At 43.5% G+C, this 114,297-nt stretch overlaps 5 protein-coding genes across 12 annotated transcripts; 4 read left to right on the top strand and 1 right to left on the bottom strand.

Moving 5' to 3' along the window:
* The first annotated feature begins 15,273 nt into the window (after positions 1–15,273).
* LOC112622838 (HLA class II histocompatibility antigen, DO alpha chain) lies at positions 15,274–20,696 on the top strand. Of its 2 annotated transcripts, XM_025382801.1 has the most exons (5): positions 15,274–15,435; positions 16,627–16,875; positions 17,293–17,574; positions 17,670–17,805; positions 18,044–20,696. In XM_025382801.1, exons 1-5 carry the CDS (start codon positions 15,354–15,356, stop codon positions 18,045–18,047), a joined length of 753 nt encoding a protein of 250 aa, XP_025238586.1. In that variant the 5' UTR covers positions 15,274–15,353; the 3' UTR covers positions 18,048–20,696. The 2 variants fall into 2 exon arrangements, with proteins under 2 accessions (XP_025238586.1, XP_025238587.1); XM_025382802.1 differs by lacking the exon at positions 17,670–17,805 and having other exon boundaries at positions 15,320–15,435; positions 16,484–16,875; positions 18,044–18,577.
* Positions 20,697–43,527: 22,831 nt separating this feature from the next.
* Positions 43,528–56,306, bottom strand: BRD2 (bromodomain containing 2). Of its 4 annotated transcripts, XM_025383136.1 has the most exons (14): positions 53,793–54,093; positions 52,070–53,405; positions 50,241–50,544; positions 49,894–49,986; positions 49,508–49,645; positions 48,821–48,959; positions 48,520–48,734; positions 48,055–48,429; positions 47,413–47,541; positions 46,971–47,222; positions 46,591–46,853; positions 44,714–45,018; positions 44,383–44,505; positions 43,541–44,269 (listed from the first exon to the last, which is right to left on the bottom strand). In XM_025383136.1, exons 5-14 carry the CDS (start codon positions 49,616–49,618, stop codon positions 44,133–44,135), a joined length of 2,049 nt encoding a protein of 682 aa, XP_025238921.1. In that variant the 5' UTR covers positions 49,619–49,645; positions 49,894–49,986; positions 50,241–50,544; positions 52,070–53,405; positions 53,793–54,093; the 3' UTR covers positions 43,541–44,132. The 4 variants fall into 4 exon arrangements, with proteins under 4 accessions (XP_025238918.1, XP_025238921.1, XP_025238917.1 ...); XM_025383133.1 differs by lacking the exons at positions 49,894–49,986; positions 53,793–54,093 and adding an exon at positions 55,928–56,306 and having other exon boundaries at positions 43,528–44,269; XM_025383132.1 differs by lacking the exon at positions 49,894–49,986.
* On the top strand, positions 51,376–53,107 carry LOC112623005. The gene is made up of 2 exons (XM_025383137.1): positions 51,376–52,534; positions 52,857–53,107. The coding sequence occupies exons 1-2, from the start codon at positions 51,925–51,927 to the stop codon at positions 53,096–53,098; spliced, it is 852 nt and encodes a 283-aa protein (XP_025238922.1). The 5' UTR covers positions 51,376–51,924; the 3' UTR covers positions 53,099–53,107.
* A 16,324-nt stretch (positions 56,307–72,630) lies between the features above and the next one.
* Positions 72,631–77,288, top strand: LOC112623007 (HLA class II histocompatibility antigen, DM alpha chain). 3 transcript variants are annotated; one of them, XM_025383140.1, is made up of 5 exons: positions 72,631–72,807; positions 74,998–75,282; positions 75,913–76,191; positions 76,423–76,551; positions 77,039–77,288. In XM_025383140.1, the coding sequence occupies exons 1-5, from the start codon at positions 72,720–72,722 to the stop codon at positions 77,041–77,043; spliced, it is 786 nt and encodes a 261-aa protein (XP_025238925.1). In that variant the 5' UTR covers positions 72,631–72,719; the 3' UTR covers positions 77,044–77,288. The 3 variants fall into 3 exon arrangements, with proteins under 3 accessions (XP_025238925.1, XP_025238926.1, XP_025238927.1); XM_025383141.1 differs by having other exon boundaries at positions 72,642–72,807; positions 76,423–76,548; XM_025383142.1 differs by having other exon boundaries at positions 72,644–72,807; positions 76,015–76,191.
* A 7,009-nt stretch (positions 77,289–84,297) lies between these two features.
* LOC112623006 (HLA class II histocompatibility antigen, DM beta chain) lies at positions 84,298–91,334 on the top strand. 2 transcript variants are annotated; one of them, XM_025383138.1, is made up of 6 exons: positions 84,298–85,146; positions 87,001–87,282; positions 88,510–88,794; positions 90,308–90,424; positions 90,583–90,618; positions 90,972–91,334. In XM_025383138.1, the coding sequence occupies exons 1-6, from the start codon at positions 85,092–85,094 to the stop codon at positions 90,986–90,988; spliced, it is 792 nt and encodes a 263-aa protein (XP_025238923.1). In that variant the 5' UTR covers positions 84,298–85,091; the 3' UTR covers positions 90,989–91,334. The 2 variants fall into 2 exon arrangements, with proteins under 2 accessions (XP_025238923.1, XP_025238924.1); XM_025383139.1 differs by lacking the exons at positions 90,308–90,424; positions 90,583–90,618 and having other exon boundaries at positions 90,972–91,330.
* The last annotated feature ends 22,963 nt before the right edge of the window (positions 91,335–114,297 follow it).

The raw sequence follows: 114,297 nt of genomic DNA, 5'->3' as shown, positions 1-114,297 counted from the left end.
CTGCACGGATGTGTGTAACTGAAACTGTGTATAGTGAGCTTGTGATCTATACGGAAGTAGCAAGGGCAAGAGGAACAAGAGAGGGTCAAAGGCACCAAGTGCAGAGGCAGTGGGTAGGGAGACCCAGGTACGGAACCCTGTGTTTCTCTGTGAATGCTTGGAAATCCCCTGACTGGGTCCAAACAGTAGAATATGGCTGGATTCTAGAGTCTGTTTTCAGAATAATGAGAATTGATAAGGAAGTTCATTTTCAGACTTATCATTAGTTATGACAGAGGGTTAGGGAAGCCACAGTAAGAGGAAGAGATTCTAAGGCTAACTTCTTAGGACCCCACCCTATCCCTAAATTTTCAGGTGGGAGACAGAGGAGTGTTATGCATCTCTGTATCATTCTTTATTGGAGTGGGAAGAGAGAGAAAGGAGACGGGAGGGGAGGGAAGCGGAGGGAGAGATGAAGAGGGAGAGATGGAGACGGAGAAAGGGGGAAGGAGAGAAGGGAGGGAGACATGGAGAGAGAGAAGAGAAAGGGAGAGAGAGTGGGGAGAGAGGGAGAATAAGTATAAATCATCAATTAATCTGTGGATGTCTGATTGGCCACTTTCTGGATTATTTCAGACACTGAAATTTGTGAATAATGGTAAGCAGGGCCTGGACCAGGAGAGCACTTCAAAAGATAAGGACATGTACATAGGATGTTAAAGCCTGCTAAACAGGTCCTCACAGGCCCACCTTTTACTGCTTTCTCTTGGAGTAAGCCTCTCTTGCCCTTCCCTCCATGTCATTACCACTGTCCCCAATACCACAGATTGGAAGATTGTGGAAATCCCTTAAGAAAAAGAAAAGAAGCTCATTGTCTACATCAGAAATTCTCCATAACTCCCATCCTCCCACTTCCTTATGCTACCTAACTCCCTTCCTTATCACTCTACATCAGTTGGATTGTATCAACATTTGCCCTTTCTTTTTTTTTTTTTTTTTTGAGGCGGAGTCTTCACTCTGTCGCCCAGGCTGGAGTGCAGTGGCACCATCTCGGCTCACTGCAAGCTCCGCCTCCCGGGTTCGCGCCATTCTCCTGCCTCAGCCTCCCGAGTAGCTGGGACTACAGGCGCCCGCCACCTCGCCCGGCTAGTTTTTTGTATTTTAGTAGAGACGGGGTTTCACCGTGTTAGCCAGGATGGTCTCGATCTCCTGACCTCGTGATCCGCCCGCCTCGGCCTCCCAAAGTGCAGGGATTACAGGCGTGAGCCACCGCGCCCGGCCGAACATTTGCCCTTTCTTAAAGCTCCTACTCTGGTGTCCAGAGGACAGATTTCTGTCCCAGAGCAGATATAAATGTTACAAGGGGAGTGTTTGATGGAGAAAGGATCCCATGTTACTTTTGCAGTTGAAACTAGCCTCTATATAAGGAATTAAAAGACTAAGAAAAGAAAGTAATGAGGAGACATTATTCTCCCTATTGTCATGGGTCAATGGCATCATCTGGGGATTAGGCCAATGGCTGCTTTGAAGGAGTATTTTATAAAGTAGACATAATCAGTGATGAATCTGAATGTGTGTGTGAGTTGAAATGGAAGTATAGTAAAGTGGTCTGCTTCCTTTTAAATTAAAAAGTCTATCAGGTGCCATCCCCTTATCTCGGCGGTAGGGGCTGACAAACTTGAATCGAGAGGGTGAACTAGAGGAAGTGGGGGACATCTCTCCTGTCCCGGTGAGGAGTTGCTGCAAGCTCCCTGCTCTTCCTCTCCCTGATCCACCGGCCTGTGCAGCCCATGTGATCCAGGGAAGCTGGGGTGCCCCCCTCACCCCGCACCTGGCTGGCCTGGAGGCGGGGTCCTCTCAGCCCTCAGGGTTCCAGCACCACTTGTGTAGGTCCATCTGAGATGGGCCATGTGTGCGTATCGGGCAGGGGGAGCCGCACCAGCATCTAGTTTTCAGTGGAAACTTATTGAGTGACAAAGAGCTAAAGGTAAATGAGAAAGGGTGGATTAGTTAGCCAGGGCCACCATAACAAGATACCACAGGCTGGGTGGCTTAAACTTAAACTTATTTTCTCAGAGCCTGGAAGTCCAAGATCAGCAAGGTAGGTTCCATTCTGAGGCCTCTCTCGCTGGCCTGGAGATGACTAGATGACTGCCTTCTCGCTGTGTCCTCACAGGGCCTCTGTGCATTTGCTCCCCTGGTGGCTCTTCCTCTTCTTATAAGGACACCAGTCTCATTGGATTAGGGCCCCACCTGGATGACCTCATTTCACTTTAATTACCTATTTAAAGGCCCTCTCTCCAAAGCAGTCACATTAGGTGTTAGGGTTTCAACATAGGAATTTCAAGTTGTGGGGAGGGATACAATTCAGTCCTTAACAAAGGTATAGCTCCTGGAATAATTAAACTTGCAAACAATAGCAACTGCACTTTGGGGCAGGAGCATGACCCTAAGCCAGGGTTTCTCAACCTGGCACCATTGCCATTTTGGGCTGAATAATTCGTTGTGCTGGAGGCTGTCCTATGCATTGCAAGATCATCCCTGGGCTACACCCACCAGATACCAATAGTGCTCCCCTCTCCTAGTGTGAGAACAAAAATGTTTGCAGACATTGGCAAATATCCCCTGGAGGCAAAAATCGCTCCTGCTGGATATTGCTGTAGCACAGGATTTCTCTCTTTCAGCAGCAACAAAGTGTAGAAGGGACAGATTTCCTCCACAGAAGCTTCATAAGTTAAATAGCCATAAATATCCTTGAGCTCTCTTAGCAATTCTTCAAGTTTCTGCCACCCTTGTGTGTGTGTGAGTAGATTTTTAAAATATATTTACATGTTTTGAGAATTTACACTTTTCACTTTTGGGACTAACACATTCCCATAGGTTTATTAGCCTTGGTATGAGAGAATCTGCCTTTTTACTTATGTTAAACTTACCATCTTCAAAGTTTAAAAGACTCTCCCTGTTGTGTGTTTCAGGATTTGGTGAACAGGATTAATGCAGTCTGACTTTTTCCGAGATTATAGACTTGCACCATATATGCTGTCTACAATGGACATCTTTTATTCCTCTCATAGTGACCACCCCATTCCCTAGATTGTTTCTGTTGTTTCTAGAGCTTTTTCATCTCCCTATGTCTTCTCCAAAACTCAGGACCAGCGGTGGAAGGCACTGTAGGAACAGTGGGCACACTCCCAGGGACTGAGCCTGGATGGATAGGGTCAGCAAGGAGGATGGACTTGGAAGGTCACACGAGAGGCACCAGATGATGTGATGGATGAAAAGGTACATTTAAAAGTAATACGTACCGCCGGGCGCAGTGGCTCATACCTGTAATCCTAGCACTTTGGGAGGCCGAGGCAGGCGGATAACGAGGTCAGGAAGTTGAGACCACTGGCTAACACGGTGAAACCCGGTCTCTACTAAAAATACAAAAAATTAGCAGGGCATGGTGGCGGGCACCTGTAGTCCCAGCTACTCGGGAGGTTGAGGCAAGAGAATGGCGTGAACCTGGGAGGAGGAGCTTGCAGCGAGCCCATATCACACCACTGCACTCCGCACCCCAGCCTCCAGCCTCCAGCCCAGGCAACAGAGTGAGACTCCGTCTCAAAAAAAAAGTATGTTACAAATGCAACTCCTTTTGTGATAATTATTGTATCAAATTGGGCATTTCTGAGCTTACCCTGTTGTTCTCCAAACAGTTGGCTAAGGCTGTTCTTATTTTTTCTTTAACCTTCCTGCCACCTTCAGATGGAATTTATTTGCTACACTAGTGCCAGGTTAATAGTCCTAGAACACAATCATGATCATCTCACCTCCTCCTCAAAAACCTTCGCTGTCTCTCCACTGCCTGCAAAGTCCCACAACCTGAGCCTGGCATTGCAGGTTGTCTACAGTCTTTCCTCAGCCTAACCTCCCCCTGTGTCCTTACAAACACGGTGTGCTCCAGACAAACTGGACTTTGACATGACGTATAAAATATGTTTTCACATTTCCCCCTTTACATCTTTCAAGGCATTTATTGGATGCTAGTATGATTCCCTCCTCAACCCCAGAGCTCTCTGTTTTGAGGCAGAAAACAAGAGGCCCAGAATCAATTAACATCAGTTTCCTGCCTTCACTTTCCTATGGCACTAAGTCAAGTCAGATCAGCAAAGCCTATATAGCTGGTCCCAGCCTGACTCTCTGCCAAAACCTACTTCCTAAATCCTCTGGAAATGAGGGCCGTGCCACTCCAGGTTGGCCTCATGAAGACATCTCAGTCCCATCAAACCTCCCCTTGGCTTTGAGGCTAATCCACGCTGGCCATGTATACAGTTTTTCTCTGTGGGTTTATCCCCTGAAATTCAACCACGTCCTTGGATTATCACCACACTCTTGATGCTGCCTCTGTCTCAAAGGACACTTTGGACTCTGCCCGTCCTTGCTATCGCCTGTCTCGGCAGTGGTCTGCTTAACTCTAAGCCCCGAAGTCCTCCCTTCCCTCCTTGACTAAGTTTCTCAGATTTGCTCAGTTTGGTGGCAACAATGTTTCCTATTCAGTTGCTAAGACAGGAGTGACCCTTTGGCGTGGTCTTTGAGATTCTCTAGGGACCTCACAGCCTGGAAGGCCTCCTGGGAGCTTGCCTGGCTTTACACTGAGCTGCAAACCATGAGAGGAAAGCTATTCAGGCCCTCCAATTAAAGAGATCGCCTCTAAGTCCCCTACAGAGTTGCTCTTTCCTTGTGTCTCAGGGTCTTCTCTGGGTCACATGTCTTTTGCAGAAGACTAGCAGTGAATTGCCATGGGATTGATAACAGAGCCCTCTGGGCTCAGTGGCCAGCTCTGTCCTTTTCCTTGATCTGTCTCTGATCATTTACAAACATATAACTTTCTAGCCCCATCAAGGAGGTTGTCTTTTGGAATGAGAGCTATATAAACAAAAAAGATTAAGAACTTAGTAATGGATTTAATTTTCACCAAGAAAGGAGGCAATCCATTTCCTCACAAAACTTTCCAGAGAGCAGGAGATGCAGCTCTGAGAAAGGAAGGAAATAGTTCCGGGGAAGGGCTGCTGTTTGCTGGGCCACTTTGCATGTGACGGGAAAGTGAAAGCAGTACTGAAGCAACCTCACGAAAGGCTGTTTCTGCGGTAAACACCTACTTCTCCAAAGAGAACGTTCTCCATTCCCTCATGGGCCAATGGGCAGTGGGAACTGAGAGTGTCATTTGTGTCTGGCAGACTATTTCCCAAGAAGGGCCTGGTAGCCAGGCAAGCCACAAAGTTGGAGACACTGTTTGAGAGGAAGTAGACCGGTTTTTTCCTAGTTGCTTGTTTTCATCAAGCAAGCACCACGTAAGTAAAAAGCAATTTTAAAAACTGATTTTTGGTTTTGAGAAAAGTCAAATGTACAAAGCCATTTGTGATTGCATAATACAACTGCATGCCTAAGAATATAAACATTTTGATAGATTAGCTATTACACAACAACATTCAAATATCTTTTAATTTTTCATTTTGATCAGATGAAGACAACCAAAGCAGGAAAGTGAGTGTACGGAAACGGAAAAAGAGGTGGATTAATGTTAGAGAAAGTAGAGATACCTAGAAGAATAAAACTGTGGTCCTAAGGAGAGAGAAGGTGGAATGGTTAGATTTTGCTCTCCATTACTAGAAGACCAGGTTGCTGTATTCAAAAGGTCGGGGGAGAAGAAAGGATGTGACAGCTACTAAGCACCTGGTAGTCGCCAAGGGTTGTCCTTTACTATGTTAGACATAATTAGATGACTAAGAATTGAAGCTATACAGGCCAGGCGCAGTGGCTCACACCTGTAATCCCAGCACTTTGGGAGGCCAAGGTGGGCAGATCACGAGATCAGGAGATGGAGACCATCCTGGCCGCATGGTGAAATCTCGTCTTTACAAAAAATACAAAAATTAGCTGGGTGTGTGGTGGCACGCAGCTGTAATCCCAACTACTCAGGAGGCTGAGGCAGGAGAATCACTTGAAGCCGGGAGTTGGAGGTTGCAGTGAGCCGAGATCGCACCACTGCACTCAGCCTGGCGACAGAGCAAGACTCCATCTCAAAACAAAACAAAACAACAACAACAAAAAAGAATTGAAGCCATACAAATGAATGTTTGATCGAGGAGACATTGGTAGCTGGGGACAGATCCCTAGAGAGACCCTGCATTTATGGATTCCCAGAGGAGCAGAAGCTCCAGAATGAATGATCTGAATGGTGTCAAGAAAACCAGAGGAGTGTGATGTCTTGAAATCTGAATAAAGAGAGAAGTCAAGAAAGCAGAATGATCCACTGTGATGAAAGCAGCAAAGAAATCCACCAAGATAAAGATTTGATGACCTTAGCAATCAATTTCTGTCCCATTGAGGTCATGGACAAGGAAGTCAGACTGTGATGAGACTGAAAATGTGTGGGAGGGGAGAAAGGAAACACAGAAGTGTAGCATTTTCTTTAAGGAACCTGGGAAGAGTAAAGAAGAGAGATGGGGTGGAAGCTAGGGAGATGAGAAGAGCATTGAGGACAAGGAAGATTTGAGCCTAAATTCTAGACTGAGGAGAAGGATCTTGTAGCAAGAGACTGAACAGAGTTAACAGAGAGATAGAGGGGAGGACGGCTGAGACAAGCTCCCGGTGGAGGCAGCAGTGAAGGTTTTGAGGGCACAGGTGGAGGTCAGGGTTAGCCTGGAGCAGGAAGAGCCCCAGCCTCTGAGACTTGAGGAAGAAGAAAAAAGGGAAACCAGGGTCTCAGAATGGTCAGAATGTCGCTGATGAAGGACGTGCCTGACTAATTTTCTTGAAGTAAGAGGCAAGGAATTCCTGCTGCTGTGTAGAACTGAATGTGGAGTGAGCGGCGAGTGAGAAGGTTTGGAACTTTCACAAGGAGACTGGGATAATTAATTAATTGATCGATTAGTCAGTTAAATGGTTTGCTGCCTCTTTTCTCTTTCTATCAATTCAAGTCAATCCTGCTTTCACCTGGCTCCAAAACAAAAACTGTGCCTGCTTGCCATTAACCATAGATAAGGCACAACCCTATTACTTTAGCAGGACATCTGTGGCTTTCACAATTTGACACCAGCCTGTTTTCTAAGCCTTGTCTCCTCCAGCTCCTCATCTCCTTGGCCACGCAGCAGTCCCCTGCCTACCATATGCTTTGAGGCCTCTGTGCCTTTGCCCAGGCCGTCTTCTCTCCTTGCAAGGCTCTCATCCTCTTCTCCGCATCAGTAAACTCATATTTATCCTCCAAGGCACAGTTCAAATGTCATCTTCTCTCTAGCTTCTCCTACCGAGGACAGAATTAAGAATTCCCTTTTGTGTATTACACAATAATTTATTTATTCTTCTTATAGTAAACATGGGAAATTGCTGTTTCAAATACATGGTGTCAGAAGCTGCTTTAATATTCTGGAGATGTAATTAATCTCAAGGAGGAAATTGACTTTTGATTTAGAAAAACATGTTAATGTGCCACTTCATTATAAATGAAATACTCAAAGCTCATATAGACAGAAGTTACATGTTTCTGTGAAATATATGGGGATATATGTTATTATAAAAACATTAATTTACTAGAGTTCTTAATGTTTTCCTTTTGCACTTCTTTAGATGTGACCTTATGCCTATTCACCCAGGGGAAAATTTGGATTTTTATCACAGAAGACCAAAAGCAAACAATATTCCAAAACAGAATATTGACAGCCATATCAAAGTCATAGTCTTAAAAATTAGACATTGGTAAGAGAAAAGGGAGTTTCTAAATTTACAAAAGTCTAGGTCCTTAGAGCTCTCTGCTGAGGATTCATTCTAGACTGAGATCACCTCTTTCAGGAGGTGGGCACGCACTGGCCACTTCCGTGTTCCCAATATCTTAGAAACACCAGAACCCTCTCCTTTCAACCCTCTGCTACCTCCACATGGCACTAGAGCCCACAGGATCTACCTTGGATCTACAGCTTGGATCTACCCACACACATCCTAGAGTCTCGTGGGATCTTCTAGGGATGTCCCTGGTCTGATAAAGAGACACTGTCTGTGGGTATTATCCTTTGCTATCCCAATTGCACCCTCTGTATTTGTGGGGACACTTGGGAAGATGAAAAACACTCTGTCACCATTACCATCTTCTTCCTGTGTCCCCAACATCTGACAAATTGAACATTATTTATAAGGTACTATGAAAACAAAAGGAAAAGCAAATTAACCAAACATTTTCAGAAGTCTTCGAAAGCTGTAAAAACCATTCAATTCAACATAAAAGGACAAAATCTTTAAAGTCAAGTTTTTGGCATATTGATAAAATTGGAGAATTGATTTGATGTATTAATTTCTGATTCGTTGATGGGTTGATTTTAGTGAGTTAACGTGCAGTAAATTGGTTTTCAGGATGGTCATGGAGAGGGTAGAACTGGCCTGGAGCCAGGGGCCACAGCCCAGACCACACGGGCCCAGGATCAGGCTGCAGCCCCAGCAAACTGGAAGGATGTGAGTAGGAGCAGAGCCATGCTGGGGCTACCAGCAGCCAAGGTGGCTGAGCCTCATTGCCTTCACCAGGGATAATCAATCACAGATTAAACCAGCCATGGAAATGTTGGCAATTGATGGGGAGAGGCCAAGAAACTGGTGGCAGAGAACCATCAGAAAAGAGAGAAAAAAAAATGCCACCTAGACCCGGCTTCCCACGGCCAGCACGCTCTGTAAGTTCATCCTCTGCCCCAGGATGTCATTCCCAAAATGGGGAGGGAGAGGGGAAGGAGAAGAAACCATGAAAGAGTCCGCCTTTCCCAAAAGAGAGTTGAAGTTTTTCAAAAATACCTCTTTTAAACAGGAAGGGCTGTATCTATGCCTTTTGATGGCCAATTTTGGGGTTTTCCTACCATTATTTGGAATTGTTTCTCCACAGTGTAATGAGACCAGTTATATATTTTTAAAGTTACTTTTCTTTTCACAAATAAGTTTTAACGTATAAATTTCAAACTATCTGTAGATAGAAAGGAAGAGTGATTTTAGCTTAGAATTTTCCAGGAGGTAGAGGTTGGAGCTCTGGGATCTAGAGAAGTCAGGAGACGGGAGGGGAAAATTCTAAGGGAAGTGAGCAGTTCCCGGCCAAAGGACAGAAGTCCAGAGTTTGAAAAGTGATGGCCGACAAGAAATCTGCTGTGCTAGGGAGCTCCCCCAAATGACCACAACAGTCTGCCCAGGGCAGGAGGCTGGTGCAGGAGATGCCATCAACTCCATATGTAAGCACACATTTGCATCACTTCTCTCTCTGTCCAGGAATTATCAGACATTCTGGTGACAGCACTGAGCCACTTGAATTCCTGCAGTTATACAGGCACTTAAAACTACTTAATTACTAGGGAAAGGATTGCCCCAGAAAGTTGCAGACCACATGAACATTTATATTGCACATTAATATAATGGACTTTTTCCTTTTTCCACAACATATTTAGTTCTGTGTACAGATTTCCAAGACAGCCATTCTTGATGGCAGGAACCATAATTGTGTTCCCAAAGCCTAGCATGGTGCTTAAAGCAAAATAGATTAAAAACAGAGCCATGCAGGCCGGGCGTGGTGGCTCACGCCTGTAATCCCAGCACTTTGGGAGGCGGAGGCAGGCGGATCACGAGGTCAGGAGATCGAGACCATCCTGGCGGACATGGTGAAACCCCGTCTGTACTAAAAATACAAAAAAACTTAGCCAGGCGTGGTGGCGGGCGCCTGTAGTCCCAGCTACTCGGGAGGCTGAGGCAGGAGAATGGCGGGAACCCGGGAGGTGGAGCTTGCAGTGAGCGGAGATCTTGCCACTGCACTCCAGCCTGGGCGACAGAGCAAGACTCCGCCTCAAAAAAAAAAAAAAAAAAAAAAGGCAATGCACCAACAAAAACAGATCTAAGGTCTAGAATGGAAAAATGCAATGGTAAGGTCGCCCTCTGGTGGAATATCTAGGTAGTAACAGAAGGACTTGAAGACGCTGGCAAGCAGGCTGCTTAAGTGGAAAAATCTCAAAGGAACCAGTGGCCAACTGGTAGCCAACCAAGAGCAACCAGAGCAGCGCTGTCCAGTAAAAATATAATGGGAGCCTCTTAATTCAATATCAAATTTTCTAGTAGCTACTTTTAAAAAGCAATAAGAAACAGGTGAGATTAATGTAATACATATTTTAAACCACAGATATACAAAAAAATTGTCAATTGAACATTAATTAATATAAAAATTACTGAGATTATGCATATATATTTAATTAAGTCTTCAAATTCCAGGGCATTTCACACTTAGAGTATGTTTTCTGCTTGATAACTACAGGTGGTTGGCAGCTACTGCACAGGACAGCACAGTCCTTGAGGAAGGGGATCGTGTCCTGCTCTTCTGTGCTCCCAGAGCAGGACACAGTGCCCAAGTCACATCAGGTGTCCTATAAACATGTATTTAGTGAAGAATATCCCCCAACACCTACCTGAACTTGTCATGCTCCAGAGAATATGACAGATACAACTTTACCTCAAAGTCAGCATTTTAGACAATTTAGAACAACTGGATTTCTGTCGGTTTTTTTTTCTTCTTCTTCTTCTTTGAGATGGAGTCTCGCTCTGTTGCCCAGGCTGGAGTGCAGTGGCATGATCTTGGCTCTCTGCAAGCTCCGCCTCCCAGGTTGTCGCCATTTTCTTGCCTCAGCCTCCCGAGTAGCCGGAAGTACAGGCGCCCACCACCACACCAAATACAAGCTAATTGTTTGTATTTTTAGGAGAGATGGGGTTTCACCGTGTGAGCCAGGATGGTCTCAATCTCCTGACCTCGTGATCCGCCCGCCTCGACTCCCAAAGTGCTGGGATTACTGACGTGAGCCACCGCACCCGGTCTTGTGTCATTTTTAAAGGACACTTTAGTACGTTTTTGTTGAACCTATGTTTGCCCCATTATTAGGCTCTAATCCCAATAACAGTACCTCTCCCTGGAGCCAGTGTTATCCACTTTATTCACTTTTATTTGTTATCATTGACTTATTTATTTAATAATGTGCTAGCATTTAGGGGGGAAAGGAAGATTGTGTAACCAAGATTCAATAAACCATGATCCCTTCTTACACGCCCTTTCCATCTAGGAGGGAATGTGGGCCATACATATACATTCCAAGAAAACCAATAATGAGTTAGCCCTGGTGAGACTGAAAGGTGTTTTGAACTGGGTTGCTTGCTGGCTGTGGCTATGAGAAGGTTCCTGGAAGTTTCTGCTCTTGCCTCCCCGGTGTTGGCCTTGAGCAATCACTGTCTGCTCCCTGCTGCGAAAAACGATGGCAAGATCCTGATTGCCTGTCCAGCTGTTGAGGGGTGGGTGAGAAAATCCAAGCTGAAATCTGCTGGAGTGGGAGGAGCTGGGGACTGCCCTAGTCATTGCCTCCTCCACCATCCCAGCTAGCAGTGCTCCGTATGCTTCCTAGTGCTCCCACCCTGAAGCCCTGACCTGAAGTGACACCCAAAGGGTAGTGACTGTGGTTTTGTGCTGGACTAGGACTCCAGCTGGCCCTTCTTTCTCTTTACACACATGACACTAACACAGATAGTCACTAATGGGCCAAAATAATAAGACCTTTAGGGAGTGCTGCCATCTCAAAAGAAAAACAGCAAACAGGACCATCTATGTCCTTGAAAGAAGTAGTAGAAAATATAGACCAGTCATTTACAGTGAGAATTAAAAGTGCACTTTAAAAGTAAAAAGCTACTATAATATGAAAAAAAAATAGAAAATATAGGAAAAACACCTAAAAGTTCTAGGTGCAAAAAATAATAATAATAAAAGCAAAAGCCACATTAATGGGATAAATAGTGGGAGAGATGCAACTGAAAAACAAAACAGAAAGTTGGAGGACTACACTGAGAAGCTAGCTCAGAACAAGAGAGGGAAGAATTGGGAAGTTATCAATAGAAAAGTCAAGGAAAAAAGGAGGAGAGAATTGTCCAAATATACATTATATGAGTTTCACAAAGACCAAAAACATAGAGGAGAAAAATAGTTAAAGGAATAAAAAAGATGAATTCCTGGAATTAAAAGATAGAGAAGATCCATAATGTCTTACAGAGAGAAGGAAAAACCCACTGTAGACACACTAGCAAAATTTAAAAATATCAAAGACAATGAGAAAATTCTAAAAGATTCCAGCATGAAAGACTGACATGGGATTTTTTAACTGTGACATTGGATGTGAAAAAAAAATCGGAATGATCTTATTTAGAATATTAAAGGGAAAAAAACTTCCAATAGAATTTATTACACAGTGAAACTTTTTTCAAAAGTGCTTGTATAATAAAAAAATACATCAAGCATACAAGGTTTCAGAAGGTTTGCTATGCAAATTCCACATTTGACACGTTTTGGAAGAATTCTAATCAGAGAAAGCATTCTAGAAGGTGCCAAAAGATATGAGAAGTAATGTTGACCAAATACTTTGGTGAAGGAGAAAATATGTGAATAAATTTGAAAGCATGCTAAAGTTCTTATCCAGTCAGAGGGAAGCTGAGGAAGGTATCAGTAACACACACACACACACACACACACACACACACACACGGGCAATGAAGACTGAAAAAGAAAACTTGGCCAGGCATGGTGGCTCATGCCTATAATCCTAGCACTCTGAGAGGCTGAGGTGGGCGGATCGCCTGAGCTCAGGAGTTCGAGACCAGCCTAGGCAACACGGTGAAACCCCATCTTTACTAAAATACAAAAAAAAAAAAAAATTAGCCAGGCATGGTGACGTGCACCTGTAGTCCCAGCTACTTGGGAGGCTGAGGCAGGAGAATTGCTTGAACCCAGGAGGCAGAGGTTGCAGTGAGCCAAGATTGAGCAATTGCACTCTAGCCTAAGCAACAGAGCGAGAGTCTGTCTCCAAAAAATCAAACAAACAAACAAACAAACAAACAAAAAAAGAAAAAGAAAGAAAGAAAAAAGAAAACTTAAAAAAATAGAAATATTGAAATAAATAAGGTATTAGAAACAAGTCCAAGTGCATCAATATTCACAATAAATGCAGAAAGATTGTCAGGACAAATTGGGAAAAGACTCAGTTCACCAAGATTATCATAATTCCCAAGAGTAAGCACCTAATAACCTAAAAGCATAGAGGGCAAAAGATTTAAAAATTAGAAACAAGTTGAAAAGCCTACAGTCATAGTTAGAGTTCTAAATATACCATTCATATGCCAGGAGTGGTGGTACATGCCTGTAGTCCCAGCTACTCCAGGAGGCTGAAGCAGGAGGATCGCTTGAGCCCATGTGTTTGAGGCTGCAGTGAGCTATGATTACTCCACTGCCCTCCAGCCTGAGCAACAGAGCAAGACCCTGTCTCTAAAAAGTAAATAAAAAAATAAATGCACTACTCTTCGTTTTGTATCGTTCAGTCCAAAAAATAAAGAAACCCACAATAAATTAGAATGATAAAATCCACATGCTTGATCCAATAGACTTGTACATGTATAAAATTCTGCATCAAATTTATTAGAGCCAATGTGAAATATTTACAGAAGTTGACCACACTCCAAGCCATAAAGGATTATCATGTAATTAAGTTTTAAGTTAATAACAAAAAACATACTTTAAAAAAATCTATGTATGTTATGAAATAAAAAACACCAAATACTCAATTGTTATTAAACAAAAAAGCAACATTCTTTATCATGAGTTCTTCATGGCTTTCCCATCTATTATCTCGTGGTTCCAGCTCCCACCTCACTTGGGGAGAGATGAAGGTGGTGAGGGTCCTAACCAGGGCAGGATCAAAGCAGTGAAGACACTGTTCATTCATGCACAGATACCTCCTAGGCACCTATTATGTGCTAGGCATTATGCTAGACACGGCGGGATGGAAACAAAAAAACTAAGATTAAGGCTTCTCATAAACTATGCCACACAAATCAATTACTAGTTGTAATTTGATTAATTTGAAGTCAGAAGCTGTGTCTGCCGCACTCAGAATAGGCATCCCTTCTTATTCACTGAGGAAAGAGCATTGGAGCAGGATTTACCAGTCCACAGGCTACCCGAGAACCACCTAGGGAGCATGCTGAAAACACAGGTTCCCTGTCCCTGCCTTGGAAAGGCTAATCTAACCCATGAGGTCACGAGGAAACCCAGGAACATGTAGTATAACAAACTCCCCAGGTGATTCTCATTTGGAACCAGAGACCCAGATGATTTCCTAGCTCCTTCCAAGTTGAAACTCATCGATTTCATGGTCTTTGACACATGGCCTAATTTGGTTAGATTTATCTTTACTCAGATGTTAGCTTTACATATATATACTGGACTAAATTCTCCCAGTCGAGCCCAACTAGAAGCCAAAGACAAGGGTGATGCTGTCCTCCAGCCTGTGGCAGCCTGGAGGAGGTGCCCGGGTCCTGGAGGGACAGACAGAGAGGACTAGCACCTCTGCCCTCCTCAGGGAGTCCACGGAAACTCCTTACACTCTGCTTTAGACCAAACATCTCCAACAATTACACATTTTTTCTTACACAATGAAATTTAATAATAATAAAAGAAAAATAACATTTTTGAAAGTGATTTAAAGTTTTAAGAGGTTTTTATTCCATTATGCAGCCAATGTTTTCCTTTTTTTTTTTTTTTTTTTTTTTTTTTGAGACGGTGTCTCGCTCTGTCGCCCAGGCTGGAGTGCAGTGGCCGGATCTCAGCTCACTGCAAGCTCCGCCTCCCGGGTTCACGCCATTCTCCTGCCTCAGCCTCCCGAGTAGCTGGGATTACAGGCGCCCGCCACCTCGCCCGGCTAGTTTTTTTTGTATTTTGTAGTAGAGACGGGGTTTCACCGTGTTAGCCAGGATGGTCTCGATCTCCTGACCTCGTGATCCGCCCGTCTCGGCCTCCCAAAGTGCTGGGATTACAGGCTTGAGCCACCGCGCCCGGCCCCAATGTTTTCCTTTTAAAGATTATTGGTAAAGTTTATTTTACTTTCTAACTCAAAATTTGTCCACAGAAACTTCTCGGGAAAGTAGGATTCCCTGCATCGCAGATCGACATAGAGGATTTGTGGGAGCTCAGCTGCGCGGCGCTCTCAAGGCCTTTTCTCTCCCTTCAGGGAGGGGGTCCCTTCTTGGAGGACATGGTAACAGTTGGTGCAAGCCCCTCCCGTCCTCCAAATCTTCCTTTGGCTTCTCCTGTTGGCCTGGTGAATCCTTCTACCTTCGCACCCCGGCTGTTTCCCTCTTCACCCAGCAACAGTTACATTCACTCAGAGAATTCCTGTGATTGGCTGAAGACAGCAGGGGTCGCCCCCATCCTCGAATCTGTTTTCTTCGTCTTCACCTCCGCCTTGTTCCTGTACTCCCCACAGGGACTGAGACTGATTTGATTAAAGCACCAGAGTGTAATGGCCCTCAGAGCAGGGCTGATCCTGGGGTTCCACAGCCTGATGACCCTCCTGAGCCCGCAGGAGGCAGGTGCCACCAAGGGTGAGTGCGAGGGCGAGGCGGGTGCGGCGGGGAGCAGAGATTTACGGAGTTGGGTTACATGAGGAGATGACAGGGAGGATGCTTGTTCCTCTCCCTCTCTGGTTTATGAACAACTTCCTTCACCAAGAGACACCCAATCCCCCTCACCTCTGTTACATCCACTCTGGACCTAAATGAAGGTGCAGCTCGGTCAGCTGCGCAGGTGCCCCATTCAGCCTTCGCTGACGTTCAGATTTCTCTTGATTCCTTCCTCCTTCCTGAGACCCAAACCTCCACCCAACAGGTGCCAGCAAGCACCCTGATTTCTCTGCTACCCCTGGCCTGGAGTGTGGCCCATCAAGTCCAGTTCTGTTGCAGTATTTATGCCCATGCCGGTAGTTAACTGTTTACCTGTCTTTGTTTATCGGGAGACATGAGCTGGTTTGCGGGTCTACAGCTGGTTCATCTTTATTTCTTTTATTTCCCTGGCCCGCCATTGTGCTGGGTGCATGCTAGTTCCTCAGTAACTGTTGTTCAAACAACTTCATAGAATTCTGCAAGTATTAGAACTTAATCCCTAACTTCCAGAAAACTAGACAACAGTTATGGAAGAGACACACTCAGTCATAATGCTCTGAGATGGAGGAGTTGGGACATGAACTTTGACTTCTGACTCCTCATCCAGTGCTCTTTGCAATGCCTTGAGTTGCCTCTTCTTATCCCCTTGGTCTCTGGGTCACTAACCTTAATTCTTACTCCTGCCAGCCGTGGCCTGTTTCCCCTTACACCCACCTACACTGCATCTCTGTGCAGAGCTCCACTACTCTCCTGTCCTTAATAATTCCCCCTCATCCCACCCGCACAGTCCCACCAGCTCACAACACAGGACCTGACAACACAGACAGGGCAGACGACCACAGCCAAGATTTAAATTCTGGAACCCCAAGCATGATTTTAGGCAGCCTCTCCTCTTCCCATCCTGATACGCCAGACTGCACTGTCTCTGTGCCGGCTGCAGTGTGCTGGGATGAGCCTCTTTCTTCCTGTCCTCTCCCTTCCCCTCTCCCAGGGCCAGCCCAGTGTCAGAACAGGACTGTGTCCCCCCACAGAACCCAGGGTGGGGCCCAGGCTCAGGGACTCAACGATCACATATTGTGGATGAGACAGACACATTTTCTTCTCTCTCCTTGACCCTGAACTCACCAAATACAGCTGACCACATGGGCTCCTACGGACCCGCCTTCTACCAGTCTTACGGCGCCTCGGGCCAGTTCACCCATGAATTTGATGGGGAACAGCTGTTCTCTGTGGACCTGAAGAAAAGCGAGGCTGTGTGGCGTCTGCCTGAGTTTGGCGACTTTGCCCGCTTTGACCCGCAGGGTGGGCTGGCCGGCATCGCCGCGATCAAAGCCCATCTGGACATCCTGGTGGAGCGCTCCAACCGCACCAGAGCCATCAACGGTACCAGCCCTCCCTCTGCCCACCCAGTCAGGCGGGAAGGTCAGAGAAACTTCCAGTTCCTAGACCCCCATCACTCTGGGGCGCACTCTCAGTGCCCGTGCCTGTCATGCCCTGTCCCTTTCTTTCCCAGGAGGCTCCAGGTCTTCCTAGACCCCGTTGGCACTCCTCTCCTTGAGGAATGACACCTCTCACCTGGACTCCCGCCCAGGGACCAGTCAGATATAGGACCTCCTGGCATCCCACTCCCTCCCCAGTCTCCTCTCCCTCTGTTTCCTTCCTCTCCTGCTCCAGTGGATACCATCCCAGAGCATCCCCTGCCCACAGATGGCTACGAAGGGGGAACGTCCCTTAATCCCAGTCCTAGTAAGGCCCTGGGATGAGGGATGAGCCTGTGGACTCAAGCCCCATTCCTCCTAGTGCCTCCACAGGTGACCGTGTTCCCCAAGACTCGGGTGGAGCTGGGCCAGCCCAACATCCTCATCTGCGTCGTGAACAACATCTTCCCGCCTGTGATCAATATCACCTGGCTGCGCAACGGCCAAGCTGTCACTGAGGGAGTGGCCCAGACCAGCTTCTATTCCCAGCCTGACCATTTGTTCCGCAAGTTCCACTACCTGCCCTTCGTGCCCTCGGCCGAGGACGTCTATGACTGCCAGGTGGAGCACTGGGGCCTGGATGCGCCACTCCTCAGGCATTGGGGTACGGAGCCCCCTCCCCACGCACCCTCCTGGCCCCGGGTTTCCTTTACTCTAGAATCCTTCCCTATACCACCAATTCCTTCCTTTCTCTCCCAGAGCTCCAGGTGCCTATTCCACCACCAGACGCCATGGAGACCCTGGTCTGTGCCCTGGGCCTGGCCATCGGCCTGGTGGGCTTCCTCGTGGGCACCATCCTCATCATCATGGGCACATATGTGTCCAGTGCCCCCAGGTGCAGAGGCCCCGGGAGTCTAGGGGGTGGGGGAGGAAAGTGGATGACTCTGAACAGGACATGGGCGGAGAATCAGAGATTCTGTCGTGGGGAAAGAGTTCAGGAAAGAAATGGGCATGGAAGAAAGAAGCAGAGGTGGGGTGAGAGAGTGAGGTTTTGGGGGAGGTGGGCACTCGGAGATAGGATCCCAGCATATTGAAATTGAGCAACGTCGATTGTGTGGTTTCTGCTACTTTAGGTAACGATCCTTCTGAGAGAAATGACTTGTGGGAGACACCCTGCAGATCCTCGTGGATTTGTGACAGCTCCTGCGTGCTCAGTGCGCTTTAAGTGCATCCTGCTGTGCTGACCTTGAGTGGGATCAACCTCTGTCCTACAGGTCCCCTGTTTTTTGGTCCCAGTACTCATGGCAGGGTTTGTGGGACACCTACTAGCTTCCCTTCCCTTTCAACAAACACACACACATTCTTGCTCTACCCAAAGCTCTGGCTGGCAGCACCAAATGCTTTGGTAGTGTTTGCACTGTGTCCTTTTTAGGCCTTGGCCAGTTCTCCCAGGGTTGAGGCATGTGGTGCTGGGGATTGGCAGCAGTCCTGGGGCCCGCACGGGTGTGTCTTGCTCCATTTGTCCCATTGTGTGTTACTTTGTGAATGAGCCGTTTCACATGGACCTGATGAAATTTGCCTCCTGAGTTCAGTTTTGCCCTGAAAGGGATGCAGATTATCCTGTTCCTCATGAACCCCTCAGCTAACAACCCCCTCAGCACTGGGACAGGACAGGCTCATGGGGACTCCACTCCTGCCTGGGTTTACTCTGTATGAAGAGACCATTGGTATCCTGCCATGATGTCATCTCCTTTTTCTACTTTCCCTAGAGTCCCATGCATGACAAAGAGAAGCCCAAGGCTTGGATAAGGTGGCCACTTCCCTCAGTGGGGTCAATCATGTTAGGTAGGAGGTGGTAGAGTCGGTGTGCAAGGTATCTGGTAAGAGGGGCGGTCCACCTAGACACTCTCTAAAATATGTGGCCTAGAAGATTTTAGTCTACTTTTCTGTGAACAAAATTTAAACATACAAAGAGATAAGTCACCATACCACATAGTTTATGTCAAGATCAAAATGAGTAGTACAGATTACAGTTTTCAAACCAGAATGCACATAAGAACTGCTTGGGATCCTTTTAAAAGTATAGGCATTGGCCTGGTGCAGTGGCTCACTCCTGTAATCCCAGCACTTTGGGAAGCCAAGGGGACAGGATCGCTTGAGGCCAGGAGTTGGAAACCATCCTGGGCTACTCAGAGAGACCCCATCTCTAAAAAGAAAGATTTAAAAATTAACCAGGCATGGTGGCTCGCACCTGTATTCCCAGCCACTCGGGAGGCTGAGGCTGGAGGAGTGCTTGAGCCCAGGAGTTCAAGGCTGCAGTGAGCCGAGATCACACCACTGCACTCCAGCCTAGGTGACACAGTGAGACCCTGTCTCTAAATAAATAAATAAAATATAAAAATAACAGGCATCACCCAGACCTACTGAATTAGAATCTCGGGGGTGCAAGGGGCAACAACAGGGAGGCTGTCTTTTTTGAGACAAGGTCTCGTTCTGTCACCAGGCTGGAGTGCCATGGCATGATCTCGGCTCACTACAACCTCAGCCTCCCGAGTTGAAGCAATTCTCCTGCCTCAGCCTCCTGAGTAGCTGGGACTACAGGTGTGCACCACCATGCCCAGCTAATTTTTGTATTTTTAAGTAGAGACGGGGTTTCACCATGTTGGCCAGGATGGTCTCCATCTCCTGACCTCGTGATCCACCCTCCTTGACCTCCCAAAGTGCTGGAATTACAGGCATGAGCCACCGCGCCTGGCTGAAGCTGTCATTTTTTAACAGGCTCTGGATGACTCTGATGCAGCCGTCCTGGACCTGGGCTGCGGTCTGGTCACTGGGACACAGTGACATAATCAGGTGCCATGGGGGGTCATGGGAAAGGGGGATCCCTAAGGTCTGAGGTGGACCAGGAAGGCTTTCTGAAGAACCTGGGTCTGTTAGGGCATCAGAGCCAATCAAGGTACAAGTAAATAGGGACAAAATGAGGGTTTGAACTGTGAGCAGTTGGTCCTGGAAAAGAAAGAAACTGAGAGATTATGGGGACTCAGTGGGCTTCTTAAGAGAGAATAAGCTGAAATCAATGACTAGAAGACCCTGACGGAAGTGGAGGAGAATCATCTCAGGCAAACTTTTTGTGTGCCAGTAACAGAAACCCTCTTCGTGTGATCACTTGCAAAGTATAGGATGTTTGCAATATAGCTGTGGGGAGGAGTGCAGGGCCCAAGGGTAGATTCTAGCCAGGCCTCCCAGGAACAGAACTGGGATCCGAAAAGCCCAGAGAAGCTAGAGCTGCCCCTCCAACCCTCTCGGATCCACACGGTCTGTGTTCTCTAGACCCCCCTGCATGTTAGCGGTGTTCTCTCTCTGTGGACTGACTGTCCTTTTCAGTGAACACGTCCACCCGAAAGCTCCTGAGTTTATATCATCTCAGCCCTCACAACCCGCAAAGGCTGTGTCTCCCAGTCACAGCTTTAAATTACTGGAAAAATAAATGACCGGCCAAACGTGGAGCAGGTGTCCATCCCAGCCCTGTGTAGTTAGAACAGGAGACAAGATCCCACACAAATGTGGCTGCCAAGCACCCAGCCCCGGGGCAAGGGGTCAAGTTCTTGTCAGAGAAAGAGGAATAAGTTGGTTCTCAGAAGACGCCACAAGATACGTGTGTTCCCAACAATCTCTGATCTCTGCTGATCTTTTGCTTAACAGTTAACTTGATGCATCATTGGGAAGGTGTTTCTCTCATGTCCATCCTAAGGCTTAATAAAGTCATTAAAATTGTGTTCTTTTGACCAAAGAAATGTGTGGGGTTTTTTTGTTTTTTTTTTTTTCACTGTTGCATATACTACCCTGAAGTCACTGGAACTTCTAGGAATAATTCCGGAGCCTTTAGATTTATGCATCTGCGTGTATACTCACATGTGTTTCTAGTCTCAAGGTACGTAGTGTTTTATTTTAAAAAACCAATTGTGCTCCTGCATTCCTGATCTTTCACTCTGTTTTAGAACAGACATCCGGTAGTCTCCTGTCCTTTGTATCCAAACTCTCCCTTTTTGCAGGGTCCCCCTACAGATCATAAGCACGTCATCTCTCCAAATAATGAGAACATCAAGTCCTCTGTCTGTCCTTGACCCAGTCTCCCTTCCACCCAAGCTCCTCCCGGTCACACCCTCTGAGAGTGTCTGCATGGACTGCCTCCAGATCCCCTCTTCCCATCCACTCTCTTTCGGTTTTAATTTTTAACCGAATTATGTTATATGCATAGTTTAGAGTCAAATATTTTTTACAAGATTTGTTACAGAAATACCAGTCTCCAGCCCCCTCTGCCACCATATCCTCAGCCTCACAGAAAATAACTTTCAATTGTTTTAATGTGTTCTGTTGGTATTAACCTCCCATCTCTAAATAACATGTTTGTGTTGCTACATCTAGATTTTTCAGCTTTAGACTTTATCTCTTTACCTCTTGCTGTGGGAGAGGGGGATTTAGATTTTTTTCATCCTCAAAGAACATCATGCACCCTTCCCATGCCCCTTCTTTTAATATGAGTATATTGTAATTTTTACAACATAGTAAAAATTACTATGCTTACTATGTTTATATCAGTATGACCATGTAATGGCAAACCATAGAGCAAACCATGCTTGCTCTTCCTTTTCTAGATGACTTTGTTTTCTCTGGAGTGTGTAATTGTCCTGTTTTCCTTTGTGTGGCTGTATTTGTACTTATTATTAATGAATCACAAAATTCCTTGCAGTACAATCAAACACGTCAGGTATTCTGTCAATTTTACCATCAGATGTAACTCTCCCAGAATCTTCTGTCGGCTCCAGTCTTAACTCTTTGCCCTTGATGATACAGCGTTCACTCTGAGATCACCCTTCGCCGTCCGCATCAGGATTTACCTGTCCTCCGAGTTGGATCTTCTGTTTCTTGTATCCAGTCATTGCCCCTTTGTGTCTGCCTTATTTTAATGAGGCACCTCTTCTTTCCACTTCCTGCGAAACAGTGCATATGAGGAAAACTTTGTATGCTTCGTATGTCCGAAAATGTATTTATTGTACTCTCAAACTTGAATAATAGCTTGCATGGGTATAAAATTCAAGATTGGAAATCATTTCCATCAGAATTGTTAAGGCATTTCTCTATGATCCCTTAGCTTCCTGTGTTATTGTTGATAAGCCAAAAGATATTGTGCCATGAAACTTTGTATGTAATCATTGTTGTTTTTTTCTCTCTGGAAGCTTATAGGATTTCTGCTCTTTCCTTTCCTCCTTTAAATTCTTATAGGTGCTCCATAACCTACAAGGTGAAGATCCTTCTCAAACTGTCCTCAGTGTACTGTTTTAACCATATTTCTTTTCTTTTCTTTTTTTTGAGATAGAGTCTCGCTCTGTTACCCAAGCTGGAGTGCAGTGGTGTAATCTTAGCTCACTGCAACCTCTGTCTCCCAGATTCAAGCAATTCTCCTGCCTCACCCTCCTGAGTAGCTGGAATTACAGGCACCCGCCACCACGCCTGGCTAATTTTTTTTATTTTTAGTAGAGACGGGGTTTCACCATGTTGGCCAGGCTGGTCTCGAACTTCTGACCTCAGGTGATCCACCTGCCTTGGCCTCCCAAAGTACTGGGATTACAGGCATGAGCCACCAAGCCTGGGCTATTTTAACCATATTTATAATAGCGCCTCCTGAAAATGGTCAATGCCTAAGTCACAGAAAATTGTTGTTGCATGTTTACTCCTCCCTGCCTTTGCACAAACTATTATCTGTGCTGGACCTGCCTTCCTCCACCAACCAATCAAAATTCTACCTGCCCTTCCAGGGTCCAGATTAAATGTCACCTCTTCTGTGAAGCATTTCCAATCCCAGCCCCCAATATGCTGGCCACCATCTCCCTACAGTACTACCACATTCCGCCCTTTGTCAGTTGACTGTGTATGAATTTGCCTTTGCCACTAACTGCTCCTCTAAAGCAAGAGAAGTCTGTGTCTTACAGTTCCAACACCCAGAACATAATGGGCATTGAAACACTGTAGAATTCTATTTAATTCAATTTTGTTTGCTTCAAATCCAGCCTGGTCCGACTGTCTGCAGCTGGTTTTAATAACATTGGCTACTGTTTACCCAACACATGCAATGTGCCCAGCCTTAATGCTTTTCACGTGTAGTGGATTTGAATCTTGGTCCAAAAGATTAATAAGATAGTGCGCAGAATGCAAAAAAATAGTAAACGTCTTTAAATAATGGAAAATCTGATTCAAAACCTGCTGTTTAAAAAATCTTAAATCTGATTCAAAACCCCTGCCACGAGGCTGGTTTTAAATTCAATCTGTCATTATTAGGGCTTCTGGTCTCTTCCAGTTGTTCCAAGGGTCTGCGCCCTGACATAGTGCTGAGGCCTTGGAGAAGCCCCTGTTGTCTCCCTGCATCTGTCCAGACTGTTTACTCCAAGCATGCCCAGGGCTTAACCTATATGGTCTTTTCAACTGGCAGCTCTGCTGCTTCTGCACCAGGCTTGGGGCAGGGGAATCTTTAGTGAGGAGTGATCCCCAGTGCCTGGGAGCAAGACTGCAAAGGCGCACCACACGGCCAACTTCCCCTCCCTGGGAGGCCTCCCCACCGGCCTTGGCTGCCGCGAGGAAGCAGGGCTCTTTCAGACCCACAGGCCACTGTGCCTTCCTCAGTTTAGGAGAACCTTCCCCCTTTGCCTGTCAAAGGCATTCCCCTCCCTCTCTCTGGCACAGTGTCTGGGACACCTGGCATCATGTCAAGTGAGCTTCAGGTTTTGGGAAATCCAAAGCCACAAGAGGAAGGGCCTTGGAGGTGACATGTGCTATTGTCTTGTGTGACAAACCTAAATACAAACAAAGAAAAAAGAAAAGCATCATTCTGCCATGCATGAATTATTTTATTTCTTCCTTATGACCAATCTGCAAGTTAAGTATAATGATTTCATTTTATAGAGAAGGAACTAGGATTCAAATTACTTGACTTGCCCAAGGTCAAACAGGTAGGAGGTGGCTGGAAGGTCTGCGTAATGCTAGAGCCCATGTTCTTTCCACTGCACTGTCCTACTCAGCAGCGAATGGAGAACAGCTTGTGAGACATGAGGCAGGATGAACAGGGTGAGACATCAGTATTACTAGGATATGTGTAGGAGGAGGTATTCCCAGCTTTGGTAACAAACTTCTTCTGAGGCTTCAGCAGCAACAGGCTGCAGGGAATGAGGTGAGCTTGAAGAATGACTGGGGTTGGAATTACTGAAGAGATTTTCTACTCCATCCTGGATCAGTCGAAGCACTCCCCTAGTTCAGACTTTCTTTCTTGCTTAGTCTAAATTCCCTGCTGGCCAACAAGACTCTATATGATCTGGCACTGCATGTGTCCTCATCTTTACTTCCCTCCACTCATCCTTCTTTCATTAAGCAACAGCCACACTATCTTTCCCCAGAATCCTCCTGCCCAAGATGTTAACATTAATGTCTCCAATTCGTCACCCATTCACAACTCATGTGGTACCAATTCAGAGAAGCTTCATTGACCAACTTTGCTAAATAAACCACCTATCTCCAGTCTCTCCCTATCATGTTACCCTATTTATCTTTACAAACAGATGCCTTTCAATGAATGATGTCCCACTTCTCAGGCTTTCCTTATTTCTCTGACCTCAGAAAAGCTTCCAGACAAGTGATCATGCATGCAGAGGAGCGGATTCACTTCCTCTCCTCTCCTTATGGTTTAGGAGGTTGCTACCTATGACTTGTAATTTGGCTCCATCTTGTGGTTTGCGTCCACCCCACATGGAGCCTCCAAATCTGAATAAGCCTAAGGTCTTCCAAGGCGGACTCCTCGGCACTTCTGTCCACTGGAAACGTTCTGCTGCCTCCTCCCTAGACTCCCAACACCGCTCTTGAGACCTTGTCAGATTCCCAGTTGCCCTTTATTCCTTTCCTCAGGCCTTCAATATATGGATGTGCTTCAGGTACAAGTTCTTACTGTAATGCCTGGAACATGGTGGTTACTCAATAAATATTTAAAGCCCCAACTGACTAAAACAAAATGTAGTCACCCTGCTCTCAAATTCCTTGATGACATGTCCACATAAAGAAAAATAAATTAAAATTTGTTCTTCCGATATTAACAAGTATTGTTTTGTTAATACTGTTATCTTTCATTTATTGAGCACTTCCAATGTGCCAAACACTAGTCTAACCAATTGATATTTGTCGAATCCAGTATCTCCACATTCACTAAGAAGCACACCTGGTATTTCCTAAACTGTTGCATGAAACCCAAGTGTTTAGGAGAGTGTTAATAACCTAACCAAAAACAAATCAATAGAAGTAATATTTTTCTGTTAAAACATATTTTAATACATGTAAGGAAATGCCAAACTTAAATATGTATCTTTTTGTTTTGTTTTGTTTTTGACACAGAGTCTCGCTCTGTTGTCCAGGCTGGAATGCAGTGGTGCCATCTCAGCTCACTGCAACCTCCGCTTCCTGGGCTCCATTGATTCTCCTGCCTTAGCCTACTGAGTAGCTGGGATTACAGGCATCCACCACTGCACCCAGCTAATTTTTGTATTTTTAGTAGAGACAGGATTTCCCCATATTGGATAGGCTGGTCTTGAACCCCTGACCTTGTGATCCGTCCTCCTTGGCCTCCCAAAGTGAATTATGTATCTTTGTTATATAGTAATCTGCCTTTTAAAAATGATATGTCATTATTTGTAACAACTGAAAATTATTGGAAACATGCTAGTAAGAGTACAATAGTTGAAAAAATTATAGTACATTTGCACAATGGAGTAATGCAAAGCTGTTAAAAAGAAGGAGGAGATAGAAAAAATACGTTCCAATGTTTGATAGCAGACTGGGGTGACCGTAGTCAGCAACAATATATATATAGTATATTTCAAAGTAGCTAGAAGAGAGGACTTGAGATATTGCCAACACATAGAAATGATAAATACTCAAGGTGAAGGATACCCCAAATACCTGACTTGATCATTACTCTCATTGTATGTAACAGACATAGTAACAGACACTCACATGTACCTCATAAATAAAATATTTAAAATATCATGTATCAATTAAAGGAAAAAGTCTAACAAAAAGGAATGAGAAAGATCTCTTTGAATTAATGCGGAGGAATCTCTAGGCTAGAGTGGAAAATTCACAGTACAATAGAATGATTAAACTATGTACTGTCTTTGGGGTAAGAAAAAGGAAAGATATATATTTTTTGAAAAAGGTGGATTGGGTCAGATATGGTGGCTTGTGCCTATAATCCCCACACTTTGGGAGGATGAAGTGGGAGGATCACTTGAGGTCAGGAATTTAACACCAGCCTGGCCAACATAGCAAGACTCTGTCTCTACATAAAAATAAAAAAATTGGCCAGTTATGGTGGTACACCCCTGTAGTCCTAACTACTCAGGACGCTGAAGCAAGAGGATCACTTGAGCCTAGGAGTTCGAGGCTGTCGTGAGCTATGATGGTGCCACTGCACTCCAGCCTGGGCAACAGAGTGAGACCGTGTCTCCAAAGGGGGAAAAAAGCTACATTGGAAGGATAAACAAGAAATTAATAAAAAATGGCTACTTTTAGTGAGGAAGGGAGAAGTCAGAAGTGACTATTGACCTTTGAAACGTATAAATACAATATTAATAAAAAGTTGACAAAAAAACCTCTAAAATTTAAAACGAATAGAACTGAACCACACAGAAAAAATAAGTATTCCAAGTGATATTAAAAGATACTACTGGGTCGGGCGCGGTGGCTCACGCCTGTAATCCCAGCACTTTCGGAGGCCGAGGAGGGCGGATCACGAGGTCAGGAGATCAAGACCATCCTGGCTAACATACTGAAACCCTGTCTCTATTAAAAATACAAAAAATTAATCGGGCGTGGTGGCGGGCGCCTGTAGTCCCAGCTACTCGAGAGGCGGAGGCAGGAGAATGGCGTGAACCCAGGAGGCGGAGCTTGCAGTGAGCCGAGATTGCGCCACTGCACTCCAGCATGGGCCACAGACCCAGACTCCGTCTCAAAAAAAAAAAAAAAAAAAAAAAAGATACTACCGTATATTCTTGGTGGAATACATTTCTTCTCTCTCTTCTCTCTTTCTCTCTCTACTTCTCTCTCTCTCTCTCTCTCTCTCCCCCCCTTTTTGACAGGGTCTTGCTCTATTGCCAGCCAAGGCTGGCGTGCTGGAGTGCACTGGTGTGATTATAGCTCAGTGCACCCTCAAACTCCAGGGCTCGCGTGATCCTCCCACCTCGGTCTCCCAAGTAGAGTAGCTGGGACTGCAGGAACATGCCACCGTATCCAGTTAATTAAAATACATTTTTAAAAATAGAAATGGGGTCTCCCATTATGTTGCCCCAGCTGACTTAATAGAATATATTCTAAGGACAAAAAGAACTATCAAAACTTTGAACATCATTCAGTTGTTTCATGGTTAAGTAATATTTGTATCTTTATTTGAAACTATATTATATATAAAATAAAGCAAATCAGTGATTATGTTAATATAATTAAGAACTAAGATTTTTAGGCCAAAGGCAGTGGCTCATCTCTGTAATCCCAGAACTTTGGGAGGCCGAGGCGGGCAGATCACAAGGTCAGGAGTTGGAGACCAGCGTGGCCAACATGGTGAAACCCTGTCTCTACTGAAAAAAACAAAAAACTTAGCTGGGTGTAGTGGCGGGCGCCTGTTATCCCAGGTACTAGGGCGGCGGAGGCAGGAGAATTGTTTGAACTCGGGAGACAGAGGTTGAGGTGAGCTGAGATTGCACCATTCATTGCACTCCAGCCTGGGCAACAGGGCGAGACTCCATCTCAAAAAAAAAAAAGAACAAAGATTTTTAATGTATAAAAAGCAACTAAATCTAGCTGAATTAAAACAATAATATTAAATTTGAACTAGAAAAAAAATTTGAACTAGAACTGTCAATTTTAACTAATGATTAACTAATATGTGTGTCCTAACTCTAGCAAATGAAAGAGCTTAATAATAGCCCTGTAGCAATGAGCATCCCCAGTGCACAGACTGTAGTTTCTAAATATCATTTCCCACTCAAAAGAAATAGAGCCTCTTGGAGAAGTGACCAGTTACAGGCCTAAGTTATGGAAAATACAAAGCAAGTGTGAGTATCTCATTGTTTTCATAAAACAAGGCACTGTTCAAAGACTAATAGAGTCATGTCAAAAAAAACAGGTCAGCCAGTTTGAAGGAGCTTCCATTGGCCAAAATTGGAACAACTCAGACATCAAAAAGATGACTATAATATAATTAAAAGCACTGAGTATATAAAAATACGTGGGTTCCTATTAATAGTCGAATACAGATTTTAAAAAGTAAGCAACAATAACCCATTTATATTACCACTGGATGTGATCTTCTAATTCCTAACACAGAAAACTGATACTTAAAGAAAGCAAGTATATATCCTGACATTTCACAAGGAAATGTTCCATTGATGAAAAAAAGGTCTACCCTTCAGAGTAGCAGTGAATAAATGTTGGGAAAAATAATGGAATTAGAAAACCAGCATTTTGGAAGCCTAATGTGATCATTGATTCAGGGAAGCCATCGTACATGTTAAAATCATTTAGGAGACTAGATAGTGGGGAACAGGAGAGTCACATCATGCCAAAGTATTATGGTCATAGATTATTTGCTATTGACAAATGGGAGAAAAACCTTTACAGAGGAGAGAACTGGCTGTCATCACCTCGACTGAGTGATCAAGTTTAGCCTCACCAATAATAAGACAAGACATTAAGTGTATGCTTCCTAATAAGATGAAATGCAAAGTACACAGCAATATCTATGAAGAATTATTGTCAAAAATCTTTTATCTGAATCTAATCAAGCCTTTGTTTCCAAAAGTTCTAGTCTATAAAAAATACATTGGATAGAGGAATAAGTCAAATGAAACTACAAAGAAACAATCACACAAATTCAAAATGTGAGAGATTCTACTGGTCTGGGCTCTCTAAAAAGATGATGTTTAAAAAATGGGTGGGATAGTGGGAATTAAGAGACATTACAATCAAATTTAGTGGATGATTCTTGGCAATATCTTTGGGGAAAAACAGATATAAAAGCACTTTTCAGACAAATGGGGAAATTTGAATATGAACTGGTAATCGATGATATTAGAGAGCTGTTTTCAGTTTTGTTCAGTATGATTACAGTACCATGGTTATGTATCAAGGCATCTTTATGCTAAAGTATTTAGGGATGAAATGCTAGGAGATCTCTCATTTACTTTGAAATGAATTTAGAATACACACACAGTTCAAACAAATACGGCAAAATCTTGACAGTTGTTGAATCTATATGCTGGGTATTTGTCTTAGTCCATTTTGTGTTGCCATAACAGAATCCCACAGACTAGGTAATTTACAAAAAAAAAAAAAAAAAAAGAAAGAAAAGGAAAGAAAGAAATTTATTTCTCACAGTTCTGGAGGCTGGGAAGCCCAATGTCAAGGTGCCAACATCTGGCAAGGGCTTTCCTGCTGTGTCATACCAGGCAAAAGAAAAAAGGATTAGAGAAAGGATGGAGGAGAGGAAAGGAGTCAAACTCATCCTTTCATCAGGAATTCACTCCTGAGATGAGACAACTAACCCACTCAAGAGACGATGGCATTAATCCCTTTATGAGGGCTCTGCCCATCTCTTTAAGAGATGACCTAATCATCTTTTAAAGTTTCCACTTCTCAACGCTGTTGCATTGGGGATTAAGTTTCCAATGTTTTATATATAACAATTTTATGTTATATATAAAATAAAGCAAATCAGTGATTATGTTCATGTAATTCAGAACTAAGATTTTTAATGTATAAAAAGCAAGTAAAAGTAGCTGAATTAAAACAATAATATTAAATTTGAACTAGAAAAATATTTTGAACTAGAAATGTCAGTTTTAACTAATGATTTACTAATATATATGTCCTAGCTCTAGCAAAAGGAAGAGCCTAATAACTTTGGGAGACACATTCAAACCATAGCAGCTTTCAAATATTATTTTACTTTTTCCAGGTTTTCTGTAGGTTTGGAAATTTTCACAATTAAAGAGGTAGGGGTGTGTGTGTGTGTGTGTGTGTGTGTAATGCTTTATTATACTTGAAAATAGCAGGACATTAAAGGAGAGAGCACTAGATTCCTGAACTCATAAGCTGATGTATGTCATCAATTGAATAATTTTTTTTGAGACAGAGTCTCGCTCTGTTGCCCAGGCTGGAGTGCAATGGCGCGATCTCAGCTCACTGCACCCTCCACCTCCTGGGTTCAGGTGATTCTCCTGCCTCAGCCTCCCAAGTAGCTGGGATTACAGGCACCCACCACCATGCCCGGCTAATTTTTGTATTTTTAGTAGAGACGGGGTTTCACCAGGTTGGCCAGGCTGGTCTCGAACTCCTGACCTCAGGTGATCCACCCGCCTCAGCCTCCCAAAGTGCTGGGATTACAGGCATGAGCCACCACGCCCGGCCTGTTCTGTAATATTTTATAATTTAAATAAATAATGTAAATGCATTTTTTGTTTTAATTAAAATAAAATAAACATAATATAATGCCTTTAAATTTTTGTTCCACTACATGGCTGTTACATACATACATAAAATTTGACCATTTCTCTAGCAGATTTCTCATCCATTGGCTCAAAACACAAACTCATTTTATTTTGGGAGCCCTACAATTGCTTTATCAATATTATATCATTTGAAAAAAAAGTTCTGTAGTCAAAAGTTACTGTAACATTGTCTATAGACATCCTAGGAACACCAAATGTAAGTTCACCTGGAAAAATGTTGTTTTATAATTTTGTATTTTCCCCGTGTTTGAGATGTTATTGCCATTCCCAATCAGAAAACAGAAAAGAGCAATAAAAAATAGTAAAAATGAAGAAGGTGCCAAGTTTCCAAAATCTTAAAAAGTTCTTATAATTTTTGACTCTCCTTCTTATATAGTCAATGTAAGCCCAGATGCACACCTACCCCCACCCCTAGCTTTCCTGTCACCATCCATCTCCTACGGTCCTGTTCCCTCAGGCCTCTTCCTTCACAAAAGTCCCAGTGTCTAAGCCAAGCCTGAAGGTATGGTGAGGATGAATGGTCGGTATGAATAGTTACCATTTAGAAATTATGCAGTCTAAAGTGAATATTAATAGTTCAAGTTAGCCTGCTTTCTCTTCATGTGGCAAAAGCCATCACTGGAATTTCCTTTACTTATATTTGTGGAATGAAGTAGTTCGTTTCTTATTTGTGTCTTCACACTTCTTAATAATTCTCCAGCTAAGCTAAATTAATTGGGCTTGGTGAAAAAAATAAAATTTTCTACAGTATACAGGAATCTTGTGCAGAAGCTACATTTACAAACAGAAGAACTGAAAATAGAGACATTACAACTGACACTATAGAAATATGAAAGATCATCGAAGACTACTATAAACACCCCTATGCATACAAACTATAAAATCTTGAGGAAATGAATGAATTCCTTGAAACAGTCCTCTAAGCTTGAATCAGGAAGAAATAGAAATCGTGAACAAACCTAGAGGAAATGAATGAATTCCTAGAAGCATACAACCCTCTAAGCTTGAATCAGGAACAAATAGAAATCCTGAACAAACCAGTAACAAGTAGTGATATTGAATCAGTAATAAAAAACTTAAAAAAAAAAAAAAAAAAAAAAGGCCCAGGACCAGATTCATAGCTAAATTCTACCAGACGTTCAAAGAAGAACTGGTACCAATCCTATTGAAACTATTCCAAAAGATTAAGAAAGAGGGGATCATACCCAACTCATTCTGTGAAGCCAGTGTTACTCTGATGCCAAAGACGGGAAAGAACACAACAAAAAAGAAAACTACAGACCAATATTCCTGATGAACATAGATGCAAAAATCTTCAACAGAATACTAACAAACCAAATCCAACAGCACATCAAAACAATAAATCACCATGATCAAGGGGGTTTCATCCTACGGATGCAAGGATGGTTCAATATATGCAAGTCAATAAATGTGATTCACCACATAAACAAAATTTAAAACAAAAATATGATCATTTCAATCAATGCAGAAAAAGCATTTGGTAAAATCCAGCATCCCTTTATAATAAAAACTGTCAACAAACTAAGCATAGAAGGAACAAACCTCAAAATTATAAAAGTCAGATATGATAAACACACAGCCAATATCATACTGAATGGATGAAAGATTGAAAGCCGACCAGGCATAGTGACTCACGCCTGTAATCCCAGCAGTTTGGGAGGCCAAGGCGGGTGGATCACCTGAGGTCAGGAGTTCAACACCAGTCTAGTCAAAATGGTGAAACCTCATCTCTACTAAAAATAAATAAATAAATAAATATACAAAAAAATTAGCCAGGCATGGTGGTGCATGCCTGTAGTCCCAGCTACTTGGGACTGAGGCAGTTGGGAGGCTGAGGCAGGAGAATCGCTTGAACCTTGGAGGCAGGGGTTGCAGTGAGCCAAGATCCCGCCACTGCACTCCAGCCTGGGTGAGAGAGTGAGACTCCATCTCAGAAAAAAAAAAAATGAAAAAACCCCAAAAAGTTAAAAGCATTCCCCCTAAGAACTGGACAAGACAAACATGCCCACTTTCACCACTCCTATTCATCATAGTACTGGAAGTTCTAGCCAGAGCAATCAGACAAGGGAAAGCATACCCAAATAGGAAAAGAGGAAGTCAAATTATCTCTGTTTGCCAATAATATAATGTATACCTAGAAAACGCTAAAGACTCCTCCAAAAGACTCTTAGATTTGATAAATGCATTTAGTAAAGTCTCAGGTTACAAAATCACCATACACAAATCAATAGAACAGCTCTATACCAATAACGACCAAGTTGAGAATCAAATCAAGAACTCAATCTCACTTGCAATAGCTACAAAAATTGTAAATGTCTAGGAATATATTTAACCAAGGAGGTGAAAGATCTCCCTAAGGAGAACTACAAAACACTGATGAAAGAAATCATAGATGATACAAACAAATGGAAAACCATGCCATGCTCATAGACTGGAAGAATCAATATGAAAAATGACCATACTGCCCAAAGCAATCTACAGCTTCAATGCAATTCCTATCAAAATATCAGCATCATTTTTCACAGAATTATGAAAAGCAATCGTAAAATTCATATGGAACAAAAATAGAACCTAAATAGCCAAAGCAATCCTAAACAAAAAGAATAAATCTGGAGGCATCACATTACCCAACTTCAAATTACACTACAAGTCTAGAGTAACCGAAACAGCATGGTACCGGTATAAAAGCACACAAGTAGACCAATGGAACAGAATAGAGAACCCAGAAATAAAGTCAAATACCTACAAGCAACTAATCTTCCACAAGCAGATAAAACAACACACTGAAAAAAGGACACCCTATTCAATAGATGGTGCTGGGAAAATTGAATTGCCACAGGTAGAAGAACAAAAGTAGGGCTGGGAGCAGTGGCTCACGCCTGTAATCCCAGCACTTTGGGAGGCTGATGCAGGTGGATCACTAGGTCAGGAGTTTGAGATCAGCCTGGCCAATATAGTGAAACCCTGTTTCTACTAAAAAATGCAAAAATTTGCCCGGTGTGGTGGCGTGTGCCTCCCGGCTACTTGGGAGGCTGAGGCAGGAGAATCGTTTGAACCCAGACGAGATGCTGTCTCAAAAAAAAAGAAAGAAAAAAAGAACAAAACTAGATCTCTGTTTCTCAACATATACAAAAATTAGCTCAAGATAGATTAAAGTCTTAAATCTAAGACCTGGAATCATAAAAATTCTGGAAGAAACTTTGGAAAAACTCTTCTGAATATTGGCCTAGGCAAAGAATTTATGAATAGGACCTCAAAAACAAATCCAACAGAAACAAAAATGAATAAATAGGACCTACCTAATTAAACTAAAAAGCTTCTGCACAGCAGAGGAAATAATCAAGAGTTAAACAGACAACCACAGAATGGGAGAAAATATTTGCAAACATCTGACAAAGGACTAATATCCAGAATCTAGAAGGAGCTCAAACAAATGAGCAAAAATAAATAAATAAATAAAATAAATAAATAATCCCATTAAAAAGTGAGCAAACAACATTGACAGACATTTCTCAAAAGAAGATATACAAATGTACAGAAACATATGAAAAAATGTTCAACATCACTAATCATCAGGGAAATGGAATTTTTTTTTTTTTTTTTTTTTTTTTTGAGACAGAGTTTCACTCTTGTTGCCCAGGTTGGAGTGCAATGGCGAGATCTTGGCTCACTGCAACCTCCACCTCCTGGGTTCAAGCAGTTCTCCTGCCTCAGCCTACCGAGTAGCTGGGATTACAGGCCTCTGCCATCATGCCCAGCTAATTTTGTATTTTTAGTGGAGATGGGGTTTCTCCATGTTGGTCAGGCTGGTCTTGAATTCCCACCTCAGCCTCCCAAAGTGCTGGGATTACAGGCATGAGCCGTCGCGCCCAGCCCGGAAATACAAATTAAAACCACAATGAGATACTACCTTATCCCAGCTAGTATCATTGATATTAAAAAGTCAAAAAGCAATAGATGTTGGCAAGGATGCAGTGAAAAGGAATAGCTTATACATTGTTGGTGGGAATGTAAATTAGTACAACCTCTGTGGAAAATACTATGGAGATTTCTCAAAGAACTAGAAGTAGATCTACCATTTGATCTAGCAATCCCACTCCTGGGTGTCTACCCAAAGGAAAAGAAGTCATTATATCAAAAAGACACAGAATTACAAAGATATGGAATCAACCTAAGTGCCCATAAACTGATGAGTGGATAAGAAAATGTGATGTGTATATACCACGAAATTGTACTTATCCACAAAAAAGAATGCAATGATACATTTTCCAGCAACTTGGATGGAACTAGACCATTTTCCTAAGTGAAGTAACTCAGGAACAGAGAACCAAGTACTACGTGTTCTCATTGTTAAAGAAAAAAAACCTTAAACAAATGAAATTCAACAGAGTTTAATTGAACAAAGAACAATTTGTGAATTGGGGAGCCTCCTGAGTCAGAGTAGGCTCAGGGAGACTCCAGAACAGCCAAGTGGTGGAAGATTTATGAACAGAAAAAGGAAAGTGATGTACAGAAAAAGGAAAGTGAAGTACAGAAAATGGAAGTGAGGTACAGAAATAGCCAGATTGGTTACAGCTCAGTATTTGCCTTATTTGAACACAGTTTGAACTGTTGGTCACCTTTGATTGACCAAAACTCAGTGATTGGCACTAGAGTAGGTTTCATTCTGATTATACATCCAGTTAGGTTTCAGTTTACTATGTATGGAGAAACCTTTAGGCTGAACTTAAAACATGTAAGGAAGCAGCTTTAGGCTAAACCTAATTTAACACTCACTTGTAAGTAGGAGCTAAGCTATGGGTGTGCAAAGCCATACAGAGTAGTATAACGGACATTGGAGACTCAGAAGTGGGGAGCGGGGTGTGGGGTGAGGGATGAAAAACTATTTACTGAGTGCAATATACACTATTGGGTAATGGGTACACTAAAAGCCCAGACTTTACCACTATACAATTCATCTATATAAACAAAAGCCACCTGTACCCCTAAAGCTATTGAAATAAAAATAATAAAAACAAAATTCTAGGCTAGGCCTGGTGGCTCACACCTGTAATCCCAGCACTTTGGGAGGCAGAGGTGGGTGGATTGCTTGAGGCCAGGAGTTCGAGACCAGCCTGGACAACATGGCGAAACCCCGTCTCTACTAAAAACACAAAAATTAGCCCAGCATGGTGGCGGGCGCCTGTAATCCCAGCTACTTGGGAGGCTGAGGCAGGAGAATTGCTTGAACCTAGGAGGTGGAGGTTGCAGTGAGCCAAGATCATGCCACTGCACCCCAGCCTGGGTGACAGAGCAAGACTCTGTCTCAAAAAATAAATAAATAAATAAATAAAAATAAAGTTCTAAAAAGATAGAGGTGTGTGTGTGACTGTGTGTATGCGTGTGCGTGCGTGTGTGTGTGTGTGTGTGTGTTCATCTCTAGCCTCATTCTTTAGCTCAGGTTGGTGGAGTTAACAATATCTGGAAGTTTTTTCTAAGTTTTACTTCTGAATTCCTTGTTTGCTTATATCTAGAATATAACTAGAAATGTTTGGTATGTAAAGATATAAACTTTGAAATTAGCTTTATCTTGTCTCACGAGCTCTGTGATCTTAGGCACGTTAACTTAGAGTTTCCTCCTCTCTAAAATACAAATAATAATATATATGTGATAGGAATGTCATGTTGACCAAAAGAGGTAACTATGAAAAGTGCCCATCAATATACACCTGGCAGATAGCAAGGGCTCAGTAAGTGTCAGTTACCCTTCCCTGGCTTTCTCCTTCTCTCTCAGTTTCCCCAGACTCAGAGGAAAAGAAGGTCCTTCCTGTTTTGTTTTCTACCTGACTCTGAAGTTCAGGACAGATGCTTTTGATACCCCTTGCAGTAACATCAGCCACCTTCCTCCCAATCACAGAACTGCTTTCTGAGGTAGCCTTTCAACCCCAAGCTGCTCCCTCAGTTGCTCATCATTCTCTCCTGCTCTCAATTTTTGTCTCTTGCATTACTCCCTGGCCAAATGATTGGTGAAATAGTTGTGGGGCTCTGTAGGGTCTATTTGCAAGACCAAAGGCAGTGATAGAAGGACACGAGATCACTGGGAATCAGCCTGAATAGTAGAGATGGATTCAAGAACAGTACATCAGGGGGTTGTGTCATTGTGGTTGGAAACAGGTCCAGAAGAGAATGCAGAATTTTAAGGGGAAGTCTAAGCACAGTGTCATAGCCAGTTTCAGCACCAGGTCACAGACCAGACATCAGGGAATTGGGGACGAAGTAAGGAAAGTTCTTCACGGAAGGCAGGGTGTGCAACCTGAAGCTTGACACAGCAATCAAAGGGCACAGAGACTGGGCAGTGCTAGTGCTTTCTTAAATCAAGAATATAGAACAATATGTCATGATAACCATGGATCTGGAAGAACAACCATCATTTTATTTTGCATCAGAGAGAATAAAGTTTCACTCTGACAGGGAGGCAGGACTGCTTGGCCCTTGCAACTATCATTTTGTAACTTTTCAGCTTCCACTTACCTGGAGTTACTTAAGAGTTAAAAGAATATGAGCAAACTTAGAAAAACTTGAGAACTGCTTTAAAACAATTATTTTTGGGTGAGGCGTGGCAGCTTACGCCTGTAATCCCAGCACTTGGGGAGGCAGAGGTGGGTGGATCAGATCACTTGAGATCAGAAGTTCGAAACCAGACTTGCCAACACGGTGAAACCCCATCTCTACTAAAAATACAAAAATTATCTGGGTGTGGTGGCACACACCTGTAGTCCCCAACTACTTGGGAGGTTGAGGCATGAGAACTGCTTGAACCTGGGAGGCAGAGGTTGCAGTAAGCCAGGATCGTGCCACTGTACTCCAGCCTGTGCTACAGAGCAAGACTCTGTCTTTTAAAAAAATTATTTTTGAGAGAGAGAAGAAAATGGGTAGATGAAACTGCAAAATGTCTCTCTCTCTTTTTTTTTTTTCAGTAACTCTGGGTGAGAAACAAAACCATGCAGGAGGACAAGGTAATTTGGAAGAGCTGTCATTGTCTCTACAACCTGCCTTCACAGAGAAGCCAGTTCCAATACATCTTCTGCAGGGGCAGAAGAGGGGAAAGTATTCATCAGTGAACCAGTGTTACCTTCTCATAGTCTGAGCAATTAGAATAGCAACTGTCAGACTCCATGAGGTCTGACAGTGGCGGTTAATAGAAGAACTGCTCTTTTTTTGTTTGTCAAACACCAGCAAAAATGCTTATCACTGGAGAATAAATTCCTTTTCTCCTTCAACCTCAAATCAAACATTAGCTTGTCTGACAAAATGAGCAATGTCCTCATTTGGCAAAGAGTTGTAAGAAATATTTTATTATGTAGAAAGAATAATAATAAAGAGAACCAAGTACTACGTGTTCTCATTGTTAAAGAAAAAAAACCTTAGACAAATGAAATTCAACAGAAATATTGTAGAAATATTCACTTACTATTCACTGAGAGAAGGGACAGAGGAAGGCTCAATAGATCTCAATGGTTGAACAGGGAATTGGGGGAAAATAAGGGGAAGAAACTAGGCAGCTATGGAACTGTTACTAAATGTCTGTTTCCTCATGTATAAAATGGTGATGAGTACTTACCTCTTGGGATTATTATGAAGACTAAATTGCAAAAGTGCTCATAAGTGTCTGGTACATGGTAAGCTCTATATAAGTGCTTGTTCCTTATAGCAGGGGTCCCCCAACCTCTGGGCCACTGACCACTACCAGTCTGTGGCCTGGTAGGAACTGGGGTGCACAGCAGGTGAGCAGCGAGCAAGCTCTGCCTCTTGTCACATCAGCAGCAGCATTAGATTCTCACAGGAGCGCAAACCCTATTGTGAACTGAGCATGCGAGGGATCTAGGTTGCACACTCCTTTTGAGAACCTAATGCCTGGTAATCTAAAGTGGAACAGTTTCATCTGGAAACCATTCCCCCCACCCCCGTCCATAGAAAAGTTGTCTTCTACGAAACCAGTCCTTGGTACCAAAAAGATTGGGGACTGCTGACTTAGAGAACTCACTGTGAGGGACATGTTTTGGGGAAAAAGATAGAATCTTTTCTAGACATGTTGTGTGCACGAGCTTATGGGAACTTGGCATTAGGTGTTGGAACTTTGGCTTAAGGTTTGGTATGGTTTGGCTCTGTGTCCCCACCCAAATCTCACCCTGAACTGTAATAGTCCCCATGTGTCAAAGGTAGAGATAATTGAATCATGGGGGCAGTTTCCCCCATGCTGTTCTCGTGATAGCGAGTTCTCGTGAGATCTGATGGTTTTCTTTTTTTTTTTTCTTTTTTGAGACAGAGTCTTGCTCTGTCGCCCAGGCTGGAGTGCAGTGGCCGGATCTCAGCTCACTGCAAGCTCTGCCTCCCGGGTTTACGCCATTCTCCTGCCTCAGCCTCCCGAGTAGCTGGGACTAGAGATCTGATGGTTTTATAAGGGACTTCCCCCCTTCACTTTGGCACTCATTCTTCTGCCACCCTGTGAAGAGGTGTCTTCTGCCATGATTGTAAGTTTCCTGAGGCCTCCCCAGCCATGCAGAACTGTGAGTCAATTAAACCTCTTTCCTTTATAAATCACCCAGTCTCAGGTATTTCCTCATAGCAGTGTGAGAATGGACTAATACAAGGTCTAAACAGAGACACAGATTTTATGGGTGGGAGTTGCCTCCAGAGGAATGGGTAAACTTGCTTAAAAATACTGTGCAAATAAAAAGAGGACAAAGGAAGGTGTCATAAGGAACAATATATTATGGCAGGCAGAGGCAGAGTCTTTAAAGTAGCAGACTAAGAAATGGGTGTCTGAAAAGTATGAGAGCTAGGAACAAGTGGTGTCAAGTCAAAGAAGCCAGGAGATGCAGGGTGCGGTGGCTTATGCCTGTAATCCTAGCTACTCAGGAGGCTGAGGCAAGAGCATTACTTGAGCCCGGAAGGTCGAAGCTACAGTGATCTTTATCTTTATAAATATATACATTTCAAAGTTTATATCTTTACACACCACTTCACTCCAGCCTGGGTGACAGAAATCCTCTTTCTTAAAAATAAATAAATACATACATACATAAAAATAAAATGCTAGGGAAGCTGCATGGAATGCTTCAGAGGTAAAGGGAGATAAGGACTAAAAAGGCCTAATCTCCTTCTTCTATGACCCTCTGGGTCGTAAAAATGAAGGCTCACATTTTAAAAGTTGAAGTATAGGAAAGAAGGGAAGAACCACCTAACTTCGGGAGCAGGGCACAAAAATGACAATAGATTCAGGAGGAAATCGTGGGTAACACGCCCAGCAGGTGGCGCCAAATACCTCAGTGGCAGTCTCCGAGAGCCTCAGAACCCCCGCCCCTTCCGCAAGCCTCACTGGAGGGAGCTCCATTCAAATCTGCCAGTCAGCCAGGTGGCACTCCTTTAGTCAACAAAATATCAAGCTTCCACTATTGGAAAGCTCTGTGCTAGATACTGAGAGGTGTATGTCTGCAAGTACCCGTGTGCTCTGCTGTTCCTTTAATGTGTGGAGACAAGAACATTTTGAGAATAAGTCCCATCTATTTTATCTCCCACATAGCTCTCAAATCTACCTACATTTCTTCATCTACATTGCTGCCTCTCTCTTCTACACCACTATTCTCACTTGCTGGGATTAACTGCTGCACTTGCTTTCTAAACTATCCACTGTCAACACCCCACCAACCCTAACATGATTATCCCTAGTGCAATTTCCTTAAAGCGTGTCTATCTCCTAGCTCCCTACTGGCCCACAGCACTGGAAGTCTAGTGCAGTAGTTATAAATGTGGACCCTGAAGCCAGATCGCCTAGTATCAAAACCCACCTCCAGCACTGACAATGTGGTGATACTGGGTAAATTGATTAATCTCTCTGTGCCTCATTTCTTCATCTGTTAAACGCAGACAAGATGTACCTCACAGGATTATAGTGAGGACCAAATGAGTTTACAGGGTTTTTATTTAGCACGGTACATGGGACACACTAAGTGCTCAATGTTAGCTATTAGTGTTTTGAGATGTAAATTCAAGTCCTTATCGCAGGTGAAATGCTCTCCTTGATTTAGCTTCCCTGCTTTCCGGCCTTATCTGGAAGCACTCACCACCTTCATCCCTGCTGCTTCAGCATCACCTAGTTACCTTCTCAGTTGCTGTTTCTTCTGCTGGCAATGTTCACTACACCCATCCATCCCTTACAAACAGGAAGGAACTCATCCTTCTGAGATATCTGAATAGCTCTCACATTCTCAGAAAAGAGAACCCTCTTTTCCGAATTCTTGCTAGATCTCTGCACGTTGTCCTGTTAGAATTACCTACTTTTGCTAAAAATCGTGTGACTAGTCGTCTAATGCTGCCCCTTTCCCTGAACCTAGAATATAAATTCTGAGAGCAAGAAGCTGTTGTCTCATTTGGTGCTGGAGACCAACTAGTAGGATTTTGTGAGGATCTTTAGGGTGATGACCCAGGAAAAAATGAAATCATGGTGACAACACATTAGTCCCATGCTACCATTCCCACATCTCCTTCCCAGCTCTCTATTACAGCCACACTCTAGTTGCTCAGGAAAATCTTCCTCCAGTCTTGCACCAAGCCCCAGAGTAACACCAGTCAGCTCTGGTCCTTGTCCTGGGAGTCCCTCATGCTGGTCACTCATGGAAGCAGGGCCTTCCAATCAAGGTAGTCCTGAGTGAACTTAAGAGCAGGAGTTTGGGTAAGGTTCCAGGCAGGCTGGAACTGGGGTCTACATATGTGTGCACAGTAAGGATAGTCTGTGAAGACCAAGTCATGCCTGTATCTTGGATTCAACCAGTATAATCACACCATGATGGTTAATAATCGCACTCTATTTGTGCTAAGCAAACTCCATGATAAGACCTTATCTTTACCTTATACCCTCTGGCTTGGCAATGCCCAGGTCTATGGGCCTAAGCTTGCTGAAAAGGCAATCAAGGGAACTCAATAAATGTGTGACTGAATAAAACCAACTCTCACCTTCCCCCACATCCCAACAAAACGCTTCCTATGGATGTAATAAAAGGGAGTAAATGGCAGCATGAGGGGAGAGAGAAAAAGCAGCAGCAATAGAACCTATGATTCCAGTTGCGGAGAGGAGCATAGGGGGAAATCATGCCCACAGGACTCCACAACTAGTTCTTTTGAGTTGTGCTGGAAACTGCTATTTTGGAATGAAGTCCTTTGGCAACCAAGATGGAACTCAACCAAAGTCCTAAAACAATTACAATCCCTAAGTGAGACAGGCTTGAAATAAGTTCAAACTAATAAGTCAATCAAAAGAGACTAGTCCAATTGCTTTAAGGCAGGTGTAAAGCCTGTGTCAGCCAGGTCGGCAGTCAAGCAGATGAGCCAGGCCTTCTCTCTCTTTAAAGCACTTAGGGTGGTCTGGGTTCAACTTATAGGGAATTAAGTACTAACGGGCCTCCAATGTCAGATTGAAACTTTTATTTTTCCCAACTACAGAATACAAACCTTAAAAGTACACGGGCAGGCCGGGCTCGGTGGCTCAGGCCTGTAATCCCAGCACTTTGGGAGGCCGAGGCGGGCGGATCACAAGGTCAGGAGATCGAGACCATCCTGGCTAACATGATGAAACCCCGTCTCTACTAAAAAATACATTAAAAAAAAAATTAGCCGGGCGTGGTGGTGGGTGCCTGTAGTCCCAGCTACTCGGGAGGCTGAGACAGGAGAATCGCGTGAACCCGGGGGGCAGAGCTTGCAGTAAGCCAAGATCGCACTACTGCACTCCAGCCTGGGCGACAGTGCGAGACTCCGTCTCAAAAAAACAAAAACAAAAAAAGTACATGAGCAGAAGGGGCTGCAGTCAGACAAAATATTCTGTATTTTGTCCCAAAACTAAGCCAATTCAATCCTTAAATTCCCTCTGAAATGAGATGTAGTCCTTGACATGGACATGCACTTAGCTTAAATCTATTTACTACGATTTTCAGGAACTGTCTCATCACCTATTGCCCAACATGTCTATTACTTATGAATTCTCAGCATCTGTTCTCAAAAGGGGACCAGAGCTCAAGAACTTTCAATGGTGAGTGAAAAAGTCGAAACAAGGATTTGTTCCCCCTAAAACTGTTTGGCAAAGAATAGCAGGTGGCTCACAAACCTACTTTTTTATTACTATCTCCTGAGCTTTTGAAAATTGTTGCTCAAGCCCGTTTAGTCAGACTCCCTAAAGAGGGCTGAGAATCACTAGTAAAATTTATTGCTTCCAAAATCCACCCTATACTTTGTTTCTGGTGCCATTTATAGCAGAATAAACCATTTGCTTTACTACATTCCTGATTCTAATTTCCATGTCTCTATTCATTTCCTACTATGGTATACTATACTAAGCCAAATGTCTCACTTTTCCAGTATTAAAGCCCCGAATTCCAGAATGCACACATCCCAACCCCCCAACATACAACCCTTCCCTCCCCTTAGCAAGACAAGGTGGTATGCAGAAAGGATAGCTTTGCCATTTAATTGTTAATACTCTAGTATTCTAATAAACTATCTGTAAATTTGCAATGTGTGACCATGGCAGCAAAATTCGACAACGAAGTAGGCCCAATTGCCTTTTATAAGGCAATAAACTCAATGCATAAAGTACTTTACCTTTGGCTACCTCCCACCCCTTTCTCACATTTTACATCTTTTCAGGAGAAAATTCACACATCCAGTGCCACAGGGAAAAACCTAAAGCCTACCTCAACATTTTGAGTTCTTGGTTAAAGCATAAATGAGCCACAGAACCATTTTTCATTTAAACAAGAGCAAATTGTAGACCTAAAGATTAGTTCTAAGCACTCAGTTTACAAAAGTGAGATGGATTTATTAAAAACACAGCAAAAGCCTACTGGTTTAAAAATTAAAACAATCCGATTATAGGGTAGCTATTGCCTTTTCTCATTGCAAGAATATTTTCTTCAAAATTATCAATTCTTATGATGTTCCTTTTGAAACACTACAAAAACAAATATTAAGGCAACTCAAAACTTGAATAATATTTTCTTTATTTACAAGTTAGAATCAACAAAGACAGTCCAGGGGACCAAATGGGGAGATGACTGAAACCCCCAGGGCCCCAAATGGAGCGGAAGGAAAAAGGGAAAACAGAGTAGAAAAAAAAAGTCAACGTAAAAAAAGAGCTCCCCCTTCTTCCCTCCCCGTGGAGGCTGAGGGGACCACGGCCCCACCCTTCCCCCCAGCCTTACCTAGCTTAAAATAAATTAGAACAAACAACCTCAAAACAGGGCCCTTAGAAGTGAATAGGGCAGCTATGGCCTCAGGTAACTCTACATCAGGGCTTTGCACATTCCCACCCTTGCCCTGCCCCATTTTGAATGGGGGCTCTGTGTCCAAGAGATCACTCCCCAGTGGGGCTAGGAATTCAATGTTATTTTGTCCATGTCCCTCCTTCAGTAAATGTCCCTGCATCCCTCCCCCACTGCAGAGCCAGCTCTCCTAGAGGGGGGTGGGGGGGTGTGAGATGAAGAAGTGTCACAGCAAAGGGGGAAGGGGCAGGTGGGGCAGGGTGGTCTAGGGGTCCGGTCCTGCGGAGCCTTCCTGCCCCATCTGGCCTGACCCCTTAGCCTGAGTCTGAATCACTGGTGTCTGAAGAGGACGACGATGAAGAGGAGGAGCTGGAATCTGAGCTGGAGCTGGAAGCGCTAAGGCGTGACACTGCTACTTGCTGTGCAGAGGATGACTCTGTTTTCTCATTCACTGCAGAACAAATTTGAAAGTTAAAGACGTTCAAGTCTGAATCTTCAATTGTCAGTAAGAGTCACGAAGGCAGGATGCAGTCAATCTGTAGTGGCCTGTAAGTATGTACTCACCTTTCTTGGGGGGCTTTTTAGTGGAATTGAGCTGTCCGCTGACATCTTGTAACCGCTTTTCTAATTCCCGCTTTTTCTCCAAAGCTAGTTCCTCCTTTGTCTTTCCCACAGGCTTCTTAATGGCTAATGAAAGAAATTTATCAGGATACATTAAGATTGCCCCAAGCATCTTATTATGGGTCCCTAGGTTCCCAAGTTCCTTTCTTGAACATGAGGAGTCAACCAACACATCCCATTATCCCGGGAGCTGACAATCCTGAAAGCAAACAGACCCCATTATCTTTCCTAATCTGTCCTCAGAACCACGAGATGAACCTCATTTCATACGTACTGTAGGGCTTCCGGGGTTTCTTACGCAGGCAGGAAAGGACATAGCGCTCAAGCTCTCTAAGTGTGGATGGCTTGAGTGTTTCAAAATCAATCTCAATCTCTTCTGGGTTTGAATCACGTAAAGAGGGCTCCCTGGCTTGGATTATATGCACAACTCGGCCCAGCTTCTCCCCAGGTAATTTGTTGATGTCCAGGCTCAGCTGCCGCTTCTCATCGTAACTCATGGGCCTGCTCTCTTCCTCCTCCTCTGAATCATAACCTGTAGGCAGGGCAGGTGGGGCTGTCTTTGTGGCCTTTTTGGGGAGCCTATGGGCAAAAAGAGTTGTCAGCAAAAGAATCTTCATTAACCTCTCCTAGTATGTTCCCACTGTTATAATTCAGTGATCCTATTTCCTGCCCAGAGTGGAGCTTCTGCTTTTCCATTCAATGGCCAAGTCAGAGGTGGGGTACTGGGACACTGTATAGTGAAACAGTGTTTTATGGAACTCTTACCTGCCAAGCATTTTATTACATTTACTTTGGGCTTTCAAAACTTTATACAGGAATACCTCTTGGAGATAGAAAATTCTGAATTTGGTTCCAGACCATTGCAATAAGGTGAGTACCAAAATAAAATGAGTCACATTACTTGGTTGTTTGGCACAATGTTCTTGACTGTAAGTGGGCAATAGCATTAGGTCTTTAAAAAGACAATATACGTACATACCTTAATGAAAAACTACTACTAAAAATGTGACACAAAAACATGTTGGAAAAACTGTTGACTCGCTCCATACAGGGTTGTCACAAATCTTCAATTAAAAAAAAGCTGTAATTTCTAAAAAATCTCCATAAAGTGAAGCACAATAAAACAAGGTACACCCATCTAGGTATACTGGTATGGGTCTTTCCACTCCCTAAAACACTACCAAACTACACCATGGGCCAGGTGCAGTGCCTCACATCTGTAATCCCAGCCCTTTGGGAGGCCAAGGCTGACAGATCACTTAAGGTCAGTTCAAGACCAGCCTGCCCAACGTGGCAAAACCCCGTCTCTACTAAAACTACAGAAATCAGCCGAACACTAAAACTACAAAAATTAGCTGGGCTTGGTGGCGCAAGCCTGTAATCCCAGCTATTCGGGAGGCTGAGGCAGAACTGCTTAATCCCAAGAAGTGGAGGCTGCCATGAACCGAGATGACGCCACTGCACTCCAGCTTAAGAGTCTAAAACAAACAAACAACAAAAACACACCAAAAAACCAAAAACTGATACGCCACTAAAAACAAAAGTCTAGACTCATTGATTTAGAGTAACAGGCAAACTACATGGCCCAGGGAACAAATCTTATCTGCCACTTGTCTTTGCAAATAAACTTATTGAAACACGGCCATCTTCATTTGTTTCTAGTTTATGGCTTTCAGAGTTCATTGTCAGAGTAGCTGTGAAAGACCCTATGACTCCCAAAGCCAGGGGTCCCAACCCCCAGACCAGTACCCAGTCTGTAGCCTATTACTGGCCCACACAAGAGGTCAACAGCAGGCATGCGGGCATCACTGCCTCCTGTCAGATCAGCAGAAGCATTAGATTCTCGTAAGAGTATGAACCTGTGAACTGCATGTGGTAGGCATCTAGGCTGCATGCTCCTTATGGGAATCTAATGGCCCAATGATGTGAGGTGCAACAGTTTCATACCAAAAACCATCCCCTCAAACCCCGAGTGGAAAAATCTGTCTTCCATGGAACTGGTCCCTGGTGCCAAAAAGGTTGGAGACCAATGCTCAAAGCCTATTGTATCTGTTAACTGGCCATTTAGAAAAATCTTTGCAAAGAGAGATGGCATCCCCTGGAGAGAGAGAGAAATAGCCCAACTAGTCTCTGCTTCCTACTCTAACTCACTTGGTGCCACTTCCTCCAGAAGGTCCAAAGCCAGAAGGGCCTAAAGCAGCACTGCCACCCCCACTGCCACTTGCTTTCTTGGACTTCTTGGGCTGAGGTGGGCGGGGTGCCCGAGGCCCCTTGTCATCTTCATCGGCCCCAGCTCGGCCTCGATGCTTCTCTGCCTTCCGTTTCTTCTTTTTCTCTTTTTTCTCTCTTTTCCTCTTGGGCTTAGATATTGGACCCTGGGACAGAGCAGCCAGTTGTTCATGCACTGCCCGAAGCTACAGAAAAAACAAGAAGTGGAAAAAGTAAATAAAGATAAAAAGACAAGAAGAAAAAATCAGGACAAAAAGCATGAACCTCTTACCCAGTAAAAACTTTTAAGAGTGACAAAATACCTGTTCCTGTAGTTCTGCTAAACGATGAGCCCTTTCTTCCTCCGAGTCTGAGCTTTCACTCTCTTCTTCTTCCTCCTCGTCCTCCTCCTCGTCCTCCTCCTCTTCCTCAGAGGAGCTCTCACTGCTACTTTCCTCACTGGAGGACTCTGAAGATGATTTGGCCAAGCCAGGGGGCATGGCAGTAGAGACTGGTAAAGGCCCTGGTTCCAGTGGTTCATCTGGCATCTTGGCATAACGGAACTCAAATACATCCTATAAAGAGGCACAAACTCAAAACTATGCTGATGAACAGTGGGTGCCCTGCATACCCAGCCACCAAGTGATACAGCTCCAATTTACAACTGTACAGAACAGCGAGACCCTCATGTTGAGGCTACACAACACAGATGACAAAGTAACTCCCCATACCGTTTATTTTTCCAACTCCAACCTTTCCGCTCACCTGTAGCTTTCGTGCCATTGCCACAACATCATGATCTGGGGGATTGTACTTATAGCAGTTGGAGAACATAAGCCGTACATCAGCAGCAAACTCCTGTGCATCCCGGTAATCACGGTTCTCCATCTTCCGCTGCAGAAGGAGGCAGCATCAGAAGCTGCACAGGCAGGAAGACTCACCTTTCCCTGCCAACCCCAGACACCACAAGAAGAGCCCTCTCTTGAGAGCACAGTGGGGATGACCTTAAAGATCTGTGCCCTGGGGTTCAAGTTTGAAGTCAAAGGAATTTGGGTGGGTTGAAGACATATTTATGTCTAGAAAAAGAAATCATTTCTAAGTGACAGAGAAGAGGTGGCCTATGACTGTCTTTCCACCCCATAACTTCCTTAACCCAACACTGCCACAATATTAGTACTTAATTATAAACAGTATTGTTCCCAAGACAAAGAAACCCCACCCTACTGTTTCAAACTCCAGAAAATATGAATTCTCAAACACCAGACCTTCTTTCTGTTCCACTATTATTTTGTAAAAGTAAACTGCCAAGAACCAAAGACTGCTGTGTGCCCACATAAGGATACTTAATGTTTTGCACCTAGGCTCCCATCACTGCCTGAGCATCCCATCTGCCCATGCAGTGGGTACCTTGACAGTGCTGAGGTCCATGGGGTGCTTAATGATGTCATGGTAGTCATGCAGGCCAAGTGCAGAAGCATCCACTGGTTTATAGAAAGGCCAAGCATAGGCAGCATGCTTCTTAGAGAGTAACTCCTTCAAAATGCCATTGCAATGTTTTAATTGTTCTGAAAGCTTTCCTTTCTTAGAGCTCTGGTGTTGTTGCTGAGAGTCAGGCAAGTCTTTGCGTGGGGGCTTGATGGGGCGACCACTCTCTCTACGCATAGGGGGAAGACGTGCTGCTTTAGGCTCAAGACTCCCAGGAGGGCTAGCTGGAGAACCAGGAGCCAGGATGGCTGTAGGTGTAGGGGTGGTAGTATCTGCTTTCCGCTTTACGCCTTTTTTCTGCAGAAAGATAAGGAATCTATTACTCCAAGTCCACCTTACTTAAGACCCTTGCCTCCCTGCTGCCCAGAGGAAATCCACAGATCATACCTTGGCAAGAGGCTGGGCTGGAGGAGCTGCAGTAACAGCAAGGAGCGGGGGTCCAGCAGAGTGCAGGGACTTGAGAAGTGGAGAGGAAATGACTGATGGGTGGGGAATGTTGAGGACAGTGGTAGGTATCTCAGGTGGGGGAGTATACAGGGCTGTGTGTGACACAGAAGAGACGGCAGGCACCTGATGGGCACTGGTAACACTGCCCTGGAGTGCTAGGAAAAAGGAAAAAAGCAAGTATAGTTTGATTCTCTTTCCCCTATCTTTAGGTGTCCATTTGCAAAACTCCTACTCTTCCTACCTGCCAACTTGGCCCCCTTCTTGTGGCTGTTCTTAGGGATGGTCACCACCAGTTCTTGTTCTTCTTGTGGCATTGATGCAACTTTCTGTAGGAAGATCTTTTCCAGAGTTTGTGCCATTAGGACAATATCATCAGTGGGCTATGAGAACACAGACAACAATGAAGAAAGTTAAAAAAAATGCCAACAGAAGATAAACATACACCATCTTTCTCAGAGGCATTCAGACTCTAGCCCATTACCATACCCCCCCCAAGTCACCTTGTCATCAAATCTTGAAGAAAATTTCCTACTCCAGGCCACTACTAATTTCCACTTTCTCTTAACTGTGTCTCCCAAAATACTAAAGAAGAAAAAACTACATGGTCCTTTAAAGTTCAGAAGAGATTGAGAGCTGAAAAGAGATCCCTAGTCTACTCAGGTCTCTGGTGCTCTCTAAGAAATAGGGCCACCCCCCCCCCCCCCACCAAGTATGAAGTGTTCTACTTAAATAACCTTTAACTGGAGCTCTGAAGTCACATCACTGTGTTCAATAGTACCATCTAGAATCAGGTTTTGAAAACTGACTACTCTACCTGGGTAACACCCTTACTAGCAAAGCATTTAAGCTTTATGTAGACAAAGCATCTAGCAATAATAGAAATCATTGTTTATCTGCATCTGCTAAATGAACACACAGAAAAACTCACCTTGTTGTAAATGTAACAGTTGGTGAACATGGTATTAAAATCTTGCATACACTCTGAGGCAGCCCAATAATAATTGTTTTCAAGTCTCCTCTTAATAGTACCCATGTCCATAGGCTGTTTTATAATTTTGTGATAATCCTAAATAGAGAAATGTTAGGTCAGAACCATAAGAAAATAAATGCTTACAGACACTACGGATCCCCGACTCTCTCACACACACACACCCCCTCTAAGCATCAAAGGAATATTTACTTAAACTGCGGCCCCAGTTAAACTGTGGGACAAAATAAATAAATATTCTTGACACCCACAGGGAGGCCCCTGCTGCCTTTCTCTAACCACCCACCTCCCACCCACTCTGGAAACTTCCCATCCTGTGACATTACCTCTGGGGCTGGCTATCCATGGGCTGCATGAGGGAAAGGAAGAAGCTAAGAATTTTGGCCACCGTGGTCCTCTCCCCAACCCGAGGTGGGAATCTGTAAAATGGAGCCAGGGCACAAAAGTTAAGGAAGGACACATGGAGGGCACAAGGAAAGATGCCAAGATAGTTACAGCAAGCGGTCGGATCAATCACAAAGGACCAAGAATCCAGAAATCTGGTGGCTAACTGCCCTACAGGGGAGAAATGGGAACTCCCTAGGGGCCGCAGCATCTACACTAGGCAGACCACCCCCATTCACACGCAGTCTTGCTCATCCCATACCTCCCAGGCTCCAATGTCTCTACTCACCGGTAGACCCAGTTTGACAGCATCCACAGGCTGCCGGAATGGCCATGCGAACTGATGTTTCCACAGAGCCTTCATCACTACCTTGTGTAGGTATTGCAGCTGGTTGGTAACTCGTCCTGGTTTTTTGGGATTGGACACCTCCGGGGGTGGTGGGTTGGCAGGGGTCAGTTGCAAAGCAGGCACCGAAGCCATTGTGGGGCTCTCAAATCCCTCATACAAGAGGGAGGGTTTTCGAATCCTTTTCCCTGGTGCCGCTGCTTCTGGGCCCAGCCCCAGCAACCCTGCATTCCCTTCCCCAGGGAGCCTGTAAAGATGGGAAACAAAATTAGGGCAATATCGTGCAAATCAGTAAAAAGTGCATTTGCACAAAGGTCTGATAAATCCAGGTGTTGGCCCTAGTGAGGTGGTTGCGCTTATGCCAAGTGATTTAAGCAGAAACAATATCCAAACAATCTGTGGAGCTTTTATTGCTGGCCCTGCCTTTCTTTTATTAGTATTTTTAGTATACTATCTAGATCCCACCTTCTGAACTCTAATGACTTCTTTTTCGTATTTTAAACTCTAAAATTGTTTCTGATAGGGCACAATATCTCAGAACTACAGCCCTATGGGGATGGGGCTTAAGCAAGATGGGAGGAGCTAAGAAACTCAAACCCCAAGCTTCCTCCTCACTGGGGGGTTTGGTGGTTGCCATGGTGGTTGAGCGCTGGTGAAAAGAGGAAGAGAACAAATTATGGACATAGAAAATTCCATAAAATGCTGGTAAGACACCGAATAATCCACCTACATAGAAAAGAGAGCACCATCTTCCACAAGGTCTGGGTAGTTAATGCCACAACAGAACATGGACTAAAAACTCAAATGAAAAACCATACCAACTTAAAAAACATCCACACAAGGAAGCATTTGTCAAACTTCACAGCCCGAAACTGCCAAGCCCCCAAAATTATTCGCACCAAATGAAAGTCTCCTCACTCCAAGAAAGTCAAAAACCCGTACAAAACAGCCAAGGTCACCAAGTGATAGGCCCCTCCACCCACCCACTACACAACACGATTCCACTACCAGTTCCCCACTATAGCACCAACTCCAGACACCAAACGCCAACAGTGGTTCATCTACAGTCCCTCTGGTGCTCCACCGATGAGTTTCCTACCACCTAAGATTTAAGACATTATATGGGAATCTCATTGTTTACAACGCAGTGCTGAACAAGGAAGCTTAGCTCTACCCTCCTGCTCCGAACGAAACCCCTAATATTAGGAAAAAACAATGCCTCCACCAACAGACACCACATACAACCCACTCGCCCAAAGAAAACAAAAGATTTAATGACATATCCTGGGCGTTAGGAACCCGCAGACTTGGAGAGCGATCCCTTTACCCTTCTCCGGGAATCCCCGTTGCCAGTCCCTTAAGCTATCACCATGGCAACCCTACAGAGCGCTAGAGGTGGCCGTGAATCCCCCCAAAAAGCTATGACAAACCGCCGCTAGACACCAGACCGACCCACCAAACGCCAGAGCTGCTGTCCACCCTCACTACACTCCACCGCCAAACTAGCTCTGCCTGACTCGGTGAAGACTGGGCCACGGCGGCATCAAGAGTATAAAATGACAACCTGTATTGCCCTCCATGCGCAGTAGCCGGGCCGCCGCCACCACCGTTCCAAAACCGTCGCTCAATGCCCTCCGCGCGGCCGAGTCAACAGCCGCGCCGCCAAACAGCAGCGCGCCGGGGCCGCTCCGTACTCCCCCCGAGCACGGCGCCCCACACCCGTGCCGCCGCCCGCAACATCCCCTTCCCACACGCGGCTCCCGGGAACGTACTTGTTGTGAGGGGTCACGTTTTGCAGCATCTTGACCGCAGGGAACCGGCGCTGCCCTCAGCCGCGGGAAGTCCGGGTGGCCTCGGTTCCCCTCACCGCCCGGTCCAGCATAACCTAGTAAGTACGGGGGAGGCCGTTCCTCTTGGGCCTCCAGGCAACAAACCCCCTGCCGGACCGGCACGAAAGCAGTCTCTTTGGGGCCTCTCGGAGAGCTCCAGGCAGCTTGGCGCGCTCTGCAGACGGCGGACAGCAAGAAAATGGCGGCGGCCTCCGCTGAGGCGGGCGACTAAGGAGGGACTGACTCTTCAAAGGACGGTCCCCGATCTCAGACACCGTCGTCGATATAGCCCGCTGTTGCTCTGCAGGGATCCCCTCTTCTTGTCGGGAGCCTACGGGGCGGACGAGGTCCCGTTTCGATCTCGGATGGAGGCGGATGAACACGAAAAGTGGTTTAGGGAGCCGCCGCCTCCATCTTTGAAATCCTCTTGAGGGCGGAGTAGAAGGGGAGGACAGACTCCGAGGATTGGGCGGGGCCCGAAAAAGGGGAGCTTCAGGGGCTTCTATGGGGTCTGTACTGTCCGCTGGGACCAGTCATAGGCCAGGACGAAGGCCATTTCCAAGCGGATGGAGGTGGATTGTAATGGCGGCCCCGGACGACTCGAAGGCTCTGTATCAGTAGGCAGAATCCTCCAGCTCGTTCTAGAGGCTGCTCCACTCCAGCGCGAAATGGCGCCGCCGAGCCCCGCGCCAGCCCTTTATATATAGGCGGGGAGGAGGAGCTTCGCCGCTCATGCGCGCCACCCCGCTCGAGATTTCCTCCACCCCCTCCGCGCGCGCGCGCTCGCTCACGCGGGTGAAGAAGCTGAGTCGAAGGGGAAGGAACACCTCTCCGCGGGAGCTTTTTCTATTGGCCAGCCGCAACGATGACGTCATAAACTTCATTTCCAAGGTGTCAGTCACCAGGCAGAAGAGTGCCGCAGAGACCCACAGGGAAGTGGCAACCCGCCACATCTCCAAGCCAATTGGCTGAGCTGTGGTCCGCCGAATCCAGGCAAAGAGGATGGTTGGAAGGGGTGCGGAAGCCATCGCCCCACAGCCTCCAGCACCCTCTCCCCGCCTCCCCTTCCAACAAAGTCTTCCCAGGCTTCCATGCACAGCACAACTGGAGACTGCCAAGCTCGGGCAGGTCGTGCCATTCGTAGCTCCTCCATTGGCCAGACCGGCAGGGAAACGGGAGGGGTCGCGTGGGCGTAGCCTGCCTGGGCCCTCCAGGGGTGTGGCCGCAAGACGCCCGGCGGGTGGTGGTTCTCGGCGGTAAGGCAGCTGCAGCGAAGAATCTGAAACGAGGAAGAAGACGCCATCTTAGAAGCCGCGGCCTGTTCCTCTATGGCGAACAGCTACGGGCTTCAGAACGGCGACGAGGGGATCTAACGTTTCCATGCCCCACAATGTAAAACACAGGCTTGCCAAAGTCTTAAAATACTCCACTCCCTCCCCCAAACCAAATAATGGAAAGACAAGAGCAAAACACTCATTATTTACTGTTTAGTCCCAAAGACTACAAAAGCTAGAATACGTCTCCCAAATTTGCACGTCCAAGCGCCTTTCTAATCCCTCCCCCTCACACCTACGGTTACCAGTACATTTCTGCTCGTTCGAAAAAACCTCGGCAACCCTGAAGTGGGATTAAAATCTCCAAACGCATCCAATGTAACCCACCTCACCTCTTCCTCAAACTCCATTCCGGCGTCTGGCTCACAGCAGAAAAAACAAGTCCTGTGAGGGGTGACTTACGGGAAAAACCCTCCCCCTCCAGGCGAGCTCGGACCTTTCCCCACACGCCACACCACTCCTAAGGGTATCCGCCTCTTAGGGGCCCTCCGCCACGGGGGCGAAAGAACCCCCCCCGCCCCCCCACCAGGGTCCGGAGTCCTCCCCACGGAGCGGCTGGTCCATCGGTCAGCGCCAGGGAGGAGGGCGAGCGGAGGAGGCGGCGGCTGCGGCTCAGACTAGCCCTCCCCCTCCTCCCCTCCTCCCCTCCCCCCGGCCGTCCGCCTCCGAGGAGGGGCAGGAGCCATTTTGGGAGCTCAGTTTCGCCCCCTCCCCCCAACTTACTCAAGTCTTCCTCATAACTTGGTTATCTAAATAAGGGTGCAGACTCTATGAATAAACCAGAGCCCAAAGTCTGGATCTCCAGAGCATCTCTGGGGCCGTCCCCGCCCCCTTACAAGAGAGTGAAAGGATTTCCCCCACCCGAGAAAACCTGGGCTTTGGCGGGGCGTCCCCTCCCCCGTTTCCCCTTTCTTCGCTACCAGGGAGAAAACAAACTTGTGTACCTATCAGGGAAAAGTAATCAGCGTAGGTGAACAAATACACGGTAAGATTCCCCCTCCCCCGGGAAGGACTCGTGAGGGCCTAGGTCCTTTAGCTGCAACCATGCCACCCTCCCTTCTCTGCAGTAGCCCTTCAGCTCCAACCTCGGTTACTGCGTCTAAAATGGCCGCCAGTCTCCTGTCTTCTTACCCCTAGTAGGGCAAACCCGGGGAGGGCGGGGGAAAATGAGCATCGGGAGAGCAGAGTCCCCTTCCCCCAGCCAGGGATCAGGCCTTGGCCCCCAAAAGTACAAGCGGCCCCGTCCGGGTGGCTGCAGCAGGGAGGGCAATGACACAGCAACTTTGCAGAGGCCTCCTCCCCTCCCCCTAGTGGCCCAACCGCCCAAATCCGCTTTTCTCCACCCGGGCTCTGCAGGCCAGGACAGAGGCCCATCAGGGGGCCGGCCGTAGAAGAAGAACTTAGCAGGCTGAGAAAATACCAGGCCTTAGAAAGGAAAAGGGCAGCCAGACATTGCTCTCGTTTATTCCCTGCATTCCGGAAAATCACTGCCTCCCGATCCTCTATCCTCCCTTCCCCCACATGAGTCACCAGGGAGGCTACTGCTACTCAGTAATTTGGGAAAGTAACTCTTTTCCTCCTTTCCGTTCCCTCCCCCGCAGTACACAAGGAGAGAACTGTTCAGGACTGGGGGAGGGGATGAGGGAGGCGAGGGAAGAGGCCACCCTGGAGAAACCCGAAACCTTGGGAGCTGTGAAATCATTCCAGGTCCCGAGCCTCCCTCGCATCTCAGACCACGCTTTCTAGACCCCCTACTGCCAGCACCCACCTTGGGCCTGGTTTCTGTTCCTAAGCAGACCTCAAGCTTTCAGCTTGTGAGACCCCCAGCCTGGAGTAGACACGTGCTCAGTAAAGATCCTACAGGGGCAAAAGGCCCCACAGGCCGTGTCCACGTGAATGCACACAAATTCGGTAAGCGACTCGAAGCGTAACCTCCAGCCTGCAGTGTGACCACTGGAGCTCCCCTACCGCCAACACAAAGGGCGCACAGCAATGCTCCCTCCAGAGGCTCTGGGGAAAAAAGAAGTTGGCGCCTGGGAACAACCTCAGTTCACAGCCTGGGTGGCCAACTCCTAAAGCATTCACATCCACGGGTAGGGGCCACAGCCAGCACTCCTCAGCCCACCGCCAGGTCACCCCCCCTCGGCCGCCGATGGATCCCTTCTCACCTGGCTCCCGGCTGCTGTGCCCCCAGGGGACGAATGGAATGGGGGGGCCACACCGCCCCCTAACCCTTTTGCCCTCCAATTGGTATGGAGGCATGAGGCTGGCCATTCCCATCCCCCCCCCAGTGGCCCTCTCCCGCTCGCCCCCCTCTACGCTCCCATTGGCTGTAAAAGGTTTGAAAGACAAATCTTCCCACTCTCAGCATTCTTTTCTGAACCCCAAGAATCCCCCTCCCGGACTCCCCACCATTGGCTAAGCACTTGACTGACAACATCTCCGCCCCACAAGGGCCCCTTCTCACCTGGATCCTAAAGCCTTCCAGGGGGCCTCCAAAGTTGCCCTCGGCTTGGTACGGGGTATGTAATCCGGGGTGTCAACCCCCCCCGGAAAACGAAGCCGTGTTGGGGGAGGGGGCGTAGCCCCCAGCCCCTCCCTTCCCGAACGGGCTGGGGGGTGGGGAAAGCACCGGGGCCGCGCGGCCACGTCAGCAGCGCCCAGATTGGCTGACGGGGGTCACGTGCCCGCTGCCCCCCCCCAAGCCACGAGGACTAGTTTTCCGAATGTTCCTAGGGGTCGCGCAAGGGGCCAAGGGGGCCGCATGGCCCAGGCCTGTGTCCCGAAACCCAGAGCGCTATAATGCTGCTGCTTGTCCATATCCCCAGCTTCCTATCCCGCAGTCCTCGACTCTGTCCCCCCCACTCGCCTCTCCATACGGGTTCAGCATGGCTGCCGCAGACCAGGAACACGCACAGCGCAGGCGCAAGGGTGCGCCCTGACTGGGGGAGGGGAAAGGAGTGCCAGAGGCGGCGGGGAGAGCCGTAGTGCGCAGGCGTCCGGGCCGGAATCGCAGCTCCGGCAGCGGGGCTCGGAGCGCGCGCATTTGGTTGTGGGGGGAGCCGGCGCCCTGGCGCCGACCGCCTGCCTCAGCGCCCCCTCCCCCACTACCCGCGGCCTAGCTGGGTAGCCGCAGGCGACCAGGCTTGTTTCCTTCTAGGTGGGTGTAAGGTGTACCTTGGCTGGTCTTGGCCTGAAACCAGCGGAAGCGCGCGCCAGGAAGCTGTTGTCAGCGGAGGAGAATGGGGCCTGGACCTGGAGATATGAGGGTCTGCAGAGAGGGGCCCCTTTCCTGGTGTCGTGCGGTGCGACCACTGGACAGGGCGTTTGTCGCCCTCGTCGCGCCTGTCGCGCGGAGAGATGAGGTGCGGACCGCAGACATGGACTTCGTATTCGGCTTTAGTCTTAGGCAGCCTTACAATTCCTCCGTGCCATGAACCTACGCTAGACTTTTCTTTAGTGAGACCTGTGAGTCCCTGGACTGCTCTATCTTGTACGATATTTACCAGCTGATCACTTTTCCTTCTCTATCTCGTAGTGTACCGTTTAAACCTCTTATACTCTTAAAGGTACGACCTCTACTCTCTCAATCTTGAGTGAATCCCCCCAAAATTTTGGAATTGGTAACATAAAATGTTATGGTGATTCAGTTGCCAGCTAAAAAGTAAGCCTTTGTCATTAGCCGATAACCTCTCCCTTGATTACCCAGAGTACGGTCTAGATTTTCACGCTGCAGACCCTAATCTCTCTTCACCGACAGATGGCACCTCACAGAACAGAAAGGCCAACTTGCAGAGCTCCTGGCTTCCCATTTCCCACCTGCAAACTGGGTCAAGTGTGTATTCCTTTATCATTTCACTAGAGGTCCTCCCTTCGGTTTAAGGAAATCCTTTACTATTGACCTGGTCAGCCTTCTCTATTACCCGAAGGCTCTCTTCCTTTCTCCGCCCTTTGACCTTTTTAACTTTTCTCTTGGTTTCCTGCTGACAAAAAGAGAACAACCCTCTCAATCACCTGCCCTCTTAGAGACTCATTTCTCTCAGCTCCCTTGCACAGCCAAGACCTGAAATTGAAATTATCCTTACTATCTCAATTCTTTGTCACCCTCTCTCTCCCCATCCCCACTCCTCAAGCCACCTCTGTCAGGCTGCTATCACCAAAACTTTTCTGGCACATGTCACCAAGAACCTCCTAAGTGGCAAAGTCAGGAAGCACTTTACAGTTCTCACCTTATTTGACCTCTGAGGCATTAGACATTTGATCATGTTTCCTTCCTGACATTCTCTCTACCGTTGACTTCTATGACCACTCTCACTTGTTTCTTTTTCTATTTGTCTAACTGTTCCTCTCCAGTCTCAGTGGATTTTTCTTCCTTAGCCCCTTTTTATGTGTTGATGTTTGCCGTGATTCTTGTTTGCTTCTAATTCTGTTCAACTTCTCTAAGTAATCTGACTCCATGGCTCAAAGCCTCTCAAGTCTGAATCTTTAGTTCACACAGCTCTTTAAGCTAAACTTCCTACTAAATATTCCCACTTGGATAACTCTCAGACACCAATATGTTCAAAATTGATGCAATCTCTATACACTCCAGACCTGCTCTTTCTCTTCTGTTATCCCGAGTAATGGCGGCTATTAAACCCCAAAGCCTATAATCTGGGAGCCTGTTGTTGATTTCCTTTTCTCATACCCTTACAGACTCATAATTTTGCCTCTTAACTATGCATCAACTCACCCTTCTGTCCTAGTTCTATCACCTGAGCTGTACGAACAGTCTCCTAAATTATCTCCTAGACACATGGCTATTTGGATTTAAATTAATACAATTTTAAATTTAGTGTCTCAATATACTAGCCACATTTTAAGTTCTCAATTGCCACATGTGAGTAGTGGCTGTCATATGGGAAAGCACAGATTATTGAACATTTGTGTCATTGCAAGTAGTTTTTTTTTTTCCTGATACGGAGTCGGAGCCTTGCTCTGTCGCCCAGGATGGAGTGCAGTGGCGCGGTCTTGGCTTACTACAACCTCTGCCTCCCGGGTTCAAGCAATTCTGCCTCAACCTCCCAAGTAGCTGGGATTACAGGCGCCCACCAGCACACCCAGCTAATGTCTGTATTTTTAGTAGAGACGGGGTTTCACCATGTTGGCCGGGCCAGTCTCGAATTCCTGACCTCGTGATCCGCTCACCTCGGCGTCCCAAAGTGCTGGGATTATAGGTGTGAGCCACTGCGCCCAGCCTCATTGCAAGAAGTTCTATTGGACAGTGCTGCTTTAGACTTTCCTCTCTGCCTCGGCCACAATACTGCCAGGAGAAAGCTTTCCAAAATATAGCCCTGGCCATAGCTCTCTTTTAAACTCTATGTTAATTCCTTATTGGCTATGTGATGAAGTCCAAATTCCTGTGTTTGCCAGAACAGTCTGCCTAGCTTTCCAGCCTCATGTCTAACCACTTCCTCCTGGGCCCTATATTCCAGCTGTATTGAACTGTTTCCCAGACGCATCATTTTGTTTCATGCCTCTGTGTTTTACACATATGCACTTTTTTTATGGAGTAGACTTTTCCCCAATCTATGTAAGCCTAAATAACATCTCTGAAAACATCTCTGTTATCGTTGAAGTTGAGCTGACTGCTCATTTTTTGGTGTCCCTTACCCTTAGGATTTTACTTTCCACAGTGAATGGCATTTATGTGATTACATGTTTCTCTCCAGTACTAGGCCTTGATTTTGAGAGCAGGGCCATGATGTATTTTTCTTGCTTTGCTTTTTTTTTTTTTTTTTTTTTTAGTATCGCCAGGTCCTAGCACAGTATCTGGCCAATATTAGCTTCTCACAAGTTGAGCAAATATTGAGGTGAATTGATGTGTAAGTAAGTATGTGACTTAGGTAAAATTGAAATGTGTATGTTTTATGGGGTGCCATGTATAGGGGAAGAATCATAGACAAAATTATTGCCTTCAGACATATCTGAGACATTAGAATTATGTGAGGAAAGACAGAAGTAGAACAGCACAGGTTATTGTCACAGAGGGTAGTCTAGTCCAATCTGGCCAGAACATAAGCTACAAGAAGTAGAGCAGGAGAAGAGAAAATGGGAGGTAAATTTATATTGGAGAACACATTATGGAAGGTTTCCGGTGCTGTTAAGTTTGGAACCAGTGGGGAACCACTGAAATTTTTTGAGTAATGACTTGATCAGAGTTATGTTGTTAGATAGGAACTGTCTTCCAGTGGCTGGCACTGTCCATGTTAATAAACATCAAATTAAAATGTCAGGGGGTCAGAAAGAGAGGTGATTGGTGATACAAAACATTTATTGAGTAGTTAAAATGTGTCGGGTACTGCGATGAGTACTTTACGTGTATTAACTCTTTTAATCCTTGTAACCCTGTAAAGTCAATACTAATATTATCACCCTCAGTTTTCAAATGAAACAACAGAAGCAAAGGACGGGTTAGTCTGTTTTCTGATGCTATCACAGAATACTCACAGACTGGGTAATTTATAAACAGTAGTTTATTTGACTCAGTTCCAGATGCTTGGAAGTCCAAGAGCATGGCATTGGCACCTAGTGAGAGCCTTGTGCTGCATCATCCCACGGCAGAAGGGCAAACAAGCACGAGATAGAGAGAGAATAGGGGCCAGAACATACCCTTTGTTTGTTTGTTATTTTACTTTTTATTTTATTTTATTTTTTTTGAGACAGAGTCTCGCTCTGTTGCCCAGGCTGCAGTGCAGTGTGCAGTGGCGCGATCTCGGCTCACTGCAAGCTCTGCCTCAGCCTCCCAAGTAGCTAGGACTATGGGTGCCTACCATGCCCAGCTAATTTTTTGTATTTTTAGTAGGGACAGGGTTTCATCGTGTTAGCCAGGATGATCTGGATCTCCTGACCTCGTGATCCGCCTGCCTCGGCCTCCCAAAGTGCTGGGATTACAGGCATGAGCCACCATGCCCCGCCTCAGAACGCACCCTTTTAAATGGGAACCCGTACCTACATTAGTAGCATTAATCCATGAGAGCAGAGCCCTCATGACCTAATTAGCTCTTAAAGGTCCTAGTTAAAACTGTCAAAATGGCTGTTAATTTTCTTTTTTTTTTTTTTTTTTTTTTTTTTTTGAGGCGGAGTCTCGCTCTGTCACCCAGGCTGGAGTGCAATGGCCGGATCTCAGCTCACTGCAAGCTCCGCCTGCCGGGTTTACTCCGCCTGCCGGGTTTACGCCATTCTCCTGCCTCAGCCTCCCGAGTAGCTGGGACTACAGGCGCCTGCCACCTCGCCCGGCTAGGTTTTTTTTGTATTTTTTAGTAGAGACGGGGTTTCACCGTGTTAACCAGGATGGTCTCGATCTCCTGACCTCATGATCCGCCCGTCTCAGCCTCCCAAAGTGCTGGGATTACAGGCTTGAGCCACCGCGCCCGGCCAAGGCTGTTAATTTTCAACAAGAGTTTTGGAGGGGAGATTCAAACCATAGCAGATAGTATTTACCTAAGGTCACACTTTTAGTAAGTAGCAGAACTGGGATTTGAACCCAGCTGACTCTGGGTGGTATATTATTCTGTTTACTAGGCACAACAGGGAGTTTAAGATCCAAGATTGAAGTTAGATAAAAAAAGATTAGGAAGAGTAGATTTGAGAGTCACCTTTGAGGTGATGTTTGAATCAACCGTGAAGGTAGCCGAGGTTTATATAGGAGCGGGTATAAAAACAATTTAGGGTGAAGGATTGAGCTTTGGGTTACATCTTCATATAGGGAGCAAGAATAGGAAGTGGAACCAGTGGAAGATCTCAAACAAGAAGCAGCAGAGCAATATAATGTGAGGAAGCTAGAACAGGAGATGGTTCCAGGAAGGATTTCATGTTTATTGAATGACTGATTAAATCAGGACTCCTTAAGCTTTTTATGTGCCATTAGCTTTTTTGGCAGTTTGGTGAAGCCTTTGGATCTTGTCTGATGATATTTGTAAATGCATAAAATAAAATATAAACTATAGTTATTAAAATACAGTGGTCCCCACTTAACTGCAGTTTCACTTTCTGTGATTTCAGTTACCCAAAGTCAACCTTGTCTGAAAATAAGTACAATAAGATACTTTGTGTATAAGACAGAAAGACCATATTCACATAATTTTTATTACAGTATAATTGTCCTATTGTTGTTAATCTCTTCCTGTGCCTAATTTATAAATTAAGCTTTATCATAGGTATGTCTATGGATAGGAGAAACCGTGTAATTACATTTGGTGCTATGTGGGGGGCACTACTATATTTAAAGAAATGTGTGATCTAGTACTATGTGTTTCTGTATTAATACAATACAGTGTTTCTTTATTAATACATTAAAAAGCATGATTTATTGGCAAGTTTAACAACTCCCAAAATTATAAGTGATATTTTAAGATGTCTGTAACAACTATAATGTGATATGAAAATATTAATTGATGGTGTTTTCTATTGATGACAGTGTTACAGCTGCTGGCTGGTACTGCAAAGATTTATTTTCTACATTCTTAAAATTAAATTTCAATGAGAGTTTTTTGAAAATAAAGTTGACTTTTTTTATTCCATCCAAGTTTATGGACCTCTGAATTCTTTTTCTTTTAAAAATTTGTTAATGATACATAATAATTGTACATATTTAGGGGGTACATGTGATATTTTGATACATGCATATGATGTGTAATGATCAAATCAGGATAATTAGGATATCCATCACCTCAAACATTTATTATTTCCTTCTGTTGGGAGCATTTCAAATCTACTCTTCTAGCTATTTTGAAATATACAGTAAATTAATGTTAACTGTAGTCACCCAGCTGCGCTATCAAACACTATAGAATTTATTCCTTCATTTTAACTATATTTTTTTAACCATTAATGAATCTCTCTTCATCCCTCTTCCACCTCCACCCTTTCCCAGCCTCTGGTAACCATCATTCTACCCTCTACCTCCGTAAGATCAACTTTTTTAGCTCCCACATATGAGAACATGTGATATTTTTCTTTCTGTGCCTGACTTATTTCATTAACATAATGACTTCCAGTTCCATCCATGTTGCTGGAAATGACAGGATTTCATTCTCTTTTATGGTTGAATAGTATCCATTGTATATATATACACCACATTTTCTTTATCCAGTCTTTTCTTAATAGACTCTTAGATTGATTCCATGTCTTGGCTACTGTGGGTAGTGCTGCAATAAACATGGACATGTACACATCTCTGATATATTGATTTCCTTTCTTTTGGCTATATACCCAGCAGTGGGATTGCTGAATCATATAGTAGATCTATTTTTAGTTGTTTGAGGAATCTTTATGCTGTTTTCCATAGTGGCTATGTTAATTTACATTTCTACCATCAGTATATGAGCATTCCCCTTTCTCTGCATCGTCATCAGTATCTCATCTGTGTCTTTTTGTTAATAGCCAATTTAAGTAGATTCAGATGATATCTCATTGTGGTTTTGAGTTGCATTTCCCTTATGATTAGTGATGTTGACAATTTTTTCATATGCCTGTAGGCCATTTGTATGTCTTTTGAGAAAGGTCTATTCAGATCTTTGCCCATTTTCAAATAGAAGATTATCTGGAGGATTTTTGCTGTTGAATTTGAGTTCCTTATATATTGTGGTTATTAATCCTTTATCAGATGGATAGTTTACACATATTTTTTTCCCATTCTGAAGGTTGTCTCTTCACTCTGTTGATATATATTCTAGTTATTAATCCCTTATCAAATGGATAGTTTGCACATATTTTTTCCCATTCTGAAGGTTGTCTCTTCACTCTGTTGTTTCCTTTGCTGTGGCAGAAGGCTTTTAGCTCGATGTAATTCCGTTTGTCTATTTTTGCTTTCTTGCTTGTTCTTTTGAAGTCTTTAACCAAAAAATGTTTGCTCAAAATCTTAAGCATTTCCCCAGTATTTTCCTACAGTAATTTTTATAGTTTCAGGTCTTACATTTAAGTTTTTAATCCATTTTGATTTAATTTTTGTATTTGATGAGAGATAGGGGTCTAGTTGTATTTTTCTGCATATTGTTATTCAGTTTTCCCAGTACCATTTAATGAAGAGTGTGTCCTTTTCCCATTGAATATCTTGGTACCTTTGTTGAAAATCAGTTGGCTGTTAAGATGTGGATCTATTATTTCTGGGTTCTTTGTTTGGTTCTGTTGGTCTATGTATCTGTTTTTATGCCAGTACCATGCTCTTTTAGTTACTGTAGCTTTTAGTATATTTTGAAGTCAGTTGGCATGATGCCTATAGCTTTGTTCTTTTTGTTCAGGATTACCTTGACTATTTGTGTCTTCTGTGGTTCCATATTAATTTTAGGTTTGTTTTTTCTCTTTCTGCAAAGAACGACTTTGTATTTTGGTAGGAATTGCAACAAATCTGTAGATTGATTTTGGTAGTACAGTCATTTTCACAATACAAATTCTTCCAAAGACATAGGATGTCTTTCCATTTTTTTGTGTGACCTCTTCAGTTTCTTTCCTCAGTGTCTCATAGTTTTCCGTGTAGAGATCTTTCACCTCCTTGGTTTATTCTAGATATTTTATTTTGTGTTTTTTTTTGGTGGTGGAGGGGTGTTGTAGCTATTGTAAATGGGATTACTTTCTTTGATTTCTTTTTTCACTAGTTTACTGTTTGTATCCAGAAGCATCATTAATTTTTATATGATAATTTTATATCCTGCAACTTTACTGAATTTATCAATTCTAAGAAGTTTTTTTGTATGTGGAACTTTTAGTTTATAGATTTGTATGTTTACTTGTTTAATGTCTATTTTCGTTAGACTTTAAGTGTGATGATGGCAGGTATCTGTTACACAGCATACTGCTAGACACATAGAAGGTGGCCAATAAATATTTGCTAAATAAATGAACTTTTCTGAGTCGCAGTTTTCTTGTTTATATAATGGAGATAATACATTATAACCTTGTAGAGTAGTTGTAAAAATTACTGCATCATAGTAATGTCACTAAAAGGGAAGGATGAATATGGGTATGGAGAAATACACTGAGGTAGAAATAAGAATAAATGTGGGAGCTGGATGGCTAGGTTTGCTCTCTCAAACAGGAGGTGGCAGGGAGTAGGAAGAAAACGGTAGTTGGCAAGGAGCTTGGGAAGGACCTAGAATGGAATTGGAAGGGTAGTAGAGTACATAGGGAAGGCTGTGGAGGTGTAGAATGGCTCATAGAAACTGGGTGCGGTCGCTCAAGCCTGTAATCAAAGCACTTAGGGAGGCCGAGTCAGGTGGATCACGAGGTCGGGAGATCAAGATTATCCTGGCTAACACGGTGAAACCCCATCTCTACTAAAAATTAAAAAAATAAATAAAAAATAAATTAGCCGAGTGTGGTGGCACACGCCTGTAGTCCCAGATACTCCAGAGCTGAGGCAGGAGGAGAATCACTTGAACCCGGGAGGCAGAGGTTGCAGTGAGCAGAGATCACACCACTGCACTCCAGCCTGGACAACAGAGTGAGACTCTGTCTCAAAAAAAAAGAAAAAAAAGAATGGCTCATAGATAAGCCTGATAAGATGACAAGATTTACCTTTGAAACATCTGTGTTAGAAGGGACAATCCATCACTATCACCCGCAGGCTCTTCCATTCTCAGTTCAGCACCTTCAGAGACTGGTAGCCCATTTGTTCATCGAGTGAAAGGTCACTTGGTGGTGGATATAGATACATATATATATATATATATATCCACTATATATATATAACCACTCTATATATATCCACTATATATATATATATCTACTATCCATTATATATATATAGAGAGAGTACACCCTCCCCTAAGGTCCTTGCAGTAGAAATGAGGTGACTATGAAACAGACATAAATGGAAGAGAATAATACAATTAAAACGGTGTAACACAGGGTGCTTTGGAAACGTCCTGAAGAGGCGATTAATCTCAACTCTGGGTTCAAGGAAGGCTTCCTGAGAGGAGCGAGATTTCACCTGAAAGGACATATAGAAGTAGGTAAGTAGACTTCAGGTCATTAAGGGTCATGACAAGGAAAGTAGATCATTAAGAATCATGGAGGGTTTTCATGCAGAAGTATAATATGATCAACTAAGCATAATAAAAATATCCTTCTGGCAGCACTGTGGAAAATAATAAGATTGGAGAGAGAGAGACCAATTATAAGAAAGTTGCAATAATCCAGTGAAAACCAACCATTGAAGGCCTGGACCAGTGAGAATGGAAAGAAAAGAAAGGAAGGTTCAAGAGCTATTAGAATTCTTAGGACAATTGAATGGGAAGGTTTGAAGAAGATGGGGTTGTCAAGGATGACCCACGTTTGTAGCTCAGGTGGACATCTTGTTATTCACTGAAGTCCTAAATATAGGAGAGGAGTTGGAATATATTGGGAAGGGAATGTACTCTTGTAATCTTGCGATGGAGATATATTCAGAGTAGCAATTCCTAACTTTATTTGCCTATGGAATACCTAATTAGAATTCATTATTGAGCCATCAGTAGATTTATGAAACATAATATAAAATAGAAAACTCACCAATTTTTTTAAACTAATGGCACAGTTTTAAAATTATAAGATACTACTTTTCATTTAAAACTTCATTCTCTTAGACATTTTGGAGATAATTAGGAGAAATGAACAGATTGGGTTAAATGAAGTTAAGTCACTTTTAATTTTGTTGGTTGTGGTGATGGCATTATAGTTATGTTAAGAGAAAGGTTATTATCTATTATAGATATGCCTAAAAATATTTTCTGGTGAAATGTAATGGCAGAATTTCTTTAAAATACTCCAAAAAATGCAGAACAACAGATGAAACAAGAATGGAAGAATGGTAAATGTTGAAAAATGTTGAAATTCATGAGAGTACGTTGGAGTTTATTAGATTTTTCTCTTCTGTGTGTGCTTGGAGCTTTTCAGAGTAAAATTTTAAAAACTCTTCAGTCAGATTCAAAGGAAATTAGTGGAATATATAATTTTAAATTAATAAATCAATATTGAATCATATGATAAATGTAATTTGAATATGTGGTAAGACAAGTGACAGACCAGAGATCATCAAGTAGATGACAAATGTCACCTAAGTAGTTAGTTAGGAAATGCTGTTTGAGCGTTAATACACAGATTTAACCTTATGTTTATGCCTCAGATGATCTCATACAATTGTCTGAGATGCCATATGTTGAAAATAGCTGTATTGAGGTGGTTACTTTTCTTTTCTTTTCTTTTCTTTTTTTTTTTTTTTTGAGACGGAGTCTCGCTCTGTCGCCCGGGCTGGAGTGCAGTGGCCGGATCTCAGCTCACTGCAAGCTCCGCCTGCCGGGTTTACGCCATTCTCCTGCCTCAGCCTCCCGAGTAGCTGGGACTACAGGCGCCCGCCACCATGCCCGGCTAGTTTTTTGTATTTTTTAGTAGAGACGGGGTTTCACCGTGTTAGCTAGAATGGTCTGGATCTCCTGACCTCGTGATCCGCCCGTCTCGGCCTCCCAAAGTGCTGGGATTACAGGCTTGAGCCACCGCGCCCGGCCGAGGTGGTTACTTTTCATACGATTCTCCCTTCTCTAGGAATAGCTCTAATCCATAGGGGTAATACTGTACCTGGCCACAACCAATGAATCCACTGGTACACACCTAATACAAGCTGAGCCAGTCAGAGAGTCTCTCCCAGCAAAGCAAAACATGAAAGATAAAGAGGCAGGAGGCCTTTGCAGGTGAGCATATTAATGGCAACTCAACTCCTGCTTCTAAGGTCCCTGTGGCTATTCTACCTGAGGCTAGCTTATTCAACTATTACTTTCATTTCATGAGTTAGATCAGTATCTTTCCTATAAATCCTCGTTTTTAAAATTTAAGTTGGCCAGAATTGGTTTCTATTGCTTGCAAATAAAATAGACTTATTAAATATAATAAATTGTTGCATAATAAAAATATAAATGTGTTTGATGTTGCATTATGTCTATGTGAAAATAAATTCAAAAATAAATGATTGTTATCATCAAACTTACTTTTTTTATTTCTTGAGGAACGCTATTCTCTTGTGAAGAATACAGTTTAAGAACTGCTGTTGCATAGCATCCAAGTGAATTTGACCAGAAGCGGTTGGGATATGGGTAGTGTGGAACTCAGTAAGATCTGAGCTGAAGAGGTAAGCTTGGAAAACATTAGCAAATGGGTGGTAACTGAAGGCATGTGGGAGTAAATGAGATCATCCAGGGCAAGTGTATAATGTAAGAAGAGTAAAGGTTGAGGACAAAACTCCAGGGAATACCAGTACTTAAAGGGTTGCTGAAAGAAAGGAGTCCCACAGGGACTGAAAAGGGGATGCCAGAAAAGTAGGAGGAAAAACTAGGAGAGAGTGCCATCAGGGATGCCAAAAATTTGACCAATTTAGGAGATAGGGTATGGCCAACAGTGTCAAATGTTGCAGAGACTGTAGTTCATTTGATTTGGCAACACAAAAGTATTGGTGAACAATTGCATTGTTGAGAGTTAAAAGATTAAATGGCAAATATGAGAGCCGGGCCACAGTTGCCCATGACTTTTCTAAGAAATTTGACTCTGCTAGGGGGAAAAATAGAGTCTTATTTTATTTTATTTTATTTATTTTATTTTATTTTATTCTATTTTATTTTGAGACGGAGTCTTGCTCTGTCACCCAGGCTGGAGTGCAATGGCACGATCTCGGCTCACTGCAACCTCCGCCTCCCGGGTTCAACCGATTCTCCTGCCTCAGCCTCCCGAGTAGCTGGGGTTACAGGCATCTTCCACCACGCCTGGCTAATTTTTTTTTTTTTTTTTTTTTGTATTTTTAGTAGAGATGGGGTTTCACCACTGACCTCATGATCCACCCGCCTCACCTCCCAAAGTGCTGGGATTACAGGCGTGAGCCACTGCGCCCGGCCAAAGAGAGTCCATTTTTAAATGCTAGAGAGGGATAGCAGAGCTGAGTGTTAGAAAACCAGAGCCCCCTGGATTTACCAGGGCTGTGCCATTATTTTCAGAGGCATTCATAGCTAATGACAAAGTAGACAGTGAACTACTACAAGGCAGAACTGGCTGCCTTGCTCATCTCTTGCCCACAATTATCACTTTCCAAACTGATGAGAGACTATTCCTGAGATACTTATGATGGAGGTAGTTGGGAGGTCCTGGTGGGGAAGGATTACATAGAAGGAAGAGTAGTTATAAATGTTTGAACTTGTTACCATTTAAACTGCGATTATAGAAGGGGTGAATGGAGTTAACCACCACTCACCATAGTCTTGGTGAGGGATGGTTATGTTTCTCCTCACCTTGGTCTTGTCTACACTGTGCTCCCTATGGAGAATTTGGACCCCTCTGCCTTGTTCCTCTCACCCAGAGAAATTGCAGTATCTGTTGTACCTATTCTTCCACCCAGCCTACTTTCTCCTGTTCTTCCCCAGATCTCCTTCCAAATAGACTGGTGTAACTGGCACAAAATGTTTGTTAACTGATTGCCAATCCAATAATAAGGGGACTGAGGTTCTTCTTTGAAGGGTGGGTTTATATATCAATTCTGACCACATGTGTGGAGCATCATTCAGCACCCTATGGGCTTTTAGCACAATCTTGCCTACCACCTGTTTTAAAATGGCCTAAAAGCTAAGAATGGTCTTCACATTTTTAAATGGTTGGGAAAAAAAAAAAAAGCAAATGAAGAATATTTCGTGACACATGAAAATTACATGAAATTTGAATTTTAGTGTCCATAAATAAAAAGAGGGCTGAGGACAAAACTCCAGGGAACACCAGTATTTAAAGAGTAGCTGAAAGGAAGGAGTCTATGAAGGAGACTGAGAAGGAGATGCTCAAGAAGTGGGAGGAAAAGCTAGGAGGAAACTAGGAACACAGCCACGCTCCTTCATTTACATATTGTGCATGGAGGCTTTCGTGCCACAGTTGAGTACTCATGACAGAGATCGGATAGCCCACAATGCCTAAAATATTTGCCATCTGGCCCTTTACAGAAAAAGTTTGCTAACCCCTGATTTAGGACTCTAGGTGGCTGTGTCCCATATGTCTCCCCACTGGTAGTCTCATAAACTTCTTTTCTACTGTCCTGAGGGGCCTGAATTTCCCCACTGCCAGAACCACTGATGGGTTAGTCCCTGAATGTTGGAATACTGGGAAATGTTCTTTTGGTTTTTGGAAGGTTACAATGATTTCCAAACCCTAGTCCTTCCCTGGCACCCTGCTTCCACCACACAGACACACACACATGTATACACATTGCTGTTCCAGAATATCTAGGAGGTCATGGAGTTGTTTTTGTTTTTGGCTATTACTGCTACTATTACTTGTTTATCAAAAGAGGATATGATGCCAGGCACAGTGGCATGCGCCTGTAGTCCCCAGCTACTTGGGAGGCTGAGGCGGGAGGATCGCTTGAACTCAGGGGTTCAAGACTGGAGTGAGTTATGATTGCACCTGTAAGTAGCCACTGCACTCCAGCCTGGGCAACAAGGGAAACTTTGTCTAAAAGAAAAAAAAAAAATGATGGAAAGTACGAATTTTGAAAGTCTCAGAAACACTGATGGACAATATTCACATATATTAATTTCTCAGATTACTTGATTGCCACATGAGAACTTTCTCACTGCCTCTTCCCCCACCCCTTCTGTCTTTCTCTTTCTTTTGTCTAACAAACTTGAAGCATATACACTGACAGTTTCTTCCTCACCTCCCACTTACTTCTCAGCCCACCACAATCTGGAGTCGACTCCCACTACAACACTGAAACTGCTCTCAATAAATTTGTCAGCCATCTCATAATCACCAAATCTAAGGACACTTTTCAATCCTCCCTTGACTTTTGAGTAGCATTTAGAAATGCTGACCTTGCCCTCCTTTGTGGCACACCTCTTTTTTATTTCTCTGATCTGCTTCTACCTTGTTCTTTTCTCAGTGCTCTGGATGGTCCTCATGCCACCAGATTCTCATAAACCAGGGTATTTCAGTATACTCGTTATTATCTTTTGTCTCAGTGACACACACACCCTCCTCTACTGTGTTCTGAATTGCTCAGCTTAGGAATTAGCCAGGTGTGTATTTCCCAGCCTTCCTGGACATCTGGCTTCCTGTTAGATTCTGCCAGTAGGAGGCACTGGTGGGAGATCAGAAGGCAAGAGAAACTGAGAAGCGTCCTGCTTCAGCCTCTAAACAGAGTGACAGTTGCTGGGAATAGCTGGTGGATGTAGCAGCAGGAAGAATGGGAGACTCAGGACTCCAGCCTCCTGAGCAAAAGAAGTACCTTCTCAAGGATTCTAGCCTTGAAGGAGGTGGCACCTTTTTAGCAGATTGGAACTGACTATGACAATGTCTTTCACAAGGCAATGAGTAGATTTCCAGATTCCAGCTCAGGGATGATGGCAGCTTCTGATTTCCAGATAGCAATCTTTTTTTAAAATTTACATTTCTAGGATGCTCCTTTTTTTTTTTTTTTTAAACCTTTGTAACCAATTCTCTATATTAAATTCTTTCAGTCTGAAGCACATAAAGTAGTTAAATGCTCCTGACTGGATCCTGGATAACTGGTATGAAGTTTGGGGTTGAGCCCATGCATACTTTTGTCCTTGTTTCACTTCCCACTCCTTCTGCACAGTTTACTTGGGTGATCTTATTCATGGCCTCTGCTTTGACATTTGTGCTGATGATTCTCAAATCAGGCTCTTCAGACCATACCTGGGGTCCATACCCACATGACTCACTGTGCTCCCGTGCAGTTTTAGCTGGCTGTTCCACTGGCATTTCAAATTCAACATGTACAAAATCAAGCTCTTTCTCTCTGTAAACCTGCTCCCATGGCATTCTTTCCTACTTCAATTCCGTCCATCCCTGACCACCCACCCAGCCACCCACGCTGGAAATCTGAGATATCCTGGATTCCTCCACCTTCTCACTCCCACAAGTAATCAGTAGCTAAACCCTTTGGATTCTACTTCCTAATTATCTCGATATTCTATCTCCTCCACCTCCTCTAATTATGACTTAATTCAGGCTCTTATCATCTGTCATTTAAATTATTGCTGTATTGCTACAGGAGTGGTGTGTGTATGTGCAAATGTTCATTTTGGTATGCTATAGACTCTTGCCCAGCAGTTTTGCCTCAATTCTTTAAAAACTCTGGTTCATTGTTTGAAATATCAATCAGAACATTTTTTCCAAAATGCTAAAATGATTGTGTCATCCCCCAGTTTTAATATCCCTATCATCTGCTAAGTAAAAAGCAAGCTCCTCCTTGTGGCGTAGCAGGGCCCATGTGATCTGGCCCTTGCCTGAATTTGTAGCTCATCACAACATCCCTCTACCCCCCATTACCTCCTATTATACAGGAACACACAAGTGACCTTCACAACATTCATATCAGCGAGTACACAGGGTCTCCAAAGAGGACCTCTGGATGCCTGTGATCTTTGTACTTCTGCCTACCCTTTGCCCTGGAATGTTTTTCTCTTCCCTTATGTTCTGCTGGTCAAATTCTTTTTCCTTCAAGACTTAGGAGCCTGCCTGATTATGTTCCTCCTATTCCGCATCCTCGTAAAATTACTGCATCCTCATAAAATTACAAAGCACTTGGCACATTCTTATTGAATACGTTACATTGTTGTGTAATTATCCCTTGGCCCCCTCTCCAAGCACCAGACTCTAAGCTGTTTGAAGGCAGACTATGCCTATTCATCTTTGTATTTCTAGCCCTGGGCCCAACACCCAGCATTTCTTGTATTTTCAGTATATTTCTGCAAAATGAATTAGAGCTAATGCCTGAAGGAGAATGATTTTTTTTCAGAAAGAGGAAGAGCCAGGAGGGAGGAGAAGGCAGGATCTGAAGAGCCCTGGGAGTTTACTTCAGGAAGACGCGGTTCCCCACTGCAGCGTTCTGCCAGGAGGTGGCACTGCTCTGAAGAGCAGCTGGTGGCTTACAGACTGAGGCTGACAGCTTGAAACCAAAGAAGGAACTCCACCATGAAGCAACATTCCTCCACTGGGCTTCCCAGCCCAGTTACATGCCATACTCTGCCCTGGTCAAACAGCCAAGTCTTCAGGAGGTTGCTAGCCCCAGGCGTCTCCCCAGTGACTGATGATGTTAAACCCTACACTTCTCTGATTGGTTTAGACAAAATGACAAGGGCAGCTATTGGAAATTATCTGGCAAAACATGATCTAAGGCCACCCTCTGGGGGAGGGAGTTGGGGAAGTGCAAGGGTTGGCTGGGTTGGTAGCTCCTACCTACTGTGTGGCAAGAAGGTATGGGTCATGAACAGAACCAAGGAGCTGCGCTGCTACAGATGCTACCACTTCTGTGGCTGCTACCCCACTCCTGGGCCGTCCCGGAAGGTAAGATGGTACTCCCATTTACTTCCATCCTGAACCTAGAGAGCCCACCCAGCGTTTGTGAGGAAAAGCGCTGTGCTTTGTGAGTGGTGGGAAGTCTTTTGAGGCAGTGGAAACAGTAGGGGAGTGGGGAAAGACAGCTACTATGTATGGTTGGTAAACGATATCAGAGATGCTTTACATGTTCCATTTAAGACAATCTCTTGAAGTGGAGATTGTTCTCTCCATTTTACAAATGAAGAAAGTGAGACTCAGAGTTATTTGTGCAAGTTCACAACATTGGAAAGTGGTAGAGCTGGGATTTGAACAAAGTGGATGTTATTTTCACTCCTCCACTCAAGATTCTACTCTGCTTCTATCATTAACTTATCTTGTGATTCTTGAAAAGTCTCTTAGTTTCATTCTCTGTAGAGGATGGCCCAGAATGGAAGAATAATCTGGAAGGTCCCTCTTCCTCCAAATGTCTGTTTTTCTGGGTATTGGGTTAAAGGTTTCCTGCTCGCTGAGCGATTCCTGCCAAGCGCTTCAAAGAAGAGGGATTATTTTATGCAGTTATGGCGTCACTTCTCCCAGTGCTGTCTTTGGGAGGCCTGGTAGGTTAAGGAACAGAAGACATTTTCAGAGAGGCTTGGTGCCAATGAAGTGGCTGAAGAAATGTCTGGAGACTGGTTTTCCAATTTACCATTTGTGTCTGGGGGTAGTGGGAGGCAGTCCCATCTATGGCTTGGGGAGGCTGTAGCCATTCCTCCTCCTTCCCTTCTAAGAGTGAGAAACCCATCCATGGCCTTCTCTAGTCAATACAGTGGCCTAGTGTGAATTAGACAAAGGAATCTTTGGGAGGATACAGCCCTATGCCAGGATGTGTGGCGTGGTGAGCAGAATGCAGGCTTCCACTTGCTTCTTTGGCTAGGTGTCTTTGTGCAGCCCACAAACACACAACGAACAGAGTAACTCTGAATCTGTCACTTTATTTTATATATATGCATTTTTAAAATTGTTATTTGATTAATTAATTCTTCTTCTTATTATTTTGAGGCAGAATCTCTCTCTGTCACCCAGGCTGGAGGGCAGTGACGCGATCTCGGCTCACTGCAACCACTGCCTCCAGGGTTCAAGAGACTCTCCTGCCTCAGCCTCCCGAGTAGCTGGGATTACAGGTGCATGCCACCTCATCTGGCTGATTTTTGTATTTTTAGTAGAGATGGGGTTTCATCATGTTGGCCAGGCTGGTCTCAAACTCCTGACCTCAGGTGATCCACCTGCCTTGGCCTCCCAAAGTGCTGGGATTACAAGCTTGAGCCACTGCACCCGGCCTTTATATATATATATTTTTGAGACGGGCTCATTCTGTCACCTGGGCTGGAGTCCAGTGACACAATCACGGCTCACTACAGCCCCAACCTCCTAGATACAAGCAATCCTCCCCCCTCAGCCTCCAGAGTAGCTGAGACCACAGGTGCTTGCCACCACACCTGGCTAAGTTTTTGTATTTTTTGTAGAGACAGGGTCTCGCTGTGTTGCCCAGGTTGGTCTTGAACTCCTGGGCTCCAGCAATCTGCCTGCCTCAGCGTTCCAAAGTGTCGAGATTACAGGCATGAGCCACCATGCCTGGACTGAATCTGTCACTTTAGACAGTAGAACTCTTTTTACTTTTGCCAACTTTAGACAACTGGCCTTTTTATAGGCCAGGGAAGCTTGGAGAGATGCTATAATATGTTCTTCACCCCCATTGGGAGGGGGAGTCTAAATAACAGACACGGGAAAGGGTCTCACCTCAGCCCACGCTCCTTGAAGCAGGCCTTGCTTGTTTTTTTTTTGGTGGTGGTGGTGTTTTTTGTTTTGAGACAGAGTCTCACTCTGTCACCCAGGCTGGAGTGCAGTGGCTTAATCTTAGCTCACTGCAACCTCTGCCTTCCTGGTTCAAGCAATTCTCCTCCCTCAGCCTCCTAAGTAGCTGGGACAACAGGCGCCCGCCACTGTGCTCAGCTAATTTTTTGTATTTTTAGTAGAGATGGCGTTTCACCATGCTGGCCAGGCTGGTCTCTAACTCCTGACCTCGTGATCTGCCCGCCTTGGCCTCCCAAAGTGCTGGGATTACAGGCATGAGCCACCGCGCCCAGCCCCACCTTGCTGTTTTTTAAGTTGGAGGAGAAGGCTCCCACCTCCCTGAACCTCACCCTATGTCCTTTGCAGCTCCTACTCCAGTGTGGCGAGATGACCTGCAAAACCACACGTTCCTGCACACAGTGTACTGCCAGGATGGGAGTCCCAGTATGGGACTCTCTGAGGCCTACGACGAGGACCAGCTTTTCTTCTTCGACTTTTCCCAGAACACTCGGGTGCCTCGCCTGCCTGAATTTGCTGATTGGGCTCAGGAACAGGGAGATGCTCCTGCCATTTTATTTGACAAAGCATTCTGCGAGATGATGATCCAGCAAATAGGGCCACAACTTGATGGGAAAATCCCGGTGTCCAGAGGTCAGGAGTTTTCTGGGGAGTGAAGGGAGGAGGGCTGCATTCTTAACCTCATTGATCTGTACACTGAATAATTCCCCTTGATACCAGCTCCCCATCTCAAATACCTTCTGGTTCTCTCCATCACCTTAATTTTTCCACCAGCCTTGGTCTGCACCCTGTGTTTTTTGGTGGGCAGAAGTACCTAGCATGTAGTAGGCATTCAGAACTATGTATTGAATGTGATGAATTGAACAGGTACCAGTTGATACCTGCTGAATATTAACACTTGTGCTGCTATGCCCAGCAAGATGGATGGGAAGAGTGGAAATATCTGATGATGTGACTATGTCTTAGTGAGAAGACAGTGCATGGTTAGACGTCAATGTGAGCTCTAGACAGGAAGTGCTGAAGGAAGTCATGGTGGAGGGGTCCAGAGTAGCCTGGATCGGGCTCTGCTTCTAGGTCTAGCTGCAGTCCTTGCCTGGAAGAAGACCTCCCTTGGGAGCCCAGCTCCTCCCTCATCTCTGTCTCCCAAAGCCTGACCCACTGTGTTCTTCTCTGCCCTCCCCTCCATATGCCATGCACCCTCCAAACACAGAGATACCGTCTAAACTAGTCTCTTTTTTCCCCACACCACAATCCCCCCACCAGGGTTTCCTATCGCTGAGGTGTTCACGCTGAAGCCCCTGGAGTTTGGCAAACCCAACACGTTGGTCTGTTTTGTCAGTAATCTCTTCCCACCCATGCTGACAGTGAACTGGCAGCATCATTCCGTCCCTGTGGAAGGATCTGGGCCTACTTTTGTCTCAGCTGTCGATGGACTCAGCTTCCAGGCCTTTTCTTACTTAAACATCACACCGGAATCTTCTGACATTTTCTCCTGCATTGTGACTCACGAAATTGACCGCTACACAGCAATTGCCTATTGGGGTGAGGCTTTCTCCCTGGAAGTCTGGTCCTTTTGGGGGCAAAAAGGGATAGATCCATGGGAGGAGTCTTCTTTCTCCACTGGTACCTTGTTTAGTCCATTCCTACCCTAAGCCCATCCCAATCTTCCATGCCTCAGTTTCTCCCATGTCATCCCAGACACCCAAGTCATTCCCCTGGGAGGGAGGCTCCCTAACTAGGTCCCCAGGCTGAGCCGCTCCTTATTTCCTCCAGTGCCCCAGAACGCACTACCCTCAGATCTGCTGGAGGATGTGCTGTGTGGCGTGGCCTTTGGTCTAGGTGTGCTGGGCATCATCGTGGGCATTGTTCTCATCATCTACTTCCGGAAGCCTTGCTCAGGTGGTATGTCATCTGGAGGGGGCGGGTGAGCCGTGGGAGCCAGATACGGTGGTGCATGTGTGCATGTGTCAGCATTATTTTGTGGCATGGGGGGACACATAGCGATCCTCAGGCTCTTGGGTGTGGGGGCCTGTATCCAGCACCATGGGAGCACATCTTCCCAGTTGGGGACCCAGTTACACACATACAGTTATGGGTCACAAGAATGGCTTTGAGTGAAAAAAGGAATCATGGGGTGCTGTAGGAAGGGTGCTTGGAGATGATCTGGGAACAAGGAGAGATCAACCTCTGCAGGGTATGCTGAAGGCAGGGCGAGCAAAGCCTTTGGGGAGGAGGAGGAGGAGAAGGAGGAGGAGGAGGAGAAGGAGGAGGAGGAGGAGGAGGAGGAGAAAGAAGAGGAGGAGGAGGAGAAGGAGGAGAAGGAGGAAGAGGAGGAGGAGGAGGAGGAGGAATCCCCTGATGCCTTTCCTCCATCCCTGTCTCTCCCCAGACTGATTCTTCCAGACCAGAGTTTGATGCCAACAGCTTCGGCCATCCAAACAGAGGATGCTCAGGTTCCTCAGGATCTCTTCTTCTCAGGGTAGAAGAAGTCTCTGGGACATCCCTGGGGTGTGTGTGTGTAGATTTCCCACCTGGGGACTCTGCTATCCCTGGGCTTGCATCCCAGGGATCCCAGAGTGGCCTGCCTATCACAACCACATCCCTTCCCTGCACAAGACAATAAATCATCTCATTTCTTTGTATCAGGGTGGCTTCTTTCTTAACTCACAGTATTTGTTTCTGGATAGCTCAACTTTAGTGGGTTGTCGTTTCAAATTCAGCATGCCTTAACCTGAACACAGCTTGCCCTCGTTAGGGAGGGAAATAGGGAAAACCCCTAATTTGCCGGCTGAGTTCTTATTCCCTGGTCTCGGCGGTACATGATGTTTTTCCTTCTATCGGTTTGTGCAAAATATGTGAGAAACGAAGGAAGTGTTATTTTCTAATAATCTGCTTACCAAATGGTTAAGGAAGCTGCTTGCGCGGGGGGTGTGTGTGTGTGTGTGTGAGTATTTTACTGTTTGTGAAAATGTTTATGTCTTGTATAGGCTGCCCTGAGGAACATATAACTCCCTTCAACCCTCACCGTAACTGGGAAACGGAAGCTCAGGGATGGGTAGAGTAAGTCCCCAGGTGCAATTCCAGTCAGTCACGTCAGTTCTGGGAAAACAGTATCATGAAGCCCCTAACATGAAGTGAAAACAGCCTGGAAGGGCAAAGAATTCACATGTCTTTCCTGACAATCTGTCCTTGGCCTGAGTGAACTGTCCAAGGAGAACTGCACAGGTGCTGTCCTGGGCAGATAATGAAAGCTGGCAGCACATGACCACTGGTGGTAAATTGCTTTGCATATGCTTTCTTTCTTGCATTCCTTAGGGTCTGGGAGTTGCTTAGGATGACAGGGTGGCAATAAAGTTGAGAGGGCAATTACTTGGTGAGGGAGTTTCTGTTCTTGGCATTGTATTAGAGTCTAATCTAAAATAAAAATTCCCCCTAAGAGAAGTTAGCACTGTCTCTGAACCATCTCATTTCTAACAGCATCATGTGTGCTGGTTAAGAAGCACGGGCTCTGGAACCAGACTGCTGGGGATTCAATTGTAACTGTCAGCGTTTAGCTGTGAGCCCTTGAGCAAGTTACTTAACTTGTGCTTTGGTATCATTTTGTGTAAAAGGATGATGATAACAATGGTGTCCACCTTACCACCATGTTGCCAACATTTGAAAGTCAAATAAATATTAGTGAGGATAAAGGGAAAGGTGAACTCTAATATCTTGGTCTGTTGGTGGGATTGTAAACTGTTTATGACCCTTGAATTACAGAAATTATAAACTAGTTGCGTGAAAAAATTAATATAGGAAATAAGGCAGCATATCCTCATGCTGTGAAGCTTAAATAAGTTAATATCTATAGAATGCTTACAATAGTGTTTGGCACATACAAAATGTGCTCAATAACCTAATCTTATCATTACTTGTCTTGATCTTCAGAGGAGAACTTAGTTGCTTCGTAGACTTCTTTCTCTTTTCTGAAATACACCTTAATACTAGCTTCAAGTATTGTGTTTTCTCCATTTTAGATGTTTTTCTTTTTATTCTTACTTTACTAATTCTAGATATGGTGCTTTCTAGTTCTTCCTAATTTCTCTCTCTCGCTCTCTATTTTCCAACTTATCTAGATATTTCCTGTCAGGCAAGCTTTAAAAGTGTTTTATTATGCTGTGTGACCTTAGACAAGTCACTTCCCCTCTCTGGGCCTCAAAGTCCTCATCTATAAAATGATGGGCTTAGATTAGATGCTCTCTGAACAAACCTTCTATGATACTGTTACTTAAGTACTCTAGAAGCACTCAGTATCCTCTCTAGTCTGGTGCCCCTTTTCTAATAAAAAAATATTACTCACTATTCCTAGCAGGAATGATGTTCTTGAATGAATCTTTTTTCCTCACTCTTTCTTGAGGTATTATATCTGTTTTTGGTTTAGGGCATTTGCCCAGGCTCTTTCCTCTCACAGGAATGCCTTCTTTATTCTGCTTATCTTGTTCCTGTCTTAACCCACTCCATAGGTCCAACTCCAGTTCAACTTATTCCATGAACCTGCCCCTAATTTCTCTTTACTGAAATCTTCCAAGACTTAAAGCACTCAACCTAAGGATTGGGATATGCCGCTTTATTTCCTATGTTAATTTTTTTTCACCCAACTAGTTTATAATTTCTGTAATTCAGGGATCATAAACAGTTTATACTCTCACCAACAGAGCAAGATAGTTCACATTTCCCTTTATGCTCACTAATACTTGTAATTATTTGACTTTTAAATGTTGGCAACATGGTGGGTATAGAGTGGTATTTTGTTGTTTTAATTTGCTTTTCTCTCATTACTGATCAGTATCACATTGTTTGATGATTTTGGCTTTTTAATATGTGTTACTATTTAGTAGAACTAGTCTCCATTCCTTTACCATCTTCCAAAAAAACTTATTTTTCTTTTCTTTATCAAAATATTCTAAGATACTCTTGGACTATATTTCCATGTACATTTTATAATCAGTTTGTTAAATTCTCCTGAAATCCTACTGTTACTTTAATTGGGGTAGCATTTAGGTTAGAGATGTGGGGAGAGGTTGTCATTATGTTAGCATGGCCTATCCATGAATATGGTATATCTCTACACCTCTCAGGTCTTTGTGCACGTCAATAAAGTTTTCTTTTTTCTTAAAATTCTTATATTTGATATGTTAATTCATAAATATGCTATGGTTTTTATTGTTATTATAAAAGGCAATTTGCAGTTATTTTCCAATTGATTATTAGCAATACAGGATTTAAAGTAAGAAATCCTGAGTTCAAGTAATGATTCTATTACTTAGTATCTGGGTAAACCTCAGCAACCACTTAACCTCCCTCTGCCTCCATTTTCTCATGGGTAAGATGAAGATAGCATTCTTCAATAGTTGTGGTGTTAAAAAATAAAAATAAAAAAGGAAAAATAGTTGTGGTGGCAAATCAGATAGACTATCCCCTAGTAGTTCAAGTAATTTGGCTGTAGGATGGAAGGATGGTGAACTGGCTACAGAAACTATAATCCAAAGGTCAGATCTAGAGCAGTGAATCCTGACAGGGTAGGAGGGTGTATGTGTGGGCGGAGGTGAGGTAAGGCGTAGATGGCAGGAGTGGGGTGGGGATTGGACAGATTGGGCAAGTAATATAATCTTGGCAGGATGTAGGTGTGTGTAGTTTTGAAAAGACACCGAAGTCACGAATGTGGTCTTATGCTATGAGGCATGATTAACTGGTTGAGCAATTTTGTGTTTATAAAATGGAGACTTCAGTTAAAACCATCTGCCCCAAAGAGGAACCTGAGAACTGACATGGAGCAACTTTAGGAAGTGCCTAGAAGAGATTTATTATTATGGCCATACTCTCAGAAAAACACAAGAGATTGCATTTGTGACTTCCTCCAATGTGCAGTGCCAGTGATGTTATTGTAGCTTGTCTTTGTTTTAGCTACCCCAAGCTCCTCGTAGGACACCTCCTCCCTGATGGCACCTCACAGCATTGTCAAGCTTGTGAAGCTATACACCAGACCTACGATGCCAACTGCCTTCCTCCTCTCCAGCACAAATCCAGCCCAGTATTCAAGGCTCATTCCAGGTCCTCTTGATTGAGAGTACTCCCTGTCTACTATGCCCATGGTGATTTCTCTCTTCTTTTTTAAGACCACTGGCCTTATTGCTCTCTTATTGCTTACTTGCTTTAATATAAACTATTTAAAGTGTTTGTTCTCACTCCCCAACTGACCTACAAGCAAAGTGATACGGGAGCAGAATCCATATCTTCTCATTCTGAATGTTCCCAGTAATGCTTTGCACACAAACCCTGGGACTAGTCCACTGCAGGCATGTGGTGGCCAGGCTAAGGGCAGAGGCAGTGGGAAAGGAGAGGACTCACTCTTTGGGTGGTTGTGTAGAGTCAGTAAAAGAAAGGCAACATGTGGGAACCCTGTTGGGGCTCCATGCCTCTTCAGTCCTGGTGCTATATCAATAATTAACAAAAAGCAACAATGGACAGAGCAATTGAGATGTTATTTTGGATTGGCTGGAGGTGGGAAGACAGAGCTATATCTGTAAAAATGGAAGGGCTGGGAGGAGGAGAGGAAGGAAAACACTGCTGAGCACAGGTGTCTGGGTTTTCTGTCCTTCTTTATTCTAAAAAGCTCCCTCAGTGTTTGAATTAATAGAGAAGTGAAATCTTCTCCTGTCATCTCCTGTTGTGGCCTCACAGAAGGTTTCACATCTCCTTTGACTGCTGGAGCAGAGATCTAGACATAAGAGGGAACTACATTCAGCCTCATTGTTACTGGCTATGGCCATGTTCAGTGCTGGCACAGGACCACACAGCCAGTGCCCCCTTGCCAGGGCTAGGCTTTGTAGACATTGAAAAGGATCCCAGGACTTGGTTCCTATAAGGTTAGGATAACAGCTTACCTGGACAGGATGGGGAGGAATGTGAGGGGGAAATGTATGGAGTGGGGGGCGCGGGGGAAAATTCAGTTTTAAAACTTGTCAAAAGAGAAAGTGGAAGGGACGGTGGTTCGCAGAGCAGAAGGAACTCTGAGGACGGGAAAGATAAGACTTGGGTGAACTGGGTTATGGATTGTGACTCTTCTCTTTCTCCCTTTCTCAGCAGAGGCCTCAGTGACTCCCTTTATCTGAGCCATCCCAGTTCCAGGATGTAGTGAGTGTGTGGGCATGCTCAAGTGTGTGTGTGTGTGTGTGTGTGTGCACGCACATGCATGTGTAAGAGCTGTATAAGAAGAGGTGTTACAACCTTTAGACCTTGGGTGTGAATCTTTGGACCTGTTTTCCAACCTGGGAAATGAGGACAATTAACAAGTTTTTTGTGTGTGTGATTTTCTTTTTTTAAGACGAGTCTCACTCTGTCACTCAGGCTGGAGTGCAGTGGCACGATCTCAGCTCACTGCAACCTCTGCCTCCCAGGTTCAAGCGATTCTCCCGCCTCAGCCTCCAGAGTAGCTGGGATTACAGGCACGCGCCACCATGCCCGGCTAATTTTTGTATTTTTAATAGAGACAGAGTTTCACCATGTTTGCCAGTCTGGTCTCGAACTTCTGACCTCAGGCGATGTGCCTGCCTTGGCCTCCCAAAGTGCTGGGATTACAGGTGTGAGTCACCACATCTGGCCAACAAGTCTTTTAAGATGAGATGAGATAGTATATAATGGACCTACCTAGCATTGTATCTGTTCTAAAGTAGAAGCTCTACAAATTATGCACTCCCCACCCCATATTCTGCCCACTCCAACACACTTGACAGTTCATTAGCAGAGTTGGAGTATATAATCAAGGTGAGTGGGGGCAGTGGCTGGGAGCTATGGCAGAGCTTCAGTTAATCTCAATTAGTTACACGAGGAGCCTTTTGTTTTTGGTAATGATCTTTGTATGTATTTTTTTCTAACCATTTTCTCTGTAGGTATTAGATTTTCCTGAGATCAGGGACTTTGGGGGAGGGCAGCTAAGTGTGGTGTCAAGGGGACCCCTCCACATCTTCTTTTGTTTAGCTCACTATTTAATGAAATCCAAGAGTCCTCAGAAACTAAGGTGTGGAGAGGCAGCCCTGAAACCTACTGAGGAGCAGAAGGAAGCCAATTTAGAATTTCAAGTTAGTAATGGAAAATCCATCAACTGTATAGTTCACAATGGGATAGAAGAATGAATTGCCATTTAAAATCTGCTTTTTCAGGCCAGGCACAATGTATGCCTGTAATCCTAGCACTTTAGGAGGCTGAGGTGGGTGGATCACTTGAGGTCAGGAGTTCAAGACCAGCCTGGCCAACATAGTGAAACCCCGTCTCTACTAAAAAAAAAAAAAAAAAAAAATTACAAAAATTAACCAGGTGTGGTGGCACATGCCTGTAACCCCAGCTGCTCGGGTGGCTGAGGCATGAGAATCATCTGAACCCAGGAGGCAGAGATTGCAGTAAGCCGAGATCATTCCACTGCACTCCAGCCTAGGCAACAGAGTGAGACTCTTTAAAAAAAGCCGTGAAAAAATAAATATGCAAATACATAAAATCTGCCTTTTCAAGACACACACGTGACCAACAAGCATGTGAAAAAATGTTCAACATTACTAATGATTAGAAAAATGCAAATCAAAATCACAGTGAGATACCATCTCATTATGGCTATTATTAAAAAATAAATGTTGGAGAGGTTGCAGAGAAAACAGAAGGCTTATACGCTGCTGGTGGGAACATAAATTAGTTCAGTCATTGAGGAAAGCAGTTTGGCAATTTCTCAAGAAACTTAAAGCAGAGATACCATTCGTCCCAGCAATCCCGTTATTAGGCATATGCCCAAAGGAGTATAAATTGTTCTACCATAAAGACATACGCACATAAATGTTCAGTGCAGCAGTATCCATCACAGCAAAGACATGGAATCAACCTAAATGCCCACCAACAGTGGACTGTATAAAGAAAATGTGGTACATATACACCATGGAATACTACACAGACAAAAAAGACGAGATCACGTCTTTTGCAGCATCATGGATGGAGCTGGGGGCCATTATCCTAGGCAAACTAACACAGGAGCAGAAAATGAAATACTACATGTTCTCACTTTTATAAACATTGAGTACACATGGACACACAAAAAAGGGAATAATAGACACTGGGCCCTACTTGAGGGTGGAGGTTGGGAAGAGGGAGAGGATCAAAACACTGCCTATCAGGTACCATACTTATTACCCGGGTGATGAAATAAATTTGTATGCCAAATTCCCATGACACGCAATTTACCTATATAACAAACCTGCGCATGTACCCTTGAACCTAAAACAAAGGTTAAAATAATTAAAAATAAATAAAATATAAAATCTTACTTGCTATTCTCAAAAAATAAAAAACAAAATCTGTCTTTTTAGGGGAAGAAAAGTAGGAAAGCTTTATCTCATTTTCCTAGTGGCTTCATAATGCAGGGACCTGCCCCCAGGAAACAGGGTACAGTAGAGGAAACACATAGGGGTGTTTAGAGTTTAGGGGAAGGCAGGTGAGCTCTGGGCACTGACCCGTCACCAGCTATTTTTCAAGGAGTCTGAGTGGTGTTAACCTGCAGTCTATCCGGTGAGATTGCTCAGAGTGTAGGAGGATATGGTTTACTGGCTCCAGAAAGCAGCTATTATCACTGAGGAGGAAATGAAGCTTGACTGGCTAGAACAGAAGCAACAATGGAGGCCCATGGAGGGATTTTCCAGGCCCCTATTCCTGATCTCTAAAGTGGCGCTGCTTCCCTTATTCTGCAGTCTTGCTTTGAGACCAGACAATTCTGTACTCTGTCTGTGCCTCCTTCCTTCTCAGCAGCCCTGCCTCTGCCACCTGCCCGAGAAGGGCTCTGGGTCCTCTCATCTCAGGACAGACAAAGATTTTTGTAATTATCTTCTTGGGTAACCTCCCTGTAAGGAATAGGAGAGGTTATCTGGTCCTGGTCTTTTGGGAGAGCATTGAGAGGAAAAAGTTAAACCAGTGGGCAGCCCAGGCTGCATACATCCTGGGAATATTGCGATTATTCTCTCCAGTAATCTAGGGAAATCTACTGGTTGTTCCGCAGAAAAAGAATTAAGAGAGAACAGGAGACCTGTTGTCTAAGCCTAAGGCAGGATGAGGTTTACCTAGTAACTGATGACGCTAGGCTGAGGCACTCAGCGATTTGTCTCTGCATCTGTCCCCGCCTACCTAGCCAATCTGTCCCTGTTTGGAACACTGGACTCCCGTGAGCTGGAAGGAACAGGTTTAATATCTTGGGGCTGGGTATCCCCATTTCACTCATTTGGGGGGATCAAGGGACCCGGGCAATATAGTATTCTGCTCAGTGTCTGGAGATCATCTACCCAGGCTGGAGCTTCTGGGACAGGTGAGGACCCACGGACCCTGGAAGAGCTGGTCCAGGGGATTGAACTCCCGGCATCTCTACAGAGCAGAGCATGATCATATTCCTGCCGCTGCTGCTGGGGCTCAGCCTGGGCTGCACAAGAGCAGGTAAGGACACTTCTTCCGGGGACTCTCCCTTCCCCTGCTCCTGTTTCAGGATAAGGGTGTTCCGTTTTGTAATTGCATATGACCCCCTGGATAGTTTGTCTCCCTGGTATATATTCCTATAGCACTTTGTACTTTATCTTTGTAGCAATTTTAATGTAATTAATCTGTATAATTATCTGTGCAGTGTATATTCCCTGCTGGAATATAGGCAAGGACATTGTTCATCTTATTTATTGCTGCATCCCCAGCTCCTAGCACAGTGCCTGCATGCAGCAAGTGCTTCGTAAATATGTGCAAACTGAATATTTAATATTTCCAGCACAGTACAAGGCTGACTCTTTCTCTTGACCCTTATTCTCTCTCAATAATTTGCCATAGTGAAGGTCTGTGTTCTGGGCAGATTGTCATGTTTAAATATGCAAATGATCTCGGGGGGCCACTCCTATCCCTGTGCTTAGTCTTGCAAAAAGAGGAGACTGGATCTAAAAACTTATCTACACTGTCTATCGACTCCCTCAAATCAGGCTTTCAGAAACTTCAGGGTATGAGCTTGGTCAGTAGATGGTCCCTGAGCAGGAAATCTGTGCCAGACTAACTGGATGTCACCAAGGCTTAGGTTCTCAGCTGAATATAAGAAAAATCAACTTTTTTTCTTCTATATGCTCACACTCAACACTTCTTTGACCAATTGTGTGGGTTTTTTTTTTTTTAAACTCATAGCAACCAATTATCCTATATTAGCTGGATATCCTATAATTCAATTCCATTGTGACATTAACTGGAGTTAACATAGAGTCCAAAGGTTAAAGACTCAGTCCCATAAGGCCGCCTCCATTTCAGACACCAATCACAAGTAGTAGCTTCCCGAGTTACCTACATCTTCTGTCCAACTTGGCTACAAATCAGAGGTTCCCATGACCCCCTCCTTGGGGTTGATAATTTGCTAAAGTGGCTTATGGAACTCAGGAAAAGTTTACTTACTATTGTAGACTTTTATAAGGGATATTTTATTTTAATTGATAATGATTATACATATTCCTGGGGTGGATAATGGTGTTTTAGTACATGTAATGTACAGTGATAAGATCAGAGTAATTAGCATATCCATCATCTCATTTATCATTTCTTTGTGTTGGAAACATTCAATATCCTTCTTCTAGTGATTTGAAATGATATAATGTATTATTGTTAATGATAGTCATCCCACAGTGGTATAGAACACTAGATTGTAATTTTGCATCCTTTAACAAAGGATATTTTAAAGCATACAAATGAACAACCAGATGAAGAAATACCAGGTCTGGAAGGGTCCCAATCACAGGAGCTCTGTCCCAACAGAATTGGGGTACTTCACCTCCTGGCACGTGGATGTGTTTACCAACTGAGAAGTTCTCTGAACTCCACAGTTCCGGGATTTTTATGGAGGCTTCATCACATAAGCATGACTGATTATTAACTCAATCTCCAGCCCCTTCCCCTTCAGGGAGGATGGGGGAAGGGACTAAAAGTTCCAGGCTTCTAATCATGGCTTGGTCTTTCTGGTGACCAGCCCCTCCTCTAGGAGCCCACCAAGAGTTACCCCATTTGAACAAAAGACACTCCTGTTATCTAGGAAATTCTAAGCGATTATATCTCAGGAATCAGGGTCAAAGACAAAATATTAGAACAAAAACAAAAGATGCACCTAGCGTCCCTATCACTCAGGAAATTACAAGGGTTTTAAGAGCTCAGTGCAGAGCTCCTAAATATATGTCTATATGTTATATATATTTATTATTTATGTATATTTATTATTTATTTATCATCAGGCCAATAGAAGACATTGACCTGCTCTCCCTTCCCTGGCTCCTCTAGGTGGCTTTGTGGCCCATGTGGAAAGCACCTGTCTACTGGATGATGATGGGACTGCAAAGGATTTCACATACTGTATCTCCTTCAACAAGTGTCTGCTGACCTGCTGGGATCCAGAGGAGAACAAGATGGTCCCTTGCACATTTGGGGTGCTGAATCCCTTGGCCAATGGCATCTCACATTACCTCAACCAACAGGACACCCTGATGCAGCGCTTGCGCAATGGGCTTCAGAATTGTACCACACACACCCAGCCCTTCTGGGGATCACTGACCCACAGGACACGTGAGCAGAGAGGGATGCAGAGGGGCTACCAGGAAGTGCAGTTAGGAGGGCAGGCCAGGGAGGATCCCACAGTGGCCCAGGGGTTTGAGATTTGAGCAGCAAAGAAGAGAAAATGTGTGGATCTGAAATGTAGAAAGAGGGAGGATTGAACCTCAAGGGGAACAAGGTGGCTGACCTGAGTGGAACAGGAGTAGAGAAGGGGAGGTGAGGTTTGAACTGCGAGGAATCATGAGGGGAGCTTATGCAGAGGCCAGGGCATCTCAGGATGGGTACCCAAGATGTTCATGCCTTCTTATCCCAGATTTTGGTGTTCTAGATCTGAGGTGGGCCCAGGCATGGGAATATTCGGAATCCTAGGGGATCCTGACACATGCTTTTCCTCACACTTAAACTCTTGCATTGACAATGGCTTGAAGTTTGTAAAAGTAAACTTGAAGCTCTCCACAGTACAGAATAGTGTGTTTCAAGGGTGGTTTCTGAACCACCTTTCTCAGAATTGCCTGGAGGAGGTGCTTGTTAAATATGCAAGCCCCTTGATACCACTCCAGATCTGTCGAAAGAAAGTATCTGGGGATACAGGCTAGGAAATCTGCATTTTAACATAATTTCTTGGATTTTTATTTAAGATTGTGTTTGAAAAATGTCAAGATAGAGGCAAGCAAGAGGGTCACCTAGGAGAGTAAATCAGTAAAATATGGCAGTATTAGCAATCTCATTAATTTGACTACATTCATTCCAAATTTAAGAGTGAATCTTAAGTTAGGCTTGTTTCCTTAAACTATGTGAGGAGAAAAGGCTTTAACTAGCAAATTAATGTATTAAACAAGATTTGGAGAAAAATTCCTTTTCCACCTTAAAAAAACCCAATGTACAACTCTGGATTACTCTTAGCTTACTTATTTCAAATACTTTCCAGCTTACGTACTTGAAATATAACACAATGACTTCCAGAACAGCTTGCAGTTCAGATCTGGTTTTTACTAATTGTAATCAAACATAACTCTGGAGGAGGAAAGAAAGAAAGGGGCAATGAAGGAATGCGAGAGAAGAAAGAGGAATGCAGGAATATATTCTAACGATTCCCTTTCAAGGGGCAGCATGGCAGCGGGGCTGGGGTGGGAAGTGGGTTGCAAAATCTATGAAGAGTTGCGATAGAAAAAGAAACCAGGTTGGAGAAGAGGCCAGAATGTCACCCTCCTTCCTAAAGATGTCTTTTCTCCTATGCAGGGCCACCATCTGTGCAAGTAGCCCAAACCACTCCTTTTAACACGAGGGAGCCTGTGATGCTGGCCTGCTATGTGTGGGGCTTCTATCCCGCAGATGTGACCATCACGTGGATGAAGAACGGGAATCTTGTCATCCCTCACGGCAGTGGCCAGAAGACGGCCCAGCCCAATGGAGACTGGACGTACCAGACCCTCTCCTATTTAGCCTTAACCCCCTCTTACGGGGACACCTACACCTGTGTGGTGGAGCACATTGGGGCTCCTGAGCCCATCCTTCGGGACTGGAGTAAGTGTATGGCAGATGGATGGAATTAGGGTCAAAGCAGAGAAAATGAGATGTGGATCGATACATGGTACATAGTAGACAGCAAGGTGCTGAAAATGGGGACTGAGTCTGGAGGAACTTATGGGGGGCTTAGGACCAGAATTGGGAAATGGGATAAAGAAATGGAAATATTTAGGTTGGTGAAAAGGATTTGCAGTTTTTGCCATTACTTTTAGTGGCCAAAAACGCAATTACTTTTGCACCAATTTAATATTTATATTTAGTCTGTGCTATTGTTGCTCTGGTGGTGTGGTTGATGTTGCTGCATCTAGATTTGAGGGCGGGAGGGGAGTGTGCTTGCTTTGAAATGAGGATGTAAATTTGGCAATCGTATTTTCAGAACCCCACATTGTAATACACTATTCTAGCCTCCTTAGATTTCAACTATTCTGGTGCCAGAAGCAGATGGGAGCTGAAGGAATGATGAAGGTTGAAGAAGGGGGACATTTCTTGGTGTGGGGCAGTACTACATTTGGCCTGCTCTACCAAACATAGGGGAGTAGTCAAGCCACGGCTGGCAGACCATTTGGCGTGCATGCTCAGGGGCTAATGGATAAAGAATTAATTACAGTTCAAACACTGTTCGAACTCAGTGTCGGGAGTAGTTAAAGGTATTGTGAGAAGTTGCACACAGTTTTGGGTATTCTTGGAAAAGAAAGAGAAAGAAATGAGAAAGAGGAAGGGTGTCTACAAAAGCCAGAGAACAGGATCTCAGATCAGCTGCTGTAACCAGGTTTCCCCTTGTGGGAAGTGCTGTTTCCTGCTGGGCAGTTGGGAAGGGAATGGAGAACAGAGAAGACAGTGGAAATCACATGCTCACTTGAACTTTCCTGGGGAACATCTCCTCACAGGGTGTACAAGAACCTCCCTTTGGTAATAGAGTGTTCATTTTATCATGGGAAAAGAATCTGAGTGGGACATGATTCAGAACAGGACCAGCCCAAGGAAGTGCGGGGGCTGTGGAGTGGGATGGAGACAAGCTCCATGGGAGATCTAGATGTAGAAGATACACAAGTAGTAGGATAACTCACAGGATGGATCCACTGGAGGTTAAGACACGTGGTAAGACAGTGTAACAGGAAGCTGCTCAGTTGGAGGAAGTAAGGAAGCAAACATTGTCACCGTGGGGGCAATGGAGAGGACAGTGAGGAGCCCTTTATCCTGATAAGAGTGCCTTTTGGGTAAAGAAAGGAAAGAGGATGCCTTGAGAGGCACCACTGTATTAGAGAGGACCTGGAAGCCAGGATACTAATTCTGGGGAGATGGGTTCCCCAGGCTTACTCTAGGAGTAGAGGCCCATGGGACGAGGGTTTGATTTGAGAAAGATCATTTTCTTGGGAGTGGGTGGTGCGAGCTAGACCCTTGGAGCTGGGATAAAGGACCTTTTAACCCACTGAGAGGTGGCTGCAATAAATGGAATTGCTCTGGGGCTGAGCAACAGAAATTGGTTCAAGTAAGTTTCTATTTTTTGCAGCACCTGGGCTGTCCCCCATGCAGACCCTGAAGGTTTCTGTGTCTGCAGTGACTCTGGGCCTGGGCCTCATCATCTTCTCTCTTGGTTTGATCAGCTGGCGGAGAGCTGGCTCCTCTAGTGAGTGACTCCCTGAATTCCCATCCCCACTCTTGGTCCCAGTCTCTGCTTACTTTCTGTTTGTGATTGACTCTCTCCTTCCTACCCTCTTTGCTATGAATAATGCTAGATACTTTCATCCACAAAGACTGGTATAATCAAGTATCTTCCTCTCTTAGGTTATACTCCTCTTCCTGGGTCCAATTATCCAGAAGGTAAAATCTCTGTTGGTCTACTTCCCTACTTGTCCTTTGGTTGGGGTGCAGGTTAGAGGGTCAGTGTTAGGTTCAACTAATCTTGCTTATTATATGGGTGAGCTTCCATGAGGATCTAGCCAAGGGCATGATTTAAGCTGCCATTGCTAGGATTAAGAGCAGGAAGGAGCATCCTCCTCTTCTACTAAGTGGGGTGTCTGCAGACAGGAGGATGAAGATGTTTCCTTTGTACTAGTTGTTGGTGCCCTGGAGTTCTCAATATCACTGTATTAAGGCATGGGATGGTTACAGTGGCAAATGATGGGGGCAAGTTGGGTTCAAGCCTCATTATCTCCCTTTTATTTATTCTGTAGGACGGCACATTTCCTAGAGGCAGAATCCTACAACTTCCACTCCAAGTGAGAAGGAGATTCAGACTCAATGATGCTACCATGCCTCTCCAACATCTTCAACACTCTGACATTATCTTGGATCCTACGGTTTCTCCATCCAATTATTTGAATTTCCCAGTCTCCCCTATGTAAAACTTAGCAACTTGGGGGACCTCATTCCTGGGACTATGCTATAACCAAATTATCATCCAAGGCTATATTTCTGGGATGGATATAATCTGAGGAAGGGAGTTAAAGACCCTCCTGGGGCCCTCAGTGTGCCATAGAGGACAGCAAGTCACTGGTGATTGTTTCAGAGAAATAAACTTTAGTGGAAATAATGTTTTTCCATGTCTTCTTCCTGGGGCCCTGGGGAAGGAATATGGGCAAAGCAGGGGCTGAGGTTAATTCTCTTCTACTTGAGTGGGGGAGAAACAGTGCCTTCTTCCATTTTCCCACTTAGACATGACAGAATTTGGGGCCGTTTTCTGATTAATAATTCATAAGGAGAAATTAAACTGTGGTGGGATGGAGTCAGAGAGTATGGGCAAGGAAGGGGATTAACAGCTTACTCACCCCATACAGGATCTTATAAGGATTAAATGAGTTCATACTTGTAAATGGCTAAGAACACTGCCAGACACACAGCCAACCTGCAATAGTGATGTTAGCTATTTTCAGTTATTCAACTTTCTGGCCAGGCATTGTACCAGGTGCTTTGATCCTCATCACAACCGTAAGGCAGACCCCTCCGACCCCTCAGACTCCTCAGGATTCAGGGAACAGAGCTTAACTCTGGATTGAGTTCTAGACAGTTATTTCTTCCATACCCTGAATGCAGAAGGGAACATAGCTTGAGTGATTATTTTATCTTAGGCACTGGGCTCAGACCTTTATATTTGTAGCTCCTTCTCTTCTCACAATAACCCTACAAGGGACAGATTGCTTCCCTCTATGTTACAGACAAAGGATATGAGGCTCAGAGACATTTAAGTGACTTGTCCAAGGTCAAAGAACAGATTTCTGTAGGATGTTTGTCTACCTGAGCTGGAAGTAGCAGATTACTTTATTCTGAAGACCCTCATGCTGGTGAGCACACATCTCTTCAGGGCCTCCGTTCTATTCCCTTCTAACCCAAGCCCAAGGAGAACCCTTTGGGGGAATGGACTCCACGTCATGGAAGAAAGGATGCTGGCTGGTGGTTTGTTGTCCCATGAAAGGCGACACCTGCTGGACACAGAAAGCTAGGGTGTGGAATTGTTTTTGGAATTAGAGTTAAGTACTAGAATGTGGGTAAGAAAAAGAAACCAGAAATGAGTTGATCTGGAACACATCCATAGTTTCTTCAGACGGATCCTTGGAATTAGAGCATCTCTTCTAACAGAAGTCAGTGGAAGGAAGTTAATGTCTATATTTCACCATTTTTATGTTTCATATTCATTTTTTTCTATTCATTGTTTTTGTTTTCATTTTTGTTCGTTTGACAAAGCAAACTCCTTTTGAAATTCTAGTTCAGTCTAGGAATGGGGCTTTGGGCCTTGTCTATAACTGGGCAGTTTTATTTATTATTTTTATTTTATTTATTTATTTTTTTTTGAGGTAGAGTTTTGCTCTTGTTGCCCAGGCTGGAGTGCGATGGTGCAATCTTGGCTTATTGCAACTTCCGCCTCCCGGGTTCAAGCGATTCTCCTGCCTCAGCCTCCCAAGTAGCTGAGATTACAGGCGTGAACCACCACGCCTGGCTAATTTTGTATTTTATTAGTAGAGATGGGGTTTCACCATGTTGGTCAGGCTGCTCTCAATCTCTTGACCTCAAGTGATCCACTTGCCTCGGCTCCCAAAGTGCTGGGATTACAGGCATGAGCCACCGCACTCGGCCTATTTGGACAGTTTTAAAGGCAAAGCTGCAGTGTCTATTTATGAAAATTATCTTTAGGCCATTTTCTCAAGTTTTTCTGTTTCCACAGTAAAATCGGACAAATCAGATGCATATGAGGGTGGAGTTCAACCCCATCCTCAAAGCCTTTTTTTTTTTGGCTTGAGTGTCTGTCATTCCCAAGAGCCCTCCAACTGCCTTGAAGCAAGGCATGGGGGATTTCTCCATGATGCTTTCTGCCACTATTTGGCCAGACCAGTCTCCAGGGGTTTCAGAGAGTGGAGAGGCCCCAAACCTATGGAGACTACTCCCAGATGGGGGGCTCCTTGTTTCTCCAGACCCTTCCTCTTCCATTTCATATGAGGCTTCTAAGAGGCCCCTGGCCACGCTGGTCTGGGGCAGGGAATAAAGAAATGGCTTTTATTGTATCAGAGTCTCAACAGAAAACAGATGGCATACTCCAAGTAGGACATTTCAAGGAGAGTTTATTCATTAGGAAAGTATTTACAAAGAAGTGGGTGGAGGATAGCTGTTACTACCCCAAGGTCCAAAGAGGCCAGGGACAGAAGGGGTTATCAGGACTCAGAAGGACGGCAAGCCCTGTACAGTCACCACCTTGCCAAGAGCAGTGCCCTTCAGTCAAGGGGCACAACAGCTTAAGGTGACCTTGTAGGGAGGAAGCCAAGGGATTAGAAACACTGACCTCACTCCCCTCCTCCCTCTGCTCTTAGGCTGATGCTGGAAGCAAGAAGCAGCCAGGGAGCATGGGAGGCAGTTAATGCCATGCAGGTCAGTGCCTGAGGCAGACCCCAGGTGCAGAAGTATTGAGAGTGGGTCCAGAAGCACAGATGGAGGACAGGAAGCACGTTCACAACAAGAAGGAAAAATGTCAATGTTGCGGGGTGGAGAGAGAGGTGCAAAAATTGGGCTTCTTTTGGCCTTGGACAACGACGAACGCATAGTAGCAACAGAAACTAAGTTTGCAGTTTCCTACTGGGGAATTTGGGAGGACACTCGCTTCTGTTCTGTCTTTCCCACTTGAAGTTTGACTGTGGTTATACTGAATTTATAGAAATTTGGGGTTAACTGACTTGTTTTTATTACTAAATCATACCATGCAAAAACAGACTGTTTTCTCATTTATTCAAATCATTTTGTTTGCTCTTTATTATGGTTTTTAAATTTTACTTTTTCATAGTAGTCCTGAGTATGCTCAGTTAATTGTTAGACATGTTATAGCTTTTGCTGCTATTGTGATTGGTATCTTATTGCAATTCTACTTTTGAATCAGTAATTTCTGATGTAGAAGAAAGTACCCAATCCAAGTGTACTGCTCAGCAATGTTAAGTATATTCACATTTTTGTGCAACCAATCTCCAGAACTCTTTTTCACCTTGCAAAACCAGAACTCTACACCCATTAAACAACAACTCCTCATTTCTCTCTTCCTCTAGCCCCTGGCTACCATCACTCTACTTTCTGCTTCTATGAATCTGACTACTTTAGATACCTTGTACAAGTGCAATCACCGAGTTTTTGTCTTTTGGCGATTGGCTTATTTCACTTAGCATAATGTCCTTAAAATTCATACTTGTTGCAGCATGTAAGAGTATTTCCTTCCTTTTTAGGCCGAATGATAGCCACTGTATATATATGCCATATTTTGTTTGCCCACTCATCTGTCTATGGACATTTTTGTTGCTTCCACCTCTTGGCTATTGAGAATAGTGCTGCTATGAATATGGAGGGAAATACCTGCTTAAGTCTCTGCTTTCAATTCTTTTGCGTTTATACCCAGAAGTGGGACTCTTGGGTCATATAGTAGTTTTATTATTAATTTTTTTAGGAACTGCCATACTATTTCCCATAGCAGTTACACATTTTACAATCCCACGAACATTGCATATAAAGGTTCTAATGTCTCTACATCCTCACCAACCCTTCCTTCCTTCCTTCCTTCTTTCCTTTCCTCCTTCATTTGCTCCCTCCTTCAGTCCTTCTCTTCTTTCCTTTTTCCTTTCATTTTTATAGTAGCCATGCTAATGAGTGTTAGATGATGTTATGGTTTTAATTTGCACTTCTCTAATAATAAGTAATGCTGAGCATCTTTTCCTATGTGTGTTTGCCACTTGTATATCATCTTTGGAAAAATGTCTATTGAAGTTCGTTGCCCCCTTTTTAATTGTTTGTATACACAATTGTTGTTGGGTTTTATGAGTTCTTTATATATTCTGGATATTAACCCTTTATTTGATATATGATATTCAAATATTGATATATGTTTTCAAGTATTAGAAATTAATCAATTTTTGTAGGTTGATCTTATATGGGACAACCTTGCTGGATTCTCTTATTGGTTTTAGTGGGGTTTTTGTTGTTGTTGTTGTTGTTGTTGTCATCGTTGTTATTGATATTCTCTCTGTCTCTCTCTTTTTCCAGGTAGATAATAGTATCATCTGCAAACACTGAGTTTTGTGTTTTCCCTCTTAATCCTTAGTGTTTTCTTTTTCATGTTGTTGACTAGGATCTCCAATGCTGTGTCAAACAGGAGGGTGACAATGAGCATTACTCTTAAAGGAAATAAACCTAAATATTCTCCATTAAGTATACATTTTGCTGTATATTGTAGATTCACATGCAGTTGTAATAAATAATAAAAACAATCCTGTGTATCCTTTACCCAGTTTCCCTTGATGGTAACATTTTGCAAAACTATGGTACAATATCACAATTAGGATACATGGATACAGCCACAATGCAGAACATGTCTATGATCACAAGGATTCTTCACCTTGCCCTTTTCTAGACACACACACTTCCCTACCATCCCATATCCCCCTTAATGTCTAGCAGTCACTAATCTGTTATCCATTTTTATGACTTTGTCACTTCAAGACAAATTTTTTTTGTCATTTTAAGACAAATGTTTAATAAATGGAAACATATAGTATATAAACTTTTGGGATTGACTTTTTTTCTTTCAGTGTATTTCTCTGGAGATCATACAAGGTTGTTGCATATATGAATAATTTATTATTGCCTGGTTGTATTATATGGTATGGGTATAGCACAGTTAGTTTAGCCACCTGCCCATTGAAGACATCTGGGTTGTTTCCAGATTTGGCTTATATAAGTTTTTGTGTGGACATAAGTCTTAATTTCTCTGGAGCAAATGCCCAGGAGTATACCTGCTGAATTGTATAGTGGTTGCTGAATTGTATGTGCTTATTTGCCATCTGTATATCCTTTTGATGAGATGTCTCTTCATGAATTTTTCCCATTTTCTAATTTTTAGTTTTTTAAATAAACTGTCAGACTGTTTTCCAGAGTGGTTGCACCAGCAATGTGTGAGTGATTGTTTTACTGCATCCTCACAGGCATTTGGTATTGTCACTTTTTTTTTTTTTTTTTTTTGAGAAGGGGGTCCGGTTTTTTCCCCCGGCTTGGGGGGCGGCGCCGCGATCTTGCCTCCCTGCAAGCTCTGCCTCCTGGGTTCACACCATTCTCCTGCCTCAGCCTCCTGAGTAGCTGGGACTACAGGTGCCCACCACCATGCCCAGTTTTTTTTTGTATTTTTAGTAGAGACGGGGCTTCACCATGTTAACCAGGATGGTCTCAATCTCCTGACCTCATGATCCACCCACCTCGGCCTCCCAAAGTGCTGGGATTATGGGCGTGAGCCACCACGCCTGGCTTATTGTCACTATTTTTTATTTCAGCCATTCTAATACGTGTGTGGTGAGATCTTACTGTGGTTTTAATTTGCGTTTTCTTAATAGCTAATGATATTGAACATCTTTTCATGTGCTTATTTGCCATCTGTATACCCTTTTGATGAGATATCTCTTCATGAATGTTTCCCATTTTCTAATTAAATTTTTTTTTTCTTTTTTACTGTTGAATTTTTTTACTTTTTTTTTTCTGAGATGGAGTCTTACTCTGTCGCTCAGGCTGGAGTGCAGTGGCATAACCTTGGCTCACTGCAACCTCTGCCTCCTGGGATTACAGGCATATGCCACAACACCCAGCTAACTTTTTGTAGTTTTAGTAGAGACAGAGTTTCACCACGTTGGCTAGGCTGGTCTCAAACTTCTGACCTCATGTCATCCACTCGCCTCAGCCTCCCAAAGTGCTGGGATTACAGGGACGAGCCAAGGGGTCTGGCCTGAGTTTTGATAATTTGTTATATATTCTAGATACTAGTCCTTCGTTGCACACATGATTTGCAAATATTTTCTTCCATTATGTAGCTTGCCTTTTCATTCCTTTACAAGTCTTTCACAGAGCAACAGTTTTGAATTTTAATTAGGTCTAATATATCAATTTTTTCATTTTACAGATCATGTTTTTGGTGTCAAATCTAAGAACTTGTTGCCCAGATCTAGATTCAGAAGATTTTCCCCTATCTTGTTCTAAAAGTTGTATAGTTTTACATTTTGCATATAAGTTTGTAATCCATATTGAGTCAATTTTTACAGAAGGTATGAGCCTTAGGTTAAGCTGCTGTTCCTCCTTCTTTTCCTCCTCATTGTCTTTCTCTCCTCCTATGGCCCTTGGATGTTCAATTGTTCTAGCACCATTTATGTTTTTCTGATGTCTGCAGGGTGTGTAGTGATATTCCCTGTGGACATTTCTATCTTCTTTCTTTTTTTCTTTTTCAGTGTAGTCAGGTAGAGGTTCATCTGTTGATTGATCTTTTCAAAGAAGCAACTTTTTGTGTCTCACTCTGTGGCCCAGGCTGGAGTGCAGGGTGCAATGTGTCAGCTCACTACAGCCTCCACCTCCCGGGCTCAAGTGATTCTCCTGCCTCAGCCTTCCAAGTAGCTGGGACTATAGGCGCCTGCCGCCACGTTCGGCTAATTTTTTGTGGTTTTAGTAGAAGCAGAGTTTCACCATGTTGGGCAGGCTGGTCTTTAACTCCTGAGCTCAAGTGATCCACCTGCCTTGGCCTCCCAAAGTATTGGGATTATAGGCGTGAGCCACTGCGCTCAGTCTTCCTTTCTTCTTTGGGTGTATTTTGATCTTCTTTTTCTGGGTTCTTGAGATGAAAGTGTGGATTATTAATTTGAGTACTTTTTTTTTTTTTTTCTTTTTTTAAGAGACAAGGTCTCCTTATGTTGCCCAGGCTGGCCTTGAACTACTGGGCTCAAGTGATCCTTTCCTGCCTCAGCCTCCCAAGTAGCACCCAGTTTTTCTTCTTTTTAATGTGTGCATTTAATGCTAAAATTTCCCTTTCAGCACAGGTTTAGCTGTGTCCTATAATGTTTTTTATTATTTTGAAAATATTTTGTGGGGACATGGTAGGTGTATATGTTTCTGGGGTACATGAGATGTTTTGATGCAGGCGTGGAATGTGAAATCAGCACATCGTGGAGAATGGGGTAGCCATTCCCTCGAGCATTTATCCTTTGAGTTACAAACAATTCAATTACATTCTTTAAGTTATTTAAAAATATACAATTAAGTTATTTTTGACTATAGTCACCCTATTGTACTATCACATAGTAGGTCATATTCATTCTTTCTATTTTTTTGTACCCATTAACCATCCCCACCTCCCCGCTCAGCTACCCACTACCTTTCCCAGGCTCTGGTAACCATCCTTCTACTCGCTATGTCCATTAGTTCCACTGTTTTGATTTTTAGATTCCACAAATAAATGACATGTGATGTTTGTCTTTCTGTACCTGGCTTATTTCACTTAACATAATGATCTCCAGTTCCATCTGTGTCGTTGCAAATAACTGGATCTCATTCTTTTTTCTAGCTAAATAGTGCCCCATTGTATGTATGTACCACATTTTCTTTATCCATTCATCTGTTGATAGACACTTATGTTGCCCCTAAGTCTTAGCTATTGTAAACAATGCTGCAATTAACATTGGAGTGCAAATACCTCTTTGAAATACTAATTTTCTTTCTTTCGGGTATATAACCAGCAGTGGAATTGCTGGATCATATGGTAGCTCAATTTTAATTTTTTTTGGAGGAATTTCCAAACTGTTCTCCATAGTGACTTAATTTACGTTCCTGCAAACAGTGTACAAAGCCTTCTCCGCATACTCACCAGTACTTGTTATTGCCTCTCTTTTAGAGACAAGCCATTTTTGTTTGTTTGTTTTTGTTTGTGAGACAGTCTCACTCTGTTGCCCAGGCTGGAGTGCAATGGCCCAATCTCTGCTCCCTGCAACCTCCATCTCCCAGGTTCAAGCGGTTCTTCTGCCTCAGCTTCCGAATAGCTGGGACTACAGGCGTGTCCCACCAAGCCCAGCTGATTTTTGTATTTTTAGTGTAGACAGGGTTTCACCATATTGGTCAGGCTGGTCTTGAACTCCTGACCTCAGGTGATCTGTCTGCCTTGGCTTCCCTCAGTGCTGGGATTACAAGTGTGAGCCACTGTGTCCAGCCTGGATACAAGCCATTTTAACTAAGTGAGATGGTATCTCGTTGCACTTTTGATTTGCATTTCTCTGATGATTCATAACGTTGAGCACCTTTCATAAGCCTGATTGCCATTTGTATGTCTTCTTTTGAGAAATGTCTATTCAAATCAGCTCATTTTTTGTTTGGACTATTAGACTTTTTTCCCTATAGAGTTGTGTGAACTCCTTATATATTCTAGTTATTAATCCTTTGTTAGAGGGGTAGTTTGCAAATATCTTCTCTCATTCTGTGGGATGTTTCTCCTAGAAATTTTTGATATGTTGTATTCTTATCTTCTTTCAGTTCAGTGTATTTTTAAATTTCCTTTGAGATTTACTTTTTGACTTGTAGATTATTTAAAAGTGTTTGCTTAGTTTCTTGACTTTCCTCTGTCTAGTTTGATTCCAGTGTAGTCAGAGAACACATTCTGTATAATTTAAATTCTTTTAAATTATCAACTTTTGTTTTATGGCCCTGGATATAGTCCAACTTGGCATATATTGCATGGGCACTTGAAAAGAATGTATATTCTGTGCAGCCAACAAGCATGTGAAAAAAAATGCTGAGTATAACTAATCATTAGGGAAGTACAAATCAAAACAATGAGATACCATCTCACCCCAGTCAGAATGGCTATTGTTAAAAAGTCAAAAACAACAGGTGCTGACCAGGTTGTGGAGAAAAGGGAACACTTGCATGGTATTGGTGGTAATGTAAATTAGTTCAGCCACTGTGGAAAGCGGTCTGGAGATTTCTCAAAGAACTTAAAGCAAAGTTCCCATACAACCCAGCAATTCCATTATTGGGTATATACCTAAAGGAATAGAAATTGTTCTGTCATAAAGACACATGCACTTGCATGTTCATCGCATCCCTATTCACAATAGCAAAGACATGGAATCAACCTAGATTTCTTTATCCAGTGTTCATCAACAGTGCACTGGATGAAGAAAATGTGGTACATATACACCATGAAATACTACACAGCTATGAAAAATGGGATCATGGCCTTCACAGCAACATAGAGGGAACTGGAGGCCATAATCCTAAACAAGTTACCACAGGAGCAGAAATCAGCTAAATGGAGTACACATGGACAAAACCTGGAAAAATAGACACTGGGGCCTACTTGAGGGTGGAGGGTGGGAGGAGGGTGACGATTGAAAAAGTACCTATCAGGTATTATGCTGATGATCTTTCCTCTGTTATCTTTCTGTTATTGATTGATTTCTAATTTGATTCCATTGTAGTCAGAGAACAGTTTGTATAATTCAAATTCTTTTAAAATTATCTGTACACCAAACCCTTGTGACACACAATTTACCCGTATAGCAAACCTGCATATGTACCCCTTGCACCTAGTAAAACCGGAAAAGAAAAACAACAAAAAAGGAACCAATGTGTATTCTGCTATTGATGGGTGGAGTGTCCTATAAATGTGGATTTGATCCTGTTGGTTAATGGTGTTATTGAGCTCTTCTATATCTTTGCTGATTTTCTTTCTAGTTTTATTAATAGTTGTGAGAGTTGTGTTGAAGTGTCTAATTATAATTGTGAATTTTCTATTTTTTCTTTCAGTTCTGTCAGTTTTTGCTTCACATATTTTGCAGCTCTGGTGTTTTGGGCATAAACATTTGTGATTGCAATATCTTCTTGGTAGACTGATCTTTTTATTATTATAAAATGTCCCTATCTTTCTCTGGTAATTTTTTTTTTTTTTTTTGGCTCTGAAGTTTACCTTATCTGAGAATAGTACACTCACTCCTGTATTCCTCTAATTAAGGAAAACATGTTGTATCTTTTTCCCTCCTTTTACTTTTAACCTGCTCATATTTGTGTGGTTTTGTTGTTGTGTTTTTGTTTGTTTGTTTGTTTGTTTTGAGACGAAGTCTCACCCTGTTACCTAGGTTGGAGTTCAGTGGCACAATCTCTGCTCATGGCAACCTCTGTCTTCTAGGTTCAAGTGATTCTCCTGCCTCAGCCTCCCAAGTAGCTGGGACCACAGGTGCACACTACCATGCCTGGCTAATTTTTGTATTTTTAGTAGAGACGGGGTTTCACCATGGAGGCTAGGCTGGTCTCGAACTCCTGACCTACCTCAAATTATCCACTCGGCTTAGCCTCCTAAAGTGCTGAGAGCCACTGAGCCTGGCCTATACTGTTATATTTAACTGGGTTTCTTTTTTTTTCTTTTGTAGAGTGCTGGGTTTACAGGTGTAAGCCACCATGCCTGACCTGAACTGGGTTTCTTTATTGACGTATTTAGACCATTTGTATTTAGTGTAATTTTTTCTTAATTTTTATGTTTAATTATTATGGGTACATAATCGTTGTATATAGTGAGGTACATGTGATGTTAGTTACAGGCATACAATGTGCAATGAGCAAATCAGAGTAATTGGGGCATCTATCACCTCAAGGATTTATCATTTCTTTGTATTAAGAATAATGGAATTATTGATATATGTATTAGCTTGGTGTGCCATAACAAAATAAAATTAGGTGGCTTAAATAACAGAAATATATTATCTCACAGTTTTGGACGTTGGAAGCCTGAGATCAAGGTGCCAACATGGTCAGCTTCTGGTAAGGGTTCTTCCTGGCTTATAGAGAGTTGCCATCTTCTAGGGGCAGAGTGAGAGAGAAAGAGAGAGAGAGGAAGGCTGGGAGGGAGAAAGAGCGAGAGAGCATACCCCGGTTTCTCTTCCTATTGAATTCATCCTATTGAATCACGGCCCTACCCTTATGAATTCATTTAACCTGAATTATTTCTGAAAAAGGCCCTATCTCCAAATATAGTCCCATTGGTGGTTAGGGCTTCAATGTAGGATTCTGTGGGACACAGTCCAGCCTGTAGTAACATGAAGGGCTTAATTCTTTTTTATTTATTTTGTTTGTTCTTTCCAGTTTTCATCTCTGTTTACTTTTTTTCTGACTTTCTGTGGCCTATTTGGGCATTTTTTATAAGGCCACTTTTATTTATAGTGTTTTTGAGTGTATTGATGCGTAACTTTTAAGTGGTTGCTTTAAGTATTACATATACATGTAACTTGTCACAGTGTGCTGGAGTCATCATTTACCATTTTGAGTAAACAATAAAAATCTTACCTTCCTAATTTATGTCCCATCCCTTTTTCTTCCTCACTGAAAATATAATTGTCTTAAATGTTTCCTCTACATACATTTAGAACCACATCAGTGTTATAATTTTTGCTTCAACCATCAAACATACTTTAGAAAACTTAAGAGGAGAAGAAAAATTTTATTGTATTTACCCATCTATTTGCTTACCTTGTTCTTTCTTCTTCCTTGATGTTCCAACGTTCCTATTTTATCATTTCCATTCTGTTTAGATAACTTCTTTTAGCCATTTTCGTTATTTCTGGGCAGGTGTTCTCCCCCGCCCCCATCTCCACTGACATCTTAGAGAGGGGGCCTCATTACTGGCTTGCAGCAATGAAATTCTTAGCTTCCTAATTGGTGGTCTTGGACACCACTGCAGAGTGATGTTGGAGCACCTTGTTACAGCTTCAAGAGGGTGAACGCTTAGGTTTCCCACTTGGTCTTTCTGGTGTGAGCAGCAGTAGAGTCACAGTTACTGATATGGTATTTGCCTAGAACTGAGCAGTTACCTTCTAGGGTCGACAGGCTGCCTCTGTCTTGGTCTTTTGGCTAGTGATATCAGGACTTTTGTTGTTAGTGTCGTTGGGGCTTTTTGTTTGTTTGTTTGTGCCAGTTGGTGTTTCCAAATTGTCAGTTTCTTCAGCTCCACGCCTGGCATATATGTGGTAAAAAGAAAGCTCAGGGAACTCACCAGTATGTCATTCCTCAGATCCTGAGATTCTAGTTGTTCTGCCTTCTCATCTCCACCTTTTAGAGTCTTCTTATGTTTGTTGTATATATAATGTCCAGAGTTTATAGTTGTACTTACTGAGACAGATAGGAAAAAGTATGTCTACTCAATTTTTCCAGAAGTCTTTGCTGTCAACCTTTACTCAATTAGTAGGTTTCCTTTTATTCCTGGTTTTCTAAAAGTTTATTTTTGAAACATAAATGGATTTTTGCATTTAAAAAATAGTTTAACAGAATTGACTTATTTCATTGTATTTTTCTTCTTAATCTCCTAATATAGTGAATTATATTGAGAGATTTTTAAAATGTGAAACATCTTTGCATTCCTGGGATAAACCCTATTTGTTCATCCTATAGTTACACATTTACTGTTGGTGTTATTTAGTTAATATTTACTGAGGGTGTTGTATTTACTTTTATAAAGCATGGATGTAAAACTTGCCTTTCTTGTATTTCTTTGTTTGTTTTTGTAATAAAAATTTCTCTAAACAACAACCTAGGCAGATTTTGTTCTTCATTCTGTTTCCTGGAATAATGAATAGAAATATATTTTCAAAGGCCAGCTTTTGTTTTTGTTCATCTATTTTATTGTTTTTAGTTCTCTATTTCATTGAGCTCCTTATCTTTACTATTTCCTTCCTCCTTTGGGTGTATTCTGTTCCTCTTTACCTAGCGTTTGAGTTGAACACTCAGCTCATTGATTTTGGTCTTTTTTTGTGTTTCCTAGTAAGTGTATTTAAAGGTAAAAAATTTCCCTCTAAGTTTCTGCTTTAATCATATCTAACACATTTTGATATGCAGTGTTGTAATTTTTATTTAATTGTATGTATTCTTCGTATTTTTCTTTTAACTCACAGGTTATTGTGACATTTAAAAATTTTTTATTTTGAAGTAATTTTATAAGAGTAGTACAAAGAAGTCTTACGTACACTTGTCCAAATTTGATTTGCAACATTTTGCATATTTGCTTTCTTTTTCTGTCTCTGTTTCCCACTCTGTTTTTTTCCTTAAAAAAATTAATATTCCTAAGTCCATTTTAGGGACTTATTCTAAAATGGTTATGAAAGAACATTAGAGAGAAAAAATGGTTTACTTTAAAATGGTTACGAAGTCTGAAGTTACACACACACATGCCCCTTTCCTGCTAAGTATTTCAATGTATTTCCTAAGAACAAGGACGTTCTCTTACATAAACACAGAAAAACAGTCATATTAAGAAAATTTAACTGGGATATAATATTAGCTAATCCACAGTACATATTCAAATTTTACCAGTTTTCCCAAAAAAAGAACCTTATAACTCCAGCCACTCCCACGCTCTTGTCCTGCAATCCAGAATCAAGCATTTCAGTAAGTTTTCATATCTCTTTGGTAATTTTTAATGTGAGAGAGTCTATCAGTTTCTTATTTATTCAGGTTTTATTAATTAGCTTGAACTTACATAATTTTTTATTGTTTTGCCCTTCAAGAACTCTGCTTTTTTTTTTTTTTTTTGTCTTTTTGGATCTAGTTTATCTATCAGTTTTTGAGAGACGGTTTGTAAAAATCATCAAATGTATTTTTTAAAAAACTCAATTTCTAACTGTAGTTCTTTCACTTATTGCTTTATAAATTGGGAGGCTGTATTGTTGAGTTTATATATATTCATGATTACTATATCTTCTCGTTTCTTTAAAAATTACATGAACATCTTTTTTTTTTTTTTTTTTTTTTGAGACGGAGTAGTCTTGCTCTGTCGCCCAGGCTGGAGTGCAGTGGCCGGATCTCAGCTCACTGCAAGCTCCACCTCCCGGGTTCACGCCATTCTCCTGCCTCAGCCTCCCGAGTAGCTGGGACTATAGGCGCCCACCACCTTGCCCGGCTAGTTTTTTGTATTTTTTTACTAGAGACGGGGTTTCACCGGGTTAGCCAGGATAGTCTCGATATCCTGACCTCGTGATTCGCCCGTCTCGGCCTCCTAAAGAGCTGGGATTACAGGCTTGAGCCACCGCGCCCGGCCCATGAACATCTTTTCTTTTGTCCTTTATGCACTTTATTTTTTTATTTTTATTTTTTTGAGACGGAGTTTCACTCTTATTGACCAGGCTGGAGTGCAGTGGCGCGGTCTTGGCTCACTGCAACCTCCATCTCCCAGGTTCAAGAGATTCTTCTGCCTCAGCCTACCGAGTAGCTGAGATTACAGGTGCATGCCACTACGACCGGCAAATTTTTTTGTATTTTTGGTAGAGACAAGGTTTCACCATGTTAGCCAGGCTGGTCTCCAACTCCTGACCTCAGGTAATCCGCCCTCCTCAGCCTCCTGAAATGCTGGGATTACAGGCGTGAGCCACTGCACCTGGCCCAAAATAGATTCTAAGGTTAAAAATAAAGTGCAGGCTGGGCGTGGTGGCTCACGCTTGTAATCCTAGTACTTTGGGAGGCTGAGGTGGGTGGATCACCTGAGGTCAGGAGTTCGAGACCAGCCTAACCAACATGGTGAAACCCCATCTCTACTAAAAATACAAAATTAGCCAAGCATGGTGGTGCATGCCTGTAATGCCAGCTACTTGGGAGACTGAGGCAGGATAATCGATTGAATCCAAGAGGCGGAGGTTGCGGTGTACTGGGATTGCGCCATTGCACTCCAGCCTGGGCAACAAAAGTGAAAGTCTGTCTCAAAAATAAATAAATAAATAAATAAATAAATAAATAAATAAAGTGCATAGGCTGGGCGTGGTGGCTCACACCTGTAATCCTAGCACTTTGGGATGCTGAGGTGGGTGTATCACCTGAGTTCAGGAGTTCAAGACCAGCCTGGCTAACATGGTAAAACTGTTTATACTGAAAACACAAAAAATTAGCCAGACATGGTGGGGCACGTGTAATCCCAGCTACTCGGGAGGCTAAGACAGGAGAATCACTTGAACCCAGGAGGCAGAGGTTGCAGTGAGCCAAGATTGTGCCATTGTACTCCAGCCTGGGAGACAGAGGAAGACTCTGTCCCCCTTATGAAAAAAAAAAAAAAATTCTACTTTGTTACATATTGAGACTGTTGCCCAACTTTCTTTTGAGTCACATTTGCCGCCAGGTAAATCTTTTTTCCCTGTCTTTAAATTTCAATCTTTACATATCTTTCTGCTTTAAGAGGATTTGCTGTATGCATTCATATTAAACACTTTCAATAAACTAGGTATTGAAGGAATATACCTCAAAATTAATAAGAGCCATATATGACAAACCCACAGCCAACATCATATTGAATGAGCAAAAGCTGGAAGCATTTCCCTTAAAAACAAGCACAAGACAAGGATGCCCTCTCTCACCACTCCTACTCAACATAGTATTGGAAGTCCTGGCTGGGGTAATTGGGCAAGAAAAAGAAATAAAGCGCATCCAAATAGGAAGAGAGAAAGATAAACTATCCCTGTTTGTAGATGACATGATCCTATATCTAGAAAACACCGTCATCTTAGCCCAAAATCTTCTTAAGCTGATAAACAACTTCAGCAAAATATCAGAATACAAAATGAATGTGCAAAAATTACTAGTATTCCTGTACACCACACAACAGTCAAGCTGAAAGCCAAATCAGGAATGAACTCCCGTTCACAATCGTCACAAAAAGAATAAAATACCTAGGAATATAGCTAACCAGGGACGTGAGAGATATCTACAAGCAGAACTACAAACCACTGCTCAAAGAAATCAGAGATGACACAAACAAATGGAAGAGCATCTCATGCTCATGGATAAGAGGAATCAATATCATTAAAATGGCCATACTGTCCAAAGCAATTAATAGATTCAATGCTATTCTCATTAAACTACCATTGAGACACTTCACAGAGCTAGAAAAACTATTACTATTATTATTATTTTTGAGATGGAGTTTTGCTCTTGTTGCCCAGGCTGGTGTGCAGTGGCGTGATCCCGGCTCACTACAACCTCTGCCTCCCGGGTTCAAGCGATTCTCCTGCCTCAGCCCCCCAAGTAGCTGGGATTACAGGTATGCACCACCATGCCCAGCTAATTTTGTATTTTTAGTAGAGACAGGGTTTCGCCATGTTGGCCAGGCTGGTCTCAAACTCCTGGCCTCAAGTGATCCCCCCAACCTCGGCCTCCCAAAGTGGTGAGATTACAGGAGTGAGGCACCGTACCCGGCCAGAGCTAGAAAAACTATTTAAAAATGCATATGAAACCAAAAAACAGCCCGAATAGCCAAGGCAATCTGAAGCAAAAAGAATGTTAGCGGTATCACACTACCCAACTTCAAACTATACAGGGCTATAGTAACCAAAACAACATGGTAGTGGTACAAGAACAGACACATAGACCAATGGAACAGAATAAAGAACCCAGAAATAAAACTACACCTACAACTGTCTGATCTTCAACAAACCTGACAAAAACAAGCAACGGGGAAAGTATTTTCTATTCAATAAATGGTGCTGGGAAAAATGGGTAGCCATATGCAGAAGACTGAAACTTCATCCCTTCCTTACACCATATACAAAAATTAACTCAAGATAGATTAAAGACTTAAATGTAAAACCCAAAATTGTAAAAATCCTGGAAGACAACCTAGGCAATATCATTCAGGACATATCAGCAAAGATTTCATGACAAATATGCCAAAAGCAATTGCAACAAAAGCAAAACTGACCAATGTGATCTAGTTAAACTAAAGAGCTTCTGCACCAAAAAGGAAACTATCAACAGAGTAAACAGACAACCTACAGAATGGGAGAAAATTTTGCAAACTATGCATCCAACAAAGTATAATATCTAGCATCTATAAGAACCTTAAACAAATTTACAAGGAAACAAAAACAATCCCATTAAAAAGTGGGCAAAGGACATGAACAGACATTTTTCAAAAGAAGACATACATGCAGCCAACAAGTATATGAAAAAAAAACTCAACATCACTGATCATCAGAGACATGAAAGTCAAAACCACAATGAGATACCATCTCACATCAGTCAGAATGGGTACTATTACAAAGTCAAAAAATAACAGATGCTGGCTAGGTTATGGAGAAAAATGAACGTTTTTACACTATTGGAAGGAGAGTAAATTAGTTCAACCACTGTGGAAGACAGTGCGGCAATTCCTCAAAGACCTAAAGACAGAAATACCATTTGACCCAGCAATCCCATTACTGGGAACATACACAAATGAATAAAAACCATTCTATTATAAAGACAAATGCACACATATGTTCACTGTAGCACTATTCACAATATCAAAGACTTGGGATCAACCTAAATGCCCACTAATGATAGACTGGATAAAGAAAATGTGGTACATATACACCATGGAATACTATGCAGCTATAAATAAGAATGAGATAATGTCCTCTGCAGGGACATGGATGGAACTGGAGGCCATTATCCTTAGCAAACTAATGCAGAGAGAGAAAACCAAATGCCAAATGTTTTGACTTATAAGTGGGAGGTAAATTGTGAAAACACATGGACACACAGGGCAACTGCACACACGGGCCTATTGGAGGGTGGAGGTGGGAGGAGGCAGAGGATCAGGAAAAATAACTAATGCATACTAGGCTTAATACCTGGGTGATGAAATAATCTGTACAACAAACCTCCCTGACACAAGTTTACTCATGTAACAAGCCTGCACATTTACCCCTGAACTTAAAAGTTAAAAAAGAGTATTTGTTATAAATCACACTTGATTTGGTTCCCTTTTTCCTCCATGATTAGAGCCTTTGCTTTTTTAATTGGTAACTGCTGAAGTAAAGATTTACTTTTGCAACTCATTTCACATTCTGTTTTTACTGTACAATGTTTCTTCCCTTTTCTTGCCTTCCATTTGATAGACCGATTTTTTTTTCTGCCGTATTAAAAGTTATACATACTGATTCTGTTATGGTGGTTGCCTTTAATTTAATACAAACAGTGAGCATTTACCTTTTAAAGTGTCTTAACTACCTTAATATGTATATCTTGCCCTCTAAGTTCTTTAGCATACTCTTCTATCCTTTTGATTTTCTACTTCCCTCACCCTAATGTCAATTCTCCTACCAAGTAGATATTACCTTTATGTGGACTTTAATTTTGGAGTTACACACACACACACACACACACACACACATTCATTTACTCTCTTTTAAAAATATGGTCCTGGATTTGTTGACAAATCACCCTTGTATTTGTTGTAACTTGCTTGATTTACTTCTCTTTTTGTGTACTTCCTCTAAAAGTGTTTTTGTTTGTTTGTTTGTTCTTTTTTACCAAGTCCAAGAGTGTTTTGAATATGAGCTTTTGGATTCTAAGACTTTGTATGCATGATAATAAATTTGTTATGCCATCTCACTTGAATAGCAATTTTGATACATATAAAGTTCTAAACCCCAGTTTATTTTCCTTCACTACTATAAAAATATTATTTTATTTTATTCTTGCATTCATTGCTGTTGAAAAGTCTGACATCAATCTGATCTTACTCCTTTGTAAACTGTTCTTTTTTTTTTTTTTTTTTTTAATCTGGTAGCGTATTACTCTGTCATTCACTGGAACCTCCACCTCTCTGGTTTGCCTCAGCCCCCCGAGTAGCTGGTACTACAGGGGCATGCCAGCAGGCTGGGCTAATTTTTTTTTTTTTTTTTTTTTTTTTTCCGAGACGGAGTCTCGCTCTGTGCCCCAGGCTGGAGTGCAGTGGCGGGATCTCGGCTCACTGCAAGCTCCGCCCCCCCGGGTTCACGCCATTCTTCTGCCTCAGCCTCCCGAGTAGCTGGGCGCCCGCCACCTCGCCCGGCTAATTTTCTTGTATTTTTAGTAGAGACGGGGTTTCACCGTGTTAGCCAGGATGGTCTCGATCTCCTGACCTCGTGATCCGCCCGTCTCGGCCTCCCAAAGTGCTGGGATTACGGGCTTGAGCCACCGCGCCCGGCTGGGCTAATTTTTGTATTTTTCGTAGAGACAGGGTTTCGCCATGTTGGCCAGGCTGGTCTCAAACTCCTGTCCTCAAGTGACCCACCCGCCTTGGCCTCCCAAAGTCCCAAAGTGCTGGGATTATAGGAGTGAACCACTGTGCCCAGTTGATAAACTCTTCTTTCTAAGTTTTAAAAATATTTATTCGTCTCAATATAACGAGCAGAGTTGTGGATTTTTCGAAGCTCCTGTTAAGTATCCTTTGAAGCCTTTACTCTGAGGTCTTTCATCATTTTAAAAAAATTTGTGGCTGGGCGCGGTGGCTCATGCCTGTAATCCCAGCACTTTGGGAGGCCGAGGCGGGCGAATCACGAGGTCAGGAGATCGAGACCATCCTGGCTAACACGGTGAAATCCCATCTCTACTAAAAATACAAAAAATTAGCTGGGCGTGGGGGAGGGCGCCTGTAGTCCCAGCTACTCGATGCAGGAGAATGATGTGAACCCAGGAGGCGGAGCTTGCAGTGAGCCGAGATCTCGCCACTGCACTCCAGCCTGGACAACAGAGAGAAACTCTGTCTCAAAAAAAAAAAAAAAAAAAAAAAAAAGAAGAAGTAAATTTATTAGTCATTATTTTCTCAAGTATGTATTTTTTTCTTTCACTGTGAGTTCTCTTATGATTCAGATGTTGATACTTCTATTTCCAGCCTACATTTTGCTGAACTTCTTTTATATTTTTGATGTCTTTATTCTTTCCTACTGTCTTCTGGGATTATCTTTCATCTTATCTTTTACCTCGTGAATTATTCCTCAGCTATATCCATCCTGGTACTTGTCTAACCTATAGGACTTACAACTTCTACTGTTATAGTTTTAACATCTAATATTCTGTCTTTATTTTTGTGAGTTATTGGTTTTGCTTTATGTCGCTGGTATCTTCTACTATCTTAAGTACACTTGCCATTTTGTTTTAAGTCCTTGATTCATCTTTTTCATAATTCTGCATTAGAGAGTATATGGTGTTAATTTGTTGTCTATGTTTTGCAATACTTTTGTTCCTTAGCCATATAATTATGTTGATCTCTGAGCTCATGTCTCCATAAGGGCACCTGCTACTCTGTGGGGTAATATGTAATGGGGAAGAGATAAAGTCAAGTACTGGTCTGTGTCCCTCCAAATAGAGAGCCCAGAAACACTATGAATCTCACCATCTGCCACTGCTCTATCAGGCGACTCCTAGGAAAAGCACAGCTGGGAGTAGGAAGGTGCTCCACGTTGGAATTCACCAGCTCTGGGAGTTGGGGCAGTGGTTGTGAGTAGTGGAGAAGAGAATACCCAAAAGCTCACACCTGGTTTCATCAGTTCCCTACCGATTTACCTCGAAGATACAAGCAGCCTGGCCTGTTGCAGCCTGTTTATGTATGAAGGGGAGGCAACAATTGTCCCAAGGCAATTGGGAAGGACATAGTGCAGAAATTAAAAAGTCTTGCAATGCAGCCTGTTCTCCCAGTGTGGCTTATCTCCCAGGATGCAGCTCTGCCCATTCCCTACACACACCAGTTCAAGACAGTAGTTCTGTCTCTCCTGGCAAATATAAAAACACCTTATACTTATTTCTGGTGTTGCCAACTCCCCAGATCCTTACTTCCTTTTGCTTCTCCACCTTTACAAAAATTAATTTTGCGTGAGGGAGCTGGAAGCCTGAACCCACCTATTTGCCATTTCACAGGAACTGGAAGCTTTATTTCTGGTCCTCAAAGGGCAAAGTGACAAGTGATATTCAATAACTCATGGCCTGAGGCTTTCTGATGCCCAGGGTCTTACCCTCATAGCCAGGACTGATGTGCTGTCATAGCCATTCCAAGGGTCTCTCTTCAAGGTGCCCAATGGGGTGGCAAGCAGGGATTCTGATTCGCCTATGCTCCAGGGACAGGAGAGAAAGGAACCTGGAGATTCACAAGGTAGGCGTGAAGCTTGGATAGTGGGAGGGAGGGAGGTAGATGTATGTTGAGCATTTATTGTGTACCTATTGAGCCCTTGCTGGGTACACCTTGAGAGCTATTTTACTTCACAGAATCCAGGAGGAATGCCTTCAGGGGTTCTTTTCAGGAAGGTATCCACAGATTTTTAGGAGGCTGTGTCATGAAGCTATGTTCATACTGCTAGATAATATTTACCTTATAGTCTTTATGATGTATAAATCTGCCTTTCCTCTAATTTATAATAGAAGCATCCATATAACTTATGAATTCTTTCAGATTAGCTCTTTTAGGCCATCCTAGCTAAATACTGAGGGCGTTTAGTATCCTCAGGGTGCTTTGCTGCAGCTGTCCCTAGCTGGTCTCATTTTTTCCTATTTTCTAATTGTTCTCCACTCCCATTCCTCCCTCAGTCTGTCTTGACAGATGGCAGATGCATCTTCCTGTGTGGCAGTGTTTGGCACTAGGTTTGCAGCAAATGCTTGTCAAATTGATTTTCTTTAGATTTGAAGGTTAAAAAGAGGGTTTTTCTCTTTATAGGCACCCATCCCAATTTCTTCTTGCAATGCTCAGTAGTTGCTACCAGGAAGGGCCAACATCAGGTTGTGTCCTAACTAGAATGAGCTCTTGAGTGGGAGTAAGCAATGTTTGTTGGTAGGTCAAAGGGTTAACAACGTTTTTAAGCTCTTTTTTTCCCATGGGAAGATGAACTCAAGTTTATCTTATACTTACTGTTTCTTTGAAATGTACTGTTTAGATAAATGTGAAATGTCAGCTATATTAACAAATCACATTTATTTATTTATTTAATTTATTTTTAACTGTGGAAATGACCCCTGGTTGGTGAACTACATCTATGCTGGGCAGACTGCGGGCAGGCATTTAGACTTGGTGGACCTATATGACCAGACCTGTATGAAACCCTGCTGGGAAATGTAGGTCCTGGATTTTGTTATGGTGCTTCTTGAATCTGAATATGCCTGTTATCTTGGAATACTCACTCATGGGGTTGGTATAAGATGTGGTTCCTGTCATGTGAGAGATTCTTCCATCCTAGAATGGCTCCCCTGCCGCCTCTCCCCTACTCCTGTGGTCTTGTCTGCTATGACCATGTATATTCCCATGAGATGAGAGGGTTGAGAATCAGCACCTAGAATATGTAAAGACTTCTGATGAAGATGTCTAATGTGTCAGATTGACAAGCTATGTTTCCATATCCAATATTCTACGAAGCTAAGTAAATAAGGTGCCATATAACAGCCCACTAAATCTTTTGAGTGTGTATGTTAATCTGAACCCCAAGACACAGCTAATTTGTATGAAGTAAGCATTGCAGGTTTTTTTTTTCCTACAAAAATAACTTTCTCTTCATTGCTGAAATTCTATTGTAAATAAACAAGTAGTTAAGTAGAGGATCATAAAATGTTCTTTGCTCAAAGCCTTAAAATTCCCAAAACTCCAGCATTCAAATTTCTCTGGACAGAACTGGAACCAAAATGAAGTCACAGTTAATAATAAAACATTACATTTGTGTAATGCTTTGAATATTCTAAAGATTTGATTCTACTTTTCCTCTATCTTCTCTTCTCTGACTGACTCAATATGGCTTCTCTTGTACCTGCAAAAAGATGACTTCAAAATCCATTTCTCCAATTTTGAACCCACTATAGTACTTGATATCCATGTATACCACTATTTAGAAGCAAAGGAAACAAAATCATTGGAATGACACTTTGAAATAGACTTGGTAGGACCTGAAAACTCACTGAATCCAATCTTCTCACTCAGACAGTTGAGTGGACAGTGGTTTAATCCACTGAAAGAGGAAATACAAGGGAAGGGTATGTTTGAGAGGTGTTTAGAGAACGATTTATAAAAGGTCTTAGAAGAGGTGAGTTTCCACTATTTTTGCACTGGGGCATCTACCCCTGCTCCAAGGTCCCTCATGTTCACATCTGTTGGAGATGATGAGAGGGCCAGAAGACAGTCCACCTCATGGAAAGAAGAGTAGCCAGGCTACATGGAGTAGGTCAGGAAGCAAGGAGGCTCAGGACCAAGGAAAGGTTTATCAAATAAATATTATGAAATGCTCAGCTGGTATATGAAGACCAGTGAGGGTTGGGGGTATCAGGGTCACAATCCATATTCAGTTCCAAGATGTCTGGACCATTTCACAGTTGGGATATGGTCTTCCTCTAAGGAAGAACATGGGCTGTTTTTTCATACTTCTGATCACAGTTGGCAATAAGGAAAGGTTGGAGTAATAGACTAGTAGTTGGGTTCTTAGATTTGTCTCTTTAATT

Source organism: Theropithecus gelada, chromosome 4 (assembly GCF_003255815.1).
Source record: "Theropithecus gelada isolate Dixy chromosome 4, Tgel_1.0, whole genome shotgun sequence".
Lineage (NCBI taxonomy): Eukaryota > Metazoa > Chordata > Mammalia > Primates > Cercopithecidae > Theropithecus > Theropithecus gelada.
Note: the sequence above shows the minus strand (reverse complement) of the source record. Positions and strands in the feature narration are given on the sequence as shown.

Coding starts and splice junctions, on each gene's coding strand:
- LOC112623007 (XM_025383140.1), top strand. CDS start 72,720: ATGGGTCATGAACAGAACCAAGGAGCTGCGCTGCTACAGATGCTACCA. Junction 72,808..74,997: donor CTCCTGGGCCGTCCCGGAAG/GTAAGATGGTAC, acceptor TGTCCTTTGCAG/CTCCTACTCCAGTGTGGCGA. Junction 76,192..76,422: donor CACAGCAATTGCCTATTGGG/GTGAGGCTTTCT, acceptor TATTTCCTCCAG/TGCCCCAGAACGCACTACCC.
- LOC112623005 (XM_025383137.1), top strand. CDS start 51,925: ATGCCCTCCGCGCGGCCGAGTCAACAGCCGCGCCGCCAAACAGCAGCG. Junction 52,535..52,856: donor GTGGTTTAGGGAGCCGCCGC/CTCCATCTTTGA, acceptor GAGCTTCGCCGC/TCATGCGCGCCACCCCGCTC.
- BRD2 (XM_025383133.1), bottom strand. CDS start 52,098: ATGCTGCAAAACGTGACCCCTCACAACAA. Junction 48,430..48,519: donor CAGCCCAGCCTCTTGCCAAG/GTATGATCTGTG, acceptor ATCTTTCTGCAG/AAAAAAGGCGTAAAGCGGAA. Junction 44,270..44,382: donor TAAAAAGCCCCCCAAGAAAG/GTGAGTACATAC, acceptor TTTGTTCTGCAG/TGAATGAGAAAACAGAGTCA.
- LOC112623006 (XM_025383138.1), top strand. CDS start 85,092: ATGATCATATTCCTGCCGCTGCTGCTGGGGCTCAGCCTGGGCTGCACA. Junction 87,283..88,509: donor ATCACTGACCCACAGGACAC/GTGAGCAGAGAG, acceptor TCTCCTATGCAG/GGCCACCATCTGTGCAAGTA. Junction 88,795..90,307: donor GCCCATCCTTCGGGACTGGA/GTAAGTGTATGG, acceptor TATTTTTTGCAG/CACCTGGGCTGTCCCCCATG.
- LOC112622838 (XM_025382801.1), top strand. CDS start 15,354: ATGGCCCTCAGAGCAGGGCTGATCCTGGGGTTCCACAGCCTGATGACC. Junction 15,436..16,626: donor GGAGGCAGGTGCCACCAAGG/GTGAGTGCGAGG, acceptor CACCAAATACAG/CTGACCACATGGGCTCCTAC. Junction 16,876..17,292: donor CCGCACCAGAGCCATCAACG/GTACCAGCCCTC, acceptor CATTCCTCCTAG/TGCCTCCACAGGTGACCGTG.